The sequence below is a fragment of the Glycine soja genome, chromosome 2 (genome assembly GCF_004193775.1).
Source record: "Glycine soja cultivar W05 chromosome 2, ASM419377v2, whole genome shotgun sequence".
Taxonomy (NCBI): Eukaryota; Viridiplantae; Streptophyta; class Magnoliopsida; order Fabales; family Fabaceae; genus Glycine; species Glycine soja.
In genome coordinates, this window is record NC_041003.1 from 50,540,830 (window position 1) to 50,685,008 (window position 144,179).

At 35.0% G+C, this 144,179-nt stretch overlaps 10 protein-coding genes and 1 pseudogene across 12 annotated transcripts in view; 5 read left to right on the plus strand and 6 right to left on the minus strand.

The window, feature by feature from the left end:
- The first annotated feature begins 1,857 nt into the window (after positions 1-1,857).
- Positions 1,858-49,205, plus strand: LOC114404024 (NPC intracellular cholesterol transporter 1-like). 2 transcript variants are annotated; one of them, XM_028367187.1, is made up of 39 exons: positions 1,858-2,018; positions 2,113-2,162; positions 2,236-2,335; positions 2,419-2,526; positions 2,822-2,938; positions 6,063-6,213; positions 6,661-6,905; positions 7,105-7,296; positions 8,734-8,810; positions 8,879-8,996; positions 10,098-10,181; positions 11,608-11,703; positions 11,803-11,904; positions 12,112-12,180; positions 12,576-12,671; positions 14,044-14,151; positions 21,476-21,589; positions 21,736-21,822; positions 23,232-23,360; positions 28,749-28,947; positions 29,096-29,239; positions 29,882-29,925; positions 30,944-31,027; positions 31,128-31,196; positions 31,269-31,345; positions 31,473-31,542; positions 38,375-38,524; positions 38,765-38,830; positions 38,953-39,097; positions 39,218-39,282; positions 39,376-39,441; positions 44,419-44,512; positions 45,065-45,101; positions 45,210-45,267; positions 45,386-45,496; positions 45,805-45,872; positions 48,175-48,241; positions 48,321-48,389; positions 48,831-49,205. In XM_028367187.1, exons 1-39 carry the CDS (start codon positions 1,983-1,985, stop codon positions 48,873-48,875), a joined length of 3,807 nt encoding a protein of 1,268 aa, XP_028222988.1. In that variant the 5' UTR covers positions 1,858-1,982; the 3' UTR covers positions 48,876-49,205. The 2 variants fall into 2 exon arrangements, with proteins under 2 accessions (XP_028222988.1, XP_028222989.1); XM_028367188.1 differs by lacking the exons at positions 45,386-45,496; positions 45,805-45,872; positions 48,175-48,241; positions 48,321-48,389; positions 48,831-49,205 and adding an exon at positions 45,530-45,786.
- Positions 49,206-50,915: 1,710 nt separating this feature from the next.
- Positions 50,916-53,848, minus strand: LOC114404050 (protein NLP2-like). Its single transcript, XM_028367189.1, has 3 exons — positions 53,454-53,848; positions 51,742-53,350; positions 50,916-51,658 (listed from the first exon to the last, which is right to left on the minus strand). The coding sequence occupies exons 2-3, from the start codon at positions 53,303-53,305 to the stop codon at positions 51,090-51,092; spliced, it is 2,133 nt and encodes a 710-aa protein (XP_028222990.1). The 5' UTR covers positions 53,306-53,350; positions 53,454-53,848; the 3' UTR covers positions 50,916-51,089.
- A 13,765-nt stretch (positions 53,849-67,613) lies between these two features.
- LOC114372233 (zinc finger protein ZAT3-like) lies at positions 67,614-68,652 on the minus strand. Its single transcript, XM_028329707.1, has one exon. The coding sequence runs from the start codon at positions 68,464-68,466 to the stop codon at positions 67,753-67,755; it is 714 nt and encodes a 237-aa protein (XP_028185508.1). The 5' UTR covers positions 68,467-68,652; the 3' UTR covers positions 67,614-67,752.
- Positions 68,653-71,584: 2,932 nt separating this feature from the next.
- Positions 71,585-74,557, minus strand: LOC114404066 (probable serine/threonine-protein kinase PIX13). The gene is made up of 6 exons (XM_028367191.1): positions 74,258-74,557; positions 73,802-74,157; positions 73,500-73,635; positions 73,243-73,382; positions 72,949-73,072; positions 71,585-72,684 (listed from the first exon to the last, which is right to left on the minus strand). Exons 1-6 carry the CDS (start codon positions 74,328-74,330, stop codon positions 72,275-72,277), a joined length of 1,239 nt encoding a protein of 412 aa, XP_028222992.1. The 5' UTR covers positions 74,331-74,557; the 3' UTR covers positions 71,585-72,274.
- A 5,609-nt stretch (positions 74,558-80,166) lies between these two features.
- Positions 80,167-99,467, plus strand: LOC114404078 (epidermal growth factor receptor substrate 15-like 1). The gene is made up of 13 exons (XM_028367202.1): positions 80,167-80,599; positions 80,734-81,781; positions 82,072-82,275; positions 82,412-82,641; positions 83,328-83,402; positions 84,540-84,611; positions 84,693-84,791; positions 84,914-84,985; positions 85,074-85,188; positions 88,996-89,064; positions 90,681-91,065; positions 97,698-97,827; positions 98,615-99,467. The coding sequence occupies exons 1-13, from the start codon at positions 80,459-80,461 to the stop codon at positions 99,041-99,043; spliced, it is 3,069 nt and encodes a 1,022-aa protein (XP_028223003.1). The 5' UTR covers positions 80,167-80,458; the 3' UTR covers positions 99,044-99,467.
- A 1,490-nt stretch (positions 99,468-100,957) lies between these two features.
- On the plus strand, positions 100,958-104,899 carry LOC114377146 (annotated as a pseudogene).
- On the minus strand, positions 102,685-104,756 carry LOC114377155. The gene is made up of 6 exons (XM_028335565.1): positions 104,691-104,756; positions 104,503-104,605; positions 104,080-104,355; positions 103,887-104,008; positions 103,138-103,722; positions 102,685-103,029 (listed from the first exon to the last, which is right to left on the minus strand). The coding sequence occupies exons 1-6, from the start codon at positions 104,754-104,756 to the stop codon at positions 102,685-102,687; spliced, it is 1,497 nt and encodes a 498-aa protein (XP_028191366.1).
- An 8,224-nt stretch (positions 104,900-113,123) lies between the features above and the next one.
- Positions 113,124-117,077, minus strand: LOC114404087 (monosaccharide-sensing protein 2-like). The gene is made up of 5 exons (XM_028367206.1): positions 116,657-117,077; positions 115,998-116,564; positions 115,070-115,914; positions 114,677-114,864; positions 113,124-113,741 (listed from the first exon to the last, which is right to left on the minus strand). Exons 1-5 carry the CDS (start codon positions 116,739-116,741, stop codon positions 113,291-113,293), a joined length of 2,136 nt encoding a protein of 711 aa, XP_028223007.1. The 5' UTR covers positions 116,742-117,077; the 3' UTR covers positions 113,124-113,290.
- Positions 117,078-119,059: 1,982 nt separating this feature from the next.
- Positions 119,060-125,529, plus strand: LOC114404099 (calcium-dependent protein kinase 26-like). 2 transcript variants are annotated; one of them, XM_028367214.1, is made up of 9 exons: positions 119,060-119,276; positions 119,400-120,199; positions 120,350-120,493; positions 120,576-120,728; positions 121,064-121,179; positions 121,423-121,590; positions 121,926-122,150; positions 124,343-124,491; positions 125,106-125,529. In XM_028367214.1, exons 2-8 carry the CDS (start codon positions 119,479-119,481, stop codon positions 124,463-124,465), a joined length of 1,650 nt encoding a protein of 549 aa, XP_028223015.1. In that variant the 5' UTR covers positions 119,060-119,276; positions 119,400-119,478; the 3' UTR covers positions 124,466-124,491; positions 125,106-125,529. The 2 variants fall into 2 exon arrangements, with proteins under 2 accessions (XP_028223015.1, XP_028223019.1); XM_028367218.1 differs by having other exon boundaries at positions 119,410-120,199.
- A 4,234-nt stretch (positions 125,530-129,763) lies between these two features.
- On the minus strand, positions 129,764-130,971 carry LOC114404124. The gene has a single exon (XM_028367232.1). The coding sequence runs from the start codon at positions 130,448-130,450 to the stop codon at positions 130,007-130,009; it is 444 nt and encodes a 147-aa protein (XP_028223033.1). The 5' UTR covers positions 130,451-130,971; the 3' UTR covers positions 129,764-130,006.
- A 2,436-nt stretch (positions 130,972-133,407) lies between these two features.
- Positions 133,408-144,179, plus strand: part of LOC114404118 (CMP-sialic acid transporter 4-like) — a 13,057-nt gene continuing 2,285 nt past the window's right edge. The window contains exons 1-13 of the mRNA XM_028367223.1: positions 133,408-133,594; positions 133,675-133,729; positions 133,814-133,889; positions 133,973-134,084; positions 134,469-134,548; positions 135,394-135,469; positions 135,569-135,669; positions 136,017-136,088; positions 136,420-136,468; positions 136,570-136,611; positions 136,950-137,071; positions 137,710-137,769; positions 139,907-139,955. Coding sequence (XP_028223024.1) covers positions 133,568-133,594; positions 133,675-133,729; positions 133,814-133,889; positions 133,973-134,084; positions 134,469-134,548; positions 135,394-135,469; positions 135,569-135,669; positions 136,017-136,088; positions 136,420-136,468; positions 136,570-136,611; positions 136,950-137,071; positions 137,710-137,769; positions 139,907-139,955 — 921 coding nt within the window. The 5' untranslated portion in view covers positions 133,408-133,567. The remainder of the gene's footprint in view (positions 133,595-133,674; positions 133,730-133,813; positions 133,890-133,972; positions 134,085-134,468; positions 134,549-135,393; positions 135,470-135,568; positions 135,670-136,016; positions 136,089-136,419; positions 136,469-136,569; positions 136,612-136,949; positions 137,072-137,709; positions 137,770-139,906; positions 139,956-144,179) is intronic.

Here is a 144,179-nt window from a genome sequence, read left to right on the forward strand (position 1 = left end):
TCATCACCCTTCTTGAAAATAAAAGTTAGATATTGAACAATTACATGTTACATAATATATGGAAAGTCACTTACCATGTGCTTGAAGAAAGTGTGGAAAATTAGACTTACTAATTGAAAGATCAAGTTGTAACATTCAATCCACAATCATAAAGACATTAACAGTTACTAATGTGATGAGCTAATATATGCGGTTACATGAAAAAAAAGGAAAAAGTTTAACTTTTTAAAAAATAAAAATATAGTACATTATAGAGTACAAATTGCAGTGGGATTTTAATAATGTTTGAATTTTTTTTTATCAAAGTAATGAAAATTCATAAACCAAAAATTGACAAAAAAAACGAAAAAGGAGATGGGTAGAATGAAGAATGATGAAATGAAATTATGGCCTTGGAACCAACCTTTAGAATCCACTCGTCCTCCCTATGACCATTTTTGTTTGGCTTTGGTTCGACAGAAAAATAAGGGTGCCATTGTGGCGGATAGAAGAGGAAGCGATAAGGGAGGTCGAATATAATTGAGATTGCAGTTACAATTTTTATTAACGTGGGAAAAAAAGTTTAAAGAGTGAGGTACACTGAAAAGGGATATGTGATGAGGTACGGTTACATTCTTAATTATTTTTATTTGTCATTTATTTATCTATTAGACAACTTTTTCACGAGTAATGTATAATTACTAAAGGATAAAATGGTCTTAAACAAGAATGGACACCAATTTCCTTTATATAATGGTCCTCCAAAAAATCTTCTAACTGAGAAAATATAAATTAAATATGATAATATATAATTACTAAAGGGTAAAGGGTAAAGTGGTCTTAAATAAAAGTGGACACCAAAAAATAATTATCAAAAAGGTATTTCCTTTATAAAATGGTCCCGAAAAATCTTTTGGTTCATAAAATACTAAAGTACTTTCTTGCTTCACCTTATATAGATATAGATGAGGAATTCATTTATTCAATGAGTATTTCTCTTAAAGTTATTTCTCATTCATTCTCAATAATATAACTCATCTTAACTATTAGATTTAAAATAAATAAATCACAAGAATAAAAATAACTAAAGTAGGTGTATCTTTCCTCTCTCTCTATATATAAACTTTTAACCTAGGTTTAAACTTTAGTTGAGAATATATATTTAATGCTCCCATAGGACCATGTCAAAAAACAAGAAATCAAGAATAATATTGATGTAGGCCTAAAAAAAAGAATAATATTACAATGTTGTTTAATTATAAATTATGATTGATATGATTTTTTTATAATAATTTTAAAAATTCAACAAATTTATCATAAATAATAATTTATGAATGGATGATGATGTAAAATTAGTTTGCATTATCGAAGCATATTCCTTTTTTTAAGAAAATTAGAGGATTTTTCTTTTTAAATTGAAGAAAGATAAGTTATAAAAAAGTGAGGTGTATTTCAGTAAAACAACAAGTGAGTGAGATATATATTCATAATTGTCTGAAAATCAATTGTTTGAATAGAATCCTAAACAATTATCTTAGTAGTTAAAAATGGAAATGGTAGGCGCTTTCATATTATCTTCAGAAAAATATTAGTGTTGAAAATTAAATTAAGAAACTGTTAAATAAATTCTGACATGTTAAATAGTAAGTCTCTAAATTCAATTATTTACAGTGATTTAAAATACGTACATGTTAATTACTAATATTATAACTAATATTTTTTTTTGAAATTATGAGTAACGTGATTGTTGGTTTATATTTTCAGATGTGTTTTTCTTTAATTTGCTTCAGGAATTAATGTGAGAGAATTTACAAATTCAGGAACGAATGACGTAAGAGAAGAATATCCGTGGGAAAATGAAAAAAAGAAAAAAAAAAAGGGGTTCACGTTAAATAACTGGCCTCGTAGGTTCCGTTTAAAGAGGAAGAAGAGAAAGCATTGAGTTGAGGAATGAAGTAGCATAGCACAGCAATAGCATTAATCATCATCTGTTCTGCGTTGCTATGGATATCATCTTCTCCGTTACTTTTCTATTACAGGTAAGAACTGATTCCTCTCCTTTCTCCTTCTCTTTCCCTGTTGATCGGTTTGTTGACTTGAACTTGGACCACCACCTCCATTCTCCATGTTTAGGTGTTCCTACTCTCTTCTTCGCCTGCTGCCTCACAACGTGAAACCTATAGGTACCTACTGCTAAATCTATATTTCATCATTCGCTTTCTAATTTGTAATAGTAATCATTTCTCTTCTCTTTAGGGCTAAGCATTCTGAAGAATACTGCGCAATGTATGATATTTGCGGTCAACGCAGTGATGGCAAGGCTCTCAATTGCCCATATGGTTCCCCTTCTGTCAAGGTTATTCATCTCATCTCTTTTTTTACTTTCTTAATGCCGCACGCACCATCTTCATTCTTTTAATTATAATCTTCTAACTCCAGCCTGATGACCTACTGTCTGCCAAAATTCAAAGTTTGTGCCCCACCATAACTGGAAATGTTTGTTGTACGGCGGATCAGTTTGACACACTAAGAGTCCAGGTTCAACAGGCAAGTTTTTTAACTCAGCTGATTGATTTTGGTTCTTGTCTGTTGTGTTGCATTGGCTCGCTCTTTAGCTTCTGATATAACATCCATTTCTAGCTTTTGATATCTCAAAAAACTTATCTAATATGCAGCGCTAGTATATATACCATTTATGTTGGACTCACTATTTTATGAATTTTCTTTTACTACTCTCATTAATCGCCTCATTGACATGATGACATTGACCTAACGACCCTTATAAGTATTTTGTTTATTTCTGTTTTTTATTATGCAGTAACAGAAACTTTGTATCTTGCAGGCAGTACCAATTCTAGTGGGCTGTCCAGCATGCTTGAGGAATTTTCTGAATCTTTTTTGTGAACTTTCTTGCTCTCCTAATCAGAGTTTATTCATCAACGTGACGTCTATTTCTGAGGTCAGGCATTTCCTTCTCTGTATTTGTTTTGTACTAACTGCGTATGTTTAGTTATAGTTTCTTATGATAGGCATGTATCCTTATTGAAAGCTTATTCTTTTCTTATGACAGTAGGTTTCCCTCCACAGGTGGATGTTTAAAATGAAAAAATACAACAATAAAGTAGCTAAATTATGGTATCTATTGATGGAATCATAAATGAAAACTTTAGTTATAATTCTAAATGCTAATTGCTAATTCAGGTGTGAAATATGATGAGTTTAGTGAACTTGCAATATTGCTTAGCTTAGCTTGGTATTGATAAACTACATATGTTTAGTTATAGTTTCTTAATCATGCCTCATTGCTCTTATAACTAATCAATCTTTCCTCATTAAAAAAGTTTAGAAGAATGGAACGACTTGATGCTTTTTGTGTTGTTATTTGTTAATGTTATACGTTTATGATAAAAACCTTGGGAGAACCACACCACAAAAGCTGTTGTAGTTGGAGAGCCCAAAGCCTTATAACCCCCCTACTAGAATCCCATACTACCAATGTGGGACTCAAGTCCTATACCTTTTTTTTTTTTTGCTCAGCAAAAATACTTAGATTATACTCAAGCCCTATACCTTGCAATTGGATCCTAACATTCTATCATGCTCCACAACCTCAATGCCCATGTGGGATGTTGTGCACTAGCCTTTTGACTAGCCTCAGGCGAACACCCAAGGCGTAGTGAGGTCTAGGATCCTATTATCAAGAAATGTGAGAGAAAGTTGGCGAAATGGAAACAAAAACTACTTTCATTTGGGGGCAGGGTGACTCTCATAAAGTTAGTTCTAAATTCTATTCCTATCTATTTCTTCTCTTTTTTTAGGGTTCCAATAAAGTTTTGGACAAGTTGGTGAGGATACAGAGACGGTTTCTGTGTGGTGGAGGTATGGAGCAGAAGAAGATAGCTTGGGTAAAGTGGGAGTCAGTGTGTCTACCAAAGGAGAAAGGAGGGATGAGAATTAGGGATCTAAAGTTCAATTATGCACTTCTCAGAAAGTGGAGATGGAACCTATTCCATAACCAAGGGTACCTGTGGGCTAGGATACTGATTTCAAAATATGGTGGATGGCGGATTCTGGATAGGGAAAGAAGGGGCAGCAGTGAATCAACATGGTGGAAGGACATCAATTTCATAGCTCATTCCGATGAAGATGACAGCTGGCTAGATAAAGGGATAAAATGGAAAGTTGGGTGTGGAGCAAAGGCCAGATTTTGGGAGGATGGATGGAAGGAGGATGGAGTACCACTCAAGTTGAAGTACCCTAGACTATATTCTATTTCCTATCAGCAACAACAGGTCATATTGTTAGAGTTTGTGGTCTTAGTTCCTTTGTCCCACATCGCTTAGTCTGTAAAACTTGTGTGGTCTTAGTCCCACATCGCTTGGTTTGTAAAAACTTGTGTCTCATTAGTGTTATATATAGAGACACCTTGTAAGCCTTTATGTGCAAGTAATAAAAAGTTCTCCTAGTGTAGCCGTGGACGTAGGCACATACATTGTGTGCTGAACCACGTTAAACTGTGTGTCTTTTTCTTTCTTCCCTTTATTTCTTTCTCTTCTTTTATTGCTCTATACTAACAATTGGTATCAGAGCTAGGTTCGACCAGGTTCCGGCTCAGACGAGTATGCAAGTACCGCAGGTGGCCAGAATGGCTAGCGGCACAGCGTGCCCCGCAGGTGAAGCGGGGTGGCCAGAATGGTTAGCGGGCAGGGCAAGTACCGCAGGTGGCCATGGCTATACTCGTGGATGATAAAGACTTCCGCTCGAGGGGGAGACTACCATGTGGAAGAGACTCACACTTGAGGGAGAGATGTGTTGGGTTACAAGTGTGAGGTGAAGTCCTACATCGGGTAGAAGTGGAAAGGTTGAGCACCATATAAGTGAGGAGAAGACCCATAAACCTGAGCCTTAAGGTTTTGGGTTAGAGTGTGGTGTCAGGTCTCTTTATGTGGTGGCTCGTGGTCCACAGGTGTACCCCTCGAATCTCCCCAACACATATAGCAGATGGGAAGTTTTGCAGCTGCAGGCTGGGAGTGGGATTTTCAATGGAGAAGGCAACTTTTTGATGCATTCACCCGGACCGAGAAGACAAGTGGATTTGGAAGGAAGATGCATCTGGTGTATACACAGTGGGGAATGTGTACAAGATGCTCATGCGGGACCATATTGATGAAAATCAGGATGGTGCTTTTAATGTGCTGTGGAAGGTAAAGATCCCATGCAAAGCTTCTATTTTTGCGTGGAGACTAATCAGGGACAGACTGCCAACTAAAGTGAATCTGCGCAGGAGAAATGTGGAAATAAATGATCCCACCTGCCCATTCTGCAAAAATAAAGAAGAGGATGCAACACACTTTTTCTTTAGTTGCAGCAAAATTTTGCCGCTTTGGTGGGAATCAATATCTTGGACAAACATTTCAGGAGCATTTCCACAATGTCCGAGACAGCTCTTCCTCCAACATGCGCTTGGGAGGGATTCTGGCATCAGGTTTCAGAAATGGCAGTGCTGGTGGATCTCCTTGACATGGAGCATCTGGCAGCATCGAAATAGGATTGTTTTTTCAAATGAAAGCTTTAATGCTAGTAAGCTGTTGGAGGATGCTATTTTCCTATGCTGGACATGATTAAAAAATTTGGATAAAGGTTTCGGCATACCTTTTCATCACTGGTCCAGTAATATGAGAGATGCATTTTGTGATTAGGGAAGGATAACTCTACAATTGTGGGTAGTTTTGGGCCGAGTATAATGTCAGAATTATGGTTCCTTAATTCGTGTTATATAGCTTGTGTTAGGGCACCATATTTCTGCTCACTTTGGCCTCCACGTGTATATTTCCCAGTACAACTTGTACTGTATTTAAATATAATACAATATTACTTTTGCTGATTAAAAAAAATGATACATGAAAAGTAGGCAGGTAATGGCTTAAGGAGCATATGACATTATGACGTATTATATTATAGGAGATACTTTGTTTTATTATAAAGTAATAAAAAATCAGTTTTTTTTCATGATATTTAGTCTTATAAATTCACTCTAGACTTTAAATTATAATTTGATATTGATCATCTTATGTTCATTTCAGGTTGATGGTAATACGACTGTGGATGGCATTGATTATCACTTAACTGAAACTTTTGGACAAGGTCTATATGAATCATGTAAGGATGTAAAGTTTGGGACAATGAATACAAGGGCCATAGATTTTGTTGGGGCTGGAGCTAGCAATTTTAAAGGTGATTCATTATAACATGGGTGGTTTTATTGTATGAAATATATGAACTCTGTTATCAAGTGATCTTACCTTTTCAATTAGAATGATTCCCCCCTTCTTGTATTGAGTATTGATATGTTCATTGTGCATGTTTTTCTATAATTTGAGAATGGATCTTGAGTTTTGCACACAATAAATGGGAAAATGGGGAGTTTACTTAATGTTAACTTACTCCTTGTATGCCATGTTTGTAGTTCTGAGGTAGACTGCAGATATGCATGTTTAGCCATAAAAGAATACAAAAGATCCTCCTAAGTTGTTGCAGACATACTTTTCTTGTTCCTATTTTGGTACTAATTAGCTGCTTATGTTTTGCATATCGTTAGAATATTTCGTTTTCTCTTTATCTGCATGTATTATACTTGCTCTTCATCTGTTAATGCGTTTTGTTTCTGATTATCATTGCCAGAGTGGGCTGAATTTCTTGGTCAGAAAGTTCCTCCTGGTTTTCCTGGTTCTCCGTATTCTATACTTTTTAAGACAGCCATTCTTGACTCTTCTCCTATGAAACTTATGAATGCATCTGTATATTCATGTAATGACACTTCGCTGGGCTGCTCTTGTGGTGATTGTCCTTCATCACCTGTTTGCTCGGGTTCAGAACCTTCTCCACCCAGAAAAGATCCCTGCTCCATTGGAATTGGATCTCTAAAGGTTGAAACAATAGAGGCTGATTTTTTTTTTTATAATTAATTTTCATTTGCTTTATAACTGAATAAATTCTGTCCTTTTTCTTTCTTGAAAGTAATGCCTTATGAATCATGATCTAGTGGAACATTTGGTTGTCTACTTAAAAACTGTCTTTCAGCTTCTGATACATGTGAAACTGGTTTTTGTATAATGATACCTACAGGTCAGATGTGTAGATTTTTCAATAGCTATCTTGTACATTGTATTGGTTTTTGTGTTGTTTGGGTGGGCATTGCTGCAAAGGACAAGAGGAAGGAGGAGACTTGGATCCAGTGCGGAACCCTTATTGGATGATATGGTTGGTGAAGGGAGTAGTTTTGCTAACCTCCCAAAGGATGGAACTCATCCTGCAGAGGTATGTGCGAAAGCTTGTTTTGTATTGACCCATCGTTTTGGCATTCAGAAGGAAGATTCAATATTTCTTGTTATTATTATAATTGTGGAAACCAACTGTCCCAAAAGCTAATTGTTAGGTGAAGTCAAATGACTGATTTTATACTTAAATAATCTGCATATCAAGTCATGCTAGAGCTCTTTGGGCTTGAGTCATACATCATGTTCAGGTTCACTTGTCTTGTGCTTAATTTCAACTTATTTATTTAAAAGAATGGGAGCTGCACGAGCTGAACTCCAGACTACTTGGTCATATAGACTTTTTTTTTTGGTAAGTCATATAGACTTTAATACTTTGTAATGAACCAACTATCTCATAGAGATCAAATGTCTATCAATTAACACTAAGAATAGGGAACCTTTATTTATTCTCTTAAATAAATGATATTCCAAATCACCAAATACATAAGGCCCTTTCCATTAACATTTATATTATGTGTAGTTTATTTTTTATTTTTTAAAATAAATAGTCATGTTTTCATACATTGTGAAGAAGCTTTACAGCATTGGATTCTTTTGTATTCTCTGTTTGAAGAGAGTTCCCTCCTCAAGGTTTTGGAGGTGCTAAGCAGAATAAATTGCTTAGGAAATGTGTTCTTTTGCCTGGTTTATGCTGCTTTTAGTTGGAGTGAAATACCTTAATTTTACTTAATGCTTTCCTTCTTCATTTTTTTCTCCTGTTACAGGGTCCTGTTTTTTTTTTTTAGCATTTTTGCAGGTTTCACCTCACCAGTCTTTTGAAGGAGTTTCTTTGTCTTATTATGCAAAGGGACTGCTAACTCTTCTATGCTATGTTTCTTTTATCAATCACCCCCTTGCTATAGGGTGCTATCTGATTCTCCATCTCCGTACAACTTTTCTCTCATGATGAACTCTTTTCAACCCCTCCCCCCCAAAAACAAAAGAAAACCTTGTTTTCCAAAATCCATTCCTGCTTAAACTTAAAGATAATTTGAGCAGAGTCTGTTTTTTGATAGCTGGTATTGTATGCATAGTGGTGGTTGTCGACCTATATTTTGTATTACAGTATTTTAACTGCACAGGACTGCTACCCTTGAATACTCTGTCTCAATGTCTTAGCATCTAACATAAGTAGGGACTAGGGAGCTATTTTCTATTGAAAAAGCAATTTATCAAAGATCTTGGAGTTCTAGGAGACACTGTTTCTACTTAGTATGTAAAATGATTTGCATAATGCATCTGTAATACAACTTCGTTGTGTTTTCTTCTTGCTTAGCCATGAGACCTGATTTAATTTCTGGAATCTTGTTTCTCAATTTGCCTCTTTCAATTCTACATTAAGATGTGCTAGAGTTAAATGATTTATTTCACATGTTTAATGAGCTGTTTTAGTTATTATTCATAATGATATTGTTGACTTTCTCTTGACAAATAAAAGGTGCAATGGATAGATCCTCAAGGGCAGAATGTGGTGCAATTTTCTTTTGTTCAAGGATGCCTGTCCAGCTTTTACAGGTCAGTGGCTCTAGCAGTTCTTGCTAGGTTTACAATTACATAATCTTTGATTTTGTTTATGCATTCAGGACATATGGAAGGTGGGCCGCTAGAAAACCCACAATTGTTCTTTGTTCCTCATTGGCAATTGTTGTTTTGCTTTGTTTGGGTCTGCTTCGTTTTGAGGTGGAGACCCGGCCTGAGAAGGTACCATATTTTCATTTTTAGTATCTCCACAGTGTGCAATTTGGATTTGCTGTAACTTCTACATGCACTTTTTTTTTAATCTTTTTTCTGCCTATCAAATAATATCTACCTTATCCTTTTTGGTGTGTTGCCTTGTTTTTTTTATCTACCCTTAGACATGTTTGGATTAGCTGTTGGAACATATGCTCAAATGTTAAGCACATTTTACATAACAGCTCAAACAAATTAAAATTGTTTTACACTGGATTCTTGTCGGGCAGATGTAATGCTGTTTTTGTTTTCTGTTTCAGGAGATCTTCTCTCCTGTGTTATCTTGTAGTACCTCTGGTACTAGTTATCGTTTAATATATATATTATTTTAGCAGTTCAAAAAAAAAAAAAAAACACTGTGGATCTATACTTATACATAATGTGAAGAAAAATATTTTCATAAAGGCTTATGGTACCAAATAAGTGCTTGTAAACAAAAAAAATACTGTCCAAGGGTTCATTCTTATAGAAACAACCTTTCTGTCTTCTTGAGCTTTCTGGATAGATACATAGATACATACGAATCAATTTCTGGGCCTTAATTCCTGAATTTTAGAGAATTCTCAATATTCTAACTTTAAGATATATGATCATGCTTTTCTGTTGAATGATTTTTGTGTTTGTTTTCTTGCTGGAGGACATTTATTCTCTAAATGGGTATCTTGCTCTCGTTGCCTCTTTAATAATATTTCTTCTTTAATCCTCCCTCCCCAACACACAACACGCTGTTTTCTAGTACTCTATGAAGCACCGACACCGACACGGACATCGGACACGACACGGATACGGACACGTGGACACCTGTAATGTCCAAAATATAGAACGTAATACGGGTGTCGTGTCGGTGTCGGACACTAACACGGACGCGTGTCGGACACCGGACACGGCAAAGGGCTGAAGTGTCCGTGCTTCATAGCTAGTACTTCATCTTGAGTCACTAAATAATAAGGGTAATAAGTTATAAAAAGAGGTGATACTAATATAAGTTTCAAAAGAATATATATGCTCGTAATCCTTATTTTCTTCTTGAAGTTGAAGAATATTGGCCTTGCTGTCTTCTTTGTGTTGCAGTTATGGGTTGGTCCCGGGAGTAAGGCAGCTGAAGAGAAAGAGTTTTTTGATAGCCACCTTGCTCCATTCTACAGAATAGAACAGGTTTCAGTTGCTTGTAATTTATTTTACTTTTCTTTCTAGTCTCTTAATTCCATGTGTGTGATCTAGTTACTGAAATCTAAGCTCCCTCTTATGTAAATGAATTATCTAGCATGCCTGCTCATTTGCATGTTTGGCATTTACCACCCCCCCCCCCCCCCACACACACACACACAGACACACAGACACCAAAAAAAAGAGAAATAAATAAAGGAAGAAATATATTAAGATGGAGAGAAAAAATTGGAGTTTTGAAAGATAAGGAATCCTCAATGAAGCAAAGCTACCTAATCCCTCAACATATCTACAAGGAAGATCCCCCCTCCCTTAAAAAGACCATGTGCTTTATGCCAAATAGAAGCCAAACTTCTGACTTATTGATCCAATGAAACCTCCTTAAAGATACAAGAGAAGCTTGAATGTATTTTCCACACAGCAAAATGATGTATTTACATTCAAGAGTATTACAATGACAATTAATGCCAAAGATAATTTACAAGAGAGCAATTAAGATACCACTACTTCCTAAGATGCATTGAATCTAGCTATACCATTTATCTAGGCTACTTGGAAAAATAAACATTAAAGAAGTTCTTATCTCCTAAAACACTCTTCTTTCCAACACTCCTCCTTAAGTTGGAGAATAGATCTTTTCCATTCTCAACTAGCATAAATCTGGACTGCATAATTCTTTGGCAAGAATATCTGCAAGTTGACCTTGTGAAAGTACACATGGAGTACAAATCAAGCCGCGGTTGAGATTTTCCTTGATAAAATGCCTACTACTTCAACATGCTTCTTTCAGTCATGCTGAACAGGATTATAAGCTATGGTGATAGCTGACTTATTATCACAGTTGAGTTCCATTGGTCCATCCCATTTAATCTCAAAGTCTTCTAAAATAATTTTCAGCCATAGTTCACAAATACCTTATGCCACAACTTGGAACTCAGCTTCAGCACTAGACTGAGCCACAACATTTTGTTTTTTACTCCAAGCTACTAAATATCCTTCAAGGTACAATATCCAGTAGTGGACCTCCTGTCAGTCACTGACCCTGCATGCATGGTAAACATTAGTGCAAGCCTCAAGAACATAATAGGAGATAGACCTCGGACATCAGTAAGAATGAGATAAATATCTCAGCGAATCTCGATAGATATGTTTTGGTTATTTATCAAATAACACATTTTGATTTTATTATTATGCTGATATTGATGCTGATGCAATTTTTAGTGTCCCATTCTTGTCAATGTCTTCCAATTTCCAAGAAAGTTTTCCCTTTCTATCCAAACATGTACTTTGTGGAAAATATGAAGTCAACCATAGTTTCCTTTTTCATGTTTTCGTTATGTTGCCTTCTTATTTCCTGCTATTATTTTTATCTGAAATAAATCACATTTTAAAATATTGTTTGTGTATATTTCAGCTCATAATAGCGACAATCCCTGAATCTAAGCATGGCAAGCCACCAAGTATCATAACTGAAGAAAATATTGAATTGCTTTTCGAAATACAGGAAAAGGTGTTTTGATTTTCAGTTCTTTTTACTTACTAGAATTTAAATGGAGCTGTTGTAACCTTTTTTATTAAAAAATATGTTTACATTTCAATATTCCAACAGGTTGATGGAATTCGTGCAAATTATTCTGGTTTTTTAGTATCTCTGAGTGACATTTGCTTGAAGCCTTTAGGCGATGACTGTGCCACTCAAAGCATTTTGCAGGTCCAACCCACTACTATCCAAATTATTCCTATAGTACTTTTGAATTGTGTATTGCAAATAATTAATTATTTGGCTTCTATTATCTGTAAGTTGTACAACCAGTTGACTTTTCTTATTCAGTTCTATATCAATTTATTATTCTTTTTTTTGGCATACATAGAAGCCTTCATTTGATTTCCTTTTTTGTCTTTATTTGTATTCTAATAGTATTTTCAAATGGACCCTGACAATTATGACAACTATGGAGGTGTTGAACATGCTGAGTATTGTTTTCAGGTAAACTTCTGTAATCTAATTATGGATTACCTTAGTTTTGTTATTCAGACGAGTTTAATTTAAAACAGTTTTACTTTATGAGCAGACAAATATTCTAAAAGAAATAGATTAATGTGTTAAGAAATACTAAATTCCAATAAAAATACTAGTTGAAATATTTGCATAGGTATGGATGGAATACCTGCTTTTCATTTCTTTTTTCTTTGTAGATAGTGTAGCTGTATTGTGTCAAATGCATTGAATGTAGAATGCTCCCTTGGTGCTTCTATACATAATTACTTCTTATAGATTATGGTGAATTTATCCATAGCTTGTGTTTAATAAGACTTAAATCATAACAGTGTTGTTGTGATGTGTATTTGTTGGCTCTAATTATTTTATTTTATCATTTTCAGCATTACACTTCCACTGAAACATGCTTTAGTGCATTTAAGGCTCCCCTTGAACCAACTACTGCCTTAGGAGGGTTTTCTGGAAACAATTATTCTGAGGTAAGAATGTTGAATTTTAGCATAGATTTCTTTTTATGCGTTACTGCTTATTAGAGTATTCTTACTTGTCAGTTAACTGTCACTGTGCTGACAGTTTTTTTTTTGGTCAGCAAAAATACTGATATTAGATATAAACAGCAGTACAAGAGGTACTGTACAAAATACACATCAGCACCAAGATATGCAGAAGTATGGCAACCTAATACAAGTTAATTAACAAGAATTAGGCTACCAAACATCTGACTGCAAACTTGGTATATAATTACCCAATACCTATAACCATACTCCCCCCCTCATTACAAAAATCATCCCTGATATTACTGGACCAGTAATGGAAAGGTAAGTCAAATCCTTTTTCCAGGTTTCTAAACCATGTCCAGCAAAGAAATATAGCATCCTCCATCAATTTGTTGACATTGAAATTGTCATTTGAGAAGACAATCCTATTCCTATGGTGCCAAATGCTCCTAGTTAGGGATATCCACCAACTCTGCCAACGCTACCTCCTGATACCCGACAGTCTGCAAGAGGAATGTTGAGGAAATGGTGTGCCTCGGATTTTGTGGGAGAGGTGCCACCGCATTTATCCAAGACAATGATTCCCACCATAGCAGCATGACCTTATCACATGAAAAGAATAAATGTGCTGCATCCTCTTCAAAATTCCTGCAAAATGGACACCTACTGTCATTGATTTCCACATTTCTCCGATGCAAATTGGTCTTTGTAGGCAGTCTGTCCTGAATTATTCTCCAAGCAAAGAAAGCGGCTTTAGTTGGAATTTGGAGTTCCCATAAATCATTAAAGACTGTATCCTGATTCTCATCTGTCATTTCCTTAACTAGCCAATTGTATGCACTTCCCACTGACTGTGCTGACAGATAACTGTTAGTGAGCTGTCAGTTTGTTATTCTGACTGTAGTTTGTTAGCTTTCAGTTAGAGTTAGTTTTCAGTTACACTTCCTGTTAGAGTTAGTTTTCATTACACAACAGTATTGTGTAAACTTGCCCTTTTCATTTTTCAATCAATGAGAAATTTTAGCTTTTCAGCTTCTCTCAAATTCTATCATGGTATCAGAGCCTATCCTAGATCCATTAATGGACCACCGACCATATTATCCACACACCAAACCCAAAAGTGCTGTACGTGAGGGGGTGTATTGGGAAAAATCCAAGTCCCACATCGGCTAAAGATAATGCCAAGATACAATATATAAGTGGGGGGCAACCCTCATTCTATGAGATAGTTTTTGGGGTTGAGTGAGGCGAAACCCACATTCTAAGATGGTATTTATTTTTCAATCGATAAGAAATTTAGTTTTTCAGCTTCTCTCTAATTCTATCATTGCTATGCTGATTATCCTATTCTTAGGCTTCTGCATTTGTTATCACGTACCCTGTCAATAATGCAATTACAAAAGTTGGGGGTGAGAATGGGAAGGCAATAGCTTGGGAAAAAGCATTCATCCAGTTAGCTAAGGTATGACTACTAAATATATTTATTGCAGTTATTAATTCTTGTGTAGCTTATATGCACGAAATCTGAATGTGTTTGACTGATTTGTTTGCAAAATTAATTTTGAATGAAATTGATTTTAAAGTGAAGTAATTTGTATATTGTTGGAAAAAGCCACCCAAATTGTGGTCACCCCTAGATAGAAGGTGTGTGTTGAAAGTCCCACATGGCGGGTAGCCGTGGGCAAAAGGGGATATGTTGAAGTTCCACATCGACTAAAGATAGTGTCGAGATAAATTATATAAGTGGGGAGCAATCCTTACCTTACAAGCCGGTTTTGTAGGGTTGAGTTAGGTCCAAACCCACTTTTTGACATGATATCCAAGCTTATCCTAGATGGGTCCCTATGTCTGTCACACTCTAGGCAGTTAGCCTTGAGCGTGAGGGGGAATGTTGGAAAAAGCCACCTAAATTATGGTCACCCCTAAGATAGAGGGTGTGTGTTGAAAGTCCCACATGACGAGTAGCCATGGGCAAAAGAGGACATGTTGAAGTCTCACATTATAGGAGTATACTTACTTGATACAGTTCTTTCTTTTCTTAAGTCTTTGTGTATAGGCTTAATCATAGTTCTCTGTACTCTTGTAGATAGCTAGCTAACTGACTAGAGTTAGTTGACAGTTACAAGAGTAATTGTCTATTAATTTGAGGTGTATTAGTGTATTAAGTAAGTTTTACTTTGTGATTCAGTTAGGGCAGCTGTTAGAACAATTATGATTCAGTTAGGACAGTTGTGGTTTTGTTATTTTTGTTAGAAGCTGTTATTTCTGTTAGAGCAGTAGCTAACTTTGGTTAGTTAATTGCCTTAGTCAGTTTATGTGTAATCATATCTATTTTCTCTATAGAGAAATAGAATCAGTTTGTAACTAACCTTTTCATTCTGAATCAGTAATAATATATTGTATCGTTCTTCTTCTTTTTCTTTCTCTCAAACTCTATGATGATATTAGAGCTTGAAGTTATCCATGGCGACAAATCAGAATTTTGCTTCTGCTACTCTTTCTTTACATCCAATTTCTTAGAAGTTAGATGATTCTAACTTCTTGCTATGGAGGCAACAGGTAGAACCTGTCATCAAGGCTCATAAACTTCAGTGTTTCGTGGCAAGTCCTCAGATCCCGATGCGCTTTCTCATAGAGGCAGATTGTGAAGCTGGAAATGAAAATCCAGCATACACCGATTGGGAACAACAAGATTAGATTCTTTTGTCGTGGCTTCAATCGACTCTTTCAGTTTCAATCCTATCTCGAATTATCGGATGTGTTCATTCATATTAGCTTTGGGAGCAGATCCATGAGTATTTTCAAAAGCAAACACGTGCGAAAGCTAAGTTACTTTGAACAGAACTCAGAACTACAATGCTTGAGCAGAAAACAATGCTTGAGTTTCTTCTGCGCATCAAATGCATAGTCGATGTGCTTGGATTGTGTGGAGATCCTGTTCTTCCGCGTGAACATCTTGACGCGATTCTTGAAGGCCTACCAGAGGAGTACGGTCCAGAGATCTCAGTGATCGAAAGTAAGTTTGAACCACTTCCGATTGGAGAAGTAGAGGCACTGCTGCTTGCACCTGAGGCATGCATGAAAAAGTTTTAGAAGCGCTCACCATCGATTAATGTTGCTCAAGGTTAACATTTATCTTCGAATTCTTACAATTCATCCTCAAATAATTTCAATTCACAAAATCGATCCAATTATTCTGGAAATCATGGTGACTTCAATCATGGCGGTGGCTACAGTCGTGGAGGCAATGATTTTGATTGCGGCGGTGGCTACAGTTGGGTAGGAAATGGCTTTGGCCGTGGTGGAGGTCGTGGTGGTGGTGGCCGAGACCGTGGTCATTATGCAAATTTTCAGTGTCAAGTTTGCTTCAAATTTGGTTACACAATAGCGGTGTGTCATTTTCGCTATGATTATGATTTTCAGCCAAATGCGTCTCTCACACTGGTGGAACCAGTGTTTCAAAGCAATTCATCAAACACCTTCGGTTCAAAATAGAATTAGGGAACTAATTCTCACAAAGACTCCCAACCTACTGCAATGCTGGTTAATTCTGAAAATCAATATCTTAACTCTACTACTTGGATACCTGATTCGGGTGCATCATTCCATGTAACTGTTGAGTCTCAAAACATCCGGCAGCTTGGTCCATTTGAGGGGCCAGACCAAATATACATTGGTAATGGCCAAGGCCTTTCTATTAAGTCTTCTGGTTACACAAAGTTTGTTTCACCTATTAATACTAGAGTTTCTCTGTTCTTAAAACAATTATTACATGTACCTACCATTACTAAAAACTTAAATTAGTGTCAACAAATTTTCTAAGGATAACAATGTTTTCTTTGAATTTTATACTAATAATTGTGTTGTGAAATCATAGGAAACCAATGAAGTCCTACTTCAAGGTTCAGTGGGTCTTGATGGCCTCTACATAATTCCACATCTTGCACTCAAAGACTCTGCCTCAGCCACCTGCTTACTTTCAAATTCCAGTGTTGATTCTGCTATTACTTCTATTTCTAGTGGTTCTAATACACAAATTTCTGATTCCATTGTAAATGCAGTTTCTAATGTTAAAACAACACTTAGTACTAGCTCTCAAACTATATGGTACCTTAGATTGGGCCATCCTAATGCTAATGTACTAAGACTTGTGCTTAATCGTTGTAATATACCCATAGTTAATAAAACTATGTTCGAATTCTGTGCTGCTTGTTGTGTTGGAAAGTCACATAGACTACCATCTTCTCTATCTCAAATTGTAATTCTGCTCCTCTTGAACTTATATACAGTGATTTGTGGGGATCATCTCATATTTCATCCTCAAATGGTTTCTCTTATTATATCAGCTTTGTTGATGCCTATTTTAAGTTCACTTGGATCTATTTTCTTAAAAATAAATCAGAAACATTTTCTGTTTTTCAGCAATTTAAAACCATGACTGAATTCCAATTTAATACCAAAGTTAAGAGTGTTCAAACAGATTGGGGAGGTGAATTTAGACCTCTTACCTCATTTCTTCAAACCCATGGGATCATTCACAGGCTAATTTGCCTTCACACACATCATCAAAATGGTGTTATGGAAAGAAAACACAGCATATCGTCGAGTTAGGCCTCACTCTTCTCAAACAAGCTTCTCTCCCTTTAAAATTTTGGGATTTTTCCTTCCACACTGCTGTTTATTTGATAAACAGACTTCCCAGTGCTTCTCTTAAATTTCAAGTTCCTTATACTGTTTTGTTTAACAAGTCACCTAATTACAATTTTTTGAGGAACTTTGGATGTTCTTGCTATCCTTTTCTTAGACCCTATAATAAACACAAACTTGATTTCAGGTCACATGAGTGTTTGTTCCTTGGTTATTCCACTTCTCACAAAGGCTACAAGTGTCTCTCTCCTAATGGCAAATTATATGTTTCCAAAAATGTTGTCTTTAACGAGCTTAAATATCCTTACAATGATCTTTTTCCATCTTTATCCAACTCTGTCATTTCTTCTAAGAGTGATAAGAGTGATTTTTTACCTACTGCTCATATTCCTCTTGTTTCACCTTCCCCTAATGAGCTCACTCATTCTTCTAAACATGCTGAAACTAATTCTACTTCTGTAAGTGCTGATCCCTCTAGATCCATTAATACTGAATTTCCTAATTCTCAAAATGTCACATCATCTTCTCCTCTTTCAAATGCTGAACCAAATTTTATTTCTAATAAACACTCTAATTGTTTCTGACTTAAACAGAAATCCAAGTGAACTGTACAGCACCTCTTCTTCTCAGTCTCATACTGTCAGTTCTCCTTCTTCTTCCAATCCTGTGCTTCCCTCACAAAATGTCCATCCTATGCAAACCAGATCCAAGTCTGGAATTCATCAACCTAGGCTGCATCCTTCACTGTTTTTGGCACATTGTGAACCTAAGACTGTTAAACAGGCTCTTGCTGACCCTCAATGGTTTGTTGCTATGAAACAAGAGTATGAGGCTCTTCTTAACAATAAAACATGGGATCTTGTTCCTCTTCCCAAAGACAGACAAGCTGTGGGTTGTAAGTGGGTTTTCAGAATTAAGGAGAATGCTGATGAGATTGTTAACAGGTTCAAGGCTAAGTTAGTGGCTAAAGGATTTCATCAGATTGCTGGTTGTGACTTTAATGAAACCTTTTCTCCTGTGATAAATCCTGTTACAATCTGGCTGATTATCACTCTTGCTTTCACTAATAAATGGGATTTGTTCCAGCTAGATGTCAACAATGCCTTTTTAAATGGTCATCTTGAAGAGACTATCTACATGCAGCAGCCAAGGCTTCAAAAGTTCAGATAAAACCTTGGTTTCCAAGCTACAAAAAGCTTTGTATGGCCTTAAACATGCCCCAAGATAGTGGTTTGATAGGCTCAAGGAAACTCTTTTACAGCTTGGGTTTGTGGCTAGCAAGTGCGATCCTTCGCTGTTTGTTTATAAAGACAAAGGAAACATTATCTACATTCTTGTTTATGTAGATGATATTATTATTACTGTTGTAATTCAGCAACTCTCCACTAAGCTGCATTCCAATTTTTCTCTTAAACAATTGAGAAAACTTGACTATTTTCTTGGTATTGAAATCAAATCAGTGGCTGATGGGATTATTCTACTGACTCAAAGCAAATATACAAGAGATTTGTTTCAGAAAACCAAAATGGTAGAAGCACAACCTATTGCTTCCCCTATGACTGCTAATTGCGAGTTATTCAGTGATCCATCTCTCTATAGGTCTGTTGTTGGTGCTCTTCAATACACAACGATTACAAGACTTGAGTTAAGCTATGTTGTGAACAAGGTCTGTCAGTTCATGGCTAATCCTATGGACTCTCACTGGACAGCTGTTAAACGCATTCTAAGGTGCCTTAAAGGCTCTATTCATCATGGTCTGCATTTCAACGCTGCTCCTTCCTCTCAGCCTTTTACTATCAAAGCCCCTGTGTGATGCTGATTGGGCCTCGGATCCAGATGATAGAAGGTCTACCTCTGGTGCAGTGATTTATTTTGGTCCTAATTTGGTCTCATGGTCCAAGAAACAACAAATTGTGGCTAGATCTTCCACTGAAGCTGAATACAGGAGCTTGGCTCAATCCACGACTGAAGTTACATGGATTCAAACTCTAACAGAGTTATCTGTTCCTTTTTAGACCCCAACGATTTACTGTGACAACCAAAGTGCAGTAGCTATCACTCATAATCCAGTTCTTCATTCCCTGACTAAGTACATGGAAATTGACATCTTTTTTGTCAGGGAGAAAGTCTTAGCTAAAGAGCTCAAAGTGTATATATTCCTGCTATAGATCAATGGGCTGATGCCCTCACTAAGCCTCTATCACCAACTTGATTTTTCTTTCTTAGGTCCAAACTCAATGTAGTTGAGTCCATTTCTGATTCTCAACCCCATTGAGTTTGAGGGGGGGTATTAATGTATTATTAGTGTATTAAGTAAGTTTTACTTTGTGATTTAGTTAGGGCAGCTGCTAGAACAATTATGATTCAGTTTGCGTAGGAGGCATGTGGAAATTAATGACCTACAATGTTCATTCTGTAGGAGCATGGAGGAGGATGCAGCTCATCTATTCTTCCATTGCAGCAAAATTACACCTATTTGGGGGGAATCTATGTCTTAGGTGAACATTCTCAGTGTGTTCCCGCAGCGCCCAAGGCAACACTTCTCCCAACATATGAATGATAGGGTGGAAGGAATTCAGGGTAATAGATGGAGGTCATGGTGGGTGGCTTTTACCTGGAATGTGTGGCAGCTAAGGAACAAGATCATATTTTCAAATGGCACCTTTGATGGCAACAAACTGCTGGAGGATGCTTTATTCTTACTTTGGACATGGCTCAGAAGTTTTGAGAAAGATTTTGCAGTTCATTACAACCAATGGCCATCTAACCTTAGAGATGCTTTTGTTCTTAGTTGAGGGTAGAAATCATAGTGTAGTAGTAGCTATATAAATCTGTATTCCAGTTTGGTTTCGTCCAAGACTGTTGTGTAGTCTGTCTTGGGAACCACTCCACTGGATATTATTGTAATCATGGAACCTCTGGTACTTGGTTTCTTTTCATATCTATATATATATATCTTATCTTTGCCGACCAAAAAAAAAATGATTCAGTTAGGACATCTGTGGTTTTGTTATTTTGTTAGAAGTTGTTATTTCTGTTAGAGCAATAACTAACTTTCGTTAGTTAACTGCCTTAGTTAGGTTTTTTTTTTTTTTTTAATCAGCAAAGATAAATCTATATATATATTAGAGAAGTACCAGAGGTACTAAATACAGAGTTAGTCACCATAAATATGGTTCCTCAATCAGGCAGCATAAATATGGTTCCTCAATCAGGCAGCATAAATATGGTTCCTCAATCAGGCAGCATTAGTTAGGTTATGTGTAATCATATATGTTTTCTCTATAAATAGAGAAACAGAATCAGTTTGTAACTAACCTTTTCATTCTGAATCAATAATAATATCTTCCATCTGTCTTCTTCTTTTTCTCTCTCTCAAACTCTATGAAGGTGTAACTGTTTTCTCATTGGGTTGAATCTTATAACCTTTCACCTCAAATTCTGTTGTGAATTTTCTCTCACTCTCTCTTTGAGATTCGTTTTCACATCGACTAAAGATGGTGCCGAGATAAACTATATAAATGGGGAGCAATCCTCACCTTGCAAGCCGGTTTTGTAGGATTGAGTTAGGTCCAAATTCATTTTCTAACATATATGAATGTTTTAACTTTAAAGCAAGTTAGCAGTAAGCCTCAAGTATAATTTTTTTTGTCCCATATCAGTTCCCTGATCACATGGTGCATAACCCTACCATAGAAAGTTAGATGTTAGATTTTGATTGTCAGGTGATTCTAGGAAAGAAAAACTTGAGGTCTCCGTTTTAGTTACCCTATCATGTTCTAGTGAAGTATGTTTCTGAATACAGATTTGTATATTTATTACTGATATGCATGACTGTAAATCTGGCTGTAGGCAATATATTGGTATAAAGTTAATGTTGATCCATCCACTGTCAACTTTTGAAATAAGGGAAGTGCATGAGTGCTTTTTCAGATACCTACTTATAAGTAGGTTTGAATTAAATTGATTATATTGTCCTAGTAGAAGTGGCTATATAATATTTTTTGAGTGAGTGTGCTTTTGCTCGTTGCATGATATAGCAGATATGCTATCTGAATGCTAAAGGTACTCTATTACTATCTGTCTTTTCTTCTCATTCCTTATCCATACATATTTTGAACCAATTTTACATTTGGAAGGACGAATTGCTGCCAATGGTGCAATCTAGCAATCTTACCTTGTCATTTTCAACTGAAAGTTCAATTGAGGAAGAACTAAAGAGAGAAAGCACTGCAGATGTCATAACAATACTCGTAAGAAATTTCTGTTTCTTTCAACTAAATGTGAAAACATGATTTGTGTTGTGTGTAAGCTAATGAACTGATTAGTTTGGTTGTGGCTTCATAAAGATGTGCTTTATTGGAATATACAATAAATGTCTTCTCCAACATATTATTAGGTGAGCTATATTGTAATGTTTGCTTATATATCGGTGACCTTGGGAGATACACCACCTCATCCATCTTTTTTCTTCCTCTCGTCCAAGGTATGCTATTTCCCATGAAGCTTTCAATTGTCTTTTTCCCATGATTCCATATAGTGTATCCTGTGATACTAAATTGTTTGTGTATATTCAAAAGTCAAAACATACATGCACAGTATAAGTGCCAATACGTGCTAAATTGTTCTTCTTGATGTTAATGTTCTTAACTAATGCTCATGGGAATTCCAAGCATCTAAATTACACAGTGGAGTTGAAGTGTAGACCATTAATTGTGACTTGAGAGAAACAAAGAATGTGAGAAGAGAGAAACACATTTTATCATTGTGGTGGGGTGTTAGGGATGTAATATAAAACAGCCACATGTCTTCACCTAATAACTTAAGATTTTGGGGTAATTGGTTCATGACTGGCATCTGAACATCTATGATTGAGTGATGTAGAGGTTCCTTGCTGCCCTAATTCTTCTAATAAAAAGTTAAATTTCAGCTAAAGGTAGGTGAGCCTATGCATGTGTACACTTTAATCCCTAAAGGTTCTCGCATAAGTAGGCATGTTAGAGATGTAATATAAAATTTTCACGTTTTCATCTAATAACTTTAGCTTTTGGAATAGTTGGTTTATGACACGGGGAGTTTATATTATGGAATTTGAATTTACTAGTTGATCATTGTAAATAGTCTCATTTGCTATCATGTTGTTTGTTAAAGTATTGAAACTTAGGTTCATCTTAGGTTGCCATTGGTTTTTGACAGAGTCCATAATATTTTCTTTAAATTTTGTTTTCTCATCTTCATTGTTCTTCAGATGACTACTAATCTTGATCAAAATTTCTTTTTGTGTTTCTCATGGATCTTACTTCTCTCAATCTATATCCTCTCTATGATCTCTCTGATTTCTCTCAAGATCTTAAATTCATTTGTTGGTGTCAGAGTTGTTCTGGTTTGGTTACATTATGTGAATCCTCAAGGGAGCTTCATTGTTTGTTGAGGACAATTCACTTTTCAATTTGAAGATTTGGTATCAATATACTTTTACTTTAGTACCACCTGTACTCTATTTCATATATATAATATATTATTTTTGCTGATAAAAAAAAAAAAACTTTAGTGCCTAAAGATTTTAAGTTTCAAAGGGGTTTTCAATTTCCTGTGTCATTTGTGGTGTAAGATGGGAGACAAAGGCTAATAATAATGTTGGATTAGGTTTAAGTTGTTGACCATTTTTTACCATTGTTAATGAGAAGACCAATAATTTACATTCTGTCTTGAATTCTTGTGTAGGTTTTCATGCTTATCAACAACTGCATTATTTTTTTTTTCCAATTCTTTTCTCATGTTGTTGATGCAGATATGATAGAAATTAATTTTAACTTTTTCAAATGTTATGGATAGCCTCTTCAACTCTGGCTATTTACTCTAATACTTCTCATTCTTTAACTTGATGTTATCCAGGTATTGCTTGGTCTTTTGGGGGTTTTGCTTGTTATGCTTTCTGTCCTTGGATCAGTTGGATTTTTCAGTGCTATTGGAGTAAAATCGACACTAATCATAATGGAGGTCATACCTTTTCTGGTTTTAGCTGTAAGTCTTTGTTTTTATCATTCTCAAGGTAATTTTATGAATTGCTATTAGAGATACCATATTTATCTTATATAAGTATTATGCAAGTTGAACGGAGTAAGTGCCTGTTTGGTTGCCTCCAGAATCATGTTACGGGGAGATAGGGGTGGGGGGACCAAAATCAACCAGTCTTAATGTTGCTGGACCAGTAATGGAAAGGTATATTGAAGTTTCTCTCGAAATTTTTTAACCACAGCCAGCAAAAAAATAGAGCTTGTTCCAAGACTCTCTGTCCATCAAATGCTTCGCCTGAAAAGCCCAATTTGTTCCTTTGATACCATATACACCAGGTGAGAGAAGCCCACAAGGTATGCCACCTATTCTGAATTAGCCCAGGCAGATGACAGTCTGGATGTTGTAAGAAATGATGTGCTGGATCTGCTGGGAAAAAAGATTTGATTTGTACCCAAGATAGACATTCCCACCACATAGGCAACACCTTTGGGCACTGAAAGAAAATGTGTGACGCATCCTCCTGTTGTGTTAAGCACGACAGACATCTATCGTCCTCTAAATCTACATTCCTTCTCCTTAGATTCTTCCTGGTTGGTAACCTGTCCTGAACCAGTCTCCATACAAAGTGCTGAACCTTGCTGGGCACTTTCATCTTCCATAAATCTACAAAAACCTCCTTATCATTGTTTTCCTCCACCTGACCCTCCCAACTTGGCAAACCATATGCACTTTTGGCTGTATATTCCCCACTTGCATGAAGTTTGATGCCATTTCTAGTTCACTTTTCAACAGGTTCCTTCTCCGTCTGAAACTCCATTCCCAAACCCCTTCCGCAGCTGACCCCATTTGTTGTACCTCATGATGTTGCTGTTCTGAAATGCTGTAGAGTCTCGGGTATTTCCCCAACATCGACTCACCTCCTCTGACTCAACCATCTTCCCAAAACTTTATCTTTTTACCACTCCCCAATTTCCACCTCACAGCATTATTAAACTACCTGCCTTCCTCTATTGTCCCACCGAGAGATTTCTATTGGTCTGAATATTTGATACTGTCCAAAATTCAGTCTATGTTTCCCCTTTCCAGAGATTCCTGCTTATACACCAGTGTTAGACTTCTCTAGGAAGCCAATTACAGTATTTAACTCCAACTAACCCACAACTTTCTTAATAGACTATGATAGTTGTCCTAACTAAGGTAGTGATACCGATGCACAACTATATATATAGTGATGCGTGCAAAGGTTAATGAGATGTCTTCTCTAGAATATAATGCCATAGAACATTTGACTTCATAACCACCAAATAAGTTTGTTATTGCCTAAACAATGTGACTAAGCTATTGCAAGATGAATTAAAGATATGAAAATACTTATGCTAGGTTTCACAGATAAAGTTGTTGTTTGGACAGAATGAGAGGGAGAGAGTGGAGAGATAGAGAGAGAAATAGAAGAGGGAGAGAATGGAGAGACAGAGAGTGAAATAGAATAGGAGACCCAAGACATATCTACAACGGTAAACGGTGCAACTGGCGAGCACGCTCGCATGGTGAGCCAAATGGAAGAGGCAAAAACAGTAGAGAGGGCGTGAAAAACTGGAGGGATGCTCCAGACATTCAGTCATTCTACTTCACTCGATTTGCAGAGGAAATGGGGGAGAAGGAGATGTGGATGCAGTTTAAGAAGTGGGGAGATGTGAGAGAAGTCTTCATAGCTCGAAATTGTAATAAGAGCGGATGGAGGTACGGTTTCGTTCGTTTCAAAGGAGTCGAGAATGTGAAACTCCTTGAACAACGATTAGACAACATGGTCATTGGTGGCCTTAAGCTTCATGCTAACCTTCCGAGGCACACGAGGGAGATGAAAACAGAGAAAAGGCCAATAGCAAAGGTGCAGAACAGGGAGGGGATGAACAAAAGCTGAGCACGAGCTGATGATCAGGAAATTAACAGAAACAATGACATACCCAGCACAGAAGGAGGCAGTTTGGCTAACCACAATAAACAACAACGGTCAAAGACAAGGTCGTATGCGGATGTAGTGGCAACAGAAACCAAAAGCATGGGGAAGACAGGAAATCAAAGGCAAAAACAGCAGACATCAATAATATCACACTCAACAATGCAATTGAACATCCCTATGGAGCAGATGAACAGATTCAATAACACATGGGTTGGGAAGTTACGAAAACTGGACATTTTCGACAGATTGGAAGAGGAGCTTATGTGGGAAGCAGGACAGGAGATCAGGCCTATATACATTGGTGATGACATGGTTCTCTTGGTAGGTCTCACTGACTCACAAGCAGAACATATGTGTAAAAACGAAGACGAAAATGGAATGTCACTTTTCCATTCACTAGAAAAATGGAGCCCAGGTATGCAACCGGGAAACAGACTGGTGTGGCTGCAATGTTGGGGTGTTCCCTTACACGCATGGAACATAGAAAACATATCGAAGATTGTGGCAGCGGTGGGAGAAATGGTGGAAGTGGATGAAGAAGTGGAAGAAATGCAAAGAATAGACAGAGCTAGGGTGTTAATCAGAACACCTCGAGGACCCATGATACAACACACAATCACAACAATGATTAACGGGTAGAATATGCAATACACCTGGCTGAGGAGGTTAGCCAAAACTCATGCAGACACAAACAAGGTCCGTTGAGCATGTTTGGGTCTTCAGATGAGATCACCTCCATTGATAGTGAGGCTGAATCACTCACGCTGCCAGACACCAACTCCCCGAAAGAAGAAATCACGGTGACAAAAGGAAAAACTCATGGTGAAGGAGAAGAGGATTCTGGAAGTGGTGACAAAACCAAAAGACCCAATGGTCAAGGACATGACACAAGACTGATGGGTAATACCCAGCCAACACTGTTGCAACGTCAGAATGCTGATGACAAAGACCCAACTGCTGGTACAGAGTCTGATAGCATGGGAAACATAACCGGTGCAGAAAAGTGAAAAACTAAGGCATATTCTGGGCAAGAACCATCAGACAACAACTAGGACTGGACGTTAGGGGACAATCTGGTGGAAACAACAGAGATGAAAAGAGAGTGGAAAAGAAAACACAAATCTCGAAAAAGAAAAAACATGGTCAGCAGAATTTAAATTAAAGGGGATGAAGCAAAAGGTGGGAAAAGTAACACAATAACGGGTCACAACAAAGCAAAAGGTGGGGAAAACAGCCATGGTGTAGACAACAATTGTGGGCTTACTGCCACTGGGCCAGAAAACCAATGAAAGGTGTATTCAAGAAAAAACTGCAACAAAAAGGAAAATAAAACAGAAAGAGATCAAGGCCCAAACAAGGACCAGGCTAACAAAGAAAACACAGTAGCTGAAGGTGTCAAAGTCAACATTGTGAATGTATATTCACCTTGTGATGTGATACTGAAGCGCAATCTGTGGGAGCAAATCAGGCAAATCAGGCAATTTTGGTTACATTGACACTTTCTTTTTGGTGGCAAAAGATTGCTTATGTTCTTTTATTTGTAGCTGTGGATGTCATTTTTTGTTGGCCTCTTTAACAACTTAGCATCAAGAATAGCTTTCTTAATGGAGATTTATAGGAGGAAGTACACATGGAACAACCTGTTGCTTTTACTGCTCAGAGGGAGTTTGGCCTAGTTTACATGCTTTGTAAGTTGTACATGTTTTAGTATTGTATTGCAAGCCTTTGGCATGACTAGAAGTGAAGCCGATTATTCCATTTCCTAACAATGTCAAACTCTTGGTCAATACATTTAACTTGTTTATATAGAGGACATTGTCGTCACCAATAAATATTAGGATGCTATTGAATGGTCAAAGCAGAATTTGTTCAAGCTTTTCTCTGGGTATAGAAGTTGCACAATGTGGATTTCCTAGAGGAAATATGCCTTGGATATTCTAGAGGAGGCTGGCATGACCAAGTGTAAGCCTGTCAATACACCCATGGTTCCCAGCATAAAGCTTTTAACAAGACAGAGGAAGCATTACCAGATCCTAAATGATATTGAAGAATTATTGGGTAACTGAAATTTCTCCCAATAACTTGGCCAAATATTTCTTTTGATGTGACAGTGTTGAGTCAACTCTTTGATCCTCCATGTGACTCGTACTAGGATTTCACTGTTCAGGTCTTAGATACATAAAAGAGCTATAGGAAGATGGTTACTCTCTGACTATGAGGATATGCTGATCAGGCAGGTTCTCCCTTAGGCATTCTTCCTCAAGATACTGCTCTCATTTTGGAGGTAATCTGATATCTTAGGAAAGAAGAAGCTGACATCAAGCAATGGCAGTTGCAATGTGTGAATTCGTATGGCTAAAATAGTTTCTTAAGGAGTTAGGTGTTTGTAAATAGAAATTCATGAAGCTTGTGTGTGATAATCTAGCTTCCCTGCATAAAGCTTCAAATCCAAGGTTTCATGAAAGAATAAAACACATTTAGGTTGATTTTCATTTTGTGAGGGAGAAGACCATCCTGGAGAAATTATCACTTCTTTCATCTCACTGTTTCAGTGAGCAGCTGTTACATTTTCACCAAGATTCGTTGATGTCCTCAAGTTAATTATGTATGAAATAAGTTTGCTGTAAGACTCCTATGCAACACCTTTAGAGGAAGTGATATAATGTTCTTAGAATTTGAGTTTGGGCCTAATTGAACACTATAAAACCGGCTTGTAAGCTGAGGAATGACCCCCACTTGTATACTTTAATTTGGATGTATCACTAGTCGATGTAGGATCTCCAACACACACACCTCATGCTGGGGACTAGACATCTCAAGCGTGAAGTTTGCAGGATTGGACAGTTGCGGATAGTCAGATAACAGACTGATAGAGGGTGGCTTAGGATAACAAATGTTATTATAATTATTAGAATGTAGGAAAGTAAACACTAAGAATTGTTTTATTTGGTTCATGCATCCTTCGAGCAATTGTGCCATAGGAAGTAGCTTAAATTCATTTTTTTGTCTTGTAAATACTCTCTTGATATATATATATATATATTTTTTTGGAAGGCAAAATTATAGTATTATTAATATAGAAAACATACAGTACCAGAGGTACTGAATGAAACAGATACACAGCACTCAAGGTGCCACCTTCCAAAAACAAACCCAACAAAAAACCCCACTATTAGATATATTACAAATTAACCGAAGGACTCCAGAAGATTGGTAGACCACTGGTTAAAAGGAATATTAAACCCCACTCTCTTGATATATATAAATATAATATATGCTGACTGCTACTTTCTTAAGATAATTCAGAACCTTCTAAATTTGGGTCATTCTCTAAATTCAAGTTTTATTCATTTTTGTGACTTTCCTGCTTTGTTTTCTGCAAGTGTGGTGAGATTTCACTTTTTGTTTTTTTGGATTTTCATTTTTTTGATCAGGTTGGTGTTGATAACATGTGTATAATCGTAGATGCTGTGAAACGGCAACCCTCAGGTTTACCAGTAGAGGAACAAATAAGCAATGCAATGGGTGAAGTTGGACCTTCGATAACACTAGCCAGCTTATCAGAGATTCTAGCATTTGCTGTAGGATCATTTGTTTCTATGCCAGCATGCCGTGTTTTCTCCATGATTGCAGGTTAAAGAATTTTTTCCTCTCAACCTGTACTTTGGACAAAAAGAAAACTGAATTGACATCATCTATACACAAAAAGGAGGGTAAAAGATACAAATTCTTTAAAAAGTGATTTTATGATTTCTTAACTCCTGAATTTTCTTTTTTATAGCTTTGGCGGTTCTACTGGACTTCCTTCTACAGATTACTGCTTTTGTAGCTTTGGTTACATTAGACTTTATGAGGGCCAAGGATAATAGGATTGACTGCTTTCCATGTGTGAAGTTGAATCCGCCCTCTGCGGAGCAGAATGAAGGTACGTGCGAGTTATGCCATGAATACTTTGGTTTTTTGCTAAACCTGCATCTTACAGTTTAGGCTTTTGGGTATATTATTGGTATAGCCTTTATGACCATTTTGTCAATAAGTTGATCATTTATGCTCCTATTCTTATGCATCTATGATGGGCCCTTTTACTTTGTCGACACTTCAAGCCCAAATCTCTTTTGCATGAGGAGTTTACTTGGACTTATAAATCATTCTTGTTACTCTATCTAATAAGTTAAACCTTAAGCTTTTAGTATTGAGTTGGTCTTTGACATGATATCAAAGGCTCCATTTAGTGGTTACAAATTTGATCCTTGTTGTCCTTTCTTGTCTTGGTGAGATTTAATTTCAGCACTTGGCATGATTGTTATGTAATTTGTCAATGCTTCAACTTGAAAGGAGTCTCACATAACGAAACATCAAACATGTTAAGGATATAAGTCACTCTTAAGTCTCCACCTTGTAGATTAAACTTTTACTTTTAAATTGATGCTCAATAATTGTTTATATATCTAACATTTTCCATTCAAGAATAATCATGAATTATTTTCAGCTTCTGTTGGTACTTTGTATTTTAAACTTTTTTTCTCTCCTTATATATGGTTCTAATAATATCCTAATCAAAGTGTAGGTATTAGGCTAGAAAGAGATGGATTACTGACACGATATATGAAGGTAAAGTTATATTTAGTTCATGAGTTGATTATGTATAAACTATTTTTTTTTATTGTATTACCCATGTTTTATGAATTCAGTTTTATTGTTTTCTTATTCTATTTGGTGTTCATAGGCAAAATTTTCTCTAGATAACACCATAGACCTTTTACTTTGTTAGAGTGGATTAGCTAGATAAATAGGGGAGAATTTGGATGGAATGGGCATTCAGTTAGTTAGAACATTTGTAAGAAAAAGAGAAATCCTTTGTGAAAGATAAATCCTAAATTATTTACATATTAGAGTATAGATAATATACAGTGTTAGAACTTAGATGTAATAATTTTATACTAGAAATTGATAAAACAACTTAATCATAAGTCTTGTGAAACAAAATTATAAGTTATATACGAGTTTATGAAACCTCTCCTTTGAAAGATGGAATTGAAGAAATGAAACAACCAATTAGAGTGCATGCATTGAATGGGTGAGTGACAAATAAAGTAGTGGAATAATCCAATAAGATAAGCTATCCTTCAATTCCTTTTCATTTATCAATGTAAGCTTATATGCACTTCAATTTCTTTCATGAGAATTGGTGAAAGAAAAGTAAGGAAAGGATAAATAATGAATCGTTGAGTTGTGTGATTATTGCACCAATTCATTAATGGATAATAAGATTCAAAATCATCTGAGATTCATCTTATGATACAAATTGCTAGCTAGCTGAATCACATGATTCAAATCGTGAATTGTAATATTCCAATAATTATGATAACTGCCCTATCAAGACTAGTTAGTTAGTTAGAGGGGATTAGTCATATAAATAAGGGAGGATAAGATTGGAAGGGGCATTCAAAGAATTTGAAGATTTGTAAGAAAGGAAATATCCTTTGTGAAAGGGAAGCCCTTGTATGAGAATTAGTTCTCCTTGTTTTGTTCAGTTTCAATCAAGAAAAATCACTCTTCTCTATTTCCATCTTAGGTTCCTATCACTTTTCTGATCAAAATTAACTCTACTATCATTGTGTGAATATAGGAGGTTCATGCACCATTTCTTGGACTATGGGGAGTTAAAATCTTGGTCATTGCCGTATTTGCTGCATTTACCTTAGCAAGCATTGTAAGTTTCTTGGTAAATGAGAAAATATTAATTTTCAGTAAGACCTGTTTTGGAAATGTCATTCTATTTGTGCTTTTATTGTTTCCTTTTATTTTGACAGGCATTATGCACAAGAATTGAAGCTGGTCTTGAGCAGCAGATTGCTCTTCCACGGGATTCCTACCTTCAGGTATAAGTTTCTATTTGTTTCCCATGTTCCATTTTGTACTATCCAGCCTCTTACATTCATTTTTTCTTTCAGGGTTATTTCAGTAACATATCTGAGTACCTTAGAGTTGGACCACCCTTATATTTTGTTGTAAAGGATTACAACTACAGGTTGGTTAATTTTATTGTTTTTAGTGTACTTGTCTATTTATTAATTGGTGTAATTGTCTTTTAAGAAGTATCAATTAAGTGTATTGTCTGAACTTTTGAACTGATTTCCTGTGAGTCTCTTGTACAGTTTGGAATCCAAACACACAAACCAGCTATGCTCCATTAGCCACTGTGATTCAAATTCTCTTTTAAATGAGGTAATTCAATGGTGAAGTTCTTCAACAAGTGATTATTACTGTCAACCTCCATTTCATTAGTTCTAGTAAAAACTGACTATTTTATTGATTACTTGAGAGAAAACTCAGTTAAGGAAGATTATGTAAATGAAAATAAATACTGGAAACAAAGAACTCTAAGTCTAACAGATTGACTGAGATTACATCAATAATATCTAACCTATCTAAGGAAAGAATATCAAATACAAAAACAAAATAAATATAATCCCCCCAAGTCGTGTCATATCCATCTTGTAACATATGTATGTAATTCTAGGGTTTACTAGATGAGAGAGAGAGAGAAACAGTGAGAGAGAGTGGGGGGGTGAGAGTAGGATCCCGACGGCACCATGCCGGAAATTGTTATGGCCATTAGGTACAAAGGCGGAAAACAAATTGGAGGGATGCATTTGATATCCATTCCTTCTTCTTCACAAGATTCCCAGAGGAGATGAATGAATCAGATTTATGGTATGAGTTTAAAAAATGGGGGGATGTCCGAGAGGTTTTTATTGCAAGAAACCGCAATAGGTGGGGTAAGAGATACGGATTCGTAAGATTCAAGGGGGTGAAAGATGTAACAAAGTTGGAGAGAAAGCTGGATAGCCTGGTAGTAGGGGGATTAAAAATGCATGTCAATACACCAAAGCATGGAAGAGTGAGGGCGACACTGGAAGAAGGCATCCGGGGAGGACGAGAGCAAAAGGGACAGGAAGAAGCTAACAGGAAAGGTAAGCACGGGTACGAAGACAACCATGTGGATATGAAGATGAAACAATTCCAACAGAAGAAAGAGGCAACCTCGTATGCGAAGATCCTAATGACGGAAGGAAGAAACACGGCACCGGGAAGAATTCTCAGAAGGCCGAGCCTAACTGGTGGTGTATCTCACTCATCGGTGCAGTTGAACATAAATGTGGAACAAAAGACATGGTTAAGAAACACATGGGTGGGAAGACTGAAGAACCTTGCGTTATTTGATAGAATGGAAGACAATCTCATGTGTAATGGAGGCGAAGATGTCAAGCCAAAATATATTGGTGATGACATGATATTGCTAATGGGACTTACAGAGACCAGAGCTACACAAATGGCTAAAGAAGCAAATGAGCAAAGATCATCCTTGTTCTACTCACTAGAAAAATGGACCCCTCAGTTGAGAACTGGTTATCGCCTAGTTTGGCTGTTATGCTGGGGCATACCTCTGCATGCCTGGGACTTGGAGGATACTAGACACATTATGACAGCAGTAGGAGAAGTGGTGGAGGTGGATGACGAAATGGATGAACTCCATAGGCTGGACAGGGCGCGGATATTAGTGAAGACACCATGACAGCCATTAATTCAGCACAAGGTCTCCGCATGGATTAATGGGGTTGAATACAATGTGCATATAGCTAAAGAAACATGCTACAACCTGGATAGATGCAAATGTCAGGGAAGAAACTGCATAGGCTTGTCGGAGGAAATAAGTTCCGACGATAGTGACAGTGAAACAGGGATGCAAATGGTGATCGAAGGTAGTCCACTAGAAACAGACCCGTTGGAGGAGGATTTTCCTCCGAGCACAGACGGCAATGACCAAAGAAGAGGAGACACGGAGGTGTGACGGACTAAAGGGCAAAATTGCAACAAAGATCCATTGGGTAATAACCAGGAGTCAAGCCCACGAATTCAGGAATGGGTTTTGTGCTCAAAGACCCTAGATGAATAATACCGTAAGAGGTTTGGGGGGGGGGGGGGGGGGGGTTGTGCTCAGAGAAAAGATAAAAGGGGTCAAGGCTAGGCTGAAAATCTGGAATAAGGAGCAATTTGGAGATGTCCACTAGAAGGTGGCAACTATTGAGAAGGAACTAAACAGGCTTGAATCTGAAGGTGAGGACAGACAACTATCTGGCCAAGAGTTGCTTGTTAGAAAAAAGCTTCAAGAGGAACTATGGGCAGTTGCACAAGCGCAAGAGTCCTTAATGAGGCAGAAAGCAAAAGCAAGATGGATCAAAGAAGGGGACGGTAATTCAAAGTTCTTCCATAGGGTTGTAAACACAAATCACAGGTCCAACACTTTGAGAGGTGTGCTTGTAAATGGTGTTTGGATTGATGAACCTAGAAGGGTGAAGGAGGAAACATGTTTGTTCTTCAAGGAAAAATTTCAGGAGGAAGAGTGGGTAAGACCCAAACTAGATGGGGTCAGCTTTAAAGCTATTGAACAACATTAGAACGATAGATTATCAAAACCTTTCACTGAAAAGAAAATCAAGGATGCTGTGTGGGAGTGACAAATCCCCTGGCGCTGATGGTCTCAACTTCAAATTCATTAAGGAATTTTGGGAAATTATCAAGGCCGATGTGTTTCGTTTCATGGATGAATTTTTTGTTCATGGAACTCTCCCGAAGGGCTGCAATGCTTCTTTCATTGCGCTCATTTCCAAGGCATCTAATCCACAAAATTTAAAAGAATACAGGCCTATTTCTTTAATTGGCAGCATATACAAAATTGTGTCAAAGGTGCTAGCATGGAGGTTAAAGGAGGTGCTACCAACACTAATAGATGAGAGACAATCAGCATTCATAGAAGGCCGTCAATTGCTACACAACACCCTCATTGCAAATGAAGTATCCTTGAAGCAAAGTCAAGAAATAGGCCGTGTTTGATTTTTAAAGCATATTTTGAAAAGGCATACGACTCAGTATCTTGGGATTTTTTGCTATATATGCTGAGTAGGATGGGCTCCTGCGAAAAATGGATATTGTGGATTGAGGGCTGCCTAAAATCAGCTTCTATCTCTGTATTGATCAATGGCAGCCCTTCGTCCGAGTTCACCCCACAAAGAGGCATAAGACAAGGGGACCCACTAGCTCTGCTATTATTCAATGTTGTTGCGGAAGGGCTAAACGGATTGATGAGAGAGGTGTTGAAGAAAAATCTGTTTCAAGGCTTTCTAGTGGGTAGAAAAGAGGTGGAGGTTAACATACCACAATATGCAGATGATACACTCTTTTTTGGGAAAGCATCTATGGAAAATGTTGAAGCGATCAAGGTGATCTTGAGAAGCTTCAAACTTGCCTCAGGACTCAGAATCAATTTCTCAAAGAATTGCTTTGGGAAAATTGGGATGTCAGAAAGTTGGAAGGAGGATGCTGCTAGGTACTTACATTGTAGGGTATTGGTCATACCATTTCTATATTTGGGCCTCCCGATTGGGACAAATCCAAGACAGTCCGACACATGGGATCCTATAGTCAAGAAATGTGAGAGAAAACTGGCAAAATGGAAGCAAAAGCTATTATCTTTTGGGGGTAGGGTAACACTCATAAAGTCAGTCCTAAATTCTATTCCTATATATTTCTTATCTTTTTTCAGGGCTCCAAACAAAATTCTGGACAAACTGGTGTGGATTCAGTAGCAATTCCTGTGGGGTGAAGGTATGGAGGTGAAGAAGATAGCATGGGCAAAGTGGGAGTCGGTGTGCCTACCAAAGGAGAAAGGTGGATTAGGGATCAGGGATCTTGGAAGTTTAACTATGTACTCCTTGGAAAGTGGAAATGGAGATTCTTCCATAACAAAGGAGAATTATGGGCTAGATTATTGGAATCAAAATATGGCGACTGGAGGAATTTGGAGGAAGCAACAAGGGGCAGTAGAGTACCAACATGGTGGAAGGATATAAATATTAGAGACCCCTCAGGTGTAGATGGCAGCATTTTTGATAAAGGGATAAAATGGAAAATGGGTTGTGGAGAAAAGGCCAAATTTTGGGAGGATGGATGGAAGGATGATGGAGTACCACTTAAGGCGAAATACCCCACACTGTTCTCTGTGTCCAAACAGCAACAACATCTCATAAAGTTGATGGGCACCTTCACAGCTACAGGTTGAGAATGAGATTTTAAATGGAGAAGACAACTTTTCGATGATGAGATGGAGATGGCTGCAAAGTTCCTACAAGACTTGGAAGACATCAGCATCTACCGGGACCGAGAAGACCAGTGGATTTGGAAGGCAGATGCATCGGGTGTATATTCAGCAGGGAGCAGATACAAGATGCTTATGTCAACCCAAACTGATGAAAATCAGGACAGTGTTTTTACTAAGTTGTGGAAGGTCAAGGCCCCTAGTAAAGCTGCATTTTTCGCATGGAGACTACTCAGGGACAGATTACCAACAAAAATGAACTTGCGCAGGCGAAATGTGGAAATAAATGATCCCACATGTCCTTTCTGCAAATATACAGATGAGGATGCAACACACCTATTCTTTTATTGCAGCAAGGTAATGCCACTCTGGTGGGAATCAATATCGTGGACAAACTCCTCAGGACCACTTCCTCAAAGCCCAAAATTGCATTTCCTCCAGCACGTGCTTTGGAATCAAAAAGGCTATAGCTCTCAGATTTGGAAATGCTGGTCGATCTCCTTGACCTGGAGTATTTGGCAGCATTGAAATAACATTGCTTTTGAAGGGGACAACTTTAACGGTAGCAAGATACTAGACAATGCAGTTTTTCTTTGCTGGACTTAGCAAAAAAATCTGAATAAAGATTTTGAGATATCGTTTCAACACTGGTCCAGCAATATGAAGGAGGCATTTAGGTGATTAGGGGGGGAACCTATATGTATGTTGGGTAGTTATGGGCCAAGCAAATTGCCAGAATTATGGTTTCCTAATTCAATTTAGATATTCTGTATTAGGGAACCATAGTCCTGCTATATTTGGCCCAATGTGTAATTTTATCAGTACAACTTGTACTGACTATCATATAATACAATACTACTTTTGCTGAGTAAAAAAAAAATGTATGTAATTCTAGGATCTCTTGAAGACTTGGTAAAATGTCAGCCAGATGATTTTTGGAGCTCATAGAGGTAGTTTTGATAATGCCAAAAAGTATCTTATCTCTAAAAAGTGGCAACCAACTTGTGTTTTGTCCTCTCGTGAAAAAACTAGATTTAATGAGATATAGGGCAGATTATCACAAACAAGCTCCTAAGACCTAACTCTTAAAACATGCAAGTCTTGAAGCAAGTGTTTTAGCCATGGAAGTTCACATGTGGGGTGAGCCATGGTGCAATTCTCTACAATCTAGCCACAGCATTCTGCTTCTTACTCTTCCATGAGATGATTCCTCTCATAAGAACACAATAGCCTGAAGTGGAATGGATCATTTGTCATTGACATCTTTTGCCCACTTGGCATCTAAGTATAGTATAATATTAGTGACCCCTAGCCATATAAATTAGGCCCTTTCCTGGTCACCCCTTAATGTACCTCAGTCCAAACAACTGCATTACATAGAAACTCTTTGGTATTCAACAACCAGATTTTCTGCTCCGAAAAAGTCATGGATGAAGCTCTATTCCACACTTGGTCTTGGTTAAATGGAATGGAGACAGACTTCCATCTTCATTTTAATCAGTGGTCTACTAGACTTAAGGAAGAAATGTCTTAGGGATCTTTGTTGTATGGGTTCTCATCTTATGAGATATTTTTTGCAGTTGGGGTAGGCAGATTATGCCTTTGTAATTATATATACCATTTTCAGTACACCTAGTACTGAAGTTTTATTAATACAACTATCAGATTTTTGCAGTGCAAAAAAAAAAAGGCTCCCCCTGATTAGGAAGAAGCTTCATATTTTGGTCATATGGGTATCAAATGGTTTACAATCTAGTATTCCTGTTTTCTGCATGTGTGATCGCCGCACCCAAATTGCAAGTGTTTTGCTTTGTTTTCCTACAAAATTAAGGAAATTTCTCATGAAAGTCATATCTACAAAAGGAAATATCTCTAAACTAAAACTAAGTTTATTTTTATGGGTTTTCCAAAAAAAAATATTTTTGGTTTATTTTTCTTCTATTTTTCCTTTGAAATCATACACATGAATTCATAAAAAATGAATTTATCATGGTGCATACTAGCTGTGTTCTGAAGGTAGTTTTGCTCATGAAGATGGTATGACCCTTCCTTGACACACTGGTAAATCTTTGGGGCTAAGAGACTATAGAGAAGTTGTTTTTCCTCAGACATGTTAAAGATAAAATAAAAAAAAAAGCGAAACAGATCTTCATTCACAGCCAAAAAATGAGAAAATAGTGCTTTCTAACAGCTGCAAAAGAGGCAGTATTAGGACAAATCAAACCCTGAAACATAACAGGGAGTGGCCAGTGTCCTGTTCTGCGATGGTGGTGGCAAGTGGCGTACACACACCTGAAATGCATGGATACTGGTGGCGTGCCTAAGGGCATATGGCAGATCTGATGGGAGCTGAAACTTTGGGTACAGGGACATCAACGACTTTCGCTTTGCTGAGGTGATCTTGCTGGAGAAACATGCTGGAAAAAAAAATTCCAGCAATGGCAGTAGTGGCTGATGGCAGGAGTTTCTGGGCTGTGGGCACAATGAAGGTGCCAAGGTGAAAATGAAAGCTACCTAAGATAGCTGCTGCGAAGGCAGCTAGACTTTTGATGCATCAAGAGTCTGATACCTACTTGATAAACCTAAAAAATTTGAAAGGAAGTGACTGAAGTATATTTCTTATTCAGCTTATTACAAAGGATGATTACTGCCAATATATAGACTGCGTTACTTTTAATTCAAGAATTTCAAGGGATTAAAAAATGTACAACACCCAAGAGTCTAAGAAACTGTACAGGCTAATTAATGAAAGAAATAAACCCTATTAATTACAATAATTATATTCTTCATTGATATTGCTGAATGGTTGACTTGTACATAACTACACTTGTAATGTAACTTTCTTTTTTTATCTGGGCATTTATGAATGGATTCTGTATATCTTGTTCTGTAACATTGCAGATATCTAGAGCATCATTAGTGCCAACATCAAGCTACATAGCCAAACCAGCTGCCTCATGGCTTGATGATTTTCTTGTATGGATATCACCTGAAGCTTTTAGTTGCTGTCGAAAATTCACAAATGACTCTTATTGTCCACCTGATGATCAGGTATATGCTTCTTTAAATGTCCTTGGATAATACTTTCGTGCCACATGCTCAACTTTCCTTCTCTCCTACAAGTTTTGAACTTATATTCATGCACATTGTATATGTAATGGTTTTTTCTCTTTTCCCCTGCCTTGTTTTTATATCTACATCAATTGTTTAAATGATTAATCTAATTAAATATTGCTCAATGTACCATCATATATCTTTCAATTACAATAGTAAATGTCTGTCTTTGTTCAGCCACCTTGCTGTTTACCAGATGAAGGGCCATGTGGGTTGGGTGGAGTGTGCAAAGACTGTACAACAGTAATATTCTTCTCCTTCTATTTTTATTTTTTATTACATAGGATACTACTTTTCTAAAAGATGTGACTGTAAATCAAAAGAGTGAATTAGTAAAGTGACTGACACTTTTGGTTGATTCCTAGTGTTTCCGCCACTCGGATTTGGTTAATGATCGTCCATCTACAGCACAGTTCAGAGAGAAGCTTCCCTGGTTTCTTGATGCACTGCCATCAGCTGATTGTGCAAAGGGTGGCCATGGAGCTTACACCAACAGTGTAGATCTGAATGGTTTGATAAATACTCACTCCCTCTTTTTAAAAGGACAAAACTTATGTTTTGTTCCTTATGTATTTGCTGTAACATTCTCAAAAATTGAAAATCTGATACGTAGATTTTGCTTATAACTAGGTTATGAGGGGGGTGTCATCCAAGCTTCTGAGTTCCGTACTTATCACACACCACTTAATAGACAAGTATGCAGTGTGATAAGTGATGATCTTAATCTCATTGCTTTGGCATATTTTTTTCTTCCATTTCTCTATTTGTTCTAATGAAAATCTTGTTAGGGTGACTATGTTAATGCAATACGAGCTGCAAGGGACTTTTCGGCAATAATTTCTTCGTCTTTAAAGGTTTGGGCGTCAATGGAATTATGCATTTTTACCTGAGTTGTTTTGGCATTCTGGATCAAAAAAATGTTTGGAATATGGCGTACTCGTTTTTTCTCCTTGTAATTTTTTTTATTTGAACTGCATTTATGAGCCTTTTCCTAGGATTGACTCTACTATTACTGCTATTATTGTTATTGTTGTTGTTTGTTATTATTGTTCTTGTGTTATTATAGAAAAAGATGAGAGAGGCAGAGAGAAACAATCAACTATGCTGGGAATGGGCACGCTCAACATGATGCGACCACAATGGCACCATGACGAGGGAAGGGAAGGAGCAAAAACTGGAGGGATGCATCCAATATATATTATTTCTACTTCACACGTTTTTTGGAAGATTTGGGGGAAAAAGACTTGTGGTTCGAGTTCAAGAAGTGGGGCGATGTCAGGGAGATCTTCATTGCAAGGAACAGAAACAGAAGCAGTCGGAGATACGGTTTCGTGAGATTCAAAGGGGTCGATGATGTCAGGAAACTCGAGAGATAACTTGATCCTCGGAGGATTGAAACTACATGCGAATCTTCCAAAGCATGGAAAGGAATGGAAGGCGACAGAGAGAGTCAACAAGGATGATCAGCATAAGAAGGAGTCGGTCAAGGAGAAGCCAATTGAGAAAGACGAAGATAAAGGCAAGGTGCTAGAATAGTACACGACACTGGATAGAGGATTACAGAAGCAGAATCCACAACGAGAGATAGAATTTGGTTGGTACGCGAAAGTGATCGCAATAGGTAGCAAGATATGGTGAAAAGATGGATATTGAGGTATGTGCAAGCAATGAGGATGTGCCTTGTGTGGGGCAAAAATTTACCTGGTAGAGACCAAATGGGACAGCCAAAAGCAAATTAGACAGGATCCTTGTCTCCGCAGAATGGTTTTCCAAGTGGCAAGGATGCACTCATTTTATCATGGACCGCAACTTCTTAGATCATTGTCCAATTATGTTGAGATCCATTAATGCTGATTAGGGCCCGAAGCCGTTTCGGGTTCTTGATTGTTGTTGGTTTGAGGATAAATCTTTTAGGAAGGTAGTTCGTGAATGTTGGATGGACAACTTTGTAAATGGTTCGGGGAGGGGGGGGGGTTCGTTCTAAAAGAAAAGTTCAAGAGATTAAAGCAGAGGTTAAAAGAATGGAATAAAGCATAGTTTGGTGATATCTAGTAGAAAATGAAAAGAGTGAAGATGAATCTTAACAAGCTGGAAAAAGAAGGAGATGACAGACAACTGAATGACGAAGAGATAAAATTGAGAAAGTAATTGTAGGAGGAGCTTTGGGTGGCAGCACTCTCAAATCAATCCATTATGAGGCAAAAGGCAATAACTAAATGGATTGAGGAAGGGGATTGTAACTCTCGGTATTTTCATTTGATTGTAAATTGGAAATGCCAATACAACATGCTTAGAGGAGTGTTTGCTGGTAAATGCTGGTTAGAAGAACCAAGCAGGGTCAAAGATGAAACTAGACAATTCTTCAAAAGGAGATTTAAGGAGGTGGAGCGGGAGAGGCCTAGGTTGAATCGGGTCAGATTTAAGACTATCTGTCAGCAAGATAATGATCTTTTGGTGGCGCGCTTTGAAAAGAAAGAAGTGAGGGCTACAATGTGGGATCGTGGGAATGCGAAGAGCCCCGGACCGGATGGACTAAATTTCAAGTTCATCAAGGAATTTTGGGATATTCTCAAAACAGATCTGCTTCGCTTTCTGGATGAATTTTATGCTAATGGAGTATTCCTGAAAAGAAGCAATGCATTCTTCCTAGCTCTAATCCCTAAGGTCCATGATCCTTAGAGCCTCAATGAATACAAACCTATCTCATTAATAGGTTGTATTTATAAAATTGTGGCAAAGTTGTTATCTGGAAGACATAAGAAGGTGCTGCCAACCATAATAGATGAACGTCAAACTGTTTTCATGGAGGGTAGGCATACGCTGCACAACGTGGTTATAGCCAATGAAATCATGGAAGAAGCAAGAAGGTATAATAAAAGCTTCCTAGTATTCAAAGTTGATTATGAAAAGGCATATGATTCAATGTGCTGGGATTTTCTTCTATATATGATGAGACGAATGGGCTTTTGTAGCAAATGGGTTAGATGGATTGAAGGATGCTTGAAATTAACCTCAATATCTATACTGGTTAATGGGAGCCCCACAGATGAGTCCACCCCTCAAAGAGAGAACTCAAGTAAGGGGACTCATTAGCCCCATTCTTGTTCAATATTGTAGCAGAGAGTTTAACTGAATTGATGAGAGAAGCCCAAGAGAAGAATTTGTTTGAAGGTTTCTTGGTAGGAAGAAACAATGTGGACATCAGTCTATTACAATATGTTGATGATACGATTTTCTTTGGGAAAACATCGATGGCAAATGTAAAAACAATCAAGGTGATGTTGAAGCGCTTTGAGTTGGTGTCGGATTTGAAGATAAACTTTGACAAAAGCAAATTTTGGGCGATTGGAATGTCTAAGCAATGGAAGCATAATGCTGCCAGCTATCTAAATTATAGATTGTTGTCAGTACCCATTTCTTATTCGGGTATCCCTATTGGGGAAAACCCAAGTTGTAGTGAAACATGAGATCCAATTGTCAAGAGATGTGAGAGAAAATTGTTAAAATGGAAACAAAGATATCTTTCTTTTGGGGGAAGGGTGACTTTGTTAAAGTCAATCCTGAACTCAATTCCTATCTTTTTTCAGGTTTGTAAAGAAGGTTTTTTTTTTTTTTGGAAAGCAAAGCTATATTATATTAATTAAAACAGTACCAGAGGTACTACAAGATACATGAATAGAGTCCTATAAATCATGAGAAAAACCGCCCTACACAAACAGCACCCTACTAGGGATCACACTAGCTAAAAGCTATAGACATTCCTGAAGACCAGCAGTGGAAAGGAGTCTTGAAGTCTTTTTCCCAACCCCTCAGCCAAGTCCATAAAAGGAATAAGATGCTATCTGTCAACTTAGAGATGTCAAAGGATTGATTATGGAAAATCATATCATTCCTGAGTCTCCAAATTGAGTTTGTAGCTGCTACCCACCACATTTTCCATCTTTTGTTAGAAGCCTTTGTAAAGAAGGTGGTGGATAGGCTGGTGAGGTTGCAACGCTGGTTTTTGCGGGGGGAGGGGGGGGGAACGGGTAAATTGGGAGACAATTTGTCTCCCAAAGGAGAAAGGTGGCTTGGGCGTCCGGGACTTGGTAAAATTCAACTATGTTCTACTTGGAAAATGGCACTGGAACTTATTTCATCACCATGGAGAATTGTGGGTGCAAGTTTTGGACTCCAAATTTGGAAGTTAGAGGAATTTGGATGAGACAAGAAGGAACAATAGAGAGCCTCTTTGGTGGCGAGATTTAAGCATTATTTGCAACTCGACTGAGGAGGGGGGGCTAGTTTAAAAGTGGGACAAATGGAAAATTGGATGTGGATCAAAGGTGAAGTTTTTGGAAAATGGGGTTTCATTGTTGGAGAAGTACCCAAGAATGTACCGCATTTCTCAACAGCAACAACAATATATCCAGTAGCTAGGAGTGGCAACAAACGGAGATTGGGAATGGCAGTTCCAGTGGAGGAGATTATTTTTGGAGGGTGAGATAGACATAGCTGCAAAATTTATGGAGGATATAGAGGGCGAGCCCTGGTGCAGCGGTAAAGTTGTGCCTTGGTGACTTGTTGGTCATGGGTTCGAATCCGGAAACAGCCTCTTTGCATATGCAAGGGTAAGGCTGCGTACAACATCCCTCCCTCATACTTTCGCATAGCGAAGAGCCTCTGGGCAATGAGGTACGTAGTTTTTATAGAGGGTCTAACAGTACAAGTTCAGCAACAAGACATTTGGATTTGGGAGGGGGACCCAAGTGGGAGCTACACAGTGGGGAATGCTTACATGTTGCTCAATCGATATATGATAGATGAAAATCATGGCGGAGCATTTACTGCTCTATGGAAGCTAAAAATCCCAAGTAAAGCATCACACTTTGCTTGGAGGTTGATTCAGGATAGATTGCCAACAAAAGTTAACTTGAGGAGAAGGAACATGGAACTGAACGATGTCTGCTGCCAATTTTGCAGAATTTGCAATGAGGATGCATCTCACCTTTTCTTTAGTTGTGTCAAAATCATGTCACTATGGTGGGAAACATTGTCTTGGCTAAACACAGTGGACGTCTTCCCGGAAGTACTGAGAGAGCACTTCCTTCAACACTCCTATTGCAATCTCAATGGTATCAGACTACAAAGATGACAAACTTGGTGGATTTCTCTGACCTAGTGTATGTGGTACCATAGGAACAGGATAGTCTTCTCAAACAAAAGTTTCAACAATCAAAAATTGATGGATGATGTGTTATTTTTCTGCTGGACATGGCTTAAAAATATGGAAAAAGGATTTGACATTCCTTCCATTCCTGGTCTAGCAACATCAGGGTTGGGTTTTGTGTTCTGGGGGATTGGATTATAGATTTTTTGTGGTTGGGATCCTAGTTTAGATACAGATCTATGGTTGCCTAATACCTGCACTAAAGCTTGTATTAGGACACCATAGCTCCGCACATAATGACTCTAGGATGTATATACAACTTTTCCACTTGTACTGATTTTATTATTATATATAATATATACATATTTTTTGCCGATAAAAAAAGAATTGTTCGTGTTATTTCTGTCTTTCACCAATCTAATATTTCATTTGGGAGTCCTTGATTTCACTTGACCTTTGAGTCTCAATCTCTGTTGGTATTGTTAGCTCATCACTTTTTATTTGAATGTCTCTTTGTTGATATTAAGTTTATAACAAAATAGTAGATGATATCATTATGGATCTACTTTCTATTTTCTCATCCTTATGAAGCATTTTGTAATGGCTAAAATCGTACAGTGTCCCACATTGTTGATTCTTTTGTGGATCACCACTTCTTGTTGACTAAGTTTCTCTTGTGCAGATGGATATTTTTCCGTACTCAGTGTTTTATATCTTCTTTGAACAATACCTGGATATATGGAAGTTAGCCCTGATCAACATTACCGTAGCACTAGGTTGGTATTCCAAAACAGTTTAAATAACGCATATTCACACAGGATGACATAATTGTTTGTCAACCTTGTTGTATAAGCTGGACTGTCTGTTATAATCCTTCAATTTCCCTTCCTGTTTGCAGCTTATATGTTGAAATTTGAGCCTTTATTAAGATTTATACTTGTGTTCTTGGCTTCAAACTTTTAAATTCTATCTCTATGGTCTTTGATGGAGTACTCTGTTGTCTTATCGACGTCAAACACTTTATGTCTTCCACTTGGAAGATATATAACATCTTTCTGTTGCTTTTTATGAATGAAAGATTTCAGTATCGGGATTTAGACTACATATTCATGGGTAGTACTTATTTGCCACCCTCTTGATATTTCTGATTGGACCAAAATTGGAAAGTGAAAATCTAATTCATGTCTTCTCAGTTTTATCCGTGTTTTGTTTCCCATTTCTCGTACATAGATTTTTCAACTATTACTTGTGTGAAAATGTATCATATCAAGCCTGTCTTTCCTGAATCAAATTCATTTGTCATCAAATAACTTATGGTGATGTAACAGGTGCTATTTTTGTTGTCTGTCTGATCATCACATCCAGGTATACTTGAGCCTTGTTTATTTCCACAAATACAGTCCAATTGAAAATTTGTTCTCTCCAGTTCAGGATTAAGTGTAATATTCTTTTTCTGTTTGCTATTAAATGCAGCGTGTGGAGTTCAGCAATCTTATTACTTGTTCTGATCATGATAATTTTGGACCTCATGGTAACATTTATCTTAAAGTTGCAAATTTATTTCATCTTTCATTTGCTTTCCCTTTTGGTATCCTGTTTATTACCTCTTAGTTACAGAATGAAACAAACGAAGTTTGTGACTCCTGCAGGGTGTAATGGCAATTTTGGGTATTCAACTCAATGCGGTGTCTGTTGTAAACCTTATTATGTCAATAGGAATTGCTGTGGAGTTCTGTGTGCATATAGTACATGCATTCATGGTTAGTCTGATCCTCTGTTCTATAAATTGACAGGTCCTTCCCGTAGGGTATGGAGGTCTTTTTGAGGAAACAGTGATATTTGTCAATGTGGCACTTTATAATTCCTACTTGTTCGTTAAGGAAATGGGATTATGGGGAATTGGGGATTACTATAGCATGTGAAAAGTGAAATTCAACCTGCTTTGTCACCAGGGGAATATTGACACACTGATTAACTCAGGGAGACCTTTATGCAATTGAACCACCTGTCTTTTGGTGACTATGCAGTACCCACATTTTATGATGATCTGGTATACATGTGTTCACAGGTAAGCTTGGGGGATAGGAGCCAACGAGCAAAGACAGCATTGTGTACCATGGGGGCTTCTGTATTCAGGTTGACTATATGTATTGTCGCATTTGGAAACATCACGGATTGTAATATTTGTAGCCTTGGACTGAGTGTAGCCCACTACATATATAAGTGTGAGCATATCAAGTGAGACTCGTTCTTCTTTGTTGTACCAGAACAAATTTTGACCATACAATCATATATGGGAAAATTTGTTCTCATGATAACAATTGAGAACGATTCTCACCTGATATGTTTCCTATGCATTATATTATTATAATTTTGGGTTTGGGCCTAATTACAAAATCAGCTTGTAAGGAGAGGATCCCCACACACACAAACTTTTATGCATTATTTTGGCTATATCACCAGTCAGTGGGATCTTTAACACCCTCCATCACGCTGAGGACCGGACATCTATGAGTGGTCCGATAACAACCCGATAAACCTAACAACAATTGCTAAGATAGGTTCTCATTTTTTTTTTAATCAGCAAAAGTAGAATTGTATTATATATATAACAGCACAAGTTGTACTAAATGATTACAGAGGGTCCATTTTAGGTAGACTATGGAGTCCTAATACATATGTAGCAACATGAATTAAGATACCATAGTACCTACAGTATGCTAAATACACTATTACCCCCACTCCTATTTATATCCCCCCTCATACCATAGTACCTACAGTATGCTAAGATAGGTTCATACCATCTTAAAATTTAGGTCTACACTATAGGCTCTGATACTATCTTAGAATTGGGTTTGTGAGTAAATAATATGGTAGGGGGCTCAATAATGGAATAAGGATAGACCCTTTTACCATCTTAGAATTTTGAGTTTGGGCCTAATTTAATCTCACAAAACCAGGTTGTAGGTGAGGTTAGTGGAGTACCCCCTACTTGTATACACTATTTTGGTCATATCAGTAGAGTGACAAAACTTGAGGACTTTCGGTTGACAATCCCTAGCCACATGTGGTCAATGGTAATGATGTTCTAGGTGAGGATGCTGCTTGTGTTCCTGGGTGATATATACTATAAACCTAGTTGGAGGCCACTTACTAGGTGGTATGATACTTGGTATTTTCGGAACAAGTTTATAGGTTGACAGGGCCACTAAGGAGGATGTTGCCTGTGTTTTGTTATTGAAGGAGGCACTAGTTTCCTAAGTTTTTGGATGAGATCAGCTGAGTTATTGAGGGAGGCCACTACTTGAAGCATCGATACTTTTTTTTTTGCTATAAGTAAGATATCTCTATAGTCGGAAGCCATAAGACTAATCCCATAGGTCCCATAGGACATAGAGATCACCAAATTGGATTTTACCTCTCCCAACAAAGTCTTTTCCATACGCACGACCTAGGAATCGAACCCCAATTAGCAGCATGTTTGAAGAACTTAACTATCTACCAATTGTGCTGGACCTTGTTGGTTAAAGCTCTGATACTTTAATTTGCTCCATATATCTGTATTTGATACCAATACTTTTGGATACTTCACCAATATTTATTTAAAAGTATCCAAGACTAAAAAAATTGTACATGTTATGTCTCGTGTGGCTGTATGAAAATCCAATACAGCTACATGAGACATAGAAACATATATACTATTAAAACATAAAAGCATTGTCCCTTAATGCATAAAAAATGGTAATTGTCCTTTTTATGGATGATTTTAATAAAGGAATGAGACGTATGGTATTATTCCTATTTATGATGATAATGATTTATATTTGATTTTGTTTTTAATTATGTCCAAGAAGAATGTTCTTAATTTGAATTTACAAAATTGCAATTATATGTTTATTATGTTTTATGAGTTTTTGTATATATCTAAATATGTATTTTACACGTATCATATTAAAATAATTGTACCACGGTAACCACTGTATTGGATACGTATTGTATTGGATATACATATCGTATTTGTGCACCAACATGTAACATAAGCTAGGGTTAGGGCTTGTACTAGTAGTACTAAAACTTGGTCTTTTTAATGGTATAAATAGGTGCATTCGTATTTGTGCGTGACATCTTATCATCAATCTCAAAATACATTGTTTGCCATCATTCGTTCTTTTCCCTTTTTCTCATCTAAACCCTAAAGGTTCGGCAAAGATGAAATGTTATGTGCATGATTGGACTTTGTGAAAATTTCCTCTTATTGTAGTTATTTAGTAGTGTAGCTTTGGTATAACTCTTGATCTGTTGTCAGAGAATTGATGCAGATGTACCATTTATAACAAATTACAAAAATGATTTGAATCGTGTCTGAATTATTAGTGTCTGCTTGCACTATTATTTTCTTGACACTTTCTTTTTTGTATTATTTATCTTTGTTTGGTAGTGGAATCACACTTACAAAATTAGTCGGAGTCCTCGTCCTTTGCTTCTCAACATCAGAAATTTTTGTGGTATGTGACATATCACCCTTGGCTCCAACGCTTGATTGTCTGCTCAAGAAATGTTAAAGTAGCTTTTGGGTCTTTGCAGGTGTATTACTTCCAGATGTATCTGGCCTTGGTTATCATTGGCTTCTTACACGGTCTTGTGTTTCTACCTGTAAGTTTGTGGTTTTTGGTGCTGCTCTATAAAGTATAAAATAACTAGCTTTTTCATTAACGTCATGAAATAGGTTTTACTCCCTTTCCATTTTGCAAGTTTTAATTATTGGTCACACTTGGCACTCAATTTCACAATGTGTTCAACAAGCCTTACACGTGACATAGTCATTAATCAATACAATCGCCAATGGGATTAGTTCTGCCGGTAGGAATGAAAGCACTTTACCTGTACGGCTTAGGTTCAATTCCTACTACCAGCAATCCTCTTTGGTGGGCAATCTGTTAACACTTAGCACCACTGTAAGCCCTTGCTGAGGCTTGTGGTATGTTTTGACCTTATATAGGACAGCCTACCTTCCCCCTAAACCTTTTTGTACCAAAAAAATGTGCACAATAACTAATTAGGAAACATCTCACATTTCCTGCCCTTTTTTTTCAGGTGGTATTGAGCTTGTTTGGTCCTCCGTTAAGATATAGTCATTAAGGAGCAGCTAGAAGACATGCCTTCTGCTTCATCAGAACAGCCTCTAATTAGATGAAAGTTAGATTTTAATTACGCTGATCACATACTTAATGAACAAGAAAAAATGTTTTGATTATAGAGGATTAATAGTATCTTTTGACTTTTAGATTGAGAAAGTTCATTGCTTATATATCTGAACATGGTCACGGAGAAACTCTGCCAGTTTTTAGTCATTTCTGATGTTTGGAAGGTTTGATCATCAGAGTTACTGTGTATATAATGCCGAGAACATTTCCTGATATTTGAAGCAAATATACCTTTATAATTATTAATATACTTCTGTTTTTTTTTATTAATTGACTACTGTTATCATTCTTAAACAATATGCGGGTACCACTCATCAAAAAACAATATATGATTAGGAGAGAGAATCAATTGATATAGAGGATTGTTTCACTTTAATAAATAATTTACCTAGCAAATTATGTAAATGTGACTACCATATCATCACTTGAAGGACTAAAAATAATGATAATTTTTTTAGAGATTAAGACTAAGGCCTATCAAACGTTTTTTAGGAACCAAAAGTGAAAAACGTGGTAAAAAAAAAAGAATTTTGTAAGTCTAATAATAAGTCTAAAAAAAAGAATTGTGTAAGTCTAATAATAACTTTAGTGTAACTTAATCTATTTATGAATACTTCTATTCTTAAAGTACTTTTATCAAAATAAAACTTGTTTTGATGATAATAATCAAAAACACTTTGAAATGTATAATTTACTCAAATGGTTATAGATTTTATAATGTGATATTAATATTATTTATTTTACTATTTTTAAGTATATTTGAATTGATAATATTTTAACGGGAGCACAATAGAAATTTTCCTAATTTTTTATTTAATAAATTAAACTTGATGTTGTATCTTAAAAAAGAGGGAGATCAAATGACACAAAATAATTACACCATGTAAAATTATGTGTGAACCCAAATTTAACATGATCAATAAATGGTGGCACCTCTGATATTTTAATATTAAAAAAGAATAGCTGATCGTATCGTCTCATGATATAATTTTAATATTATGTTTGAATCCAAATCTAACATAATCAAGACCAAGTAATATGTGGGACAAGAATAGGTTAATCCGATTTAATAACATAATATATTAATATTAAAATTATATATAATTAAATCGTTCAATAAAAGAATTATACAGTTTAAGTAAATATATACTTTATAATATATTTTTCAAAATAAATAATATCATTTTTTATATCTATATATAAAGGGAATAAAGTATTTTGATGTATACATTTTTATGCCTATTTTATCTTTATAACTATATCCATAAGTTATTATTTTATCTTTACAATTGTCTTCACAAATCACCCACTAACTTCTATTATTTTTTTATTTAAAAAAAGCATGAAAAAACAGTTAGACACTCCTGTTCCCCTAGTAAACAATAAAAGGGTTATACAAAATATTATTTGTTAAACAAAAGAGTTTTATTATTAATACATTATTATTATTATTGAGAAAACTTGTAAATTTAAAAAGAATATAAGACATGAGCTTTAATAATAATAGAGATTATTAAAAAAAATCTATTTGAAATTTCAAATTCTTTATCATTTGTTAAAATTTATTGAAAATTTTGAAGTTATAAGTTCAGCGAGACTCATAAAGATTAAAAAAATTATAAATTTTTAATAAACTTCAATCAATATAAAAAAAAATATGTTCAATAGAATGTAATTGAAAATGTGTTGGTAGCCTTTGTCCATGGCATTGAAGTTTAACAACACGAGGGCAATGATGCTGTTCTATATATGGCAATCATGTAAAAATTCAATTGAATTCCTTTCCAAAATTTCAAGTTTATTGAATCATTATTCTTTAAGAAATCGAGCAGCAAGCAGTTTCAAGAGCTGACTTAAATCCCTTCCAACCCCACACCATTTCCTTTCTATGCAACTATATATGAATTTTCGTTATATATAGCTGGGTGGATAGTTGGTGGAGCAACTGATATGGAGCTTGTGAATAAAGTGTAGGTAAGGCAAAGTTAGCATTTTAATAAGAAATTAAGAGAAGTAACAAATATAAATAAAATGGTTCTCGTCTCATCTCATAAGCTGGATGGGGTCTAACAAGTAAAAGCAAAACAACAGCAATACAAATGTGACGGTACAGATAGAGAGACGCCTAGGATGGAAACGAAGGTGTTAATTAAGAAGAAGAAGGAGTGCTGGTGGTGTTGGCGAAAGTATATGAATTTGGTTGATTATTAAGAGGAGAAGCTTGAAATAGGGCGAGTCTAATTGTGCGGCTCTGAGACGTTGTATGCAAGTCTTTACACTCCTCAAGATCGCCATCGCAGGCTAAAACAACCCACTCTCCGTCATCATCCAAATACTTTAGAACCACGTTGTTGGCGTTGCTAACATCGCTTAGGTTGAAGCGCCTTGAAATTTCCAACTGCAATTCTGTGAACCCCCAAAGTGGTTGCAAGCTAAAACGGATTTTTTCATCCGCAAAAGTAGCCTTCACTCTCAAGGGTTGTTGAGGAACATGAGGAGGGCTTTGTGCTGCAGGAGAGGATGATTGAGAAGCTCTAGAGCTCAACTCCGGAAAACTGTTATAGAAGGATCCGATCTGTATGGCACCCTCGGCACCCTGTACCGAATCAATTACAAGTTGTAGTTTCTTCAAAGAGTGCCCCACCTTCTTTATTTTCCTTGAAGGCCATCGCGTTATGCCATGTTGTCTGCATATCCTTTTCAGAGTTGTGGGACACACTGCATGCATGCAATTCATTCATTAAGAGCTACATGAGGAATGCAATTAATTAATGGATCATATCAAATTAATAATATCTCACCGCCAATGCTCTTAGCCGCATCTTTTAGGCTTCCTGCAAAGTATTGCCTTAGAACTGGCAAGCTGATAGTCTTCTCGGCCTTGGTTCGTCTCTTCTCTCCTGGTTTTCTGCCACGCTTCACACCAAATGTGTGAGTTTGAGATTGAGATTGAGATTGAGATTCTTCTCCAAAATCTGAAAACACGACATGGTCGTGTGAATGATAAGTACTAGTGGCAGTGGTGTCCCAGTTACAGTGAGTTGTTGTGACTTTGAACTCCTCTTTGGGTTCTTCTTCCAGGAAATCCAAGGACAAGCACACACCTTTCCCATTGTCCTTGTGTTGGGATTGGGCATCAATCATATGTGCGATCCAGGAAGCCTGCTGGGACTGGGATTCAGAGGGCAAGGAGGTAAATACATCATCATGGATGGGAGCAGAAAGATGGAAGGTGGGGCAAGCTTGTTGAAGGAGAATAGATAAGGAGTTGAGGAAGAGGTTGTGGTCAGGGCAGTGTTTGGGAAGGAAGAACTCCAAGACAAAATCAAAATGGGGATAAGAAGAAGTCCTTAGAGGAATAGCGACGGCAGAATGCAAGTCAAAGATGTTGGCGTGGTGAGAGAGAGGATATTCGGCCTTGGTGAAGGCGGTTATGTCCATAGCAAAACAGGGCTTGGCAGTTGTGAAGGCCGTACCGACAATTCCTTGTCCGCGGAAAAGGTGGTGCTGAGAGCAGGCCTCCTGGAACCCCAATAGCTGGGGCTGACCATCCCCCACAAAACACGCTCTGTCCACAATCGACACATAGTTGTTCTCATCCCTTGAATGCCCACAATCCACACATAGTTGTTGGACGCAAGGAGCCCATGTCAGAGCCAAAGGCACATTCTGCGTCTTGCACACACACCTCACCACCTCCATCATCTCGTTCACTGATGCTTCGTACACCTCATCCTCGTCAAATACCTTTACAACACCACCTGGAATCATGCCCTGGAAAGCATTATTATTATTATTGTTGTCAAGTTGAGGGAGATAGTTGATTGTGTCCCAGCGAGCTGCTGGCATTACAATCTGGAGGACACCCAGGCATGTGCCACTGCCTCTTTCGAAGACAGGAAGTGCCAAGGATCCATATTCATAAGGAATTCGCGGGTACTCATGGCTTCTAAAGAACCGAATGTTTACGTTCGACTTCATGTTCATGTTCATGTTGGTCGGAAAAGGAAAAGCAACCGAAACCGACTCATCGGGCCCAAGGCCAATGGCAAGAAGGCCTGTCATCCTCCGTATGGGAACCCATATCTGAATGAGCACGTTGGCGGCGTTGTTGTTCTTTGTGTATTCTCTCAAGTAGCCCACCGCAACCACCAATCTCTCTTTCACGGATGAAGATGACCCAGACACAGGCCCCTTGGGTCCAATCCACCATGTGGTCTTCCCCATGGGCATGGCTAATTCTTGCTCTATGTCGTACTGTGCCTCGCTGCTCCCATTCGTTTCCACCCAGCAACCTTTTTCCAGCAACTCCTCGATCAAATCTTCTTCACACTCCGACAAGCTCCCAAACGCACCATACTCCATGCTACCTGTTCCTTTAATATCCTCTCACGATCCCTCTGATCGATCCTGCCATTTTACATTACAAACAAGTAAAAGTAATTAGTTTAAGCTCAGAGAGAGAGAGAGAGAGAGAGAGGAGGAGGAGGAGGAGGCATCAAGACTCACTCACCTTAACCTTAATTACTCTCGATCGAACATATATCAATATGGACTGTGCTGTAGCTATTGTTGATCGATCTCAGCTCACTCAACTCAAGTAAAGTTTCTTTTCTTTTATGGGCCGTACTACTACGTTAACATTGCTTGCTTGAGAGAATGATTACTTGAACATGCGACTGATTGATTGATAAGGCTCTTATATAATGACCAAAAAAGGAAAGAAAACTCTTTCTTTCTTGTATTTCAGTGGGACCCACCCTCTCTCACTGTGGCCGGTATTTATTTATATTACATATATATTTTCCCCCCTTGCTTAGGATGTCTGTCTGGGCATTAATTAATGTATGTAATCTAAAGTCGCACTGCACCTCTTTGTATGTATAATATTTTATGCATGACCGGCTGTAGAATAGTGGGAGATCATCACGATGCTACAGTCTAGAGCACGATTAGTTATGGTAGGAGTAGGAGCATGCTCATGCGGACTCACTACCTCCCTGCGCGCCACATGGCAATCCTACACCACATCGGCGAAACAAATTGATGTTATGTTTCTACTATCTACATTCACATATTATTATTATTAATTCAATTTTACCAATACAACTGGATCGCCACTACTTAATTCATCTTCATTCGTGGATTCGGAATTCTTACATAATCAAACAAATATATTCTAACATCCAAGTTGAGGCCGCGAAAATTGAAAAAGATTCTTCTCTGTTTCATTGGTGAATTAATTGACGTAATGCATCTCCACAAACCTAGATGATAAGTTATAACCACTGCCACTGTAGTTAAACCTTGGGCATTGTTTCCTGGCCAGCCAGTTACATCAACGTGGATGCTTGGCCTTTTTTTTTTTAAAAACGTAACCTCGTTTCACACACTTTTTACGATAAACAGAAATGTAACCTTAGAGAGACATTTTTAATCAACAATGACACTTAGGACATTTTTCTTTTTTTCCTCCATCATATTGAATAATACTTTATATTTATTCCTTTATCATTTCATCGATTCAAAATACCCTAATTATAAACTCAATAGATCAACCTAAATAGTGATAAATTTGAATTATATACATGAGATCATAGATTATAATTTTAATACGATCACATTATATATATATATACTAAAAAAAACTAAAATTGAGTAGCAAGCAAGCAGTGGGCATGCCCATAATAACATACTTGCAAAAAAAAATATGTCTCCACCTACCAGTACATTTTGCTATATCTTGAACGGTTGACATTGTAAACAAATTTTACATATATAAAGAATAAATATAAAAGTAATATATGGAGAAGGATTTATATTTCTGACATCTGTCATGAAACGGGTCACCGTACGAATAAGACCCGTTGGAATATAGAATTTAAAATTACATTATTTCAACCAACGGGATATACAACAGGTAACTTCTTAGCTCGCAGTAATTATTAATCGCATTCTTTTTATGTTATTGTGAAAGCTACGTTTTATCGTTTTAAAAAAATTAATCAGTACGTTTTGATAGAAAATATGTACACTATTTAAATATAAATTCGTAATTAATATTAATTTAAATATATATTTTAAGCAAATTTAATTATTTTAAAATTAATTATATTAAAAATAATTTTTATATAACTTTAAAACAAATCTTGTCAAACGACATATTCGTCATCATATCCTCTTACAAATTAGAACTCGGTTATTCTTTATTCAACATAACCGTGTGTGCCTCTGATAAGGATTGAATGTCACTTTAAGAATACAAATCACCACAAAAAATTATAATAAAGGAAAATAAAAAATGAAAGGAAACCAATTTAACATTCATAATGGATGCCAATTTTACTTCTTCTAAATCCTAACATACACACATACCATACACACATACCATATAAATATGCCGATTATAAATTTAGTATTCTTAATAATTTTATTTTATAGGTTATATATTTGATCAATATAATTTTCGAATAAAAAATGCATATTACCTTGTACAATTCGAACAATAATGTCAAAATATTTTTATTTCATTTTTTAAAATATATTATATCGATTCTGACATATATTAATAATATATAAAAAATGAATAATATATGATTTTATATGTAACTTATAACCAAAGAAACTTTTATTACAAAACAAAAGGAAACTTTTAGTCATACAATAAATTCAAATACATTTATCCAGAGAAATATTATTGGAAAGTATAAGAATGACTAAATATTCTATAATTTTGCAATCGCAATTATCAATCGTTATACTTGACTCGTCACTCTAACTCACTAGCAAAGTCCGGATCGAATAGCTAGGAACCTTTCGTGTTCTCTTGCCCTTTAGAGTTGCATGTTATACCTTGCTTGGAGATACCCTAGGAACCTTGTACCCTAGAGGCAGTTATGTAGTTTCTTTTATTTGCTTTTTCTGTGCTTCAGCTTTGTGTTTTTCTCACTAATAAAAAAAACACTTGACTCATCACTTATTAAATGTCAACTGTCTTTTGTTGCTACAAGCTATTTTCTTTATCGTGCATGTGTGCCACTAACTAATGTGTATTTGTGTTTATTAAATCAATCTCGTTATTTCATCTACATTACTGTTGTTTACAATATCCTGATAAATTAACATAACACATTTTTTACAGATTAATAAACTTTGCAAGTATATATTTTATTGTTTAACTATTTAAATATTTTTAGTTAGGTTTCTAATTAAATAATTTGTTTCAATTAGGTACTTAAATTTGTATTTATTTTTTAATTAGATTTTTATCATTGGAATGAGAGTATTGAAAAGTGCATTGTGAGCACTTCTCTTAATGATAACTTATGTAAATGAGCGTCTCCAAATTGTAGTAGTAAGTCGTTATTTAAATAAGAAATATGATACACATACAAAAATTAATTCATATAATTGTTTATAATAAATCATTTTTGTGTTTATCTTTCTCTACTATTTTATCATTTATTATATTTAAAATTCAAAATTATTTCTCTTTCTCTTTGTAGGTTCATTGGTTGCAGGGATAGGAATAGGGCAGGTCAGACCAGGCTTTAAAAGGCCTGACGTTAGTCTACGATGAATTTTTGAGGTCTGAGTCTTGCCTATAGCCTATCAAAGACTTTTATTTTGGTTCGGTCTCACCTTTTTAAAAGCCTAGTCTGTCCTGATAATCTCTTTAAAAGTCTTCTTTAGATTAAATCTTTAATATTTCTTTGCTTTGGGGAGTAGGAACGTGATAGGAAAGTTAAAGAAAAACTAAACATTAATAAATAGGAAAGTCAATAAAAATAACGAGAAATATAAAAGACACATGACTCACACCTAAATTGTAATTAAAGTGTTACTTGATTATAGGAATTGAAGTTATGGAACACGGATGTGTAATCAAAGTCTGCTAGTTTAAAAAAAATAATTAATTATACCCAAAAAATAATATTAATATAAATTGGTACCAAAAAATAATATAAATATATATAGGCCGGCCTATCAGGTTTATAAGACTTTTTAATAAACCTAAGTCTGATCTATTTAATTTAATAGACTTTTAAAAAAGTCTGAGCCTAACCTTTTAATTAAATAAGTTAATTTAGACTAAGTTTTATATAGGTCAGATCATAGGTCTCTGTAGACCGGCCTTCTTTATTTCCACTCCTAATTGGTTATACACTTTGTTGTATAATTTATTAGACAAGTATTATTGCTCTTTAAGTAATTTAAAATTTATAATAATAAAAAAATTGAAGGACGACAAAAATTAAATATAATTATATTTACATATAGTAATTAAAACATATTTTAACTTTTTCTTAAATTTCCTTTTCAGTTTAATATGTTTAAATATAATTTTTTTATATATAATTACTTACAATATTAATAATCAATTATTGTCACAATCAATTATTAAATGAATTTATTTTTTAACTAAGCCTAAAAAGGCTTAGCCTACTTTTTGTTGAGGTGGATCATTGTCAATGCGCTTACGCATGTACAGTAATTACTAATTAGTGAACGGAGCAAAGAAATCCTTTTTAACAAATAGGTCGGCCGACGAATCTTCTTTCAATTTCTGATGAATTAAAAATAATATAAAAATTTGTATGATAAAGAGAATAAAAAAAATATTTTAAAAATGAACTGAGAACTAGAGCAAGAGGAATACAGCATTCAGAACACACACAAAAATACAGTATTAACGCATTGAAATTAAAGTATATGTGGCAAGAGCCAACCTAACCCACAATCGAAAAAAATTTAAGGATAAAATATATTTTTAGTTTCTCTATTTTTATAATAATAAAAAATATTAGTTCTCGTACTCTAATTTTGATCAATTTATTTCTTGTACTTTAAAACAACAGTTATTTTCATCATTCCTTACATATCACTATAAGAAGAGAAAAAATCCACTGCTTTTTGTAAAACTTAGTATCATATGCATCAAATTAAGAATTCAAGGACTAAGACAATTTCACTATAAATACAGGAATTAAAAATATATTTTATCTAAAATTTAATTATAGAGTTTAAGAAGATTGAGCCGTCTCTTGATTTTGGAGAGAGAAAGAATATAGCTTGCCATAAACTGGATGTACATGTTAGTATCATAGATAAGCACCACAACATAATATACGTTTAGTATTATTTTTTGTTTTAAAATAATTTCACTTTAAGACTTATATATATATATATATATATATATATATATATATATATATGAATCTTTAAGACTTATATATACGAATAAGAATTTATTAAATATTTTTAATTTTAAAATATAAAATTGTTCTATTACATTAGAAAAAAATGTAAATTAACACTTTAAAAGAAGTCTCAATATTTTGAAGATATGCAATATAGCTTCTCCACTAAATTTGTCCTTAGAAATGAATAGATTTTGTCATCGTGAGACTCGCACTTGACTCGATTTATTCCAAAATTATTACTAGGAAAATATAAATTACTATCTTGAAATTTGAGTAATATAGGATTTAGGACTTGTTTATTTTTCTGTCAAAAAGAAAGGACTTGTTTGTTTTATATTAAAGAAAAGGTACTTATTTTGATAGACTTAAAACTTAGTAAGTTTTAGTTTGAGAAAAAGTATTGAGATACTATTTAGTATAATTACAAAAATATTGGTCATTTATGTAATTAAGCTAATTTTATTATCTTTTCATTACTTCAATAGGTAGATTGATTATTGCAATCTGGATTAATATTTGCAATCTTGTATGAATACATTAATCTCTAGTTTTGGGACATACTATTAAATTCTATTAATTATTTAAAATAAATATTAAATATTTTATATTTTTACTGCCTCCTCATGTGTATAGATGTTATACCTTTCTCTTTTTTTATCACAAAACAATTTATGTTTTAGAAATTCAGTCCAATTAATATATTTTTTTCAAATATATCTTTATTTAATACTCTTATTATGTTACGGGACGCCATGATGAATTAAAATATTAAATAAATATATTTTAGTCTAAATATAATAATATTTTAATATTCATTAAATATTTATTACATTCCGTTTCCATGACAACAAAATAAGGAAAGGGAAAAAGGAAGAAGGAATGCACATTTATCAACAACAACAAAAATCCTCTACTTGGTATGCAAGAAAGCATGGGAGGAAAGAAAAAAATAATAATAATGGGATCTATTTCAATTTTTTTTTTGAAAAATTAAAGAGAAATAAAATAAGACAAAATCAAATAGATGAAAGATAAATATATTCTTATTTATTATACATTTTTTTTTAATTGGAATATTTGTATCATTTTATACACATACCTCCTTTCTTCTTTTCTTTCAATTTTTACACAATCAAACAACTTAAAAAACTACTTCACTTTTTACTGTTTTTTCTTTTCTTATTGTCACTTTCTTTCCTTTTCCTTTTTTTCTTACAGCAAACAAAGCATTGATTTATGTGCATTAGCCTTAGAGATCTATAAATATAAGAATAAGATAGTAATATCCTTCCTCTATTTCAAAACTTTAGTGTTTTAAATTTTTGTTTTCGTTTTGAAACTCTAGTTGTTTTAGAATTTTAATATACAAATGTGCAATTTTTTCCAATTACAATATTATATGTAGTTGAGAAATTAAGAATTTAAGACTTTTCTTTTTAGTACTTACAACTTTAAATTTTACAAGGAACTAATAACATCCATTAATGTTTTTGTAGTATTCCTTTAAAAAATTGTTTTTGTAGCAAAAATAATATAGAAAGTTATTTAAGACAAATATTTTTTATTTTGAACCTAGGTATTCTCTAGTCAACCATCAATGACTAATTCCTCTAGAAACTAAGACTTAATGAAGAAATTGACCTCTCCTAAATAAATATAAATCAAGTAGTTAAAAATAGTATAAAAATGTAAAACAATAAATGAGGGTAATTTAAGGTATTTTTTACTAGATCTTTTTCTTTATTTTTTTTAAATGATGGGATGCACGAGTCTCGCTATTATATTATATTATGTTATACTATCTTTTTTTTGTTTGGACCATTAATATCTTTTACCATAAGTAATTTTGTTCCAGTGGAATAAAATTATTGTGAGAGAAAAAAAATTATTTCAAAGTATTTAACAGAATTATGTGCTTATGATTTAAACTAGAAATCACATATTATGATTTTATCAACTCATAAGTAATAAAAATAATACATGTTCATAAATGTTATGTTTGATAAAATTATCTGAAAGTTAGAGTTAGCTGAAAAAAAATAATAGTTAATAGCTAAAAAAATTAATTTATTAAATTAAAAATTTATGATAAAATTAACTATTGAATTAACTCAAAAATATAAAATAAAAGAAAAATAATAATATTATGATTTATTTAAAAATAATAATAAAGAAAATAAATAAATACATTGAAGACAAAAATAAAAAAATATATATAAAAAAACTAGAAGTTAATATTTAAAAAATTATTAAAAAATTTTGTTTATCAAATAATTAAATATTTTTTGTTAAATAGTAAAAAAAAGTTAAAAACTACTTAAAATATATTTTCAAATAAGAAAAAACATCTGTCCATTTTTTTAGAAGAAACATCTATGATTATAAAAAAAAAAGTGTGATTCAACCAATTTTACTTTTAAAAGTTTTAGTATTATTATATTGTAAACGGAAAGCATAACCTTATATTAGTCGAAATTGGTAAGAGTATTTAATAATATAATAATCATAATGATTGATGTTTGATATTGATGGAGGAAAGAGTGTAGATATTACTGTATACTGTTGATACTTCATAGTATATTTAGAAAATAAACGGATATTTTAAAATAAAAATTCCTTTTGCCTTGAGCATCCAATATATTCTTGACACGTAATTGAATTTCCAAAGTTGGTGTCTTTCTGTTTACACTCACAAATTAATCACAACCAAAAATAACTAAACAATGAAATACTTTCGTGCGAATCACTTTCTTGAATTGCGATAAAGTTTTATGCTAGGGTGACTTATATGTTTTATATGATTTGGAAGATGAAAATAGAAGTTTTTTTTATATATATAATTAAAGTAGTATGTTTGGATGACAAGTGAGAATTAATTTTAGTTCATAAAATTATGCATAGAAAAGCTAAAGTAACAATTAATTGATTTATTATTCAGTCAATTTGCTTAAACTTATCTATCGAAATAAATATTTGTTTTAATAAAATAATTAGTGTTTTTAATTTTTTGAGTATATTTGTCTAAATTATATTTACTTTAAAAAAGTATTTTTTTTCTGTTTATTTTAAGAAACAAATTATATTTATTTCTTAAAAAAATACTTATCTAAAAGTTATTTTTTTTAAGTTTAAACAAACTCCCATTATTATATTTTTTTAATTAATTATTCAGAAGTGAATCTAAACCAAATATGTTAATAGAAGTCTAACCCAGAAAGCCACGGTGAAGGGAGCCCAAACAAAAACAAGTATTTTCCCCCAAAATAAGCATCAAATTTGAAGAAAATCAAATTATTTCAAAATAAGAATTATGTTATCTTTTTAATGCAATTCTAATGATTTTTTTACTACTACCATTAATATGTGTTATTTTAATTTTGTAATGTAATATTAATAATAAGATTATTTTTATAAAATTAATATTCTCTTATATTTATTTATTAATTTTTATTGATTTGTATAAAATAATCTAAATGATATTTATTTTAGACAAAGAGAGTATCAGTACTTTCCAGATTTCTGTAGGAAAAAAATTACAACAAAGGTTATGATTAGCATGCCATTTCAACTTATTTTTAAAAAACTTATCGATTAAAAAATTATTTGACCTTATTATTCATGTTTGATAAATAAATTATTTTAAAAGTGTATAATATTTTTTGTTGTGTCACTTCAAGTAGTATTTTAAAAATATTAAAATCTAACTTTTTGTTTTTCATAATTGAATAAGTTAGTTTAACAATTTTTAATTATTAACTTGCAGTTATATTTCAGCTTTTCAATTTCCAATTACTTTTTAACTAATTTTTTAGTTACTCTTGCAAAACATAATCGACATAACTAAAATAAAAAAAGTCATGAAAAATAAAACCTCAATATTATTATAAATAGCTAATTTACTATATATAATAATTTATGATTAAATAATAATATAAAAAATATTCATACTATCAAATTAAAAGAAGATGAAAAAAATAAAATTATAAAATTTGAACAACAAAACTAGCAAGAGATTTTAATGAGAATAATCACCAAAGACCAGGTTAAAATAAAGTGAGACCTAGTCTAATAGACTAAGTCAAACAAAAAAATCAATTTTAATATCTAGTAAATTAATTTATTATTTTTTCTAAATTTAATTAAATAAACATATTAATCTTTTAAAATATCAACAAAATGTTTGTTGTCTTTTTTCTCTCTTTTTTTTCATTCTTACACACATAATTTCTCTTAAATGTATGCATGATCCCTATCCAAGTTTCTTATTAGATTATTATATATTGTATACTTAATTATTTCATATCATTTTAATTTTCCTTTTCTTTTCTTTTTTATTATATTACTTATTTAAATTATTAGGTTTTTTAACTTAAAAGATTGACGTAACAGTGTAAAGAATTATTGATATATATAACAAAAAAAAACTATTAATTTTGTTATTTCTTTTACTTTTTCTCTTTATTTTTGCATCCTTCACCTTTAAGTTTTCCCTTTTTTTATTAGACCATAATAATCATAATGGACCACAATTGTATACGTTTAATGATGATATCCTTTTTGAGATTGATCCTTCCACTTGCATCTTTCAATGATTTGACATGTAACCTATCGTTTATCTTCACTGACGTTAGAACCCAGTCAGATGCTGTGGATTTACAACTGAAAGTTAGACACCCAACCCACTTGTTTTCCTCTTCGCGTAATTTCCACATTATTTAATTGTATAAATACTATTTTTTTTAGAGTATGGATAAATATTATTTTAGCTGTATGTTACTAGCAAGTACTTTTTTTTTCTCTTCTCGTAATTTTTACATTATTTAATTGGATAAATAATATTTTAGCTGAATGTTACTAACAAATTAATCCTAATGGTGTATTTTATAGGGAGGAGATTTTGTATTTTTTTTAGATTCACATATGTTATGTTCTACTTTAGTTCAATGTTTTTATTTATTTTTATCTTTTTTATTTTTATTTTCTAAACTAAACACATTGTAGAAATATAAAATTCAAGTTTTATCTTCAAATATATGAAAAATATGACAAATTAATTTTAGTATTAATGTAAGCATGTTAACTCTAACATTCCTATATATATATATATGTTGGGCTGCTAAAAAAATTAGTTTTATATAACTACTAATTATATAAAAGTAGTTATAAAACTATAATCGATTCTATAGTTATTTTATATATAACTTATTATATAATGGTTATGTGACTAATTTATTTATAACTGATCATATTTTTAAAACAATAACTAATTATAATTATAATAGTCACTTATAATTTTATAATATAGTTATTTATTAGTTATAATTATATATAGTTATTTAAATAATCAAATCATCAACACCCTTGTATGTACATGACATTTTTTAATGAAAACGTACACATGTTTCATGCTATATCAATAAACTGTAAGCCAGACTATTTTGTCACGCTAATGTTTCCCATACTATAATTATGAATCTTTTTTGGTTTTAACTTCTAATTTATCAAGAAAAAGACTCTGATTAATTTAAAATTCAGTAAGAAAATAAATAAAATCTAATTAAAAATTATTTTGGTCAAAAATTAAATTCAAATAATATTTAAACTATTTAACATTAACTTAAACATAACCATTAATTTGTGAGTAATGACTTGATTACTATAATTATGAATATTTTATGAAGCGTCAAAACTTGAATTTTCCCATACATAATTTTTTTGCTGAATGGAATTTTCCCATACATATAAAGTGTCAAAACATGCCCCATAATCTCGTCAAAGACATATTATGAATAAAATTAATGCGAATCTCATGTTTAAATCGGTACTTGAACTTGACACAACATAACAAATATTTTTAATGGAGAGGGGAACACAACTATTTTATAATACACTTATACTACTACTACTACTATTATTATTATTATTATTATTATTATTATTATTATTATTATTATTATTATTATTATTGATAAATTATTTTTTATCATTTACTTATTTTTATTTTTTTTATAAACATGCATCTTAAAATAGAAGGACAACCTTTTATTGTAACACCTCTTAAAACATTTTCCTTTTCAATATGTTACTTCCCTCATGAGAAAATTTCGTGCGTTAGGTATATTTGATTTAGGATAAAAAAGTAAAAAAAAAAAAAATAGTGGAAGGAGAGAAAGGAAAAGAAAAAAAAATGATGAATAGAAAATGAAATGTACATTTTTTTTATATATCACAACAAGTGAGGACTAGTGGTACTATCCATCACCCGATCGATCTTCTTAAAAATTAGTTCATAAGTAGTGATTTATGCAACTATTATAAGCACTTATCATCTTCATTAACCATCTAATGTGGGATTCTCAACATATTTCTTTACCAATTGATCCTTTCTTCTATTTTTCTATAATACCAAGAAATTAATACATGATTATGGTCATGTCCATGTGGTAAAGCAAGACGACTAAAATAATGGCAAGCTTATTGTAGATCGACTGGAAGGTGCTTACGAGGTTCCTGGGATCTTCTCCTTGACTTGTTTTTCCTCGAGTTCCAAATTCCCTCGTAGCGCAATAGAGATATTAGGCTCTAGAAACTATAGATTTGACATTAACACATAATTTTAGTTTAGTATTTAAATACTTTTGATAGCAATGCAACATGTCTGATCAACAGGAAACCAAATTAAACTAAAATTGAGCATGCCGGCAATCAGTGTCAAAGAGGATCTGCTTAAGTAATATAAGTATGCATGGTTACGAGATAGGCAATCGTAAGGCTTTAGATTCTCGCACTAAATCATAGATACAGTTTCGCTATATTTGTTATGGATTTCCATATCTCATAGGGATGTTATCAACAATTATCTTTTATTCTCTCTTTCTATCTTATTGTTTGATAGTCTTTTTCATTAGCTATAACACTAGTAGCTACTAGCCTCTGACCAACCCATAAAATACTAGTAATTATTATCAACGTACGTCGTTGATTCAAACCAATTTTTCCAAATCCCCTTACACTATTTAATATTAGATGTTTGCTTTAGTCGCTTCTTCGGTTATCATCTTCGACTGCATTAAATAATGGGTGCTGCTGTATATGAAATAATTAATGGAGCCCAGACTATGCATTGTTCAAGAACCAATTTTATGTGGGACTCATTTTTATATAGTCTATAATTTAAATAAAAACTGATGAAGTTCTGCTAATTTATTAGCTGCAGAATGCATGATTTAATAGCATCAGCCTGAAATATATATTCTACCAATAAGGGAAGCCCCACTTCTATTATCTTTTCTTTGGATTTGGAAACTTTCTATATATATTTTTTTTTAAAAAAGTTCAAATAATTTAAGCCTGGAATACTAGCTTGTTCATGTGCAAAAGAAATTATGTCATTTGTGACAGTTATTAAGCAACTCAAATTTCGTCAAGGTAATTAAGATTTTTAACCTGAAATTTGAATCAATGGCATTTTCTTTTCCTCTGCTTTTTTAATTGAGTTGAAAGTCAACCAATATTGATTCAATTTGTCTGAAGTATCTGAATGATACTTTTTAAATGTAAATGACAATGTTCTTTTAATTTTTCCATATATATAGAAATTTTAAAGGGTCCCGCCATGGATATTAATGAATCTGTATTGCATCTGCATTAGATATTCAGTCTTTTGTATTTTATTAGTAAGAAGAAATCCTGGTCTACGTGATCGATTTCACTTGTATTTTTTGCCCCGTCTTTAATTACTTTTAAATATTTTTCCTTAATTAATTCAAAAATCCATAATATTATAAGGGACATAAGATTATGGGCAGGTAGAATTAATAATTACAACAATTAAATAAATTTGAAGCAGATCTATATTATCAAATCAAACGCCGCTCAAGTTTATTTATACCTTCAAAACCAAGGAATTCCTTAGGCTATAGATTCGAAATGATCTATATAATGATCGTATCCTTCATTGCTTCAGTTTATATATATATATATAGACGGACAAAATTGAAACAACTTCATTGCTTCAGCTTTTTATATGATATACTTAAGTCTTTTTAGGTTGATGAAAGTGACCACACTGATACTCATCTAGCATGGAAGCAAGGTTGAATACTTACAAAGACACTCAACATTTAAGTTAGTATGCATATCATATCAACATGATAATATATATATATATATATATATATATATATATATATATGGAATAGAATGTCTATCTAGTGATATATATTAAAAATACTTTATTTATAATTCTCGAATGCGGGTGAGTTATAATAATGTCATTCGAGCTCATTAGCCATGTGGTAATCCTAATAGAGAGTGAGCCCTTTTAACAAAATATCACGAAACATGCCTGGCGTGAAGTATGTGAACAAGTGATGAGGATTCTTAATTTGCTTTTGAACATATATAATTATAAAAAGCACTGTGGTGTAGGCTTTGAATAGTGTATTAGTCCTTAAATTGGTCTCCCGACGATATAAGGGATTTGAGTGGTTAGAACTATCCTGGGTTCGATCATACTAATCTGGGCCTTATAGTGTAAACCTCAAACAAGAGTCCACCAAACTTGGCATGCTGATAAGGAACGTGACAAAGTGAAATATCATCTAAGGTCTTTGAGTTAAGTACGTAGTATCTGAACCTCTTGTAAAGAACTCTTTGTTGCTGTGACAATCGAATCATTAGTTCAATCATGTTAAAATTTGAACCTTCACTCGTAACAAAAAAATAGTTTTGTAATCATTTAAGTGAGCAGTCTTTATGTATGTCTTTTGTCATTCTGTTGGCTTCTTGTGGCAAAGAATGACAAAAAAAATTTTAATTACCTTTTCAATTGTTGGGTGACAATACTAGTTGGGCATGTAGCACACTGTTATTAATTAACTGGTATCCAACCCTTGTGTTTAATTCAGGCTTCACTATGACGCATGTTTAAGAGTCGTTTTATTCATTATCTACCACAACTAATGACACTGATGAAAATAGTAATTAGTCCCTATCTTTTATTTGCTTTGAAATAGGGCTAGCTGCAGTTTTTTTTTTTCTTGCTCTTTCTTTCAGATTTTTTAATTTTCTTCGGTTTCCCTCTCTTGTTCACACTTTCTTCCATTCTCAAGAAAGGATTGCCTCTAAGAGCGTTTCTCTTCATTATTCATTAATTTGTTCAACAAACGTTCATGACTTCCTTTTCTTCTCATCTTCGTAAAGTTTCACATTTTATGATACAAAGTCTATCTTCCTTGTCATGTGGTCACAAACTCACAAAAAGTAAAAAAAAAAACCTTAAGAAATGCTTTTAAAATCATGGATACAGATAATAGAAAACGAAGATGTTGTGTTGTCAAGGATAAATAGGAGGGAATGTAGGCGACATGTTATTTGTACAAATAGCATTTATTTTATTGTCAAGAAGGCCCCGTAGAAATAAAGTTGGTCAGGCCAAAATGTAGAGAGAATGGGGTATGTAAAATGAATATAAATTAATTAATTGATTGGTGAAATAGATGCAGTTATTGCATAGTACATAAATTGGAAATGTAGGTGTAGAGAGGAGAGGATAACATTGAAAGTTGATGAATAGCAATAATGAATAGAGTATATATATAGTCTAGTCTAGAGTCCCAACCTCAAATCGAGAGCGAGGGGGGAGGAGAAGGAAGGGGGAGGGAAATTCAAGTCGACGAGAGAGAGAGACTTGGATGACGAGTCTGCAAGGAGACCGAGGTTGTCCCCTTTGTCCCAGTGACACCTCTTGTGGCCACCAAGTGCCTGACCAGTAGAGAAAACCCTGAGGCAAATGCTGCACTTGTGACCATGAAGAATCATCATGTTCTCCTGATCACTAGTACTAGACGACGTTCCTATGGCAGCATTATTGGCAAAACAGCCCTTTACGTTCTTGTGACTGGCACGGTGTCCTCCAAGAGCCTGGTGGGACCCAAACACCTTGTTGCAACTGGAGCACTCGAAATGAACATCTTCCTCTTTGTCTTTGTCTTTGTCTTTGGCGTTGGCAAGCAGGAGCAAACAGGCAGCGACCTCGTGGTCTTCCTGGGTCATTTGTTGTTGTCTCCTGATCACATTTGGCGGAGGATTGATCCCTCTCCAGTGACGCTCCGGGTGGCATCTCATGTGGCCGAAGAGTGCCTTCCACGACCAGAACTTCTTGCCGCACTCGGTACAGGGACGTGGCTCCGACGATGACGATGATGATGATATCTTCCCCTTCCACCCTCCTGCATCCTCCATTAACCGCTTCTGCTTCTGCTTCTTTCCCACACACCAAGAAGAAGAACCCGCTTCGCCACAATCAGACTCCCTCTTCATACCTCAATTCAACCAACCAAAACCTTTTCAAATGGAACCACATTGCCTTATGTACCCAACTGACGGTTACTGCAACTTCTCTGGCGGTTTCTTCTTTTCATTTATTATTATTATTATTATTTTAATTTTTTCTGGTTATAATAATGTGTTAGTGCCTTGGATGCAAACATATTTTGTAACATTTTATTTTTAAAATTATTTGTTGTTTTAAAAATTTTAAAATTATTTTCCTTAAAATTTTGATTTTAAAAATTTAATATTGAATAAGATAATTTTTAAATTTTTTTTGAAAATTATATTATTTTTCTGCCTTTATTTTCTATTGTCGAATATAACTTTTGTTTCATGTTTTTCAATTTTTTTTAAAAATTATTTGTCTCTAATTTCTTATGCTTTTGTTATTCAAGTGATTTTTTTTTAAAAAAATCAAATTGAAAACAAGTTTTTTTATCTTATTTTAAAAAATAGTTTTCATTTCAGGATTTTAGTTAAAATGAACGATTACTTGACATAGGTTAACACATATTTAAAATTAGTTTTACTTTTTTATTAGTAAATCTGTTTCACTTTTAGAATTATCAATTTTACATATAAAATAAAAATGAGTTTTTAAATATGTGAATGACCATTTATTACGCACCAGCTATTTATTTGGGATTGGTCAAATTAACAGTATATCCAACTTGTGTTTTTAGTTATTTACAAAAATCCGTGAAATCATAAATTATTTCTGTGTTATTTCATTTTATTTTGTCTTACATGTGTAATTTCAATATATATGTTAGTCTTTTAAAATTCATTCTACTAAATACATAATTCATGATTAATTTAAAGAATATCACACTTTTTTTAATGGAATTCTTTTTTATTTTTTTTAGAAAATATCAAAAGTATAAAAAGCACAAATTAATGAATTTGGTTTATATTTTTCTACATGTCACCTTACTGATTTAAAACATATAAAATTGGTTATATGTATAATTGATTGAAGTTTTTTTCTTTTTTGATTTAAGATGGAAAGTGTATTTATGATTCACTTTAATTTAGTTGCGTTAATAAATTATGAATATATAGTCACGTTAAATTTAATTATCTAACTTAAAATCAATTTTATTTTATATTTGATACCCATAAGAGTTAATCTGTCAACAAATGAAGAGAGAAGGTGATAGGAAAGAGCTATGAATTAGAAGTTATTAACTTTTTATAAAGAAAAGGTGTCTGGGTTGTAACAAAATCAACAATCGGTCTTCAGGTTATTTTAGAAGAAAATGACATAGTAAAAAAAACATGTGAAATTGTAAATTTCTTTTGTGTTATTCCATTTTATTTTGCATTGCATATATTGTTTTCATTACAGTGATACAATTATTTTAAACTTTTAATAAAGAAAATTATAAGATCAAACTATGAAGATGCCATAAAATTATGTCCACTAATATTATAATTTTTTTTTTTTAATTTTAAACGTAAATCAATTAAACAATTATTTAACAATTATATAAAATTTATTATTTGAATTGAATAAAAAGTATGGAGTGTAATTTAAAAAACAAAATTACGTATCAACAATCATTAATCTTACCATACGTTTGAGATGGATACCTGAAAGTAACGAAAATATAAAATTTATATTATTCTAAATGTTTTGATACTTGTATCAAATTGTTGATAATTAATTTATTGATCAGGATTGGTTGTTGGATAGATGTTAATCTCACTCTACTTGTGTCATTTGACATGTTAATTGTGTTGCTTATGCTTTTTTTATAACTTGTTCATCTTTTAAGATGATTCATTTGTCTTTGTTCCATGATTATTCTTTGCCTTTTATTTTTTGTATTTTTCCTTCATGTTTCTCTTTGTTGTTTGTTCTTGATTATTGAGTATTTAAATTCTTAATACTTTATATCACCTATTAAAGAAATAATTTTTTCATACATTAATGCAAAAAAAAAAAGAAATTAATAAAGAATTTAAAAAGATAAATAGAAGGTTGACAATATATTTGAAATGAATTATGTATGAAGTTTAGTTGTGTCACATTTATAGCGGGATTTTGTAATTGATTGATGGGAAGAAAAAGATTTAGAGCATAATATAAATGAAAATAAAAATAAGAGAAAAAAAAAGATAAGATTGAGAGAGAAATAAGATATAAAAAAACGAATTTCTTAAAAATCAAAATTACTCCAAAATCTGATAACTTACTTCGAATTTGATTGTTAATCAATTGCTTAAACAACTTTTTTGAAGTTATGGAATTGTCATAAACCTAAAATGCACATAAAATATTAAGGGAAAAAAATAAAATGCATACAGAAACAATTAAAAGAAATTGTATCATACCATGTAAAAAAAATCTCGCATCCAAAGACTAAACAAAGAACCTGAATATAAATTAAGAAGGAAGTGGGGATAAATTAAAAAAAAATAAAAGATATAAAACAGTATTGAAGCAAGTTGCTCAAGTGAAAAGGGGTAAGATGATTTCTTAGATATAGTTGGCATACAAAGCATGTTCAAGTTTGCGAATTAAGTTGAAGATCGAGTTCGTTGCAAACAACGATACCATTAACAGGCAAATTCAATATTCAAAGGGTGAAGAGATGAGTTTGTAGGAAAATTGTTTCTGATCGAGAAAGGTGCAAAGGTGAAGACAAAATGAAGGAATAAAATTAAATAGAAGTAAGGAAATATAGTCATCATTAGTGAAATTGAAATAGCAATTAAATGTTTGTATGTGAGTAGTTCTTTTATCACTTACTCATTTGTGGGATTGTGGCGGGACAATTTTGTTTCACAGCCCAAAATAGTGATAGTTGGTGACATGAGCAGTTACAATGTAAGGATAATATATGATAATTTTGTGATTAATTTAGGGACAAAAACATCAAATGAAATGTGTAGGATATTCCCCTTATATATTGTTATCTATATAAGGTGAATCCATCCATATATATCTTTAACTAGCAAGAAAGTACCTTAATATTTTCTGTAGCCATGCTTTTGCTCTAGTGCATTATCTTCATTGCATGGACACGGGTATTTCCTTATTGTTGTTGATGATTATACACGACGAACTTGGCTATTTCTTATGAAATTAAAATCTGAAGCAAGAAAACTAATGTATAATTTTGTTGCATTCATTCAAACATAATTTTCACATCACTGTTTTGAAACCGTAAGAACTAACAATGGTAATGAATTAAATGATCCTGAATCTTTGGCCAAGTTGGGAATCATTCGTCAAACCTCTTGCATTCCCACACCACCACAAAATTCTATTGTTGAAAGGATACAACGCCATATTTGAAGTTGTCACATGTAGTCTTCTATTCCCAGCACTTTTACCTCCAACAATTTGCCCCTTATGCAGTACACGAGAAAAATAAACTTCCCACAACAGGCGCACACAGAGAATCAGACTCCCAGTCTCAGTTACAATCATGAATATGTTACCAGGCTAGTTGTGCATACCCGAAGCTACTGATGTAACTAATCATTTTTTCTGGACTCTTGTTTCTTTCTTTCACAGGTTCATATGTATATGTAAACAGTTACATTGTATCTAGATAGACTCGTCAAATTTAATGCAAACACTTTCCTGATAATGTTGTACTAGAGACCTCACTATTTGTTTAACAGAACACAAATAATAATTTACACTTTACAATACTAATACATGACTTACCCGTACAAATCTGAGTCCAAGAAATACATAAATAATGAACAATAGGCAAAGTCTTCAACGGAGAGACAAATAACACAACGAACCAACGGGATTAGTTTTCTTAAGAGAAACTAACTAATAACTACCGTCCTGACGTGGAGAACGATGGTGCACAGCCTGGTGACCTTGACGGCTGGCGGCATGAGTAGAACGGAATTTAGGCTCCACAGGTTTCTCATTGGCAGCTTGAATGCGCTCCAAATTCTCCAAAACTTCCTTCATTGATGGCCGCTGTTTGGGCTCAGATGCAAGACATTTCAAAGAAAGCTGAGCTATACGAAATGCAGCTTTGGATGGAAATTTTCCTTCCAATCGAGGATCCATAATGCCCTTCAATTTTCTTCTGTCATGCAGGTATGGTTTCACCCACTCTGTTAGACTATGTAGCCCACTTGGACGGTTGGTATCAAGTGCTCGTTGGCCTGTTAGTATTTCAACCAAAACAACTCCAAACCCGTATACATCACTCTTTACATATAGATGCCCTGCATAATAAACCAACAACATTTCAAGGTACATTACTTTAATAATCAATTTAAATTTAAATTTCCAGCCCCCTCCCCAAAAAACAAATACTTGAACATGACAAAATAACATCATATGCTTTAAATTCACGTTTCAATTGGATTATTTTGTATTTAACATAGCTTATAATTCAAAACTTACCCAAAGAGTTCTGAAAACAGAAGAAAAAAATCAGTTTATACCAAATATGCACATGCACTACAATTAGAACAGTGTGACATTACCGGTGGCTACATATTCAGGAGCTGCATAGCCGTATGTGCCCATCACCCTTGTTGTCACATGGGATTGACTAGCTGAAGGACCCAGTTTTGCCAAGCCAAAATCTGATATCTTTGCATTATAGGACTGTAGCATAACAGAAATTAATTAAGTTGAGCACCCAATAGTACACACTAAACTAAAACGATTTCTGATGTTGAAGATAGAAAAAAAGTAAAACATTCATTTTTTCATCATGCTCATAGCATGGCAACAGTAAATATATTTTGTGTATGCTTATTTTGCGCAGAACTCACTCCATCAAGCAATATATTTGAGGCCTTGAAGTCTCTGTAAATTACTTTCTCGGATGTATGCAAGAAAGCGAGGCCACGAGCTGCTCCAATTGCTATCTTAAGCCTGATGTCCCAAGGAAGTGGTTGAACAGCAGAACCCCCTACAATTAAAATAATGTAGCTTTTTAGTTGAAAAGATACATTTAATTTGCTATTTTAGTTCATGTTTGAGCTTATAATACACTTGCCAAGACAGTGACATTTAGTTAAGAACTCACTTCCAAATAGATGATTTTCCAAACTGCCCTTTTGCATGAATTCATAGACCAGAAGAAGCTCCGATTCCTCCAAACAGTATCCCAACAGCTTAACAAGATTGGTATGAGAAAGACGTCCTAGAAAATTTACTTCGGACTGCACAAAAAGAATGAGGCGTTAGTTTAATAGCAATTTATAAGTGTAGAATAAAACAAAAGAAAGAAATAAATGGCTTCATTTTATTACACAATTAACATTTGATGAAACTCTCCAGCTACACTATTTCAAAAACTCCCTCAATTCAGCAATTCAACTAGTTTACCTGCCACTCCTCAAGTCCTTGTAAGCTTTCAGAGTTGAGTTTTTTGACGGCAATGACTGTTCCGCTTCCACCCTTTGAAGTGGCCTTTTCTTCAAGCCAACCCTTGAAGACTTTTCCAAAACCTCCCTCCCCAAGCACTGTATCAGCTTTGAAATTCCTAGTTGCAGCCTTCAACTCGGCAAAAGTGAAAATCCTCAAATTAGAGGTAGGTAAGATCTGTCCATTTGGATAAGGCTGATCACCGCTTGACACTGAGAACTTGCTATTTATGGAGCTGCTCCCACTTCCAGAGGAATTAGTAGTCGTAGTAGTAGTATAGCTGATGCTGCTGATCGCCTGAGATGTCCCCGTTGTACCTACATAGGAGAAATCATAAATAAATTAATTAAATGAACACATATGGGAAATCAAATGAATTGAGACCAACAACAAACAAAACAAACCAAACCAACCAACCTGTACTACTACTAAGGTTACCGGTAGTTGTTGGGGTGGGGTTGTGAGGTGGAGGACCCCAGCAATTTCCCATTGAAGCAGTACCTTGCACCCTGCAGAAGGAAGAATTTTGTGGCTCTTCTTCCTCAGTGTTTGAAGTTCAACAGAGATCGATGAAACCTTTCGTCTTTCTTCCACGGCAGCCACTGCCTTTGGTCTTGTCTCTTTTTCTTTGGCTTCAATAATTGAATTTAGCTTTGCAAGAGGCTATAGGAAATGTATATGGTACAGTAAAAGGCAAAACTTTAATGGAAGGATGATTTATTAATTGTTGTTGTATTGACATATTAAGTCACATGGACTGGGTCAGTCAGTCCAACGTGGGAAAGAGGCTCACCCCTTCAGCGGTAATTGCTGCCAGCCTACACTCTTATCCAAGTCAACTTTCGTGGCTTGGTTTGGCGTGGGGAAAGGATTTAGTCAAATCATACCAAAGAATCAACATCTTCAATTCTAATCAAATAATGCCCAATCTCCCGCGTTTAGTTTACATCAGCCACAAAACTGTTTGACAGAAACTCATCATCGTGCGTTGGGGTGTGAAATCGTTTTACGAATTTCTACCAGAGTTATGGCACCGTTGAATAAAAATATTATAGACTATACCATTTGCAGAATAATGCCGCTCAATTTTCTATACTTTTTTGGTTCACGAGTTTTCCACAACTCACACATGAATTCGATTACTTAAGTAGATTGCTTACACCTGAATCAAAAGTATACGGGTAACCAATTAATTTGCATCTTAGGGAAAGGTGTGTGGATCATTTTGTTTTTGGTCAAGACTTACAATAATGCCCTTCACCCACTCTCTCTCCTCTTCTTATCAACTATTAGTATTTCTTTATTATGTGAGTTTTTTAAATATAAAGTTTATGCAAAAATATAATTTTTGTAAGAATTAAATATGGTAAACATTTTTAAATTCTTAATAATTTTTTATTGTTTTGAAAAAAATTTGTTTTAAATTCTTGTTGTTAGTTACGTAATAACATGATACTATCACAATTGTTGATAATATTTAAAAGATCAATTTATAAAATGATCAGTTATTACATAACTAATACTATGAATTTAAAATAAAAATTTTAATATACTAAGAACTCACAAAAAAAATTTTATTAAAGATTTAAAATAAAATTTCATTGTTTATTGGTTACCTTAAACATGATTAAGTTTTTTTTTCTAAAATATTACCAAATTGCTTCACGGGAGGGTAACTCTTCAAATCCTGGGTGCATTGGTTCAAATTTATTTTTTTGAGGTTGAATATTTAGAAAAAAATATTAAAAAAATCGTGGTTGGGGGAGGTTATAGTAGTTGCGAATCAAAAAATTCTTTCATGTTTTCTTTATTATTTTCTTAATGGTTAAATTAATAATGTAAATTAATTAAGCTCGGGTTGTTGGATGCCAAAAACTTTGTGCCTAAATAATTACTAATATTTGAAAGGCTTAAAAAAAACACTTTTTATCGGGTATTTTTTTAAAACCCTGTTAGCTGCACATAAGAGTGTGAAGAGATATGCTAGTGTAATGGCTCATCTACGTGATGCACTAGATGTCCCGCTGTAGCTATATATACTCATAACTCGTAGCACAAGAGCAAGGACATCTACGTTATTGTTTTGCACGGCTTATTATTATTGATAATTTGAAATGCGTAAGCTTTTAGTGTTAAAAAAATAGTACGTCAAACAAATTAAGAATTTTTTAAAATATTCAGTGATATTTTAGATATAATTACAATGAAATTGAAGATGTTTTATTTAAAAAAATATTTTTAGTGGTATTTAAAATTTATTATGAAATTTTATTTTTCTAACAATAATAATGATGCAATATTTATATAAAATTTATAAATAAAAATGTAAATATAAAAAATATGAATATATGCATATATATATATATATATATATATGTGTGTGTGTGTGTGTGTAAAATTGAGTGTTCATTTTTCTATTGTGAATATTATATTAAATATTTGGTTTTATCTTTAAAAACAAAATTGATTTTTATACTTTTATAGTTATTGAGTTTTAACTCTATCTATTGTAGCCTCTTAAAATAACTCTTTCTAATTTTTTTTTCATATATCAAAGATCGCAAGTGTTCCTAACTTATCCAGTTAGAAATTAATCTCACTTGTAATATATGATTGTCGTTAGTCTAATAGAATTTTACATATGGTGGGGATCAAACACAAATTCTCTTATTAAATAAATTGTTCATTTACATGTAAATGCAATTTACATTTATATGTTCTAATTTTTTTTTCAATGATTGAAATTTAAAATAAAATTTATGAAGTTTAGTATGCATTAAAACTGAATTTAAACTTTGGATTTATCAACTTTTTTAAAAAAAATATTTTTTAAATTCTGAGATATTACAAAAGTCAAAATTGTTAGGTTATTTATAAATGGTTTTCCATTTTTTACAAGGCATGTGAGATGAGAGAAGAGTGATGATTTTTTATTTTTTTTAAAAATGGAAGGATAACTTTGGTATTTCAAAAATTGAAAAAAATAAGGTTGTGTTGGGAAAAAAATGGCACAAAAAGAAGGCCTAGAAATAAATGAAGGAAACTAAAGGTTTTGGGCCCAGATTGTCTAAGTAGATATAACAAGGGCAAATGATATTACACCCTCTCTTTTTACTAATAAAATCCATTTTCAAAAAAATTAATTGTTTTCTAGTTATTGTAAATTTTACATTTTTTTGTGATGTTCAATTTTCATCAAACAAAATATAATGTAAAAACTTCTCCCATAACTTAAGTAATTGTCTAGTGTTGTGTTTCCCTGTGTTGAACATCAATATATTTCCGGTCAAAAAAAAAAAAATTCAAGATAGCAAACGCTTCACATCTGGATACATATTTATGCTGGCTGGAGGAGCTATCTTTTGTAAGTCTGCTACATAGACTTTCATAGCTTCTTCGACCATGGCGGCGGAGTTCATTGCTTGTTTTGAGGCATCCAACCATGGGATATGGCTGAAAAATTTTGTCACTGGTTTACGTGTGGTTGACGGCATTGAAAGACCATTAAAGATTTATTGCGACGACAAATTTCTCAAAAGGGGTTTGTTTTACAAACTATTTCCGTAAATGAGATTCTTTTCAAACTATTTTCTGTATGGTGTCATTTTTTACGTAAAAGCTATACAAATCGCAGAAAGCATTGGTGAGTTCGGGCTGAGGGTGACACGTGGCACTGGTCTCGCCAGTACCACCAGCGATTTGAGCTCCATGGGACTCGCCAGTGGGATTAGCGAGTTGAGCAGGTTGGGAATTGCCAACTCTACTAGTGAGTTGTGCTATTTTTGATTAATAATATCCTAATATATGGCCTGTCCTTGCACTACCGTTTTTGTCTCAGGAATCCCTCGTTGGCAGCAGAGATATGGTGCGGCGTGACTCATTATCTTCTCTTTTTTATTGTGAATCTTTTGATCAGAACAAACAAGAAGAACATGTGGATGATGTGCCACCTTTCATATCATTTTGAAATGCAATTTGGTTTTTACTAAATTCCTTTTAAAATAATCGTGGAATAATTTAAAGAAATATTTTTTTTGTCATTTTTTCCTTTTTGATTGTAATTACAATATTAATATTAAAAAAAGTTGGGACGTCGGAAAGTGAGAGGTGCCTGCCACTTCACTTCATTTTATTTTTTTTACAGTGTTTGGTTGACTCTTGTATACTCATTAATAACCATTACTGTATTTTTTAACTATTTTTTCAGAGAATTTAAAAATAATTATTAGCTCTATCCTTATTTATGTTTTGAATTTGATTTAATTATGTTTTTAATTCCTAAAATTTAAAATAATTTTAATTTTTGTAATTTAAAAACTAATATTTTTAGTCCTTAAAAGTAGACATTGTTGGCAGAGATTATTAAAAGGAATGTCATGGCACTGTCAACATATGTTTTTAATATTTTATATATTCAGATTAGTTAATGATGTTGGATAAATTAATAACAGGTTAAAAACATAATTCATTAAAAAATATTTCATGTATATATTCCCCAAGCTCCTTAATTAATGGCATTATAAAGCACTCCCAACCCGGTACACAACTCGCCACTAAAGTTGGCAATTCCCAACCTGCTCAACTCGCCAGCCCAACTGGCGAGTCTCATGGAGCTCAAATTGCTGGTAGTACTGGCGAGACCAGTGCCACGTGTCACCCCCAGCCTGAACTCGCCAATGCCTTCTACGATTTGCATGGCTTTTACGTAAAAAATTACACCATACAGGAAATAATTTACGGAAATAGTTTGTAAAATAAACCCCTTTTAGGAAATTTGCCTTATTGTGACAATAACTCAACAGTTCTTTACTCCAACAACAATAGGAGTGCAATCAAATTAAAGTTTATTGACATCAAGTTTTTTGTTGTTAAAGAAAGAATTCAGAATAGACAGATTTCTATAGAACATTTAAGGACTAATGATATGATAGCTGATCCATTTACGAAAGGTTTGGTATCTAAAGTTTTTCATAAACACACTACTCATATGGGAGTGACTCCTTATAGTACCTTAGTTTAGTGGGAGTCCCATTTATGTTCTATATATGCCTTATGTTTTCAGATATTTGTATAGATTGATTTTCTATAAAATAAAGTTGAAGGTTATCATTTCATTCTGAGTTTGTTTTGTTTGTAATATTTATATTGTGTTTGGATTGATCTCTATAAAGAATAAAGTTTAGACTAGTTGGAAATGAACATGAATGAGATCACATTGCATATTATTTTCATGCCGCTTATCCATGTTTGATCAATGTCATCAAGTATATGTGACATTGGTGATCATTGTGGCTCAATCATGTTGGATTGTGAGGAAAATTACAATGGTTCTGTGTTACTATATAAGATAGACCAAGTTGTTTAAGGAAAGTCTAAAAGTAAATAACATACGGTTGTGCGCCTAAAGACTTTTGCAATATAAATGATTAAGGTTAATATGAAGCTTAGTGAGAGATTGTTAGAAATTTTATAATTTCTAATTAATTAGTGTGGGCTACATATTATATTTATCATTTATATTAGTTATTTACATTTACAGGCTCAATAAAAGTGATCTAGTTTGGTGAGCCTATTGGACTATTATCATAAATTAATATGGGTTTAATAAGCGAAAACCAGTTTGACCCGTTAGAGAATAATGAGAACTGTTAAAACCTAAAGCAAGGTTGTAGTCCCCAATACACCAAAATCGAAGATTGTATTCTCTTCTCACCATCTGACAAGAAACTAAGGTCACAAAAGGAAAACGATGATTTGGTTGAGGAAGAACACAAAACCAACAGTTCCTCATACTCATCAATTCCGCTGCTTATCATGAATCCAAGTATTTTTCACAATCTCTCTTGATAATCTAACGTAATGTGTTTTCGGTGATCATTGTTATTTTTATTAAGATCTCCAAATTTTCAAACAACTTCTTGGGATGTCTAAGTTGATTGGGAGGTAGGATGATTATGATAATGTTTCCCCTCCTATGACCTAGGACTTGGGTTTGTGATCAAAACAAAGTGTGAGCCAACATTTTGGTGCGGGTCGATCAGATCCATAGTCGTACGAGCATTGAGCCTTGAGTCTTTAGGACGTAAATGCTTAAATGAGTGAGTCAACTTTTGGAGCAAGACGATACAGACAGTGTACAAATTAACCTAATAATTATCAATAATTAAAAATGATCACAAATCATGAATTTAAATTTGAAATATAATTTATACATTTAAAAGTTATCTATTATAAAATAAAATTTAATTACATAAAAAAATAAATCCGATAACAACTAATTAGATGATAATCGAGTTGGCGAGGTCTCCCCAAAAAATGTAATGAGATTGAGCAAGGGTATTTTTGAAATTCAGACACTAAAGAGGATTAAAATTGTACGTTGGGCGAAAAATGAGAATCGAGGGATGATCTGTAATTTTGTTGTTGGGTGAGTGTGTTGATCGGATTGGAGGCAGGCAAAGTGCAAATCAAGCGATTATCAATCTTTGGGGTACGAAATTTGATGTTTGTTGAGCTTTTATGAATCACAATTAAATGCGTGGTGTGATCTGAAAAGGCAAAGGAGAACTAAAAAAGTGTGGAATCAATTGAAATCAGGCGGTGCTGTTGAATTCTGCAATGGCATCAGCAGCGCCTAATGTCGATCTCTTCGATGCCTATTTTCGCCGTGCAGATTTGGATCGAGACGGCCGTATCAGCGGTGCCGAAGCCGTTTCCTTCTTCCAGGGCTCCGGATTGCCCAAACATGTTCTTGCGCAGGTCTCAATCTTTATTCTCAATCAACTTATGCTTATTATTTGATTTACTTCACATCAAGTGCCACCAAGCATGTTTTTTTGAATTAATTAGTTACTGCTTTAGAAATCCGTTTCACTTGACCTGTCTGTCTGCAGATTTGGGCATTTGCAAACCAAAGCCAGAGTGGTTTCCTTGGGCGGGCAGAGTTTTACAATGCCCTTAAGCTTGTTACTGTTGCACAGAGTAAGCGGGAACTAACTCCCGAAATGGTAAAAGCAGCATTGTATGGCCCGGCTTCATCTAAGATTCCTGCTCCTCAGATTAATTTCATTGCCACAGTATCTGCACCACAGATTAGCCCTGCTAGTCCTTTATCCCACCAAAATCTTGGACCAAGGGGGGCAGCTCCAAATTTGAGCGCTAACCAGCAAACCCTCCCTTCTCAGGGAAATCAGTTTCCGAGGCCTCCAGCTTCTAATCTACCACCTGCTGTTGCCACTCAAGGAATGGCTCTCCCTGAAACCCCTGGCATTTCCAGTTATGGCAAGGTTGGTGGAACTCCAGAAGTAACTTCCTCTCCAGTAGCAGTTAGAGGAACTAGTCCCCCATCAATGGAGGAGGGGTTTGGGTTTGGATCAAATGTGGCACGGCCACCTGGCACATATCCTGCCTCCCCCATAAAGTATTCCGATCAAATGGTTAAGGATTCTAAACCAGTGGATACTTCTGTTAACGGTAATTCTTCTGATTCATTTTTTGGAGGAGATTTGTTCTCAGCTAGCTCATTTCAGCCCAAGCAAGCTTCTTCTCCACAAGGATTTTCTTCTGGCACTTCAGCACTTTCTTCAGCTATTGTTCCTGTATCTGGAGGAAACCAGCATTCTACTAGGACTAGCCCCCCTGATTCTTTGCAGCACTCACTTGCAGTCCAGCCTGTTGGTGCACAGCTTCAGCAAGCCCAGCCGGTGGTAAAACAGGACCAGCATGCCTCAGTCCAGACACATAATATGCCAAATTCATTCCGACTTCCAGGGAGATTACAGGATTCTGCTTCCAGTCAACCCCAAGCTCCATGGCCAAGGATGACTCAAACTGATGTTCAGAAATATATGAAAGTATTCTTGGAAGTAGATACAGATAGAGATGGGAAAATCACTGGGGAACAAGCTCGAAACTTGTTTCTTAGTTGGAGATTACCAAGAGGTATATTTCTTCTTCTTCCTTGCCTTTTGTCTGGACAGTTGGCTTAAAAGGCTATCTATATTTTTCTACTTCTCCAGTGCTCTAGCTCTACACGCATTAGGAAATCAACTTAAATATGGTTAATTAAACATATTTCAGAACTAAGTTGCATTTGATAGCATTTGTTTTTTTATGTGTGTCTGTTTGGGGTAGGGGGTTCTGTTTAGTTTTCACCTCCTCCATGTGTATTACTTTTCACGGCTAGCTAATTTCCTGAAGATTATGTGTATGCCATGTTTTATATTTTTCAGAGGTTTTACAGCAGGTCTGGGACTTATCGGATCAAGATAATGATAGCATGCTTTCTCTCAGGGAGTTTTGTATTGCATTGTACCTAATGGAGCGACACAGGGAAGGCCGTGTTCTTCCAGCAGTACTTCCAAGTAACATTGCGCTTGATTTACCAACTACTGGTCAGCCTGCTGCTAACTACAGTACTTGGGGAAATCCATCAGGTGTGTGCCCAAGAATTAGCAGGTTTTATTTTACTACTACTATTATAGTATTATTACTGGTATAACCCTTCAGATAAATGATAAATTTATATTTTTCTCTTATTTTTGTGTCTCTGTCCCCTTTTATCTTTTGAAGGTTTTCAACAACAACCAGGGATAACTGGTTCTAGTGCTCGACAAGTGAACCCTGCTGCAGGTCGGCCACCAAGGCCGGCTGCTGTCTCTCAGTCTGATGAAGGACCTCCGAACAAGCCACAGAAATCTAGAATTCCAGTCTTGGAGAAGCACCTCATTAATCAGCTGAGTTCAGACGAGCAAAATTCAATTAATTCAAAGTTTCAAGAAGCAACAGAAGCTGATAAGAAGGTGCTTTATTTTTTTTGTATCATTTCTACTGTTTCACTTTTTATAGGGCTAAAAATCATGTGATCTACTCTCTTCACTGGTACCTTCAGTGACTTTCTTTACACGTCTAAACCACCTTAACAGATTTTCTATCATTTTTTCCTTGATAGGTGTTACATTAATATCTCCTCGTATACAATCATTCCATATTCTGTTCTTTTTTTTTTTCTGTGGTCACATCCATCTCAATATTATCATTTCTTTTACTCTCACTTTTTTCCTTTTATTGTCCCTTTAAAGCTCAACGTTCACTACCATAGATAGAGTGTAGTTAGTCATATAGCAATAAGATGAAACTTACCTTTCAGCTTAGTAGGTTCATTGCGATCACAAATATGGGGAATGTCTCCTCTATGATAATCTTTTAAGGTCAATTAATTTGAGGATGAGGTGCAATGGCATTTTAAGTTATTTTTGGTTTCAGTCATGAAGTGTGCTTACTCTTTTTGGCTGATGATTGAAAGTTACAGATACAAAATTTATTAGCTGTTACTGGTATCTTTGAAGATAGCATGGAAAGATCACATTGTAGATTGTCATTTCTGTGAAGCATATCATTATTACAGTCCATGTATGCTTGATAAAATTCTTGTGGTTCAATTGAACACAGTCAATTCTCATCTCTTCATTTGTTTTGTTAAATACAGGTGGAAGAACTTGAGAAGGAAATTATGGAGTCCAGAGAGAAAATAGAATTTTACCGTGCAAAAATGCAGGAACTTGTGAGTGTTTTCCTTGCTTTCTTCCTTTGTATCTTATTAAGGCTTTTGTATAGAAAAAGTGGTTCTGTGATGCATTGTTTTAGAGCTTTCTTTCAGAAGATACTGTTTTTTGCTTCTGAGAAAACCACTATAGCAGCATTTTTTAAAGTTTTTCTTTTTTGAAAGCTTACATAATTATTATAAATTCTTTTTAACATGCCATTTTAATTAAAAAATCACTTTTTCTTTTAAAAATAAAAGAGGTCTAAAACTCTAGTCTGTTTTATCTGAGTTCATTTTTACTGTTTTTAGTCTCTTATGTCATCCAAACATGGTGAAGAGGTGGCAACTGGATCAATAATAGCTGAAATTTCTACTGTACAGGCTTCTGCTTGCCCAACTGTCCAAGCTTGAGATATATTTTAGAATATGCTTAACAGATTAACATTTGATTTGTATACATTTATACTGTATCTTGATTTGCAGGCTGAGCTATATACCATATAGATGTACTGATGTAGCTAGTAGTAGTAATTGTGAAATGTACTTTGGTTAAAAAATTGTTGACCATCACGATTTATTGTACTTTAGAAGAATGCATCTTACATTCTTCCCAAGAGCTTTTACTGTGCAAAGCTTTAAGGATGCAAAATATATGTAGATTATTGTTTTAGGATATATAAGAACATATTCCTACATCCCATGCCCTTGTTTTTATCGTCAATATCCAGATTTGTTAACAAAACTAATCACTTCTTACTATAGATCTGCTGAACATAATTACATAATCACCTGTCTGCCTCTTTTCCTGTCCTATTAATTTTAAGGAAGTGAAAAAGGGTCTCTTGGAAAGGTCTTTTACTTAATTGTTATGCACTAATAGATGTTATACCTTTTCTTTCAGCTTTTATCTGCTTCTGCAGATACCTAGGAACTACTGGGAAAAAAATAGCCTATGAAACAGACATGTTCTTTAGTAACCTTTTGTACTATGAAGTTGTGGGTACCTAGAAGAGTAAAGCATATAAAAAACTATCTTTCACTTTCTTCTTATGGTTAATAGCATCAGTGTCAGATTAATACTTAATATTCATCTTTTCTTTTTCTTTTTCTTTTCACCTTTTTAAAACAAATTACTTGTTCTTTTTCCCATAAAAGGTTCTGTACAAAAGCAGATGTGACAATCGTCTTAATGAGGTCATAGAAAGGATAGCTGCTGATAAACATGAGGTATCTTTCTTTAGAATTGCATGTGTTTTTATTACCTCAATAATCATAATATATATTATTTGCTCAATATATTAATTTCAGGTTGAGATTTTAGCAAAGAAATATGAAGATAAATATAAGCAAGTAGGAGATTTATCATCCAAGTTAACTACTGAGGAAGCCACATTTCGTGACATACAGGTGCAATGAAATATGGCTTTATCTTCAATTCATAGCTTATAAGCATATATGCTAAAAAGTTTGTTATTTTTTTTTTTTACCTGTTATGCTTCATTTCTGTCAAATGATTTATTTATGTGTAGGAGAAAAAAATTGAATTGTACCAAGCAATTGTCAAGATGGAACAGGATGGAAAAGGTGATGCAACTCTGCAGGTACATTTCAATATTACCAGGTTTGTCCATCCATCTTGAGAAATTGTGATCAACTTATGTATCTCATTTAGTCATCTGAAATTTTCAGGCTCATGTTGATCGTATTCAAACAGATCTTGATGAGCTGGTGACATCTCTGAACGAGCGGTGCAAGAAATATGGATTACATGCTAAGCCCACGACATTATTGGAACTACCCTTTGGTAAATTCAAATTTATAATTGGTGTTGTTATATACTTCCGGTTCTTCTCAAATCTTTTTTGTCTATAATTTTGTTTTTTTTTTTTTTTTTTTGCACGGCAAAAATCAATATATTATATATTATAAATGAAATTCAGTACTAGGTGTACTGAAGATACAAAGATAAAGGCAAGATAGTTACAATCTGAACCCCACTAGGAGAAACCGAAAGGCAGCCCACAGAATAATACAAACCCATCCCCTCTAGGAAAAAACATCCTTTAAATTGGTTGACCAGAAATTAAAGTGCAGTTGGGAGTCCTTCTCCACACATTTTAGCCAGGACCAAGTGTGGAACAAGGCATCATCCATGACCTTTTCAGGAGTAAAAGGCTGGTTCTTGAATATCATGGCATTTCTATGATGCCAGATGGAGAAGGACAGGGCTAGCCACAGAAATTCCCATCTTTTGTTTGTACTAGCTTGGCTATTCCATTGAGTGAATTGTAAAAAGTGATTCTTTGGGTCTATGGAAAAAGGACCCACTCTATTAACCCATCTCAATGGCTCCCACCAAAGACTCCTTGTCATTACACAGTTGAACATAAGATGATAGATCGATTCTTCTTCATGGTCACATAGAGGACAGCTATAAGAAGGCATTGTGACCTGTCTCTTTCTGGGATTGTCCCTAGAAGGGAGTCTATTGTTGAGAAGTCTCCAAGAAAAAGCACTCACTTTTGGGGAAATTTTCAATTTCCACATAGTGTTAAGAACATTGTCTTGACTATTACTATGATGATACTCCTGCAGCACTTTGTAGGCAGATTTTGTTGAAAATAATCCATTAGGGTCTGGCTTCCACCAAAGGATATCCCTGCTGGATCGGTGTATGTGATCAGAATCAATCTCCGCTAGGAAATCAGCTGCCATTTGGATTTCATGATAAAAAAAATCCCTTCTCCATGATAACTTCCATTCCCATCTGCCCTCCACAAAGTCTCCCATAGAACTGATTGAAGAATTCTGCTGTTTACTTATTACATATAAGTGGGGGTATTTTCCTTGGAGATAACAGTTGTCCTCCAGCCATTTATCCTTCCAGAAACTGATGTTGGACCCCGTGCCCACCCTCCATTTTAAATTTTCACTAAAGCAGTTATTGTGTTGCTGCTGAAAGATGATCTTCAAATCCTGCCACCATTGGGAAGTGAAATTCCTCCTTCCACCAGAAATCAGCTCCTTCCACCCACCATACTTAGAAATTAAAATTCTAGACCAAGGTTGATTATGGTCATTTGCCAGCTGCCACCCCCATTTGCCAAGTAAAGCCTCATTAAATAAAGATAAATCTTTAATCCCTAGACCCCCTTGGTTCTTAGGAAGACAAACTATATCCCACTTTACCCAAGGAATCTTTTTGGCCTCTTGGTGAGCTCCCCAAAGGAAATTTCTCTGGATGGAGATTTTGTTATATGGTATTTAATGCATTTGTTTTAGATATCAGCTTTGTTTTGTAATTTGATGAGCTGGCCTTCAGTTGCTGAACTACTGGTTTTGAATCGGCATTAAAATTATTTCTGCCCAGTGCAACTTGATTCAGGTTGCCTGATCAAGTGGCATTTAATATATACAGTTTATTCTGATTTTATGTTACCTTTAACTGATTTTGTTGCAAAGCTCTGTTTAACAAGCTCTATAAAATATCATATGATGATGTTTTGTAACAAAATCAGTTAAAGGTTACATAAAATCAGAATAAACTGTATATATTAAATGTCACTTGATACAGGTTGTCTGATCAAGTGGCATTTAATATATACAGTTTAGGAAATGTCCCTTTTTTTTTTTTGCACAGCAAATATCAATATATTATATATGAAAATCAGTACTAGGTGTACTGAAAATACAATGATAAAGACAAGACAAATACAGTCTGAACCCCACTAGGAGGAGTCAATAGACAGCCCACAATATAATACAAACCCATCCCCTCTAGGAAAAAGCATCCTTCAAATTGGTTGACCAGAAATTAAAATGCAGTTGGAAACCCTTCTCCACACATTTTAGCCAAGACCAGGTGTGGAATAAGGCATCATCCATGACCTTTTCAGGAATAAAAGGCTGGTTCTTGAATATCATGCCATTTCTATGGTGCCAAATGGACAAGGACAAGGCTATCCACAGAAATTCCCATCTGTTGGTTGTACTAGTGTGGCTATTCCACGGAGAGAATTGCAAAAAGTGATTCTTTGGGTCTATGGAAAGAGGACCCACTCTATTAACCCATTTCATTGGCTCCCACCAAAGACTCCTAGTCTTTGAGCAGTTGAACATAAGATGATTGATCGATTCTTCTTCATGATCACATAGAGGACAGCTGTAAGAAGGCAGTGTGACCTGTCTCTTTTTGAGATTGTCCCTAGTAGGGAGTCTATTCTTGAGAAGTCTCCAAGAAAAAGCACTCGCTCTTGGGGGAATTTTCAATTTCCACATAATGTTGAGAGCATTGTCTTCACTATCATTATTATGAGCCTCCTGCAGCACTTTGTAGGCAGATTTTGTTGAGAATAGACCAATAGGGTCAGGCTTCCACCAAAGGAAATCCCTGCTGGATTGGTGTATGTGGCCAGAATCAATCTCAGCTAGGAAATCAGCTACCATTTCAACTTCATGATCAAAAAAATCCCTTCTCCATGATAACTTCCATTCCCATCTGTCCTCCACAAAGTCTCCCATAGAATTGATTGAAGAAGTCTGCTGTTTGCTTATTAAATATAGATGGGGATATTTTCCTTGGAGGTTATAGTTGTCCCCCAGCCATTTATCCTTCCAGAAACTGATGTTGGACCCCCTTCCCACCCTCCATTTAAGGTTATCAATAAAGCAGTTGTTGTGCTGCTGCTGAAAGATGATCTTCAGATCCTGCCACCGTTGAGAAGTGAAATTCCTCCTTCCACCAGAAATATCTTCAGATCCTGCCACCATTGAGAAGTGAAATTCCTCCTTCCACCAGAAATCAGCTCCTTCCACCCACCATACTTAGAAAGTAAAATTCTAGACCAAGGTTGATTGTGGTTATTAGCCAGCTCCCACCCCCATTTACCTAGTAGAGCCTCATTAAATTTAGATAAGTCTTTAATCCCTAGGCCCCCTTTGTTCTTAGGAAGACAAACTGTGTCCCACTTCACCCTTATCGTGAATGTTTTCTCTTGTGCAATTTTTTTTAGGAAATCAATTTACTACACAACATGATGATGCTTTGTGTTGATGTTTATATAATTATATGGATCTTAGTAATAGTTGCTACTGTACTTGCTATCAAATGTTGGGTTGATGCATTGTTTTTATAAAAAGAAGGAAAACTTGAAAAAACTCTGATGTTTCTGAGAACAGTATGCAAGAAATGCTATGCATTTTCAATACATTTGATTTAATTGATATTGGTGGTGTTCTATTAAGTAATGCTTATTTATTTAGAATGTTCTGACAAGAAACTTTAGTTGTTGGCTTTCTGTATCTGCATGATTGCATTTATCTATCATGATTTTAATGAAGCTCAAAAAACTGTTTATAGCCTACAAGTTGTCTCTTCATTTTTGTTAAATGAATTTGCTTCCTTTTTGTTCACTTTGGCTTTTGGATATAATTATCATGTATTCTTGTTTTGCTCATTGTAGTTGTGTCTCGTCATTTCTCTTTGCTTTGTGGCGCTCTGCCCACAAACCCCATGTGCTCCCCTCTAGTATATATTATATTGAATAATGCAATAATTATGTGCATATTGAGTTTGTTGATTCTGTGGCCTCACTCAATTTTATCCTGTAAGGCTGGCAACCTGGTATCCAAGAAGGAGCTGCTGACTGGGATGAAGATTGGGATAAGCTTGAAGATAAAGGTATCCAAAATAACCCTAACTAGATATGATAATCTGTTAATTGAATAAAAAAAAAATTGTGCCAATTATGTGGCATCCACCATTAATTATGAGGAATTTTTGCACAAGGTTATGAAACCACATTTTTATTTTATACACTCTTATTGGATGCCTACCTTCTGTATCATCAAACTCAATTTAATTTCATTTGCATTTTGATAAGGATATTCTTTCGTCATTCTTGTAATTTAAGGGGTTGATCTCAAAAAGAAAATTTGCTCGTGAAGTATTAAAGTCTGCATTACTTGTTTCTTGTTTTGCTTAGTGTTTTTCATCCTTTCATCTGTATTTTCTTCTGCATTGATAAAATTGACAATATGTATATGTGATACATTATGATTTAATTCATTATCAATTTTTTTTCCTGTTCTTCCTTGGTTGCTTGTACTTATAGTCCTAGTAACCACAATAGATATGTTTTGAGAGTTGGAAGGAAAGGGAAGGCAATGAACTAGGGAAAGGAAATGGAGGGTTATATAAGTAATTTACTAAATTCCGTAATATATTTTAGGCTAAATTGCAATTTTGGTTCCTTTTAATTTATGATCCGCAATTTTGAACCCCTATTTTTTTTCCACGATTTTAGTCACCACATTTAGAAAATCCACAACTTTGGTCCAATCCTCAATTTTGCGAACATTTTTTCTTTTATTTTTTACATTTTAATTAATTAAATTATTTTTTGATACTTGATAGTACCTTAAGTGAATATGTTAGATCTAGGGTTCATTTGGACCAAACTAAAAAGAAATAAAATGTTGTAAAATTGAGGCTTGTACTAAAGTTACAGATTTTCTAAAACGCGGGACTAAAATCGCAAATCAAGAATTAAAGAGGGACCAAAATTGCAATTTTTCCTATTTTTTATGAACCTATTCAACCTAATTGATGTTAAGTTCACAAATACAAAAAATAAAGAATATAGAGATAATGGTTAAGGAAATAAATGCAGACAACATCTCTTCAGATCAGAGAAGAAATCACTACATTGAGGTAAGAGCTGAATCTTAAGGCATGCCTACTCATGACACACTGACATTTTTAATAGCTGAAAGAAAATTATAATATCGGAAGACTAAGCAAACTGATCCACAACTTTTGTGGCTAGTAAATAATTAATGGGTGAGGGATAATGAAATGTGGTACTCATAAGTTTTACAATTGGTTGCAGCATCAAAAGAACCAGTAGGAGCTGGTCAGTCTTTATCTATTTGTAAATTATTCTCTTCTATGCACTCACAGACCTTAGTTTCTATCAGTTTCTCTGCTTGCCTATACCTCTGTTATACTTATATTTCTTTTACACTAAGTACTTTGTTAGCTGATGAACTTTACTGATTGTACTTTCCTAAATGTGTAGCTGTTTATCTAAATGTGAGGGATCAATTTTGAACAGTTATGTAGTTCAGGAGACAATGCATTCCAAAAATAGGTGTATATTTAAGAGAGATTATAAGATATTGATTGAATTAAAATAATGGTTAACTGATACTTCTTTATTTTCTGACCTGCATCTGTTCTCGTTTGGATAATCATGGAAAGGACTAAATAAATTTTGTTATTCACTATGATTGCAGAATTTGTTTTTGTCAAAGAACTCACTCTTGACGTGCAAAACATTATAGCGCCTCCAAAGCAAAAGTTGCTGTCAGCTGTGAACACGAAAGCTTTGAACACAGAAGCTTTGAACACGGAAGCTGTGAACACTGACAGTCCTACATTTGCTGCTTCTCCCAAGAGTGATGATAAGTCAAAAAAGCCCCAGACTACCAATGAACAGGGAGTTGGTAATGGATCTGTTTATAATAAAAGTGAAGATGGGTCTGTAAAAAGTGCTCCCAATAGTCCATTTGCTAGCAGTGCTATTGGAAGCCCGCATGGGGATTTTGATTCTAACATAAGAAAGACAGCTGGTGAAGATAGCTCACCCCGTGATCAAGATACCATACAAGAAACCCAAAGGTATGGTTTTTTAGATTTGTTCACCAGTTTCCCAAATGCTGGCCAAGTGCTTATATGATCATATATTTAGTAGCTGTCCTCTTATTTTGCTGACCATTGATATTCTTTATGCCTTTGGAAGGTTATGGTATTTATAATAATAATATTATTATTGTTGTTTTGGTTGTAGTTGTTGTTATTGGTTGTGGTTGTTGTTGTTATATGTCTCTTTAATAACTTTTTTTTTTATTATTCCTACCATTAAATATGTAGATATTGATTCAACGATCACACACATCAAGTTTTATATAAATCAGACATTTGTAGTTAGGTAATCTTATACTCAACATTTACTTATATTTTTACAAAAATATTATATACTTTAAATTAATTTTTTTTAACGAAGTATCAAATAGTTTTATAATTTTATAAAAAGTTGTAGACTTGATGTACTAAATAAGAACTTTTAATTTAACTGTTGGATTAATAGAATTTGATATATACAGTTATTGAAGGGAGTAACTTTACCAAGAGTTACTCCTGTAGTAACTCGATCCCTTCTCTATTATTATTGTTATTGTACAAAAATGGTGGCATTATTGTTGAAGACTCCTTGGTCTCCACCCAACAACTTAATCTTCTAGCAGAGTTGTCCTTGACATGGTTTTACAGCCTCTTACTGTTTGGATAAAAGTTTGATTTGTGCTGCCCCATTTTTTTCAATCATATTATAACTTAAGCACAAGGGAAAATGAGCCTGTGCATTTCCATGCTTCAACTCAAAGGGCTTTTATGTGAGGGTGTGTTAGAGACCCACAGACAGCTCAAGTGTTTAAGAGTCATTGATAATTGTCATCTCTCATATATGATGCATTTAAGAGAGTCACAAATTGTTGTATATCATCACTTTATAGATTTTGGACCATCATATTTTTTTATACAAGTCATAGTTGAATGGTGATACTATCATCAGCATACACATTCAGGTCCTATCAAATGACCCCATTAAAATTTTTAACTAGGTAGGGATCAAGCTAAACCTCTTTCAACCCGTCCTATGAACATTTCTAGTGCATGATACGGACTTTAATTCCCAACTTTGGTTTGAAATTGATTTTGATATACACTGTTAGGAATGAAGGGAATAATGGTGGACCTAGTGGAACGATGGAACCAAATGAATCCTTACTCAATCATGAGGTGGGCCCTAGAGAATGGAAGGTATATTCTAGAAGGGAGAAAAGAGTCACAAAGGGGTAGCTGTACTCTGGTGACGTGTGGAGAGAGAGATGAGCTAGTAACTAATTTCCCTTGTTATAAGGAGTGAGAATGAGGGAGAGAAGGGAGCTTGGATTCTAGTGAATTGATAGAATGGTTAGGCAGCAATAGCTGGCCTATAGGAGCCACTGCTCTGTGTCAGATTTAGGGATTTCATTCCTCTTATTCTGTTAAATCTCCATTGTCATTATAATAAAGCTCATTTATACAGTATTACTGTTTTGTTCCTTTACATACTGCTAGTTGTGTTTTCTGGTTCCTAACAATTTGGTCCGACCTGCCGGATCCGTTAACAGGACCAGTGAATGCCACCAAAACAAAACCCACTCACACTGATCAGAAGAATGGATGCTAGAGTCGCATCGTTAGAAGAAGAAATCGCGGGAGTCAAAACCACGCTGTCATCCATGGAAAGAAACCAAGCTCTTCTCATCTCGATGATGGAGAAGAGCCTTGGGAAATCCATACTCACGGAGGAAGAGGGCGAAGATGGGGACGGAGGTCTGGCGGAGTCAGGCGGAGACGGGTCGGGGAAGAAGACGGCGAGTTCTGCTTCGCGAAAGATGCCGAGCGACGTGATTTCTGAGTTTCGACAATCGGCGAAGAGGGTGGAGCTACCTATGTTTGATGGAGAGGATCCGGTTGGATGGATCTCTCGAGCAGAAGTGTACTTTCGGGTGCAGGACACTACTCCGGCCGTGAAGGTAGATCTGACCCAGTTGTGTATGGAGGGGCCAACTATACATTTCTTCAATTCCTTACTCAATGAGGAAGAAGAACTGACCTGGGAGCGATTGAAGGGAGCGTTGGTGGAGAGATATGGAGGCCATGGTGAAGGAGATGTGTATGAACAGCTGACAGCCCTCCGGCAAGTGGGGACGGTGGATGAGTATATCACCGAGTTTGAGTATCTCACAGCTCAAATTCCTCCATTACCGGACAAACAATTTTCCGGTTACTTTTTACACGGGTTGAAGGCGGATATTAAAGGGAAAGTGAGGAGTTTATTGGCGGTGGGAAATTTGAGTCGAGGGAAATTGCTACAGGTGACAAGGGTGGTGGAACGAGAGGTTAGGGGTGATGCTGGAACGGGTATTAGTAAACACCCCAAATCGGGTCATGGGTCATCCAAACCTGGGTTTGGTGGGTCCAGTAAGGGAGGTGGAGCTGACTGGGTGATGGTCAAAGGGAAGGAGAATGGGCCTAGTGGAGGTAGTAAGGGAGGTGGTTTTGGGTCCAGAAGTGAAAAAGGAAGAAACGGCCCACGTGATAGAGGTTTCTCTCATTTATCTTACAATGAGTTGCTTGAGAGGAAACAAAAGGGGCTGTGTTTCAAATGTGGGGGTCCTTTTCACCCAAAACATCAATGCCCTGATAAACACTTGAGGGTTTTGATAACTGAGGAGGAGGAAACGGAGGAAGGAGGAGGAAAACTATTGGCAGTAGAAGTGGAAGATGAAGAAGGGGGGTCTGAAGGAGAGATGAGCATATTGAGCTTACTCCAGTTGGGCCAGTTGGGCACTGATAAGCCTCAGTCTATCCAGTTGAAAGGTGCAGTGAATGGGGTGCCAGTAGTAATTTTGGTGGACAGTGGGGCTACCCACAACTTTATTGATAAAAGATTGGTGCAAAAAATGAGCTGGGCTGTGGACAATTCAACTTCTATGTGTATCAAGTTGGGAGATGGGACTAAGGCCCAATCCATAGGGGTCTGTCCAGACTTGGGCGTTGAGGTAGGAGAGGTGCAGTTAGCAATACGAGCCCATTTGTTTGATTTGGGTGGTGTAGATATTGTTTTGGGGGTGGATTGGTTGAGAACCTTGGGAGATATTATTATGAATTGGAACAAGCACACCATGAGTTTTTGGCATAACAAAAAATGGGTGACTCTTCAAGGGTTGAATGATAACATGGAAACCTTGAATAGTATTGTGGGAGGCACCAACAGAGGAGGAAAAGGGTGGATGTGGAGTATAGAGAAGAAGAGGGGTGATGAGAATGATCTCAATATTGGGCAACAAAAGGAGTTGGAGGGGTTGTTGTCTAAATATGAGGACATTTTCAAAGAGCCTAGGGGGTTACCACCAAGGAGAAAGAAAGAGCACGCTATCAATTTGAAAGGAGGGCTGGAGGCTGTCAACGTGAGGCCTTATAGATATCCTCATCATCACAAAAACGAGATAGAGAAGCAAGTCAAAGAGTTGTTGGCAGCAGGGGTGATAAGGCCTAGCACGAGCTCTTTCTCTAGTCCGGTGATTCTTGTTAAGAAGAAGGATGGTTCATGGAGAATGTGCATTGATTATAGAGCACTTAACAAGGCCACAATTCCGGACAAATTCCCAATTCCGGTGATAGAGGAGCTGCTTGATGAACTTCACGGAGCAACAATTTTCTCCAAATTGGATCTCAAATCCGGGTACCATCAAGTCAGGGTCCATGAAGAAGATATCCATAAGACGGCGTTTCGCACCCATGAAGGACATTACGAATTCCTAGTGATGCCTTTTGGATTAATGAACGCTCCCTCCACATTCCAAAGTTTGATGAATGAGGTATTTCGAGTACACTTAAGGAAGTTTGTGTTAGTGTTCTTTGATGATATTCTTGTTTATAGTAGAGATTGGACTACACACTTATGTCATTTAGAAGAAGTGTTGAGAGTCTTGAAATTACATGGTCTGGTAGCTAATAAGAAAAAGTGTCATTTTGCACAAAAATCTGTGGACTATTTGGGGCATGTGATATCTGGAAAAGGTGTAGCTGTGGATCCTAATAAAGTAGAAAGTGTGGTGAAGTGGCCAACTCCCAAGAATGTTAAAGGGGTGAGGGGATTCTTGGGCCTGACGGGCTACTATAGAAAATTCATAAGAAACTATGGGAAGGTAGCTAGACCCTTGACTGCATTGACAAAGAAAGATGCTTTTACATGGAATGAAGAGACTCACAAGGCTTTTGAGGCTTTGAAAGAGAGTCTTACAACTGCTCCTGTTCTTGCTTTACCAGATTTCACTAAAGAATTCATCATTGAATGTGATGCTTCAGGTGTGGGGATTGGAGCTATATTGATACAAGAAAAACGACCTATTGCTTACTTTAGTAAGGCATTAGGGGTGAGAAATGTGGCCAAATCAGCCTATGAGAAGGAGTTGATGGCTGTAGGGTTGGCTATACAACATTGGAGGCCTTATTTGTTAGGGAGGCGTTTTACAGTGTCCACAGATCAGAAGAGTCTCAAACAACTGTTGCAGCAGAAAATTGTAACAGTAGAGCAGCAAAATTGGGCTGCAAAGTTGTTGGGGTTTGATTTCAATATTGTTTACAAACCAGGAAAATTGAACGGAGGTGCAGATGCACTATCTAGAGTTCATGAAGGAGGTGAAGTATGTGTGATGACTTCTAGTCTGCAATGGAAGGATGCAGACATTTTGAGAGAAGAATTTGCCCAAGACCCACATTTACAAAAGATAGTAAATGATTTACAACAGAATAAGGACTCTAGGCCAGGCTTTGAATTCAAGCAAGGAGTGTTATTGTATGACGGACGACTGGTGATTTCAAGTAAGTCAGTGTTGATTCCCACTTTGTTGAAGGAATTCCATGAAACTTCACAAGGTGGACATTCTGGTTTCTACAGAACATACAGGCGGTTGGCTGTTAATGTGTACTGGGTAGGCATGAAAAATGTTGTTCAGGAGTTTGTGAGAAGTTGTGATGTTTGCCAACGCCAAAAATATTTGGCTAGTTCACCTGGAGGACTGCTACAACCTCTTCCTATACCAGACAGAATTTGGGAAGACATTTCTATGGATTTTATAACTGGACTACCCAAATCTAAGGGGTTTGAGGCTATTTTGGTAGTGGTAGATCGTTTATCAAAATATTGCCATTTCATTGCTTTGAAGCATCCCTATACAGCCAGAACAATAGCAGAGGTGTTTGTGAAAGAAATTGTTAGGCTCCATGGTGTACCTTTATCAATTGTAAGTGATAGAGATCCCATATTTATGAGCAACTTTTGGAGGGAGATGTTCAAACTACAGGGGACTAAGCTGAAGATGAGTAGTGCTTACCACCCAGAATCAGATGGCCAAACAGAAGTGGTTAATAGATGTTTGGAAACTTATCTAAGATGCTTCATAGCTGACCAACCGAAAACATGGGTGCATTGGGTTCCATGGGCAGAATATTGGTTTAACACCACTTATCATGCTTCAACAGGCAAGACTCCCTTTGAGGTGGTTTATGGAAGGACTCCCCCAACTATTATACGATGGATCCAAGGAGAAGTTAGAGTGGAGGCAGTACAAAAGGAGCTTTTAGACAGAGATGAAGCTATCAAACAATTAAAAGTTCACTTGTTGAGAGCCCAAGATAGAATGAAACAGTTTGCTGATAAGAAGAGATGTGACAGGAGCTTTTCCATAGGAGAATGGGTGTTTGTTAAGCTAAGGGCCCATAGACAAAAGTCAGTAGTCTCACGTATTTGTCCTAAACTAGCAGCAAAATACTTTGGTCCTTATCCAGTGGTCTCACGCATAGGGGCAGTTGCTTACCAATTAAAGCTGCCTGAAGACTCCCGCGTGCATCCTGTATTTCACGTGTCCTTGTTAAAGAAAGCTGTGGGGTCCTACAATGGAGAGGAGACTTTACCAGATGACTTAGATGGAGAGAAGGACAATACTTTTGAACCGGACACAGTCTTGGCACAGAGGACTGTACAAGTACAGGGTGAAGAGGTAAGGCAGGTCCTAGTGCAATGGAAAGGACGAAATATAGAAGAGGCTACATGGGAAGAGGCAGTGATGATGACAAGTCAGTTTCCAAACTTTAGCCTTGAGGACAAGGCAGTAATTTCAGATGGAGGTGTTGTTAGGAATGAAGGGAATAATGGTGGACCTAGTGGAACGATGGAACCAAATGAATCCTTACTCAATCATGAGGTGGGCCCTAGAGAATGGAAGGTATATTCTAGAAGGGAGAAAAGAGTCACAAAGGGGTAGCTGTACTCTGGTGACGTGTGGAGAGAGAGATGAGCTAGTAACTAATTTCCCTTGTTATAAGGAGTGAGAATGAGGGAGAGAAGGGAGCTTGGATTCTAGTGAATTGATAGAATGGTTAGGCAGCAATAGCTGGCCTATAGGAGCCACTGCTCTGTGTCAGATTTAGGGATTTCATTCCTCTTATTCTGTTAAATCTCCATTGTCATTATAATAAAGCTCATTTATACAGTATTACTGTTTTGTTCCTTTACATACTGCTAGTTGTGTTTTCTGGTTCCTAACAAACACCAGTGCCAATAGATACCAATGTGTACTTGACATGTTATGGATCTTTTGATGATGCAAAATAATTTACATATAATCTTGTATATGTAGTGATCATGGTGGTGTCCAGTCTGTGTTTTCTGGGGACAAAAATTTTGATGAACCAAATTGGGGAACCTTCGACACAAATGATGATATTGATTCAGTTTGGGGATTCAATGCTAGTAGCTTCACTAAGGAGGTATGCCAATTCTCACACCTTAAAGTATTGCCTTGGCCAAATTATTTTTTATTTCAAAACATGTGCTTGCCAGTTTTATGTATATGTTTAAATTTCTCCTGCTTTATTCTTCCTTGTCATGACCAGTGGTGGTTGTCAAAATTATAGGGACTGAATGGAAAAGAGACGAATATGGAGTATGTATAACTAACTGAATTGAGATGTAATATTTTGAAAACACTAACCCGACACTATAGTCTAATACACCAATGAATACTAAGATTCTAGTAAGTACAAATGTTGTATAAGTAACATGACAAGACTATTTACACAATAATGATAGTCCTAATATTCTAACACTCTCCCCTAGTTGAAGATTAGTATGCCGTCATCTTGAAATTTTGACAGGCTCACCAAAGCACACGATGTTAATAGGGTTCCCAAACAACGTAGGAATTCAGAGCTTTTATAAGATTTTATGATTGTCTTAAAATCAAAGGGATAGATGTGTCATTCTTTGCAAAAAAGTATGGAAGCCAGTTTGCAAAGGATTGATGGTATCAGAGGAGAAAGCATAATGTAATCTGAATGTGCTAGATCTGCCAGCCCAAAGATATATAAATTGAATATATTTGAGGATTGACTAAAAATACCATAATTACACCTATTCTACTGAACCCTCACCTTCCGTTAATGTACTTGGTAATATATTTCTTAAATTTAACATTGTGTTGTTTGTATGTGTTTGATTAATGGATATTTATACTCTAGCAATCTACTGATTACTTTCCGGAATTTTTTTTTACAGGAGAGAGAACTTGATAGAGCTGGGAACAACTATTTCTTTGATTCTGGGGAACTGGGCTTAAACCCCATCAAAACAGGTTCGCCACAGGCTGGTGATCCCTTCCAGAGGAGCAGTGGATTCAGTTTTGACGATTCTGTTCCAAGCACGCCACTTTTCAGTTCAAGTAGCTCTCCGCAAAGGCCAAAAGAGTGGTTGGAAACTGCTTTTGACTTCTCAAGATTTGATTCCTTCAGAACACATGATAGTGTACCTTTGCCTGCTCGGGAGACGACAGAACAATTTGATTCAGTGCGCAACAGTGCGGATTTTGACCATGCTCATGGGTTTCCAGCTTTTGATGACTCGGATCCCTTCGGCTCTGGCCCGTTTAGGACTTCATCAGATAATCAAACTCCAAGACGAGGATCTGATAATTGGAGTGCTTTTTAGTTTAGCAATTACACCTGATGCATTATTTCTGTTTTCAGACTTTCCGACTGTTGCCTCTGGTGGAGTGGGTTGTCTGTCTTGCTATTTGGAACCTGTTATGTGTAATGTATTTCTTGTATTTAATCTTGTGTATTCCTTGTTCCTCACTTTTTCTTTGGGGAAGGGCGCGGGTTTGTCTCCAGTCCAGCAATCTTACTTCCCTTAGATTAAAAGTGAAGGCCTGTCTGTCTATATTTTTGGTTTGTTGGTTGAGAATTTTCCATAGTCCCGTAGAAGAGATTGTGGTATTAATGAATATCTGATTTGAGTGTTGTTTACTGAGCGGAATTTTATTATGATTCTTTATCATTTATGTGGCGAAGTATAACTTGCACAATTTGTCCAATTAGATTTAGTGAAATGTAAACAATATACTTTAACATAATTTTTATTATTTACTGAATTTATTTTAATTCACGTAATTATTAGTGACTGAATTTTATTAACATTCCTCTTCACTCTAATTTCATCAGAACACTCGGGTTGGTTCTGATTTTGTAGTAAGTTCTTATTGGAGAGATTCGTGATCAAATTATGTTGTATTTGGGTGGAGTATTTAAAAATTAAAAGGAAATGCAGTGAACTAAATTGTCATCATTTATGAATTTACTTGTTTGCATGGTTATTAAGAAATTTAAGCCTACTCTTTATTTTGAAAAATAATTCGAGTAACGTAGAGTATGGTTGAATCTACAAAATTTAAAAGAACAAGAAATATAATAATGTGCAAAACAAATTGTTTGAGGTTCAATAATTAAAAATTATAAGACTAATTCAAATTTTCAAGCCTCAAACCAAAATGCAATTGGAATCTCAAAATATAATTTTAGTCCTCTTATTTTATATTTTTACGCAATTCTTAACGAAATAAAATAAAAACATTTAATCTTTCTGTGCTTTACCTAATTGAGAATTTTGATCTCAACCATCAATTTCAGGCCATTGACCTCATGTCTAACATTAATTGCAGTGTGTATTTATTTTTCATTTTTTTAAGGTGTGTAGTTTTTGGTTAATTAATTAACATAATAAAAAAACCGGACAAATGAAAACTGTTTATACTTTTAGTTTTTAATTAAATTCTTATTAAATTAAATTTTCTACTAATCAAAATATTAATTAAGAAATATCACGTTAACAAGTTAATGATCAATATTTTTTAATAACAGTTAATGTTTAAAAATTGACAGTTGAGACTTGGAGATCAAAATCCTCCATTTTGTAAAACAAGATACTAAATATTTCAATTTTTTTATAAAAAGACCAAAATTATGGATAGAGTAAAATATTGAGACAAAAATTATATTTTATGCAGACATAAGGAGAGGCTAAAAGCTCAAACAAAGCACCAAGGTTGTTGGCGCCTAAGTTATGCCATTTGAACTACTTCATAATGGATATTGCTTAATACAGTAGTAGGGAGTCTTTGAGCAAATGATGAAGTCGGTAACAGTAATCTGCAGTTTCGTAGGTTAGTCATATTTTATAACTGATGTGCATGTGTAATCCCCTTATAACTTAGATAACTAAGAGATTATTATTACCTAACTTAGTCAATAAATAGAAGGTTCTGGTTTAAGATCAAAGAGTTGGAAACTAGTACCCAAACTCACTTGAAAAAGCAACACATGCATTCAGAGGGAAAGAAGTATATACTTCCAAGAAGAAAATATAAAATTTGTTCTTTTACTTTCATCTTACTTTCTGGTTTTACTATACGTTAGTTATGAATTTGTGTTGTTTTTGTTTAGTTTAATTGCATTGATATACCAGTCTTTATTTGTAATTTCTCTTCATTATAATCACTTGACATTGACAAGTGCTAAATTCCTGTTGGCATCATAAACTTATCAGTCCACTTTCCGACCCATCGGCATGCGTGGTACAAATATGCTATATTGTGAAATATGTGGAGATAGCCAGGACAGATATTCTTGTACAAAGTTGAATAGTGCGTCATAGACAATCCTCGTCCCATCCCATAGCAGCAGCACTTAAAACGTTGAAATTACGTCACAATCTGAATATATGATATATCACTTATTCACTTCCTGCAGCTTGCTAGCTTGTTTAGTTGTTTTATATTCTTAATTGAGTTCCTAATTCATTGATTCCAGCCCTCAAATTCTTGATGACCGACACAGTAGCTATAATTCGTCCACAAACTTCAGTAATGGCCCATGTGCTTTCGCATCTTCCAAATGAGCTCCATGTTCCTCTGCTCTACTCCACGGCTCTCGATCCCACCCTAACCACCTCTCCAGTATCCTTATTTTCTCCGCCGACCTCATTAGTTATTTTGGTTGGAGACAAGTCATAGTTCACTGACGATGATCAGAGTCGAAATGGGATTACGGTTTTGGGGGATAAACTTGCTCAGAGAAGCTGCAAGTTGTCTTTCAAAGCACCATTGCCTCTTGATACAACCGCCACTCCAACCCATGTTACTAGTCAGTTACTCAAGATTAAGAGTATGGAGTCTCGAGTTATCGTTTTAAGTTCCTTCGCTCAAACTTGGAATGATGATCAAAGGCTATGTCTGGATAGCTACTGCTTAGTTATCAACTGTTTTGGATTCAACTATTTCACCACCTTCAAATGCTTGTAACTCAATTCAAGGAGCTTTTACCTTTCGCCCTCACACCCCTCAATCCAGAAAAAAAAGGCATTTATCTCAAGGTGGAAGCACATCAGTAATGGCTCAATTGGGTTGAATCCATACGGCCTCTATGCATATGGTTCTGTTTGGATGATTGCTGAGGCACTCAAATTGTTTTTTTGATCAGAATGGTACCGTTTCATTCTCCAATAATACATATTTAAGTGGTACGAAGAAGGAAACTCTGGATTTCGGTGCTTTGAGCGTTTTTGATGGAGGGAAGCAGTTACTTGATAACATATTGAGCATTGATATGAGTGGATTGACTGGACCTATTCAATTTGGTTCAGATAGATCTCCTCTAAATCCATCATGTGTCATCCTTAATGTAATTGCTACAGGTTATAGGGGTATCGGCTACTGGTCTAATTACTCTGGCCTCTCTGTAATAACCCCTGAAAAACTTCACCCAAAGCCTGCCAATCATTCAATTTCAAGCTAGCATCTAAACCGTGTCATATGGCAAGGAAATACAACAGAAAATCCTCGTGGATGGGTTTCCCCAAATAATGGGAGGCAACTGAGAATTGGAGTTCCCAACAGAGTTAGTGTTAGGTGCAGAAATTAAGCTGGCTTCGAGGGCCAGTACCTCCAGAAGCTTAAGGAAGAAGAAGAGAATTGCGCAAGGAAGTATTATTCATATCTGCTTGATTGATTATTACATGGATATATATAAGAGTTTCTAATAACAAAATTTGTACTCTTCTGCCTACAGAATATTCTATACGGTTATCTTTGTCTAGCTATGAGGGACAAGATACAATCAAGCAGTGTATGGTGAGTTCTGGGCTGATGATGCTTCCCAATTTACCCTTACGCATAGTCCTTCAAGTAAGCTGGCCTCGTAACCTTCCTTTTGGGCTTCTTTGCTATCTGCACCTCTTGTACTTTCTTCTGCTTCGTGTCTCTGTTTCCTGGTGTCCTGCTTGTTGCCTCTGATATGCTAACACTCCCCCAGCCCTTGGAACACCACCTTGTCCTCAAGGTGGTGAGTTGCACATAATTGGGTCCAATCTTCCCAGGAGGTTTCATCTGGGGAAAGGCCTTGCCACTGAACGAGCACCTCCCATGGAGCGTCAACATCGGTAGAACTGCGATGATGGTCCAAAATAGCCAAGGGAACTACTAAAGGTTGACCATTGATTGCCTCTGGAGGTAATTGAACTTGCGGGACTGAATCAGGAGAGCCTTGGAAAGCTTTGAGGACAGAGCAATGGAGCACTGGGTGTATCCGAACACCTTCAGGGAGCTCTAAACGATATGCCACGTCGCCGATACGTTCTAGTATCTTAAAAGAACCATAATAACGTTTGGCGAGTTTGACCGAGGAGGTGGGGGTACCTTTAGCAGTGCTCTGCCGGTAAGGGCGTAGTCAAAGGAGAACCCAGTCCCCCACCTGATGAGTAATGTCTCTCCTCTTCGTATCAGCGTATTTCTTCATGTTCTCTTGCGCCTTAATAAGCTTCCGACGAATTGCTTGGAAAGTGGTGTCCCTCTCAGCAAGCATATCATCTACCGCTGCGATATTAGAAGAACTGACAATGCACTCTGGGAATGAAAAAGGTTTCCGGCCATAAGTGATTTCGTAAGGTGTAGAACCAGTACTCACACTCCAAGAAGAATTGTGCGACCACTCGACCCAAGGTAACAATTTGCCCCACAGTCCCGGGCGACGGTGAACGAAGGCGCGTAAATATTGTTCAATCACCCGATTTAACATCTCTGTCTGGCCGTCACTCTGTGGATGATAGGCCGAACTCATCCTCAACAGAGTGCCACTCAGGCGAAAAAGCTCTTGCCAAAAGCGGCTGATAAAAAGTGGATCTCGGTCGGAGACCAAACTCCGAGGAAGACCATGCAACTTGACCACGATGTTGATGAATAGTGACGCCACCATGTGAGCCGTGTAAGATGTGGGTAACATACCAAGGTGTATCCCTTTGGAAAATCTATCTACGACCACGAGGATCACTGTGTTACCCTGATATGCCAGAAGGCCGACAATGAAGTCAAGCGAGAGGTCCTACCACGGCTGATGAGGAACCGAAAAAGGGCAGAGCAAGCCTGATGCTTTCTTAGCTTCATACTTAGTGAGTTGGCAGTCTAAGCATTTGGCCACAAAATGGATAACATCCTCGCGGAGACCAGGTCAGTGGAAATTCTCCGATAAGCGAGCCAAGGTCTTGGTGGCCCCCAGTAGGAGTTGCATGATATTCGGTGAGTAAGCTTGTGAGTATTGGCAAGTTCTGACACAACCAAATACGCCCCTTGTAAAGAATTAAATTTTGAGTTACAGAATATTCAGGGTGCTCCGCCGGAAAGTCCAGGATTGCCTAACGTTTGCGGCAATAATCATCATTAGTGTCCAATTGGTGACGTAATTCTTCGAGGAAGGTCAAACTAGGCACAGATAGAATCATATGTAAGGTCGCCGGAGGTTCTGGTAGCCTTGATAAAGCATCTGCAACTTGATTGCTCGAACCGGACCGGTATTGGATATCGTAATCGTACCCCATGAGACGCGCCAGGTACATATGCTGTTCAGGGGTTTGAATTACCTGGGAGAGAAGTTCTTTCAAACTCCGGTGGTCGGTGAGAATCGTGAAACGACGACCTAACAGGTATTGACGTTATTTCTTCACTACTGTTGTAATGGCACATAGTTCCCGCACGTACGTGGAGGACCGGAGAAGCTTGGGGCTAAAGGGCTTGCTGAAAAATGCGATAGGATGACCGTTCTGAGTCAAGACGGCGCCCATACCGGCCCCTGAGGCATCAGATTCCAAGGTGAACGGAATATCGAAGTTGGGAAGTGTTAACACAGGTGTTGTGGATAAGGAAAGCTTGAGGTTGTCAAAGGCACTCTAAGCTTCAGAGGTCCACTTAAACGGGTCAATGGTGGTCACCTTCACGAGTGGAGCTGCAATAGTAGCATAATGTTTTATGAACCTGCGGTAGAAACCAGCTAGCCCCAAGAAGCTTCGTAAAGCTTTGGTAGACTTGGGCACAAGCCATTGCTGAATGGCGGCAACCTTGGCGGCGACTGGTTCCACTCCCTTATGGGAGACGATATGACCGAGGTACTCCACCTGCGGCTGCGCGAAGAAGCATTTAGACAACTTAAGGACGAATTAATTGGCAAGTAGTACCTGGAATGTAGTGTCTAAATGGCACAAATGATCTTCGAAGGTGCTGCTGTACATAAGAATATCGTCAAAGAAGATGATGATGAATTGTCGGAGATAAGGGCCGAACAACGGTGACCTCTGTGGTATTTCTCATCGCAGGTGAAGCAGAGGCCCTTCTCACGGCGGGAGGTAATCTCCTCCGGTGAGAGGCGCTTGGTTGTTGGTGGCGGAGGATGTAACGGAGGAGGAAAGGGTGGAGACAGGGTGTTCGAATTTGGGGTCAAGGGTTGTGGTGCGGCCGTGTGGGTGCGAGGGAAGGAAGAGGACGAGGGTAATGTCGGGGTTGTGGTGACGGGGGAAGGACGGGGGCGAGACGCGTGATGCTGCTCGAGGAACTTCTCCTCTTGAATACGGGCGAGACCGGCGGCTTGAGCTAGAGTCAGGGGTTGCAGGATCTGCACCTCGCGGCGAATTTCCGGTGACAAGCCCGCGACAAAGCACGTGAGCAGGAAGGCTTGGGGAAGGCCTACCACGCGATTTGCGAGCTCCTCGAATTCGAAAAGGTACGTGCTCACTGAACCTTGCTGTGTGAGTTTGAATAAAGCACCCGTGGGGTCATCGTAAGGGGATTGGGCAAAACGGAGCTGCAAAGCTTGTAAGAACACTGGCCACGATGTCAGTTGACCGTTGCTCTGCATCCACTGGAACCAGGCCAGAGCTCTACCTTCCATGTAGAAGGAGGCGATGGTCAAGCGTTCCTGGGGAGGAGTCTGGTGATAGTCGAAGAATTGGTTGATCTTGAAGATCCAACCATTGGGGTTTGTACCATCAAATAGGGGAACGTCTAACTTGAATTTGTGGCTGTGTGCAGGTGAAGAAGGTTGCGGCTGAGGGATAATGGGATTGGGAGAAGGAACAGGGGAGACAGGATTGTGGTGTGGGTTAATGTGAGTGAGGAGGGCATCAAGTTTCTCGCCCAAGGAAAGCTGTTGGATGGAGAGGCGGGTGAGGATTTCTTCAAGTTTCAGGGGAGGTTCAGGCGGGGTGGAGTTGGCCATAACAATGAAAGCACCAGAATGTTAGGTGCAGAAATTAAGCTGGCTTCGAGGGCTAGTACCTCCAGAAGCTTAAGGAAGAAGAAGAGAATTGCGCAAGGAAGTATTATTCATATCTGCTTGATTGATTATTACATGGATATATATAAGAGTTTCTAATAACAAAATTTGTACTCTTCTGCCTACAGAATATTCTATAGGGTTATCTTTGTCTAGCTATGAGGGACAAGATACAATCAAGCAGTGTATGGTGAGTTCTGGGCTGATGATGCTTCCCAATTTACCCTTACGCATAGTCCTTCAAGTAAGCTGGCCTCGTAACCTTCCTTTTGGGCTTCTTTGCTATCTGCACCTCTTGTACTTTCTTCTGCTTCGTGCCTCTATTTCCTGGTGTCCTGCTTGTTGCCTCTGATATGCTAACAGTTAGCTATCGAGACATGGTCTCACAAATAAATGGCCACAATGCAGTTCAAGGATGTTGCATAGATATATTCCTAGCTGCCATTAAATTGCTTCCGTGTGCAGTTCAATACAAGTTCATTCTGTTTGGAGATGGACACAAGAACCCAAGCTACTATGATCTTGTCAACATGATTACTTATTATGTAAGTAATAGTCGTTGCAGAGTACAGACGTAATGTGGTATTATCTTGCTTTTATTGATTTTTTTTTCTGTGCTTGCATCTACAGGTTTTTGATGCTGTTGTAGGTGACATTGCGATTGTCACTGACCGAACAAAGATTGTGGATTTTACTCAACCATATATAGAGTTTGTGGTTGCTTCAGTGAAAAAATTGAAGTCAAATACTTGGGCTTTCTTGTGACCATTTACTCCACAGATGGGGTGTCACTGCATTTTTTTCCTTTTTTTTTGGAGCAGTGGTGTGGATTCTTGAACATATAACAAACGATGAGTTTGGGGGTCGCCGAGGGAACATATAGTTACAGTTCTTTGGTAAGTACTCTTGTAGCTTGTGTACATAGCTAGTCTAGTCATAACTCATGTTTGTATTCTGTTGCAGGTTTAGTTTCTCAACCATGTTCTTTGCGAACAGAAAGTCGTCCATCCATTCTGACAGTTCATGTCCTATTCATCTAGTGTGTGTTTGTGACTAGAAACAGATAAGCTTCTTTATTATTGTTTCAGGAGAAAACACAGTTAGTTCACTTGGTCGAGTTGAGTTGATAATCTGGCTTTTTGTGGTTCTGATAATCAATTCAAGCTACACTGCAAGCTTGACATCTATTCTCACTGTGCAACAACTGTGCTCACCTATAACAAGAATTGATAGCTTGATATTCAGCAGTGAACGTATAGGGTTCCAAGTAGGCTCATTTGCTGCAAACTATCTGACTGAGCAACTCAACATCCCCAAACATAGGCTTATCCCTCTTGGCTCATCAGAAGAATATGCTGTTGCCTTTCAAAGCCGAACTCTTGCAACTGTGGTGGATGAACGACCCTATGTAGAACTCTTCCTTTCAAACCACTGCCAATTCTCAATTAGGTGCCAAGAGTTCACAAAAAGTGGTTGGGGATTTCTGAGTATCTTTAGAATTACTTACTGGTGTAGTATTTTATGTACTTTGTTGCACTAACTACTAATGCAAAAAGCAAAACATAATGTTAGAAGTTATGAAATTTTATAAAATGGGAGGCAAGAAATCACAACTTCGCCTCCCTTTAGCTTCTTTGAATGAAACACTGAACACTATACATGTTGATGATAGTTGAGCACAAATTTTGCCCAAGTTCAGTAGTACTACTAGATGATTCTCAACTGCAATTCATGTACTTGTAAATCTTTATGTTACTACTTGTCTTGATTAATTTCAATATATTTGTCATGGCAGGCGTTCCCGAGAGACTCTCCTCTTGCAATTGATATGACAACCGCGATTCTAACCCTATCTGAGAATGCTGAACTTCAGAGAATCCAAGAAAAGTGGCTTTCAGAAAAGGCTTGTGGTTTTCACAGTACTGAGGAAGAACAGCTTCAATTAAATAGCTTCCGGGGCCTGTTTCTAATCTGTGAAATAACATGTTTCTTGGCGCTTCTTACCTACTTTTTTTTATCAATGGTACGGCAATTCAGTAAGAAATCCCCTCAAAAAGTTGGTCCTTCTAATCGTTGCAGCTCACGTTCTGCACACATCCAGACATTTCTACATTTTGTTGACGAAAAAGAAGACGTATCACCCAAGAAGTTAAAACGAAAACTCGTTTGAGGAGCATATCCAAGAGAATACAAGAGGACATTTCCCAAGACCAAGAGGCTCCTTGACCTTCTGGTTAAACACTATATGCTGTTCTCTGTAGAAATTTTCTTTATACTTGTATTTCTGAAAGGGATATCCTAAGTGACCTCACCTTGAAGCCAAAAAACTTCTGCTTGCTTCTTCTGGTCAAGATATAAGCACTCATGAGTAGTTTAGTATTAAAGATCATCAACTTGCATCTAGGTTCAAGTTACTGTGGAACATGTAAAATTAAACGTCGTCGTTTAATCATATGCATATTTACACAATTTGATTTTTAGGGGTTACTATAACTATAACGACATTTTTTAATGAATAAATTAAAAGTTTAATGCAGAACTATGGATTAAAGAAAGAACAAAGACATCTTTAAAAAATAATTTAAAATAAAGGATATTTTTGTTACCAAATCTTTTTTTTTAGTTTAATCCTTCACTTTATTAGGAGAAAGAAATTTGATCCATTTAAAGTTTAACCATAGGTAAGTAAAATTTGATTAAGAATTATTTTTATCATCTTAAATTTTTTTTATCTCATCTCAAACTACAGTTCATGTATATAATTCTAAGCTTCATCCTCTTCTGCTACTACTTTATGTTATTTCCTTGTAAGAGTTTATAACTTTTTCTTTTTGAAAAAAAACTATTTCTTTATTTAAAAAGTAATTTAAAATAAAGGATATTCTTGTTATTTTATCTATATATATTTTTGTTACCAGCACCTTAAATTACAATAAATTATCAATAGAAATATAATCCCTATAAATCCTTATCTCATCTAACTATAACTATAACGACATTTTTTAATGAATAAATTAAAAATTTAATGCAAAACTATGGATTAAAGAAAGAATAAAGACATCTTTAAAAAATAATTTAAAATAAAGGATATTTTTGTTACCAAATCTTTTTTTTTTAGTTTAATCCTCCACTTTATTAGGAGAAAGAAATCTGATCCATTTAAAGTTTAACCATTAGATAAGTAAAATTTGATTAAGAATTATTTTTACCATCTTAAAATTTTTTATCCCATCTCAAACTACAGTTCATGTATATAGTTCTAAGCTTCATCCTTTTCTGCTACTACTTTATGTTATCTCCTTGTAAGAGTTTATAACTTTTTCTTTTTGAAAAAAAACTATTTCTTTATTTAAAAAGTAATTTAAAATAAAGGATATTTTTGTTATTTTATCTATATTTTTTTGTTACCAGCACCTTAAATTACAACAAATTATCAATAGAAATATAATCCCTATAAATCATTATCTCATCTAAAATTATACTCCATGATATACTTCTAAGCTTCACTTTTCTGCCACTTTATGTTATCTCCTTGTAAGAGTCTACCTTTTAAATAAAAAAATAAGTTTTTTTTGTCAAAAAGAAAAAGTATTGATTGATAATTTACTCCTTCATAAAAACTAATGGAAGTAAGTTAGCAATCATATATATATATATATATATATATATTTATTTGATTACATTAAGTATGATTTGTAGTTATCACATAATAATTTAAAAATGTAGTAGTAAATATTTTTTATTAAAATTATTAATTATTTTTCATATTAAATATTTTAACTATCTTATGAATTAATATTTTGATAATTTTTTCTCTAATTTTGTAATAAATATGTAAAATAATTAAAAATAAAGTTATAATTGATAGAATTTTGGATTTACCTTATATTATTCAAAATTAGCTTAAAATACTTATTAACCGATTTTAAGTGTATATATATGTTACTAACTTATTTGTAAAATGATTAAAACTATAAATATCAAAACATTTACAATTTATCTGTACAAAATTTTGATTTTTTTTTTCGTTCTCATGAAATTAAGATATGTTAGGTTTTGGATCGAGTGTAAATTGGGATAAATTCAAACCTAAGTGTTACTGTCCCGCCATGGAACCTTGCCCATTCTTAAGGCTAACCATCGACCAACCTTGCACTCAAAATTCCCGTGGGTTCCAAAATGCACACTGTTGTTCGTCATTCTTCTTCTCCATGCTTATGCAAACTCAAGCTCAAGAACTCTATTTGAATGTAAAAGTCGAACCCAATTTGGATTTCCAAGAGTATAACCGTTTTTGCTATGTGAGTGTGTATGAGTGAACACAAGAAGGATGGTGAAGAGGTTGCGTGATGCGAAGGAGATAGGGTTGCTGATTTGGTAGTATGCAGTTGGAAGAGGACGAAGAAGGTTTGGGAACTGGGGATCAAATTTTGGTGGTGATCTTTTTTGTATTTCTGAGAATTTTTAACCCTAAAAATCGTAAGAAGGGGGTAATCAATTATGAAATCAATGAGCAGTGACACATAAGAAGGGAAGTGAGGAAAGTGAATGTACCTATGATACTGCTTCTGAGTTGTAGTTTGGAAGAGAGACACCCACCCACCCGCAAGAGTTGAGATGGCGACGTCGACGTAAGCATGGAGGCTGTCAAGAGGGCTGCCATTCAGGCTGGTGGTTTTGGTTGGTCGCTGTCATTGATAATGAGCAAACTGGACACCTCATTGCCCAACATATGATTCACTCTTTTCTCAAGGATGGCTATTTGAAGGCTTCTGCTAATCTTAAGCAGCTTGATCGCCTTGGTTCTAGACGCATTCTCAATTGAACCATACTATGGTACCTTCTAATATTTTTAATAGCCTTATCATTTCATTATTTCTGTTCTAATCTTCTTCAAATTGATTTTGATTTTCTAATTAATTAAACCCATTTCATTTTCATGGCTCGATCTCCCATTTTCTTATTTGTAGCCTGCGACTGTATAAATGTCTTTAACAAATAACACGGTTGGCTGACAAGTTTGTATCATCTACTTACTTAATTGATCAAATACTGAATTAGTGAATTCTAATTTATTATTATGCTTACCAGAGAGTGACTTATAGATTTCACGAACCGCATTTCTTCCAATTTGCTCGTAACACCCGACACATGTATTTGTAATTTGATCAACGAAGCAGCAGCAGCATTCTAGTGTGGAGGTCTTAATAAAAAGAGAAACATTCAAACCCAGCTGGGAGCTTTATTTGGCTGGCGAAAATTTAAATAAATAAATAATTATAAAATACCCAGATCAGGTCAGTGTTATGGTGAACTCAAAAGCATGTTTTAGATTTTCTTTGCTTTTGTTTTTATCATCTTTATCTTGCTACTTGAGAGTTGACAAATCTAAAAAAGTCATTTTTAGTCTTTTCTTGTTTCATTATGTTAATCTTAGCTTTTGAATAGCATGTAAAATGTTTTCATTAATTCTTCTTTAATATTTCTCTTTATCATTTCACTGTCAATGTTTTCTAATTCTTTCTTGGTTAAATCTAAGTAAGAAAATATGTGGAGTGGAGGCTTTCATCACGGATTTTAATTCGAAAGCTCGTTCCTAGGATATGCATGGTTGCTCAAAGAACCATTGTTTTATGATGAGCTGAAGATCCATCGTTTTTCTTGTTTATTTATTACCTCGTTTTCCTTCCTCCTGTTTTCTTTGAAATAAGTTTGAAAAAGAATCTGCGCACATTTTCCTACCCTTGTTTGTATTAAAGGTTTTGTTGAACTTCCTGTATTTGAAGGAAGGAAAAGGGTATATGTAAACATTAACTAATTTTGTGCCTGAAAAATGGAACTTTAAATTTTTGTTATAAGAAATGTGCAAACTAGGTCATCTTCTAACGAATAAGTTGCCATGACATTAATTCTTAACTTGTCTCTACTAAATTAGACTCTTACAAAATTATAATATTATTGCATAAAAAATTACTATCAAATTACTTAGAAATTTAAAATATCACTTTTTTTTCAAATGGTTAAATTAATAACAACAAATTTAGAGATTATTTTAATTTTTAAAGAAACTAATTTGACAACAAGAAATAAAGAATTAATATCATGATCTTAATACATGTTAAATTAATTTGTTTTTAAGAATTTTTTACAACTTGGTAAAACTTCAGATTTTTTGTTTCGAATAAAGTGTTTTCAATTAAATAAGGGATCAAATTGAATCCATCTTAAAAGAAAACGGAACTAATTGAAAACTTTTAAAAATAAAATGAATTATTTTTAAAAAATTATTGTATAAGATTGAATCTTTTAATAATAAAAGGATGAAATTATACTTAAATAATTAAATTAGATGATTAAAATTATAATAAAATCTAAATATTATTTAAAAAATACTCGTGAAATTAACTTATTTAATTGGTAGTCAGATATAATGACATTATTTATAATCCAAAAAAGTGGTCTTAATTTTACAATAAATTAACAATATAAGAAAATAGTCCTTAATACATTTAAAAGTGATTATAAGTTTTTTTTATAATTTTGTTAAAAAAAAGATGTTTTTTATAATTAAGAAAAAAATACTAAGTAAAAAAAAAAATACTACTTTTTTTTTTGCGAATGAATATTATTACGGAAATTAAAAGCCTCTTAGAAAAGAAGTCTAAGCTAAATCTCTAAAGTCTAAATTCAGTACAAAATCTGGGACAAAAGTATTAACGTGTAATTTATTGGTTGTTGTCACTTAACTAAAATACTACCTTTCTTATATTATAATTTCTATGGTAAACATTACTCACCTCAAAATTTTCCCATTCCTATTTTTGACTTTGTTATCCCAAAAATTCCTAATTTCCCGCCGCATAAACCAAGAGTTAAAAAATGAACGTTTTTCTAATTTCTATATATAAACCCTCGCTTTATTTCCTATGACATTATAAATGTCTATAACTTAACTTTAAAAAAAAACTATAATTTTATAAAATATATTTTAATTTCTTCAAATAAATGTATTTTTTAATCTTTTCTTTATAATATTTTACACTAGTGGTAAGGAATAAAGTAAGTAGTAGTATTTTATTAAAAAGCAAATATCATTTAATAAAGTCAAGAAATAAGGGTTATGAAATCAAATTCGAATATTATAGATGCTTCTAATTTTATTGACTAACGAGTTTCCTTGGACTTTCTCATTTCTCAATCCCAAATCCCAACCCACGATGAAGGTGCCTAAAGAGGAAAAAAACAAGATATTCATAGATTCAAAATAATTTTATATTGAAAAAAATCCAATGGGTCGTATGTAAACTCAGGTATTAATATTGTTGGCAACTTGAGCTTGCTTTGCCCCGACAGAGAAGAACTCAATGATAACTTCCAGTGGCATGCCCTTGGTTTCTGGAACTTTTAAGAAGACAAACACCCAAGCTATGATGCACACAACCGCATACATACCAAAGACACCACCAAGGCCCACAGAATTAAGCATAACTGGGAGCGTGTAGGTGACTATGATGTCACATATCCAAAATGTAAGAGCACATATAGCTATGCATAGACCACGAACTCGAGTAGGGAAGATCTCTGAACAAAGGATATTAGGAATTGGCCCAAAGCCCATGACGAAACAACAGAAGTAGACAATAACACTCGAAGTTGAGATAAAAGCATTTATAGTACTGTCCAATTCCACAAGACTCCCTATTACTAATATGAGAAGTGATACTATCAAGACGGGGATTGTAGTCAGCAGCAAGGTTCTGAATAAATAAAATAGAAAATGTCACCAATGAGTACTGCAGATTGAATGAACAGAAACAAGTAATGAAGAAATATATACACTACAATAAGGGGTTAAAAAAAGAAACACAAAGAGAAGATAAGTCACAAGTCACAAATATTATATATTTAAGTTCTGAATCTTCAAACGTTTTCCAAATTATAATGGTAACAATTTCCAGAATTATCTCAAATACTTTAATATAGGAACTTATAAACAGAAAACAAAACAAAACACCGTCTCCACCACAACCAAGTCATATTCACTGGGTGGAGTCAATAAACATGGATCATTCAACACCACTGAGCTAAATTAAAAACCAAAGCTAAAAAAAAAAAGAAAAAAGAAAAATAGAGCAAACTCCCTTTTTTCTAATGGCTTCTCCTAATGTTTTCCTAAGTTTTACTTTGTCTTTTAATTAGAGCACTTCAATCCGATCAACTTTTCTCATTGGATCCTTCATTGATCTTCGCACAAACAAGACGAGTTTCCATTATCCTATCTATAGATGCTAACTTCAACATTCCCTTGGATATCAAAACATTCCTAATCTCTTCCTTTCTTTGTCAGCTCATTCACCTCAGCAATCTCATCTACAATACACTTACTTTCTGCTCATGTTGAAACATCATTACCCAACATTTACTGCCATATAGAATCGTTGATCTTATCACTGTTTGATGTCATTTTCCTTTAGTTTGAGAGCAGTTTGCAATAGTAGTAATTTCAAACCCCAATTGTTATTGAAATACCACCCTAAATTGCAAAATATTCTAGCAAAGAACATACAGGGAAATTATGCAATAGAAACAGTATGCCCATGAGAAAATCATCTCCCGGATACATCCACCTAATGAAACAAATCTTACTATTTAAGTAGATGCCAACAAAAACTTATAAATGAAAGATGCATACCTTCTGCCAGATATATCCATGAGTCTCATGGCCACAGCTATACAGGGTAACATCAACAAGGTTGTCACACTGCTAATAAGAAAAGATGCAGAAGTAGAACCGAGGCCCAGGTTTGAAAGAAGATACCCAACACCTGCCTGCTCAAGAATTTGAGGTGTATAGTAGAGCACCCCATTTATACCAGAGAACTGTAATGTTTAAAGAGGATTTAGATGACAATCAGACATAGCTTTTTACTAGGTACAATTGGTTAATGATGTTCAATGATTGTTTAGTGAATCAATCACCTACTGAATGAGTTGAGATTTTAAAAATCTATCCTAAAATGTCTAAATAGTTTTCTGACAATTTTATCAAAGTTAGATGAACAGAAGTTTCAAAAAATGTAATTACCTGTTGAAGAATTTGAATCCCCACCCCCACAATCAGTGCATGCTTCACTCCAGGCTCAAAAAGGTCACTCCAACTTGGCCCTTTTGCAGATGTTTGGGATGGATGAATCATGGCTGGTCCAACTGGCTGCTGATGCATAAGCTCCTTGTTGTAAAGGGCTGACTGACTCACTAGAGCGGCAACCTGGACAATCTCACCATCACCATCACCACCTGGAAGTGAAATGAGAGACCCACGTCTACTAGATCCAGTTGGACCACCTTCTTGGTGTAAATATATTCTCTTGAAAACACCTTCTGTTTCAGACCATTTCCATGCTAGCTGCCATCCACCACCAATCATGCTGCTTCCCTGGCCAGGAGCAGGCATGTCCCTATCCACACTTGTTGCTTGACGTGAGATTAATGGACTCTGCAAATTGTCATCGGAATCCTCGTTGGCATCAGATACATAATCATCTCCCTCTCCATCTCTGGCTATGCTTTCTTCATCCCAATCTTCATTCCTAGGTTGATTTCCCCCAACACTAAACATGCTTCCAAAATGTGGAAAAAGTGCGCTTCGCATGCTTCCTGTTTCTGGGAGCTTCTCATGGACACTACCAAAGAGTTTCACTAGAGGGTCCACTAGACCACTTTGATTTGCCATGCTTCCCTTCCGAGATACAAGACCAATGGAACTTTGTCCAGTGACTGGTTTAGCAATCCAGGATACACCTTCTGCTGTCCCATACAATTTGATCTGCTCTGCCTCACTGAATTCATTGACCGCTGGACCAATTATGTACTCTTCTATAGCGGTATCACGCCCAACTCCAAGACCCTCAACTAGTAAAGCCATCTCACCTGATCATAGCCAAGCCAAGAACAATTACCATCCAATTCAATAGCAAGTGATCAAATTCAAATCAAATAAGTGCATGACTAACCAGCGACATCTTGTCTGCCGCGAAGTCGTTGCAAAACCTTCTTGGCCTCTAGCATCCGGCCTTTGCTGACAAGCCATCTTGGAGATTCAGGCAAGAAGAATAGCGTGAGTGCAAAATAAATGAGAGAGGGAATTGAAAGAACACCCAACATGAGTCTCCAATTTGGGGCCTTGGTGAGTGACATAGCAAAGACCATACAGTAGGAAAAGAACATTCCAGCAGAACCAGTGAACTGCGGAAGAGTATTTAGTAATCCCCTGATCTCGGGTGGAGCTGTCTCTGATATGTAAAGAGGTACCAAGGTGACTGCCAAACCAATGCCTAATCCATCTAAAAGCCTTGCAAAGAGGAGAATATAAACATTTGGAGACCATAGCATGACCAGAGAACTAGCAAAATAAAGGACAGAGGAAATGATCAACATAGGACGTCGGCCTAGAAAGTCTGATAAGGGTCCAGAGCATGTGGTAACGACAGTGGCTCCAATAAGTGACATGGCCACAATTAGACCTTCTATTGTGGGTTCACTTTGAAGATTAAACTCCCTCTTTATGTACAAAATAGATCCTGCATAGTATAGCATAGAAAGCCAATTAGACTAGTGTTATTGAATGTTATCTTAAATATTGGCTGAACAAATAAATAAATAAAAAAATGACCTGCAATGGTGGCATTATCCCATCCTTGCAGCAAGTTGCCGATAGCAGCAGCCACAGCAACAAGAACAGCTCCAGCTCCGCTCATGTTTGATGCCAATGAATCAGCAGGCAGCAGCTACTGTAAGAGCAAGTAATATATAAGAGATTCACAGATCGGATCCAGAACGTAAAGCCATCTTCATATCCTAATAAAATCACCCTGGAGTGTCAGTTTGAGTTGGATGTTTCAACTTTCAAGTATAATATAATATAAATGCATAAAAGGACATGGAACAAAAGTATAGCAAATAAAGTTGGGGGCCAGGTCAGGAGAGTGAGCTCAGCTAGCTCTAAAATTATTCACTCAACTGATACTGGGCGTAGCTATCAGCATAATATTACTATTAGTATATACTACTACAAGTACAACTTACAACTCTACAAAACAAGACAAGACAAGAAAAATTATGTAAGCGATGCCGGCTAGGCTAAGGTACAATAGAAACAGAAATAAGTGAATGAATGACTACCGTGCCTCCCTTTTTCTTTGCAATCTCATCGGAGTTTGCTTACATTACATGTCAAAGATGACGGTAGGAACCACTACCAGTTACGAAACGCATTTTAATATTTTATTAATTAAATGTCAATTTTAAAAAACAAAAATTGGCTGAATTCATGGGATATGTTGATGTTCTCTCTCTTCCATTTTGTACTTGTTTGACAAATATTTGTAGGTTGATGTAAGGTTATCTTGGATCAAATTACTTGAATAGTTAATTAGAAGTTGAAATTAGAAATTGAAAAGTTATCTTAAAAGTTAAAAAATTAGTTTATTAATTTATAAGTATTTGATAAAAAAATAGTCATTAAAATAGCTAAAAAAGTATAAAATAACTGAAAAATAATAAAATTATGATTTATTTAAAATTGAATAAGTAAAAAATTTGATAAATATATTAAAGATAAAAAGAAAAAAAATATTATAAAAAACTAGAAATTAGAAGCTAAATTATTAAAAAAATTATTTATTGAACAATCAAATAAACGTTTCAACTAATGAAAAAAGTTGAAAATTAACTTAAATATCTTGTTTAACATAAGTTTAGTTGGTGGCATTTGGCAAAATTGGTAAAAGTATTAAAAAAGGAAAAGTAAATAAAGAAACAAAATAAAGGAATAAAGAAATAGAAAACACAATAAAATATTTATGATGGAAAAAAATAAGGTAACAAAATTTAAGGAAATTTGGAAAATACAAAGGTAAGTTGAATTGTATTTTTTGCTATTTGATTCTCTAGGTTATTTATAGCTTATTCCTTATGTATCCTCTTTTCTCTCTAGTTTTATAGCTCAGTGTCTCTTTTTATACCTTGCCTTTACATTGGCCACATTATAATTCTAATAAAGTCTGTTTGATCTTTATGTGCAAGTCCTTTAAGTATGGAAATTAGAGGTTTTCTGAAACCTATGGTAATGCTAACTTTCATGATGTTTTTTTAGTTTAAACACAAGCTTAAACACTTTAGATTTGAAAAGCATATCTTGTGAGATTTTTGTCACCTGTGATTCACCCTTTTAGTTTAATGTGATTTTTCTTAGTTGTCTTGGATGTTAAGGATTTTCATTTGTGATTGACATGATTAACCCTTGGTATTTTGAATGTTACATATTGCTTGCTAATTTATGTTCTCAATATTCAATGAAAAAATGACAACTAATTTTGTATACACCTTGGGTTTCTATATAGTATTTTTCCAAGAGTGTAAAAGCTAAGGTGTGAGGGAATTTGATCAATCAATTTTGAGACACTTATTATAGCTTTGTACTTGACTTTATTGGATGTTTATTTATTGTGCCTAATATTAGTATTATAACCGAGTTTTGTATGTCTGAATTGAATTCGACTTTAATACAAATCTTGGTTAATTTTTTATTTTTATGTTTTTTGACATTTAATCCTTGTTTAGGTCATAACTCGGGATTCAAAAATGTGTTTGAGACGATATTTTACATTGCCATTAGATGTATTATTAATACTTTTTTTAACTAGCTAAACAATATATTTAAATTATGTGAATGTTATTTCCCAAATATACATGAGTATTACAATAACCATCCTTCACCAAAAATTTCTTGATGGCATGAGCACCATCGCCACCATTGAATTCTCAAACAAATTTCATTTGTTTAAGAACAATTAAATGGTTTTTGACCTTTTGAAATACTCATAGGTATTTTTGGAAATGAAATTTAGAATTTTTAGATGGACGGTGTAGTTAATAAAATAGTGATGCAAAAGGTAGTTTGGTCTTTAGCTTTGTTTTTGATTTGGGCTTTGGGCCCCTTTGATCTCCGATGCATTGAATTGAACCGAAGTGAAAAAGAAAGCCGCGTGATATATTTAATTGAAAATTCCACAGAGAGAGAAGTGGGCGTAGCTGGTCAGCACTGACCTCCGATGTTTCTCGGCAGGAGAGGAGCCAATACAAAAATGCAATACCATCACCAATTAATCATCCTAAAATTAACCAGAAAAATAAAATAGAAATATTTTTCGAAACTAATTTTGTGGAGATCTGTCGGAGAAGAAAGCAAATAATTATCCTCTTTCCATTCATTCGCTGTTCACTTGGTTCTGGTACGCTCGCTTATTTCGTAGTAATTGTTTATTATTGTATTCTTTTCTGCTGGCTGGCTGGGTGTTAAAAGATTAGATTAGACGAAAGAAATGAATAATTTTGTTGATTGATATGTTTGTAAGGTGAGCGCAGCAGAGGGGAAGAAAGAAGCTGATGAGAGGAGCTCGTTGGATGAATATATAATATAAATTGGTTTGTTTGATGGGCAACACTTGCCGCGGATCTTTGAAAGGTAAATATTCTCAGGGCTTGAGCCAGCCCGAAGACCATTCAAAGCCCACCACCACCCATTCTGATCCCTCCTCCGACCACCCCTCTACCAAGCAATCTGCAGAAAACTACAACAACAACAACTATCTTCCCTTCAACGCCAAGAGAGAGTCCATCATGCGCCGCGGCCTCGACAACCAAGCCTATTATGTCTTGGGCCATAAGACTCCCAACATTCGTGATCTATACACTCTTGGCCGTAAATTGGGACAGGGCCAATTTGGTACCACTTATTTATGCACCGAGAATGCTACCTCCATTGAATATGCCTGCAAATCCATCTCCAAAAGGAAGTTGATTTCCAAGGAGGACGTTGAGGACGTTAGGAGGGAAATTCAGATAATGCATCATTTAGCTGGTCACAAGAACATTGTCACCATCAAGGGTGCTTATGAGGATCCACTCTATGTTCATATTGTCATGGAGCTTTGTTCCGGGGGTGAGTTGTTTGATCGCATCATCCAGAGGGGCCACTATACCGAGAGGAAGGCCGCTGACTTGACCAAAATTATTGTTGGTGTTGTTGAGGCTTGCCATTCCCTTGGGGTCATGCATAGAGATCTCAAGCCTGAAAACTTTCTCTTGGTCAACAAAGATGATGATTTCTCTCTTAAAGCCATTGACTTTGGCCTCTCCGTTTTCTTCAAACCCGGTAGGTAACAAATATCCTATATCTTTTTTTTAGAACAACATTACTATATTTTATTGAAATACATTTGTATTCCCATTAGGATTTTTAGGGTGGGAACACCATTTAATACTAATTAGTGTTGTTTAAATCTTCATTTAACCTTTGCCTCAGGTCAAGTTTTCACTGATGTAGTCGGCAGCCCATACTATGTTGCTCCTGAGGTTCTCCTCAAACATTATGGGCCTGAAGCAGATGTGTGGACAGCGGGTGTCATACTGTACATATTGCTTAGTGGAGTGCCGCCATTTTGGGCAGGTATATCTTACTGCCAACACTCTTTTGATTTCCCGTCCTTCATCTGTGTCACCACTGAAAGTTTTGCCATTTTGGAGTCCAGAGACCCAGCAGGGTATATTTGATGCAGTATTGAAGGGACTTATAGATTTTGACTCAGATCCTTGGCCTCTAATATCTGACAGTGCAAAAGATCTGATTAGAAAGATGCTGTGTTCTCGGCCTTCAGAACGGTTGACTGCTCATCAAGTGTTATGTATGTTTATCCTTTTTTTACTATACTTACTATGAGCAAAGACCACCCTCATATCAAAGGCATAGTTGTTTTGCCTGTGCTACTCATACTTTCAAAGTTATCTTCATTACTAAAGATGCAATAGGTGATTAAAGTCTCACTGGCGTTGCCACATCTATAGCAGACTCACCCAGGAAGAAATAGTCCTATCTAAATTAATAGTTAGCTGGATGTTGATGTTTCCTCAAAAGCAAATTTCAGCTTAACCTCCTTAAGGATTAAATTTTGTAAATATTCAAAATATTGCATTGCAATGTGTTGTCTGATAATGTTACTTGTGTCATTTGCCTGTTTAGGTCATCCTTGGATATGTGAAAATGGAGTTGCCCCTGACAGGTCACTGGACCCTGCTGTTCTTTCTCGTCTCAAACAGTTTTCTGCTATGAATAAGCTAAAGAAGATGGCTCTGCGAGTAAGTGAAGCTAATTGATGAATAAATATAGATTATGTATGAAAAAGATAATGGATTCCATACATGATATGTAAAGTGCTATTGTTGTCTTTGTGGAGTCAAGCACTTGGATGCCAAATAAACCTCACTTTATTGGGCTTCCACACTTACTCTTTGTTTTCACTTCTCCTTCATCTATTATCCTTTTGTTTGTCTGAAACTATGTAACTGTAGTTATAATTGCTTATTATACTAATTTTTTAGGTGATTGCTGAAAGTCTATCCGAAGAGGAGATTGCCGGTTTGAGAGAAATGTTTCAGGCTATGGATACTGATAACAGTGGTGCAATCACTTTCGATGAACTCAAAGCTGGTCTAAGAAGATATGGGTCTACCCTTAAGGATATAGAAATACGTGATCTTATGGAAGCGGTAGGTTGTTGGTTCTGCGAAAAGTTTCTTTTTTGTATTTCGTGTTTGTACTTACATTTTTATTTAGTTATTATTTTTAAATATAATATTATAAATTTCCTTATATGCGAAAGCCTGGGCTTGACATTAGGCATCACATTAGTGAAGCATATTTAAATTGTTATGCTACTGTAGAAAACCTGGGACTATTCAGTCATCTTTTACGAACATGATTCCACTTTTCTTTGCTGATAAAAAAAAATGATTCCACTTTTCTTTTGAGCCGCATCTTGTATTCGCCTTATATAATCTTTGAACATGTTCCATTCACAGCTAAAATGTTTGAGCTGTTTCAGGCTGATGTGGACAAAAGTGGAACCATAGACTATGGGGAGTTTATTGCTGCAACAGTTCATCTCAACAAACTAGAGCGTGAAGAACATCTCATTGCAGCATTCCAATATTTTGACAAGGATGGTAGTGGGTACATTACAGTTGATGAACTTCAACAAGCTTGTGCAGAACAAAACATGACTGACGCTTTTCTTGAAGACATCATTAGAGAAGTTGATCAAGATAATGTAAGTTGTTTAACCTGTGCTATACATTCACATAGGAAATCCTTGTAGGCTGTTAGAAGATCTTACAGTATTGTATTATATATATCCTCCTTAAAAGACTGCACTTTTAGTCTTCAATTTTTCTGTAATCTTACTGCAATAACCTAAATTGGTTTTTAGTTTGAAATCTAAAATGTTCTTTGGTTAAATAATGCTTACATGTTGTAAGCAATATTAATTTGCGTTTATCCTGCATTAACTGGAGTTTCGTTTCATAGCTACCAGAATTTTGTTATCTAACATGTTAATTCTGCAAGGAGATAAGATCCTTAACTACCTCTGAGTTCCAATTAATAAAAATATCAACATATATTACATGTACATTTTTCTGGTAGGTGGTAGCCATTAAAAAAATATTTTAATTTTTTTGCCTACTAAGGGATGCTTGTATGTCTCTTTTCGAAATGCATATACAGTGTCCTAGATAGAATATAATAATTTCCATATAAACTATATAGTTTCGTAAAATCTTCAAAAAAAGAAATGGAAAAATGATACTTCCTCTGGTCCTTATTATAAGACACCATTTAGAAGGAATTGATGGTCCTTTTTATAAGGCATTTTAATGTTTTTTCAACTACTTGCCCTTGTTAATTATGCTAAATATTTGTGCTTTTTATTGATAGTGGTGCATAATACTCTTAGATTTTAATGTTTTCACGTCGCCCATAACAAGTTAATGATTATTAATAAGGGTAAAATTGGTGCATTAGTAACATTTTTAAAAAAAATAATAAAATCAACTGCATTAACTATTTTTATTGGTTTATGTGATTATGTCCAAAGTGTCTTATTTTTTTGGTCAGCAAATCCAAAGTGTCTTATATAGACCAGAGGGAGTAGTAATTAGTTTATATTCAAAACACTAGGGATATGTTAATTGTTTATGAATATTTTGTTATTGGGACTATGTTGTGATAGTCAAATTTGGTAAAATGTTTGACAATAACTAGTTCTGGATAACTATTATTGTCAAAATTGCTTAGCTGCTGCAATTGACTATGACCTTGCAAATATAACTCCGTGGGTATAGTATTTGAAGTAACACTTGGCATCACCAGCCTCCCCCCACCCCTCTACCAAAACCCCAAAACAAAATTATGATGTTCTGCTGTTGTACTAATTAGTTGCATTATTTGCTACAATAATTATGCAGTTAATTATCATAATCATGTTTTTTTTGTGTAAACTAATATTACTACTGAGAAAGTCTAGCAATTTACTCTTTACAATATACTTTCTATAATTGGGTGAATTTCTTGTGAGATCCACTAAATAGTTTGACTATTCTTTATTTAGTGACCTACATGAAATTCATTCAATAATAAAATGTTTTCTGAAAAGAGTGTGTTGTTAGAGTTCATCTGTTACTGCACTTGTGATAGCACATGGTCTTCAAGCCTTTCTTTTAACCATAATTTTAAGTATGTAATGTGACTATATGTGATTGTGTTAGTGTACAGTAGCAAGGAAAGGAATAGCAACCAAAAATTAGTGGCTGTTGAGGGCATCCTGTGAGGGAATTGGGAATTGTGATCAGCACATGATGAGGGTGCATTGTGATAACCTGCCCACTTGGCAAGTGGGGGCAGGAAACAGATTTGGTTAATGGGAATGGGAAGGAGGGAGAGAGAGAGAAGAGAGGAGTGGGGAAATAGAGGCAAATTGTGAGTGAGGTTTGGGATGGGAGGTAGCAAGCCCGATGTTCTTCTTGTAGTATCTCTACATTTCTTTTTCTGTTTCCCGAGGCTTTTCTTCTCTATTCTTGTATGAATTACTATCTGAGAATGTAAGAATGATATGTTGATATCAGCGGCAGAAAAGGGAATTTTAGATGTTTTCCTGCAATATGTTTTCAGGTTCCTATCTGGATGATAGGGTTTGGCACCATGCAAAATTATCCATTAGAAAGTTAGGACCTATGTTTGATCTATCCATTAAACGTTTTCTGATCAAAGATTGTGAAAAACAATTAATTAATCAAAACTTATCTAGCCTTTAATATAAATACGCTTTAAATATCAAATGCCTGAATTCTAATAATTTGACAAACATGATTCTATGTCGCATATCATTAATGAATTGAATTAAGTTTCTGGACTATCTTCTAGTGTAATTATGCTTCATGATTATGTTTATATCTTCTGTTTTAGGATGGAAGGATTGATTATGGTGAATTTGCTGCCATGATGCAAAAAGGCAACGCTGGAATTGGTAGGAGAACTATGCGCAACAGTCTGAATTTAAGCATGAGAGATGCACCAAGTGCTCAATAGCTTATGATTGTGCTCATTATGTACAGGTACTTTTGGCTTTGGGTAAAATAGAAATTTTATCCCCTGTATGAAATACTATTTGCCCACTTTATAATTTATATTCTTATGAATTTTTAAGATGTTAGAGGTCAAAAGGCATCACAAATGGTATATCTTGTAATCACCAACATACTTCTAATATTATGTGGTAGGCCATCTCTAGTGGTTGGAAAAGACATTTAGCCAACAGATGTTAGTCTCTCACTCTTGGATGTTAAAGTTCCGAGTCATTGGTACATATACACCAGAAGTCATCATGAACCTAAGAATCCGAAATGATTTGAATGAAGTTCAGTTATATTATATATGGTGGTAGTACTAGTTATAAAAAGATGTAACCCCAAAACCAAACTTGGGGTGGGGGTGGGACTCCCGCTAAGCACATCTTTGTAAATAAATATCGTTCCATTCATAGATCTTGATTCTGCATCTTGTTGAAGTTCTAAATTCAGTTTCTGCTGTTGAATAATGCATAGAGTATTAGCTGATAGTCTATATCCAGCAGTTTGCCGAAACGAGTATTAGCTGAATAGCTGTTGACTTTTTATTACTCTCATTGTTAACGTCACTCTTCCTGTATTCTGGAATGCAATTTTGGCAGGTTGTATGCAGCAAAGCCAGAAAGAAAAAATAAAGCAAAAATCTTTACAAAAAATTGTTCATATCTGCTGACCAGTCCTATCCCTGAAGAACAATCAGGATTGTGGGTGCTCTCGCATGAGGACTCATCAAGCGTTACATTTATGTGCTGTATGAGTGGAAAATTTGTTTCTCGCTTTGTAAACCTTAGTGTTGGGTGTTACAGCTATTTCAAGTTGGTCTTCTATTTTTTCTGTGATTTCATGTAGGGGCATTCTGTCTATAGTTGAAGTAGAAGGATTTTGATCTTTCAAGTTCTTGATTTCACGGATGTAAAGTTTCACACGTATGACATGATGTATTGGGCGAACTAAGAAGCCTTTGTGGATTATGTCGGAGCACATGCATTGTGTTAAAGTGACAGTGCTGAAGCATTTTATTTCTCAGCTGGCTTTTCTTTCCCTAAACAAATACCCTGTTATTCTAGCTTTTTTATCGCTAAAGCTTGCTTTAAAGAAAGTTCAAAATAAAAGCCTTAAAATAGAGTAAAAATCTTTAAAAACAAACTAAGGACTTTGCATTAGCTTTTAAAAATGTCAAGTGAATTAGTTTTTAAAAATAAGTTGTACTACTTATTTTTAGTCTCTTTCGCTTTCTCGTGGACTAGTTAATGTGGAAAAAGAAATAAAATTAGTATCAAACAATGTGTTTTTTTAAAAGTTGGTCCAAACATTACTTTAATAAAAGAAAAAAAAAACTAGCAGTTATTTAAGATGATATTTAATTTAATTTGCAGTGCAAACTATTTGAACTATTAATCAAATATTACCTTCGGTCCTTTATTATAAGAAACAAATAGTGATATTTTTTTTCCTAATTATATGAAATATAACCAATTTTAAATTATTAATGGTTAGTTTTCTTTTATCACCTTATTTTATTAATTTACTGTAAGCTCTATTAATAAGATATCAATCATTTTTTATGAAATGAATCTATTTAATGAGCTATTAATAATATAACTTATTCTTAATAATTAAAAATTTTCATCCGATTATCAGTAATGTCATTATATAATCAATCACTTAAACCAAATACATTTTTGGAATACAATTTAAATTTATGTTATGTTAGTATTAATTAAAAATAACTAATATAACCACTGTCCTTCTTTTAAAGGAATATAACCACTTTCCTTGATTAAGGCCGAGTTGGTCCAAAGCAAGAAAATACTCATTTTTCTTAATTTTGATGATTTATTTATATGTTTCTTATATATAGGACTGAATATCAGATTTGGGTTTATTTATAAGACTCAAATTAAAAATATGACTATTATTTTTTATAAGATTTCTTCTATAATGTTTATTTATTAATTATTTTTTTATTAAAATATACCTAATTAAAAAGAGCTTGTAATTGTAATGACAAACAATTATAGATAGAGAAAAGTGAGTATTGATGATAATGATAGATTTAAAGAAAAAAAATTCAAGAAATATTTATTGTTATAAACTAAATTAACTATTTTCTTAATATTAATAAATTAGATAATTGAGTTTTATAAATAGTACCGAAGGGGGTAATATTTAATGAAATGAATAACTACCATTATTTATAATGAAGTTGGTTCTCGTAGCCTTCTCAATAGAATAATTTGAGATTTTCCTTAAAGCAAGTTTCAGGTATCTTTTAAAGATTCAAGATTGTAAAATTTAGAGTATAATATGTTTTAGGTTTCTTATTTTTTTGTAAAATTATTTTTAATTCTTTCATTTTAAAATAATGCTTTTATTTTTTTAATGAAATTTAGGATACAAGGATGAGAGATCAATTTACTAATTATGAAAAAGACAATGACTAAAATCATTATTTTTCAAAATATAAGGATTAATATCAATTTTGACTGAAAATTAATAGACTTAAAACACGTTTTATCTTAATATTTGACGTGTTTTTGGATTGGTGCTTTAAAGACAGGTTTGCAATGCATTTGGATTCAATCTTGAAGGGGGGAAAATCACTTTTAAATGAAAAGGTTGGAAGTTATTAATTATTATGTGCATAGAATGGTTTAAAGTTTTAATAGATGAAATTTCCTCCCCACTAAAATGTGAAACTGGCCTAAATAAAACCGAACCGAACCAGTAGAAATGACAATGGTTTGGGTTGAACACGGATAAGGACTATGTTGAAAAAAACTTGTGTACACTGCCCGTTCATTATCCGTCGGGTATCCATTTGGAAAATTTCTATAGATTTTTTTTTTTATACCTACAAGTATTCATGAATACTTCAAAATAAAAAATAAAAAAGGTGATTTAAGTCCAAAGAAAATCATAAGTCCAAAAAAATTGAAAATACATAGTTCGATAAATTCCGCAAATCTAAATTACATAAGTCTTCAATTGTTAATAATTTCCTCATCAATAACTTCACTGTTGTCACTTGTTTCCTAAAGCAAAGAACTTCAAAATAATTATCAAAGGATGAGGCCGTGAAGGAGGGAGAGGCATTGAACTGAAAAGGTGAGGTCCTCGTGAGTCGTGAGTGAGAGGCATTGAATTAAGAGGGTGAGGTTGTGAGTCGTGAGTCGTGACTAACTGAGTGAGGCAATACGAAAATTAAGGTTCTTTTCTTGATAATATATAGGTTTAATATTATTTTTTATCCATTATGTTTTATAATTATTTTATTTTCATAATTTGATTCTACTTCTTTATGTTTTTGAAATATATTATTTTAGTTTTTTTTATTTTTCATAAAAAATATTAGTGTTTTATTAATTTTTAATTTTTATAAAAAAAACTAAATCGATACATTTCGATTATGCCACAAATTTATCAACAATGAAGTGGACCAAAAACATGGTCTCTCATCGTGGCCATAACAAATCGTCCCATAAGAATACTCCCATCTAACACGTGTCGCTCTGTTCCTACCCTTCTCTTTCTCACCCCATGATAAATAAATAAATAAATAAATAAAGACATTATTAATATTGTAGCACAAAGTGGGTTGTCTCCTGCCTCTATTCAATTAATGCAGTTGAGCTCCACTAGTGATCCTTCTATAAGGCTTTGTGGCTTGGATATGCATGCTCACATCATAGCATGTTGCTTTTGCAACAAAAATTCAAATCTCAAATTATTATTGATATAATTTTTAAGATAATTATTATTAAAAATTAATAAATTTAATATATTATTAAATAAAATTAAATGATATTATAAAATCTTTTTATATTACAATTTCATATAGTATTTACTCAGACTTTTACTATTAAATCAACAAATATTTTATTGGAATCATGATTTGGACTAAACCGTTGCAACCGCATGAAATTTATGAAATCTTAACCGTTGGTTTATTCTAATATTTGATAAATTTAAAATGTAAACTATTTTTAAAAATACGCATGTATCAAAAGATCTAACTTTTAGTATTATAAACTTTTAGTATCGTATCAAAAGAATATGTGTAAATTGAGCACTTTTCAGTTTTCTCCAACCAGGGAGAATTGATGTTGGTGACCATTAAAGATTATGAAACAATCATGTGGGGGAATTGAGGTCCAAAGTAAAAAACATGTAAAATAAATTTATTGATTTTTATCATAATTATTTTAAATAGTTATATTAACGATAATTTTTTATCTAAAAAAATCAACTGATAATTTTTAATAAGTTGGCAATATAAAATTTTTAAAACAATAATGTATATAAAAATTAAACTAAATATTTAATCTAATGATAGTAGATATTTACTTATATGTTAAATAAGACATGGTCCGTTAAAATAAATTGAGATGATAAAGTATTAATTACATTTTGAGTTACATGAATTTTTTAAAACTTATTACCCTTTATGAAAACTTTAAATTCAACATATAAATTGATAAAATTTAGTCTTGATAAAAAAAAAAGTATTATTTGTATTTTTTACTAAATTTGATACTTTTTTCATTTAATCTTATCTTTTTTTAAAAAAATCTGTTAAACAAAAGCATTGTTTTCTTTCTTTTCACTTTCTAATCAAATATACAGAAAAAAAAAAACATTTCTTTCTCTTTATTCTCTCTCTCTCTCTCTCTTTTTTTTACAATACCAAACAGCTTTTCATTTCTTTATAAAAATGCACTCATTTTCTTACATACTTGTTTGTCCTTATTTGTTTCTCGCTGATTTCTCTACATCATTTTCTTCCTTACCGACAAGTGTTAAACGAAGCATAAGTCGATAATCATGCATTAAAAATTTAGCCACATTTCTTATTCAGAAAAAGAAAAAATAGAAAACAAAGAAGAAATAGTGCACCGACACAAAGCAAAGCAACAATAATGGTGTTCGGTGATATGGTGGTGGAACCGTGGAAGGAAGGCACCTTAATTATCATAACCGCGACGTAAAACGGCATGACACGATGAGTAATGAAATAAAAAGGGACAAAATACGAGGACGTGGGAGATCAGGAAACTTGAATCACACGGCAACAAGTTTAGAATTCACCAATCATTACTTGGGCAGGGGATTCTGTTATCGATACAAATTGGCAGCAGGTTCTACATTCACCAAATGAGTTTTGGCTTTCAAGGGCAGAAACATATATGATATATAGCAGTAGCCAGTACGTGAGCTCATATATATATATATATATATATATTGCATTGCAATTTGCAGCTAAAAATAATTAAGACGTTCCATTAGGCAAATTTATAGCAATCCACAATTAATATAGATTATAGAATATGCACGTAATTGAGTACAGGCTTAGTGTGAGATAGGACAAATTAACATGAAGAATTAATTGTACACATTAAGTGGGGAAAAAAAAACAAAAAGAACAAACGAATTGCAGAAGCTAGGCATACGGTGGATCTGAAATAAAGACTAAATAATTTGAAGGAGGCATAAGCATTGTGAATTATGAGAAGACTTGAGGAGTGGACTTGTGGTGGTAGGTTTTGGGAAGAGTGGTGTGATCAGAAGTATTGATGAACCTTCTGATCTCAGAGCGCAGCTTATAGAAAACATGTCTCCAAGTGCCCCTGTTATGAGAAGCAAGGAGCTTGGTTTCCTGGTCGTTCATTTCGAGATCTGTAGCGAAGATGAGCTTCCTGGAGAGGATCCAGGCCCAGCTCCAGTCCCACCATGTCCTTGCATAGTCACCCATGGATGAGAGGGACTTGGATCTGGGAAATGACCATGAGGAGGAATTCGGGCTCTCTAATTGGATCTTCAGAGACAGAGAAGAAAGACGTCTGCGAAGGCCTCCTTCAGAGTCTGAACGCGACGTTGACACTGGCAGAGACGATGCCTTTGTACTCCCAAACAAGCTCCGCTGCTGGCTCTCACCCATGGAGCTCATTATTTCTTTCTCTCTTTTCTAAGGAAACACACAACAACGTTTATGCTCTGCCTCTGCTCAAAGCTCAAAGCTTAGTTTTCGGAGACATAAATATATATAATATATTAATATTAATGTCATTAGAATGGTGAAATGGAACGTTCACAGCTCTACCACAGCCTGTTTTATTCCTCTTGTGGGGTCAGTCACCTCTCTCCTCCACCCATTGCCTTCTGTTGGGTGATGTGTTGCTATTTTACTTTTGTTATGCTTGGACTTTGGACTTGTCTGCTCTCATTGAATTGAATCCAATGACGCCTTGGTGAGGTGTTTTTGTGCAAATGCGAGTCAAATTCAATAGTAGATCCAGAGAGACTACATGCTTGATTGGTTGTCAATGTAATTGTCTGCTCTTCTCCTACGTGTTCATTTGAAGGGTTCTTTTGCACAATCTCTCACGTAAATAATACAATTATATTATCTTCCATTTGATGGTCAAGTTAAGCAATATGAGACTACCTTCACATTCATGACATTCATTTCCATCAATGTTGATTTATGAGATTTCTGCACATACCAAATACTTATAATTCTTATTATCAACTTCCAAGTCTCTTGTGTCATTAATCTCTCCAATGAAGTTGACTTTTTTATACACCATTTGAACGAGATTAAGCATATTTTCTAAATAACAAGTTAGTTGGACTCCGTTCATAAATAAAAATTAAAAAAACAATAAAGTAAAAACTATTAAATTGAAAACTTAACTAGCAAAAGGGTATCAAACCATACTATGTATATTTGAGAACCAGTTTGCCATGTAACATAGAGCAATAATTTGTATCATTAAATAAAATAGACAATGAATTAAATGGATAAAGTGAAGTGCTATAAAATGAAATGTATGAATAGTGGTAGAAAAACACAGGAAACTAAAATGATCAACAGCTACTACGTATACTCCATACCTTCTATTACAGAGTAAATAGATGTTCAAAATATAGGATATTTCATTAAGACTATCGATGAATAAAATGTTCACGAGATAATTTATTCTTTAATCAAATTTAAGAATAAAATAATAAAAAATCCCTCCCCAAACCGTGCTTGCATTTTTTTGCACACGACTTTGACTTTCTCTATACATATATCTAAACCAGAATTACTTTTCTAGAAAAACAAATCGTCAATTGATGAACCCTGAATCTTGACTCTTATTTTCTGAGCATTTCAAAATCCTATAGATATAGAATACTAAAAAAATGATTTTTTTGTTTATCTTCATTTAATAAGAATTTCAATTTACCTATTTACATTTACAAAATATCATAATCTATTTTATATTAGAAATGATTGACCAAACTCGTTTCTGACAAGAATATCTAAATACCAAATCCTACCTCTACATAACCTTTCAAAAGTAAAAGAAGTTCTTGAAAAAATCAAAAAAGAAAAAGACTTCTTGTATAAAGAATTATTCCAATAATTTTTCTGACCGTAATTTAGTTTTTTTTTTCAAAAGAGAACTTTTTATTTTATTTTAGGTTTTGTTACAATTTTAAACTTTCTTTTGCAGTTAAGGTATACTTTTAATCTCTTGATAAATTTTTACTCAAATTTAAATTCTTAAATTTTAAATTATTACCTTAAAAATTTCAAATTATTACAATCAAATCTTTTAATATTTTTATTCAGGACAATCACATCGTCTCATCAACTTTTGTTAATCTAGATTATTGAAATTTCATTTTTTGTCTCAAAATATTAATTAAACGAATACAGTAAATATATTTTAACTTATAATCAAAATCCACAATCAATTACCATATTTTAATAAAAATTTAAAACTTCAAATAAAACAATCTTTTTAAAATCTTAACCTTACATTGTATAAAGTTGGTCAAAATGTTTTAAATTTCTTGACTCGCCATTTTGGTTACTTTTAAAAAAAAAATCCTAAATCCATTCTAAACATTCAATATTTGAATATTTAAATTTATGAATTTATGTTAAAATAAAATAGTGAAAATAATTTATTATAATCAATAAAAAAATATTGTAATTGTAATAAAATTAATAATACTAAACATAAATAAGCATGTATAAATAAACATAATAAAAAATTTATTCCTGGCTGGTCAAATAAGACAAGCGCAAAAAAAAAAAAAATGAAAGAAAAAAGTACATATCTACTCCTATATTGGACTAATTTGTTGAACCTTATTTTTTATAAAAGATATTTTGAAAAATAAAATAATTAATTTTTAACTTTTTTTTAAGAAGCAAATCTTGTTTGTAAAAAAAAAAATCCATCTACTTAAAAAAATGTTTATATAAAAAAATTAATTTTTTAATTTAAACAAATTGGTCCATTACTCAAATACTTTCATTATTTTTTCCTTTTCATTTTTAGATATGTATTTCACGTAGTACTGTAACAATTAGCCAAAACATTGTTCCCTCAACCATTTCAAATTATCATAATTTTTTCTCAATTATTTCAAAATGCCATATTTTTATTTTTAATTATTTGTATATTTACTGTTTTTTTTCAACATACCTTCTTTTGTTTTTATCTCAAAATTTAATTTCAATACCTTTTTTTTAAAAGAATTTGTTAATTATTAAAGATAACTTCATACTGTGATTTTAATTATTTATTATTATAATATAATATATATTATAAATATTTATTTATTATAAATAGTAAATAGAATTATATAAAATAAATATTTATCCTATGTAATATATAATTTCCACTAATAGGATAATTTTTATCATCTTTAAAATAAGAGTAAATTGTACACTTTTTTATAGTTTTGTAAAATTACATAAATATTACTTACTTTTTTTATACACTTACACTAATATTTTATTATTTTAAAAAATATACATTGATATCACTTGATACCACCCTAAATAGGTAAAATTTGTGTAATTTTATGATACCAAAATCATTAATGTGCCTATTTAGTTTTAAAAATATGCGTAGCAAAGAGAGATAAGAAAGAGAGCGTGGCCTTATCATATCATAATCGGTGAGCAGCCGAGATCCGTTGCCGGTGCATCAAGGAAAGTAAGAGTTTAGAGTTTGAACTCTGTTTTTCAAATGCACAAAGCGCAGATCTCTGTGATATAATGGAATACAGGAAAATCAAAGACGAGGTGAGTGTTTTGACGCTTATTTCTTCCATAAACTCTTCAATTAACAGTACGATTTTGATGATGCATTGTTGTTGTTGTAGGATGAAGTTAGAGATGCGGGCGTTGAGGACGTTGGAAAATCATTTTTGCTGTCAGGTAATGGTATCGCTCTCGCTCTCTCTCCTCTAAGCTGAATAGTTGTATTGTTTTAATGTAACATTCATTTCTTGCCTCTTCCAGTCCCAGATAACGATTTGAGTGCTGAGGCAGAAACCAAAATTGACAGCCATAGGGAGAAAGTAAAGTGGAAGCGCAAGTATGACAACAGTTCACATATAATAACACTGTGAAATGCTTGTTTGATTTCTTAACTATCATCCCTGTTGCCTGTTGGTATAGGTCAGTTGTTACACTTGCATTGACTGTTCTTACTAGTTCGCAAGCCATTCTAATCGTTTGGTCCAAGAGAGCTGGCAAGTATGAGTATAGTGTCACTACTGCTAACTTTATGGTGAGGAGATATCACATCCTCATATCCTATACGCTCATTCTGTTATTTCTACTTTTATTATCTTTCATAACTTCAAACCTAGAAAAAGGTTTCGATATACCTTTTCACCATTGGTCCAGTAATATCAGGGAGGGATTTGTAATCAGAGGAAATTAGGATTAGGTGTTGGGTGGATTTACGAAATCTCCATAGTCAGATTTCTGGTTCCTTAATGCCTGCTAGGTAGTGTGTATTAGGGAACTATACTTCTGCTTGGAAGAGTATTGACATGTATATATATCAGTACCACTGGTACTGTTTTATCATATTAATATATACTATTATTTTTGCTGATAAAAAAAAAAATTCAAACCTAAACCTGCTTTATTACTCTTTTGGTTATAGGTGGAGACTTTAAAATGTGCTATATCCCTGGTGGCCTTGGGAAGAATATGGAAAAAAGATGGTGTCAATGAGGACAACAGGTGATGCCATTTTTTGTTTTGTTTAGATTTCTTAAATACTACTATGTCCGAACTATTATGCAATAATGCGGAGCAGCAAGTCAGGGAATATATTAACTTTTTAACAGTGCATTTTATCTTTATTTATGGTTGCGAACATTTTTAATCCCGATCTTTTTTGACATTTTTGGAACTGGACCAATTTGACTGTTAATTGCATTTGTAAACTGTTGGGCTTCCTTATTCCCTGGAGAAATAACCTGTGGATGGCTAATTCATAGGAAGAAAGTAGTTGTGTACTTTGTGAATTTGATTGACAATTTAATACTTCATCATATACAAGTAAGCACAGTTGCACTAGGTAATCAAAACATTTGGTCATATGGTCTTACAAGGTAACTTTTAAAGGTAAAAACTGTCTCATTGGGATTTTGAACTGTATTCCCGATGACTACTCCACCACTATTTTTTGATATTTTAATTTTGAAAAACAGACAAACATTCTTTTATATGGTGTTTATTTTATGTGTGTTGGGGGGAGGGTCTGAACAAAGTTCTTTAGGTGGAGAGGAGTTCACGAGGCTAGAACCTGTATTGTTAATTGTGTTGAGTAGGCCAATGGGTTCACTTAATATTCCCAGTGGTGTTTAGGTATTTGCAACTTCTTTTTTTTTTTTTATTGAAGCTTTATTTTTTTCCCTTGTTGGTGTTTTTTTTAATCCATATTCCATAGGAATCGAACTCAGTATCAAGGGTTTACAACAACTCACACACATTACTCAACCAACTGAGCTAGACCCTCGTGTTGGTGTTTTATGTAGAATGAATTTAAATAACTTGATGTGTGTGTTGTTCCTTGGACATAGGTTGACTACAACCTTGGATGAAGTTATAGTGTATCCTATTCCAGCAGCACTTTACCTTGTCAAAAATTTGCTTCAGGTTGGTGGTGGCAATGGGATTCTTCTACAACTTTGTTATTGTAACAGATATGTTAATGCTTTCTGAATGTGATTGTATTTACTTTTCAATTTATGGCAGTATTACATCTTTGCATATGTAGATGCTCCAGGCTATCAAATATTGAAGAACTTTAATATCATCAGTACAGGTGTCCTATACAGAATTATACTTAAGAAAAAGTAAGTCTTTTATTATCTCTTTGTAAAATGAAAAAAAAAAATGTCAATTCTCCTTTCGTCATGAGAACTATAGTGAAGGATCAATGCAAGTAATGCCCTCTGTATTCCAAACTTTTATGGGGACAAAAATGAGCAGGAAAAGCTCCCTCCTTTCATCTTACTTTCACTTGTTTTATAGCTCATTGTGTTATGAAATGTTCTATGAACATAACTAACTGTTATTAGTCTTTATTTTTTATATTTAATCATTTTAGCCTTAATGACTGAGAAATGTTATTTAGTTGAAATCGATACATCACCAAAATTCATGGTTTGCTGTTTGGCATTGTGTTCTTGTTACATTTCAGGCTAAGTGAGATTCAGTGGGCTGCTTTTGTTCTACTCGCTGCTGGGTGCACTACAGCCCAGTTGAATTCAAAGTAAGAATAATTCAAGGCTGATATGTGGCCATCACTTGTGTATTTGTATGTTCCCATGACTGTTCTATAGATGTTCTCTAGTCATAAACATGTTTATGAAATTTTTATGTATAGATGTAACAAACAAATGAACCATAAATGATAGGTTAGTAATTTAGCAAGTGTGACTGCTGAAAAATGTGTGATATTACAGTAACTTCTCCTTGCATGTATCATACATAAATAGTAGGGATATACCTGTGATCTACACACAAAAAGTATAGCAGAAGTTTTACATTTTATTGATAATTGTTTTTATATTTCTCTGGAAAATTTTGTATTGTGTTTTCAGTTCTGATCGTGTTCTTCAAACTCCCTTTCAAGGTTGGGTGATGGCAATTGTGAGTTGTTAACATTTGTGGTGCTTTCATGTTAGGAATATAAAGTAATATAAGCTGAATTTTCGGCTTGAAACAGATCGTGATGAACTTTTTCTTTTTAGGTCATGGCTCTCTTGAGTGGTTTTGCAGGAGTATATACTGAGGTAATTTTAGTTTGGAGCAGTTACATTAAACCCCTTGAGGTTTCATGAAATGACACCCAGTCTAATCTACAGCCAAAATTATACTCTGTTCTTTGACTACTATTGACTGATGGAATATGCTGCTTAAAAATTGTTTTACATTCGAACCCTTCTTGTATTAATCTCAAATCTTTAATCAGTCTATCTGAATTTATTAATGCTTGAGCTGAATTTGATTAGTCATTGGGGATGTGCCAGTCTGCTTAAAATAAGGTTTATGAGCTCTATTACCTAGCATTGAGAAAGATTTCTTAGCCATAAATTGTGGTTTAGTAATTTTCTTACATAATTTTTGGCAGGCTATTATTAAAAAACGTCCTTCACGGAACATAAATGTTCAGAACTTCTGGTTGTATGTCTTTGGCATGTGTTTCAATGCTGTTGCAATATTGGTTCAAGATTTTGATGCGGTGATGAACAAGTAATTCAATCTCTTCTTTCAGATTTTGACTTTGCAGTTTGTTTTTATCGTAGCTTGCTATTTTCTTGTGTTAATATATGAAGAAAATCTTCTCATCAAATGGGATGACTGATATGGCCACAAGTTAGGATTATCATATCTAAATCTTGAGTTATTTAGTTTATCTTGTTAATTTATCTTTTCCTATCTTAATAAGATTTGATATTAGAATCCTGATTTCAGATCAGATCTTTATTATATTCTTTAGGATAATTAGATAACATCTTATTAGTTAGAATTCTCTTTATTTTTATTTTGTCAATTAGGATAGTTGTTAGGGATATTTTTGTAGCCTATTTAAATGACAGACTTGATTGAAATTTAATCAAGGAGAAATATTCAGAAAAACTTGTGTTAGTTTAGGAGGGGCTCTGTCAAGGACAAGTCTGCTTCTTGCTTTCACTATAGGTCGAAAGAAGTCTTCCGTGTCTAGGCCGGCGACTCGATCCTATGCTAAGGTTCATAACAATAACATGTAATATATGTTGTTTGATCATATAAGTCAGTACCAAGTATTATAAACAATCGTGTTTATTGCCATTGGAGTTATAAAGCCTAAATTGTCACATCAGTAATATATGCCTTATGTCTTTATTCAGGGGATTCTTCCATGGATATTCATTCATTACAGTTCTGATGATTTTCAACCATGCACTCAGGTAAATGATGAGCTTTATAAAATTTATTGAGGGCCGGAAGTTTTTCCTAATTACTATTCTTGTGTAGCCAAAAATTAATTTTGGGGGGGGGGGGGGGGGGTGCAAGACCATACATATGCAGGAAACTTATATGTATAACTAATACTTTCTAGAGTAAAAGAAATACATAATTGGGTTGAGTACAAGAGGTATTGACTGTACCATGCAAGTACGTCTCCATTTAAATTTACCATTGTTTCCCCCTCTCTCTACTTTGACAAAGTTTTTAAACCAACTGGTACAATTTGTATGTGGGTTCACAATATGTTTCTTTATTTTATTCATTTTGGGTTTTACTTGTCTTTTTGTAATCTTTCCTTAAAACTTAAAAGGATAGAATTATGGTGTTCATTTTGGATTTTATTCACTTCCATGAAGAGGAATTGAGATTTGACCGAGAATGAAGAAGATCAGGAGGAATTGAGGAAAATCCAAATTCTTGAAGAAGAAAACCAAGTGGAGGTAGAATAGGGTAGCATGTCTGAGAAGAAATAGAATAACTAACAGGATAAATAACTTTTTTTTTCCTTTTACGGTAGATAGCTAGGAGGGCCAAAGATTTTTGTTTAGCAATATAAATACACTTTAAAAGCTTGGGGTTGACCATGGCCCTTGTGGCCAGTGTTGTTAAATGGCGGCGCCATGGCAGAATTGCGTAGTGGTTTTTAGAAAAAACGCCACCGAATAGCGGTGGCGTGGCGAGTTGCAGATGGCGGTCATGGCGGCGAGGCGGAAAATGACGGATTTTTTTTGTTTTTTGTCTACGGTAGGAGTTGGGCTGACCCGACCCAACCCTACCCGATAATTCATTCAAAAGCTTAGCCCTCCTCTCCCACGCACCTGTTAATCAAAATGCAACCCTCCAACCAAAAGCAAACCAGCCGCACCCTCCCCAGCACCCAGCGTCCATACCGTGACCCACCCGCACCCAGCTGCACCCAGCCACACCCAGCCGTGACACCCTCTACAGTCTGCACGTAGAACGCAGTCAACGTCGGCACGAACGGCGACACGAGCACGGACCAGGAACGACGACCAGCACCCCATGAAGGCAAACAACATCGCGGGTGAAGTGGTGCCCTTCAGTTTTTATTTTTATTTAAATTTTGTTTTTGCTATTTGACACCCCTTTTTTCTGTCTGCAACTTTTTTTTTCTTTTGCTATTTGACACCCTCTTTTTACTTTTGACAATCCCATTTTTAGTTTATTTGAACTCTTTAGTGAGTTTATTTGGTGTTGGTAATTGATTATTGTATGAACTCATGAAACATTTTTAGTTTATTTGAATGCAATCCATTGTTTTTTTCAATTTCAATGACTTTATATATATGTATTTTTTTTTGTACGCCATGACATCCGTCATTTTTTGCTACGTCATCCGCCATATTTTTATGGCGGATTTTTGGTTTTCCGCCATGAACTGCCATCCCTCATTAACAACATTGCTTGTGGGTCACCCCTCCCTCTCCTACTAGTTGTTGGGATCCAGTTTATTGAAATCCCACATCGACTATAGATATGGACATATGGCAGAAGTAGAGCTTATTCAGGCTTGGACAATTCTCACGACATGTGTTAACTTTTGAGGTTGAGTTAGGCTTAGTCCAAATTCAAGATAGGGAGGGGAATTTGTTATGCTGAGTTGACAAATCAGTTGGGAGTGGAGTGGGAATATAAGGAGGAATAGTGGGTGCAAGGCATGCTGGGGTAATTGTTTTTTTATTTGAAAAGAAAATAGCATTCTCCGAGAAGTCCATACTCTAGTTGCATCCTTGTAAGAGCTTAGGCTCAGTTCTTTTGAATTGGATAACAGTCATACACTGGCTTCTGTTCTTGGCGTATAAGCAAATCTCGGGAAGGTTCATGTGCCAATTGCATGAAACAGGCTTTATTTCAACTTTATCTTTGTGATTTCTATTTTCAACTGTTGTCATTTTTAAGCTATTTTCCTTTAACTCATCAATTCATCTCTCTACACCAAAAATGCGAATATCTCTTTTCAAGTGAATACTAGCAGAATTTATCATTATTTTATTGTTTTACAGTTTTCACTTTCTTGTTAATGTAATGTGTTTACGTGGTTGTTTCTTTTTGCAGTGGAATTGCAGTTTCAATGGTAATGAAGTATGCTGACAACATTGTGAAAGTAAGACTTGGGTTTATGACCGTGTTATGATACTTCTACCATTTAATTGCATCAATAGAATTTGAAACTTTCATGAGTTTAATTAAGATTCTGGGTTTTTTTTTTTTATTTGAAATTGCTCATATGATTAAACATACTACATCTAAAATAACTTTTTATTATTTGTTTGTTCATATGATACACTTTTTGTTGTATGTCTCTGGATTTTATGGTAACACATACTGAATATACATATAAAATTATGCAAAAAATTGTGGGATTAGAGTTATATGCTCTTGCTGGTATCACTTGTTGGCTAGAGTGTATGATATCGTTACTTTGCTGCAGACCCCCACTATTCTTTACGGACTAAACTTTAGTGATGCTCATTAGATGTTTGCTTTCGGGTTCAACTATTAAATGAAAAATATATTAAAATTTCTAGTTTGTTTAACCGTCACTTTACTATGTCCGATATTACTTTATTTCTTTTCTTATCATCATACTTGAAAAGGGAGAAAAGATTTCTGAATTGCATGACGACATCCTGTGTTTGAGTATATATATAATGTGATTTACAATCTCATTTCAGGAAACTAGGAAAGCAGGAAAATAAATCAGAAAATATACAAACCAAATCCTAATTTTTAACAGCAAAAGTACAGCCCCTAAATAAGAGATATTTATCCTGAATACGAGATACTTGCTGACAATTATTTTTATATCTTCTGTGTTGAAATCTCACATGGATTATACATATGGACAAAATAGAGATCATATAAGTTTGGACAATATTGTGGTTAATATGTACATTGGATGCCTAGTACACTTATTTTTTGGGGAGAGATGAGAGAGAGAGTGAGAGTGAGAGAGAGTGAGTGGATCACCGTGAGAAACAAAAGGAGAGGAAAACAGAGAGTAGAACCACCAACTGATAGAGTGGATCCCAGACAAGGCTACAGGGGAAATAGGCTTGGACAACATGTCAACTACCAACAACCAAATTGGAGGACCATAACAGACATCACCTCATACTACTTTACTAGGTTCCCTGATGACAAAACGGAGAAGGAGCTCTGGACCCAGTTCAAAAAATGGCGGGATGTGAGGGAGATATTCGTATCTAAGCAGAGAAACAAGAGAGGCCGAAGGTATGGGTTAGTGAGATTCAAGGGAGTGTCTGACGAGAAAAGACTAGAAATGTAGCTTGATAATATCATCATCGAGGCTTGAAGATGTACGTGAACATACCAAAATACGGGAGAGCAAACAGGACACACAGTAGTTCCATAGTCAACCACGGTAGGCAGGGGCAAGGCCAAAAAGAGAATGACAAAATAGTAGCAGCTTGAGGCATAGCACCACACAACATTGCATCCAAAAGGACATATGCGGAGATACTGACTACAAGCACAGTGAAGGTAGGACAGAGAAGGAACTTAACTAATACTCAACACAGTCACGGGGGCTTACACTCATCGGTCCAACTTGACATTCTGGTGGGGGAGAAAAGCTGGTACACAGATGCATGTGTGAGAAGGTTGAAGAAACAAGAGATGTTTGAAAGAGTTGAAGATGAAATCTTCTAGACCTTAGGGTCAGACGTCACGCCCAAGTACTTAGGAGATGACATGGTCATCCTACTGGGTCTGTCGGACTTGAAAGCAGAAGTGATGATCAAGGAAGAAAATGACAAGGGCTCGTCTCTATTTTACTCCCTGGAGAAATGGAAGCCGGAGATGAGACCAGGAAATAGGCTGGTATGGATTCATTGTTGGGGCATACCATTAGCTGCATGGGATATCGGATACATTTGATAGATTGTGGCAGCAACAGGCGACTTGGTGGATGTCGATGATGATGTAGAAGAAATGCATAGGCTCGATAAGGCTAGGGTTCTTATCAGAACCCCATGGAAACCGGTAATTTATCACTCAGTACCAGTGCACATCGGAGATGAGAACCACACAGTGTACCTGGTGGAAGAGATCGCGAACAGAGAAGGAATGTACGCGCTATCGCCAGAGCACAATCAGGTCATCTAAAGAAATTTTGTTAGATGACAACGACCCAGACACACCTTTCTCGAGATCTAGCGTCCTCTTGCCGAGGATAATTGCTGACAACCACGCCGGCGGTCACTCTGTCCGCTGGACCGAGAAGATACCCAGTGGCGGCTAAGGGAGCAAACATGTCGGCGATCACTCAGTCCGTTGGACCAAGAAGTTACCTACTGGAGGTCAAGGGAGTGAAGATCCAAAGGATAAAGACCGATGCAGCAGGGCACATTGCCCAATCCCTGAGCTGTGCGTGCTAGACAAAGTTTGGCGCAACCAATCAGAGAGCGGCACAACTGAGCCTAGGTCGGAAGTAAACGCAGGTTATGGCAAAATGGAAATGAGCAATGTTCAAAAAACTGACAACCTCAAATCAAAGAAGGATCTTGCTGTCAGAAAGTCAAAGGGGAGCATGTCAACGACACTTTTCCAAAGGGTTGCAATGCTTCATTCATTGCCCTAATCCCCAAGATGAAAGACCCACAATCTCTCAGCAAATATAGACCTATTTCACTAATAGGCAGCATGTATAAGATTGTGGCCAAGATATTGGCAAACAGATTGAAAAGAGTGTTGTCAGACATAATTGATGAGAGACAAACTGCATTCATAAAGGGTAGGCATTTGCTGCATGGAGTGTTGATTGCTAATGAAGTAGTAGTGGAGGAGGCAAAACGGTGTAAAAAACCTTGCTTGGTGTTTAAGGTAGATTATGAAAAAGCCTACAATTCTGTCTCATGGGAGTTCCTAAATTATATGATGACAAGATTAGGCTTCTGCCCCAAGTGGTTAAAGTGGATCAGAGGCTGCCTCCATTCAGCATTGGTGTCTATTTTGGTTAATGACTACTGAATTCTCCCCACAAAGAGGCCTCCGACAAGGTGATTCCCTCGTGCCACTGTTGTTTAACATTGCTGTAGAAGGCCTAACTGGTTTGATGAGAGAAGCTGTGGACAAAAAGTTGTTTAATAGTTTCCTAGTGGGGAAAAATAAGGAGCCAGTCAGTATTTTACAATATGCCGATGATACCATTTTCTTCGGAGAGGCTACAATGGAAAATGTGAAGGTTATAAAAACAATTCTCGGATGTTTTGAATTAGCTTCCAGACTCAATCAATTTTGCAAAAAGTCAATTTGGGGCAATTTGAAAATCAGACCAATGGTGTAAGGAGGCTACTGAGTTCCTAAACTGCAGCATGTTGTCTATGCCTTTTTCCTATCTTGGTATCCTGATTGGGGCAAACCCAAGACGTACGGAGATCTGGGATCCTATTATTAGGAAGTGTGAGACAAAATTAACTAGATGGAAACAAAGACACATCTCCTTGGGAGGGAGAGTCACTCTGATTAATGTAGTCTTAACAGCGCTTCCAATTTATTTCTTTTCATTTTTCAGGACACCCAACAAAGTAGTGCAGAAGCTAGTCAATATTCAACGCAAATTCCTATGGGGCGAAGGTTCGGAGCAAAGGAGGATCGCGTGGGTCAAGTGGAAAACTGTATGTCTCCCTAAGGAGAAAGGAGGATTGGGCATTAAAGACTTGAGGAAGTTCAACACAGCATTGCTTGGAAAGTGGAGATGGGATCTGTTTCAACAAAATGGATAGATGTGGACCAGAATACTAAATTCAAAGTACGGCGGGTGGAGAAATCTAGATGATGAAAGAAAAAGTAGATTTCACTCTCATTGGTGGAAGGACCTAAGGCACCTCAATCAATAGGAGGAGTCAACAGTGCTTAAAAAGCAAATAGAATGGAGGGTGGGATGTGGGGACAAGATCAGATTTTGGGAGGACAAATGGACAAATGGACAATTGGGGACAGACCATTAATGGAAAAATTTCCTACTTTGTACCAAATTTCCAATCAACAACAACAAACTATCAGCCTCATGGGAAGTCACAAAGATGAAGGTTGGGAATGGTGCTTCAATTGGAGGAGAAATTTATTTGATAGCGAAGCTACAACGGCTGCAGAATTTCTAGAGGAAAATGGATTGTCATCAATACAACAACAAGGAGTAGACTTATGGACTTGGAAGGCAAATCTGAGAGGAAACTATTCAACAAAAATTGCGTATAGGCTATTGCTGGAGGCAATAAGGGGGGACAATGAGGATGGGATCTTTGGGCAATTGTGGAAACTAAAGATACCACCTAAGGCAGCGGTGTTCACATGGAGGCTCATC

Coding starts and splice junctions, on each gene's coding strand:
- LOC114404024 (XM_028367187.1), top strand. CDS start 1,983: ATGGATATCATCTTCTCCGTTACTTTTCTATTACAG. Junction 2,163..2,235: donor TCACAACGTGAAACCTATAG/GTACCTACTGCT, acceptor TCTTCTCTTTAG/GGCTAAGCATTCTGAAGAAT. Junction 44,513..45,064: donor CAACATTACCGTAGCACTAG/GTTGGTATTCCA, acceptor GTGATGTAACAG/GTGCTATTTTTGTTGTCTGT.
- LOC114404050 (XM_028367189.1), bottom strand. CDS start 53,305: ATGGAGTATGGTGCGTTTGGGAGCTTGTCGGAGTGTGAAGAAGATTTG. Junction 51,659..51,741: donor TGCGGCTAAGAGCATTGGCG/GTGAGATATTAT, acceptor GCATGCATGCAG/TGTGTCCCACAACTCTGAAA.
- LOC114372233 (XM_028329707.1), bottom strand. CDS start 68,466: ATGAAGAGGGAGTCTGATTGTGGCGAAGCGGGTTCTTCTTCTTGGTGT.
- LOC114404066 (XM_028367191.1), bottom strand. CDS start 74,330: ATGGGAAATTGCTGGGGTCCTCCACCTCACAACCCCACCCCAACAACT. Junction 73,636..73,801: donor AAGGACTTGAGGAGTGGCAG/GTAAACTAGTTG, acceptor CTTTTTGTGCAG/TCCGAAGTAAATTTTCTAGG. Junction 73,383..73,499: donor GGAAAATCATCTATTTGGAA/GTGAGTTCTTAA, acceptor TTTTAATTGTAG/GGGGTTCTGCTGTTCAACCA.
- LOC114404078 (XM_028367202.1), top strand. CDS start 80,459: ATGGCATCAGCAGCGCCTAATGTCGATCTCTTCGATGCCTATTTTCGC. Junction 84,986..85,073: donor AAGGTGATGCAACTCTGCAG/GTACATTTCAAT, acceptor TGAAATTTTCAG/GCTCATGTTGATCGTATTCA. Junction 91,066..97,697: donor ACCATACAAGAAACCCAAAG/GTATGGTTTTTT, acceptor TTGTATATGTAG/TGATCATGGTGGTGTCCAGT.
- LOC114377155 (XM_028335565.1), bottom strand. CDS start 104,756: ATGGCTTGTGCCCAAGTCTACCAAAGCTTTACGAAGCTTCTTGGGGCT. Junction 103,723..103,886: donor GGAGAATTTCCACTGACCTG/GTCTCCGCGAGG, acceptor CTGGCATATCAG/GGTAACACAGTGATCCTCGT. Junction 103,030..103,137: donor GGAGAGACATTACTCATCAG/GTGGGGGACTGG, acceptor GGTTCTTTTAAG/ATACTAGAACGTATCGGCGA.
- LOC114404087 (XM_028367206.1), bottom strand. CDS start 116,741: ATGAGCGGAGCTGGAGCTGTTCTTGTTGCTGTGGCTGCTGCTATCGGC. Junction 114,865..115,069: donor GGATTCAAATTCTTCAACAG/GTAATTACATTT, acceptor TAAACATTACAG/TTCTCTGGTATAAATGGGGT. Junction 113,742..114,676: donor ATGGATATATCTGGCAGAAG/GTATGCATCTTT, acceptor TTATTTATTCAG/AACCTTGCTGCTGACTACAA.
- LOC114404099 (XM_028367214.1), top strand. CDS start 119,479: ATGGGCAACACTTGCCGCGGATCTTTGAAAGGTAAATATTCTCAGGGC. Junction 121,591..121,925: donor TACGTGATCTTATGGAAGCG/GTAGGTTGTTGG, acceptor GAGCTGTTTCAG/GCTGATGTGGACAAAAGTGG. Junction 122,151..124,342: donor GAGAAGTTGATCAAGATAAT/GTAAGTTGTTTA, acceptor CTTCTGTTTTAG/GATGGAAGGATTGATTATGG.
- LOC114404124 (XM_028367232.1), bottom strand. CDS start 130,450: ATGAGCTCCATGGGTGAGAGCCAGCAGCGGAGCTTGTTTGGGAGTACA.